The sequence below is a fragment of the Condylostylus longicornis genome, unplaced genomic scaffold (genome assembly GCF_029603195.1).
Source record: "Condylostylus longicornis isolate FDR11 unplaced genomic scaffold, ASM2960319v2 ptg000044l, whole genome shotgun sequence".
In the NCBI taxonomy this organism is placed as follows: Eukaryota; Metazoa; Arthropoda; class Insecta; order Diptera; family Dolichopodidae; genus Condylostylus; species Condylostylus longicornis.
In genome coordinates this window covers 13,034,561-13,178,739 of record NW_026578013.1, presented here as the reverse complement: position 1 = coordinate 13,178,739, position 144,179 = coordinate 13,034,561, and the positions used below count along the sequence as shown (strand labels likewise).

At 25.8% G+C, this 144,179-nt stretch overlaps 1 protein-coding gene across 2 annotated transcripts; it reads left to right on the top strand.

The window, feature by feature from the left end:
* Positions 1–38,325: 38,325 nt before the first annotated feature.
* On the top strand, positions 38,326–129,379 carry LOC129610219 (transcription factor mef2A-like). 2 transcript variants are annotated; one of them, XM_055522693.1, is made up of 8 exons: positions 39,231–39,672; positions 39,801–39,817; positions 66,240–68,948; positions 75,073–75,239; positions 121,607–121,669; positions 124,708–124,882; positions 125,901–126,045; positions 126,701–129,379. In XM_055522693.1, exons 3-8 carry the CDS (start codon positions 68,840–68,842, stop codon positions 127,902–127,904), a joined length of 1,863 nt encoding a protein of 620 aa, XP_055378668.1. In that variant the 5' UTR covers positions 39,231–39,672; positions 39,801–39,817; positions 66,240–68,839; the 3' UTR covers positions 127,905–129,379. The 2 variants fall into 2 exon arrangements, with proteins under 2 accessions (XP_055378670.1, XP_055378668.1); XM_055522695.1 differs by lacking the exons at positions 39,231–39,672; positions 39,801–39,817 and adding an exon at positions 38,326–38,503 and having other exon boundaries at positions 68,017–68,948.
* The last annotated feature ends 14,800 nt before the right edge of the window (positions 129,380–144,179 follow it).

Genomic DNA, 144,179 nt, shown 5'->3' with positions numbered 1-144,179 from the left:
AAAAACGAGAAAAAATAGAGTCCTAACAATATACTTACTTGCGCGAAATTTCAATAACACAGATTTTATGGTTTCTAAGATAAGTCAAATAAATTTGGAAGTTGTATGACAGGTACCCGAACTAGCATTCACTATAATAAATAATTTGTTACAATTTGGTGAACTAAGCTATATTAGTCTTTGAGTTATCGTTGGGGTGGACGGGCAGACAAAGTTAAATCGTCTCAGAATCGATACTTTATGAATGAGTGGGTTAAAATATGTTTTCAAACTATTTCTATTAAGAACTGCTATAAATAAAAAATATATATATATATACACATATAGATGCGCATATTGCAAATATTATTTATATGAAATCCAAAAAATATTGAAACCAATTCAAGAAATAAATTATTTCTTGTTGCTTATACAAATCTATTGCCCCAATTTTATGCTTAGCACTGAAATATTGCCATTGCCCATTATGTTGATGGTGCTGCATACCTATAATGAAATATATTCTATGGGGTAACTATTAAAATGGTACCCTCAAAGAATTTCAACTCAATAATTGCCAACAAACCAACTCAATAATTGCCGAATTTGTTATTTTACTAACATCCTTACTTCTATTGTAAAATTACTTAAATCTGAGTCATTGAAGAATCTTCCACTTTTCAAATAGTAAACATGCGAGAAAATTCTAATCACATAGTAGTTCTTCAATTTATTGAATTAATTTACAAAATTAAATGCTGACAATTAAATTAAATGGTACCGAACTGTTTACGGAATTTGCCCCCACATTAAACTATTCGCATTCCACTATTTTTATAAGATTTTTATGACAAATAAAGTTTTGGGATATTTTTGTACTTTTTTTACCTGTTTGGTATCACACGTGTATTTAATTATAACCTTAGGCGTATTTCTGACATATGAAATTTTGTAACAGAAGGGTTCCTTCCTGAACAAGTGCTGTTATTGAATTTTTTTTTCTTCTCTTTCCAATTTCCTATTCAAGCGATTTATATTTACTATATAATTATAATGTTGTATTATAACATTATCTTTGGAGGTCCTTTAAAAAATGAGAAAAAAAATATGTAATTTTTTATCTCAAAGGACGTTAATCAGAAGACTTTGTGTATATATCTGTGATGACTACAAACGAATGTAAAAAATATTAAATAAAACGTGCAAATAAATACTAAAAAAGCGAAAACTAAAAAAAAAGTATAAAACGAATGGAAACAAAAACAATTTCCCGGTCGATTAATCAGGTTTTATACATAAAAATGCCCTTAATTTTTCTTCATCCTTTATCTTACATCTTTGGACAGATTTTTTTTATATTAGTCCACTGACTAACTTTATAATAAAATTCAACATACAGCTTGAAAACGGAGGAGGAAATGTTAAACCTGGTTGATATGGACATTGAATACAACAAAAAAAAAGTTGGAGGTGGTCAACACATAACAGACCGCAATGTATACTTGACAATTCAAGTTTAGACAAAGTGTTACAGAAGATTATGAAAATGCGTTTTAAACACTCTTTAAAACTTTAAGCTAGTATCCTTAAGCTTTTAGTTAACATATCTATAAAAATATGAATTTGGCCCTAAGCAGAATTTCGTTTTGTGCCATTCGAATTCTCTGAAAATTTCGCAAATTAGTTTCGATAGCAAACAGAATTCAAATATTAAATTTCCGTCGATCAGTTCAGTAGATATGATAATAAATGTAAAGTCGGTCCCAAGTTCGGCTTTCAAGCACTAATCTTTCCAAAATATTGCCAAGTTCATTGTTTTAACACGCCGAATTTCAATATTAAATTTCAAGGAAATTAGCCCGCAAAGGGGACAAGTTCCGGAAGTCTAACATATCCCAAAAGTAGATCAATCCGTCGAATAGCTGAAATAAACTCACATATTTCATCAAAATCGGTTTAGCAGAACTTAATAAACACGCGTGCGTGTACAGACCGTTAGATCGACATACAAACAGAATGACATACTACTACAAACTGTTTATTTTCGCTTCTCTACTATGGAAAATATGCAAAATTTGTTGCCATCACATGACCTATCTTATTGTATTCAATGCGGTTGGTAAAAAGTAAAGTCCATGAAAAATATTTGACAATAGAAAAATGTAAAGCAAAGAGGAAGAAAACGTGTTAAGAAATTAAGGATTCTAAAACAAAAACAGGAGGAAATTATTTATGACGCAATTATAAAATGAACAAGAACTCATTTTTTTAACTTAATTTTTTTTTTTTGTTCTTCAAAAAAACATCAAATAATTGTGATGAATAACTTAATTTTAAAAGATTGTTAATATTAAAAGCCTAAAATTTCATTTCTACTTAAAATTAATTAAGGATTTTTTCTATTTGAATCAAGTAGTGTTAAATTTATTTTGAAATTCATCCAAATTCAAGTTGATTTTATTAATTTATAATTGCGAAATATATTTTAAAGGTTACAAATATTTCAAGTTTATAATTAAAAAAATAATATTCACCTGGGATTTTATAATTCATTCCTCAAAGGGACTCGTTCAATTTTGAATTAATATAAGACAAAACCCGATTAACCCTGTGCCGATATTTTCGTTATTAAATACAAAAAATCCGTATGGTTAAAAAACCTCGTAACTTCGGCTAAATACCTATTTACAGGATATAAACGATATTTGTAAGAAGAATCGGGTAAAATCTGAATTTATTTGTGCCATTTGAATATTTTAAAAAGATTTTCAATTAACACCATTTACACGACTATATTTTTTCTACAGAATCAATGATAATTGCAGTAAATCAGGAAATAGTTTCGTGTCAGTCATTCAGGTTATATGACAACATAAGAGATTGCTGTCATTTTTGTTTCAATACTTAACATGTAACGACTTATTTTTTGAAGCAATTCCAAAAATATTTGCCTACTAGTTTCACTCGTGCAGCCTCTTTTTTGTCTGTTTGTAAAACCAAGCGCAGGTATCACTTCTTGTATTATAAAAATTTCCAAGATCAGGTTGTGAAATAGACCTTGCAAATTAGCTACGAGTACTAATACTGGCTGTTAGCTAAATTTCGCAGCATTTTTTCTCTTCCATATAAAAACTAAAATTCGGCTTGAAGTAGAATATGATGACTATGATAATGAATAATATATTCAAAAATGATGTTTGTCCATTTAGATTTTTAGGGAGACTGAAATTTTGAAACCCTTTGCTTTTGTCTAAATAAATTTACTAGCAATAAAATTCAATTTTTATAATTATTGTGTACATTTTTTGAAATTTTAGTGTTCATTAAGATTTCCCCCTAACTTTATGCAAAATTATATAGGACAGAACTATTTCCATGTCCGATTGCTTTTCATATTTGAACTTAAAGCTCTTTATAATCAAGATTCAGATTCAAATTGTCAAAAAGGGCATTGTGCTAGTTTATAAACCAAGAGTTTGATTGAGAAGACTTTTAATGTATGATTTCTTATGTGTGCTTCTTATCAAGAAATAATGATATTTTAAAGTAAAAAATTTGTAACTGGAAACTTTTATCAAATTAAAACTTCATGTAGAGCTTAGCAGTAAATTTTTCTTTTATTATTTTGTGATAACTTTTGCAAAACCATCAGCTGGTCATAATTTTTCATGTAAAAGCAGTATAGGAATTTATTTAATTTGAAAAATCATTGCTAAACTTATTCTTAAGTTAATTTTAATATTAGTAGAAAATTTTAGAAAATAAAATTTGGCACAAAAATTTTTGTTACTTACTTATTTTTTTTTGTCAGAAAAAGAAAGAAAAACTTTAACAATCAATTTTAGCTTAACTTTTCATTTAGAATGGGAAAACTTTTTTATCTGATTTTTTTTTCATATACTTAGCTAAGGAAACCTATTCTCTCCTACTTGTTTCATAATATCAGAATTGTATGTATGTATTACACTTTATTATGTATATATTTTATTTGTCTATCTACAATTTTGCATGATGTTCAACATAATATTAAAATGATTTATTCGTATTTACTTAAAAAAAAAAAAACATAAAAAAACAAGGGAAAATGGAAATTTTCAACAAAACGTGCTAGGCTGTACATCGTACCCGTAGTATACCAAAATTGACTTTATGTTGGACAAAAAATTGATTTTCTTCTTTTATTATTTACTGAATTTAGATTAAATAATTTGAAAAGGATTCAAAATGAATAAAAAATTCAAATGAGAGTAAAAATAAGTGTTAAGTTTCTAATAAGGATTCATTAAAATTACATTTCGGAATTATTATACAGTTTTGCCATTGAATACGTGTAAGTAACAGTTTTGACCCCAGCTTGAGTGGTTTTCTGTTTAATAATTGAAAAATTTAAATATGATTTGACAATATGATGAAAGATGATTCAAAAATTTTTAAGAACGTTTTTAGCGATCTTGTGGCAATTTTTTTACACAATTAATGAACTCGGACATCCATAATTGTGTAAAAAAAGTGCTGAATTTATAAAAATTTCATACCTGCGGTCACTCTGATTCACACCAGAAACAATTAAAGAAAATTTGTAGTTACATTATTGGTTTCAGAATTTTACCATACAATTGCAATACATGAACTAAAATTAAAATTGTTCGAAAAAATCTAAATCTAAACTGTTTGAAAATTTCCAAAACAGTCCTTGAAAAATTCTCATTTATTAGCACATTTCACTAGTTATGCCATTGTAAAATACTTGTTGCAATAAGAAACAATCAGTTAGACTCAATTTTATAGAACAAAAACATAAAACTTTTATACAATAATTGAAAATAGTCTATTGTGGGAGAAAGAAAGAGATGAAGAATATTACAAAACTTTAAATATAAGATTTTTTATTTTCTTTTTATTTTAATTTATTTTTTCTTTTTCTTTTATTTATCATTTATTAAAATTTCCAACAAATAAAAGAAAGAAAATAATGATTGTTAGCTTTGTATTGAAAGATTATGGGATGCCCGAAAGAATTAATCAAATACATAATATGTGTATGAAAATTTAGAAACTTCCAAATTGTATGGATTTTAAAGTAATTCGAGTGTGAAGCATAGTTACAATATTAAGTTGTTGAAAAAACATTTGTTTTCAGTAGCATGAAGTCAGGAGGTGATTTTTCGGCAATTAAACTAGGAGTATTTCTAATAACTGAATATTTCAAAAATCAATGAAGCATCTAATAATAGGTGCTCCTTGAAACTCGGTTTTGGAAAAGTCAATATGACGAATTTTAAATAATCAACTTTTTATTCTAGCCTTCTTTCTAAACCTCAATAATGCACGGTAATATTATACTAAAATCTTTTGAATAAAATTAATTAAACACACAGAGTTACTCTATTAGATGCGTCACAATTGTGGTTGTCACATTTTTTTTTTCACGTTGTATTTTTTTGGTTTGTTACTAGATGCAAAATGTGATATGACAGAAGAAACGAAACTCGAAATTTTTTGATGTTAAAAAGTTAGAGACAGAAAGATGTCTTCGAACTTTTTCTGGAATGTCTTCGAACTTTTGTTGTCTTTGTCGACAACAAAATAACAATTTTCTAACTGACTAAATATGACAAAAAAATGTTACAATTTTCAAAAATGCGTTCAGAAGAACATTAAAAGTAATACTGAATAAAATAATTTTAAATATAAATATAAAATATGAATATAAGAATATTCAATATTCTGAATATAAAATTTTATCTACCAAACATTATAAACGAAACGAAACATTTGTATTAGAAAAATTTTTTATTTTATACAAAGAGTTTTCTACATGAAGTAATAAAAAAGAAAATATTTGCGGACTTCTTCTCTTTCAGTTTAGTAGAATGCCTTCTTTTCCTATTTCAAAGAATCGTATTGAATGGAGAAGTAGGAGCGACGACAGATGTTTGTCATTCAATGAATGAATGATTTCTATTATGATGAAGATGAAGAAAGGATCTTTTGAATGACAATGAAAGAAGATTCCTGCTATTATTATTTTATTTTTTTTTGTTTTTATGTTTTGATTCATTCTATTTTGTCCTTTTTTTTACAACTCATAAAAATTGAATGATAAAAAAATTGGAAATTGAAATTGCCTATAATGTTTTAAAATCCGGTCCCATTTTTGGTCAAATATACTTTTTTCCTAGATTACTTTATTAAAAAAAAAGAAAAAAAATTGTAGAAGAAGCAAAATTGAAAATAAAATAATGGAAAATATGAGGAAAATAAAAAAAATAGGAAACGAAATAAAATTGAGTTGGAAAATTTTATTCATTTTTAAGGAAAAAATCAATTTATAAATATTTGATTAATATTTAAAAAATTTATTTTTTTTCTCTTTTTGGTAAGTTTTCGTCTTCCCAATTTCAAAGTCACTTCTTGTATACAAAATGTGCATTATAGATTGAAAAATAAGCATTTAGAAGAAATGAAGACAATTTGACTGGGTGTTGAGGTTATAAAATTTTAGGAAAACTCTATTTATTTATTTTTGTTTTTATGTTTTTCGAAAATAACATAAAAACTTTTTTATAGCATTCTAAAATGAAAAAAAACAAAGAATCATTTATGTGACTTTTAAAATTAAATTGTATTGCATTATGACTTAAGGGTTTCCCAAATTGATTTTTGTATATTTCCTGTTGTCATTTTAATTTTTAATATTGCATTACAAATCTTTGGATTCCAAATTATATAATATAGAATTTGTGCAACAGGATTTAGGATCATGTACATTGAATATAAAAAATGACGGAAATTTTATTACAAGAATTTTTGTTTTTCCCTTCAAATTTATTTTAATTTGGTTAAAATGAGTCGTAATGTGTTTTTAAATAATTTGTAAATGTATACAAATATATATTGTAGTGTGTATGTATTTTCGGGATATTTCGAATAGATTTTCCAATTTTGGAATTTTAATATAAAATTTTAAGAAAACTTATTTTTCATTACTTTACTTTTTTAAGGAATTCATTTTAGAATTTAGAACTCGGTAATACTACCCTGTGAGTGATTGGTCAAATTTTGAAATTCAAAATTTTTGACAATTTAGATTTAATAAATAAAAACTTAATTAACACATAACCATTTGTTATGTGTTAGAGGTTAAGCTTTACAAGCAAGAAGTAACTTCGTGTATGATTCACAGTTTTATTAATAATTCAATATTGGCTCAAAGTTCAAAATGACTGAGTGGCGCCAATAACATTTTTAAATTTTGAATGTTTTGTTTTGATGAAAATGTAATTTTTTTATTCCATTTTCTATATATTTCTCTCAAACATTATCAAAGTCTCCCACACTTCTAAAGCATTGTTTTTGGCGCTTCCATAGTTGGCAGTTTTGGAAGACAATCTAAAGTAAAGACGCTATGTCCGAAAATTGTGGTGATTGCTTAGTAAAAAACGGGAAGTAAATGCCTCAAACTGGAAAGACAATACGAATAAAGGATTAAGAAACAGTGGAAAAAGTTATGTGATCTTTTGATCAAGTGATTTTATCTAAAAGTGCTCCTGAACAGTTTAATTGAAAAAAGCTTTATTTAGAATTTGTACCGTATTATTTTTAAAAATTTAGTTGCCGATTTGCAAATGTAAATTTAAGTGCCGCGAAGTTCCGAAAATTGAGATAAATTCTGTGTTTAATCACTTTTACGTTGTAAATTATAATTAACAAGCAATATATTTGGCGTCTTCAATTATTCTAAAAGAACCCCAGAGCCTAAAGCAGTTAGAAAGTACATCGAAGCGTCAGGTTTCTGTGAATCTTTTTTTTAAACCAAAATAATAAGAGAATTCGTGTCTGCCGCTACATGATATGCCTAACGTTTCAAATAAATAAGAAAGTTGTAATTACAATGTTTTATCTTTTGCATTTTTGCACTTTCATATTTTGTTCATAATTGAAAAGCGTATTCTATTAGATTATGACCTCCTATTTAAAATAGAAAAAACCCATCAGATTTCATTGTTTTTTAGTCTTATTAAATTGATTAATATTATTGAAAAATTAATACAGTGATAGAAATTATTTAAAAATCCGCAATGCTTACACTCTTTTCAGATTTCAAAGGTTCTTTACGGTCTTACGATTATTGCCATTGAGACACAATCGAAAAAAAAATATTGGAAATATATCGGTAAAATGTTTCGTCTTCAAAATAATAGGCACTGAATCCTGAATGCGCCTCAAATTTACGAGCGACTACTTTTAAACAAAAGAATTTAAAATAGTTTTTGTCGAAAAGAAATTTGTTGCTTATTTGGATAGCTTCTTTACTATCTTGAGCTTTCTTCAGAAACTTGATACAATTTTTATTTCACCATTTACAATAAAACTGTAATTTTATATTGAATCATTTATTAAACAACTAAAAATCTTAGAACAATTTAATATGTTGCTTGAAGGAAAATATTTTCTGAGCTTCTTCTGAATTTGCGTTTTCGGAAATTAATTTGTATAAATTTATTGCAAATTTATTGAAGTAGAACCAATTTAGATTTTAATTTTGTTTAAAATTTCATATAAAGCTGCTATATTGAATATCCTTGATCCTTTTGTGAATTTTTTATCCTCTTTTATTTTGAGAAAAATTTTTTTTTTTTTTTTTAAAAATTGACCTGAAGTATATGCAATGGCACTTAATATATGCGATGCGTATTAAATAAAAATATTCAAGTGTATCCTTCATATAAATTTAAATAAAACCTTGAAATAAATGAAGTTTTTATTCATGGACAAAAAAAAAAAAACCAAAAATAAATAAAATGAAAAACTCAAAAAAGGTATCCGAATTTTTAATGCTTTCTTTAGAGTGTGTGGAAAAAATTTTTGCTATAAATAGAATGCGGCTATACTTCATGTTTTTCGTCGCTCATGAAATCCAGGTATAGAGCCCTTTTGCGGAATTAGGAAAGGTAAGATCCGTAAGGTTCTAAGAAGTGAATTAGAGGAAAAAAGGCTGAAGCTGTGGAGCGCACGTCCGAGCTTCGGCAAGCGAAGATGCTTTTAGCAACTTACGGCCAGAAGCGCTATAAAGCAATCATAAGTATGCCGCAAAATTGTGTGAGAATTTTCACAAGTTTTCTGACGGGAGACTGCAGGTTTAGGAAACACCTAAGCAGGCTGGGCCTGGTGAGCATGCCGTTATGGAGTATTTTAAAACCAACCATAATTTCTGTCATTAAATATTTTTACCGCTTATTTATCTTTAAAAATACTTTTAATATTACAAGTATCCTAAAGTAAGCCTTACAAACTGTAAAATTCTCTCATTCTCTCTCTCTTAGAATAAAAGAAAGAAATGAGAAAAACAAAGTAAAAAATATTGGAATGTAAATCTTAAAGGTTCATTTTATTTTCCTTACAGGTTAGTATGAATCTTTTATCGCAAAACGTATTACAGTGGTAACAATAAACGAATAAGCAGAGAATAATTTAAAGTTACATAATGAGAGCATCAGGACGTTTTTGTCATATTTTTGTTACTTCTCATTTCATTCTTTCTTAAGACCAAATAATAAAGTTACAAAATAAAATAAAGGTTTCTGTTACTTTTTCGTTCTTTGTTTTTTTTTTATGGGCAAGTAGATATTCGAAGGTACACACCTTTTGGTGGGATGAAGAATAAAATAAAATGTTCAATCAAAACGAATTTTTTCTTTATTTTGTTTCCTTTCAGTTAAAGTGAAACCTAGTGTAAAGATAATGAAATACAAAGGGAAGAAGTTTTATTTTTTTTATTACGTACAATAAGATTCTTTTATTTTTTAATAAAGAATAATAAAAAATAAATGGCAGATATTTGAAATTACAACCAGTTTTTATAGCAACTTAACAAATTTAAAGCTGGGACTCTCATTTTTCTTTAAAAAAAAGGACGATTTTTAGATTTAAACGAAAAAGTTGCATAGAATTTTGCACGTATGTAAACATTATTGGAAATATTTGGGTTATTTTTACTTTGATCCTTACTACAGCCGTTCTGACTAGAAAAGAGCAATAATTATAGGAAGCTAATAATATAAATGAACAAAATTTGCTAATTTTCATTAGTTTCAATTAAAACTGTTGCTTAAGAACTTGACATTTTTACAGAATTTATTCTGTTTGAACAGATTTTATTCCAGTGTAATGAAAATTCTACGAAATCCTGCGAGTATATCACATTTATGCTGTCAAATAATTAAAGTTTATTAAATATTTATTAATTGAGAAGCGGCAAGTTATTAAAGAATTTGATATTATCTCTAATCGAGCGTACAAGAAAATTATACCAAAACTTACGAGTGGCTTTTCCTTGGCCTTAATTAAAAATAATATTAATCATAATTTTTAATCTATGCCGTAACCCCTTTTTGACTGACAGTACTTTAAAGTTCATTTCAGCACAATTATTATACAATAGAGTATACAAATTTAATTTTGTAAAATTTTGCTTTATTTATAAAAAATTTAACCATTTCATATTTACGCCAAGTCGCTACATGCGACCAAAATCGAAATCATAAAAAATTGGAAGTTTTATTACATTGTAGATTAACTTTAAATAACTAACAATATAATCTTTCTAGAATATGGATATGAAAAAAATAGAGATCTAGATCATATTGTAATATAATTTTTATTGAAATTGCATTTACGTTTTATGTAATAATCTAGTAAGTCAATTGATCAGTTCTTATGAAATTCAATATTCTGTCCTAACAATTTTGAAAGCTTCATAATAATATTTGTAAGACTTTTATATCCCTGACTGTGATTAACATAAGCAGGCATAAAGGTAGAAATTTTTTATTCCAATCGATAATCCATTTATTTTTTCTTCGTAGAGCAGGAAAGGATAAAAATTTTATTAATAAAACTTTGAAGTATATAGTACTTTGCAAAATTGACGTTTTTCCTTCCTTTTTTCTTTTCTTCCTTTCGAAGAACTACGAAACGAACTATTTTTCATCTTTGTGTACAAGTACTTGGGTTTTTTTTTCTCTTTTTCAGCTTTTAGAAAATTTCCTTTGTTTTTATCTCCTCATTTCAATTCTTCGTAGTTTTTTTTTCAATTCTAATCTTAAAAAAAAAACAAAAAATGATAGAATGCTAAATTCATTATACTTTGGGGCATCCGTGGAATAGTATGAAAATAAGAATCACCGCACTTTGCGCAAATTAGTGAAACTATGAAGCTTCAACAACCAATGAAATATTTATGAAGATCTACACAGAAAACCTTGTTCTGAGAAGAGAAAAATTTAGAAATAGTTATTGTAAACACAAACCAATTCATACAAGTTATTTGTGTCTACAAAAAAGCTCCTAAAATTTTTACGATAAATACCACCATTGCTTAACGTTTCGCATTCTTAAATAAGTCTCAACATTTAATAGCTCTAACTTTGATACTATTAAATATACAGAATTTAACTGACATTCTAATATTAATCAAAAAACAAAATTAAAGACCAAAACTAAAACTAATGCATCCGTTTGATTTAGATTACAAATATAAGTACTCAAACCTTTTCTTTATCAATAATAATAAATAAATTAAAGCGTTATTCTCTTACAATGTTATAAATAGAATGGTAACTTCTTGATCCCAACATATTTCTGTGTAGATGTGAAGAAACAAAAAAAATGCTCATTAAAATTAGAGTACACTTTAGTCAATCATCTGCAGATCTTTCAGGATTCTAAAGTTTTCATAATTACACTTGCTTACTTCTCGTTTCTGGGGTGAGAAGCTGTGAATGTAAATTGTGTGAGAATTGAGGTAGGAAAAAAATTATAATTTTTTCTTTTTACCTTTCATTTTTTTCCGTTATAAGTACATTATCAAAATTAATAAAAATCCAGGAAAGATTTTAGTATTTTTCATTGCAAAAAAATATCGGAAACAAAATAAAAAAAAATTCATTCGTTTATACTTTTTTTATGAGCTAATAGTTGTAAAAAACTGCGTGTATTTTAGTTTTTTATTATAAGTGTAAATCTTTTTAGTATAGCAGTTTTTATCTGGTTGGAGTCTTGCTCAAATATTTATTTTATTAGTAATGCAGTTGGTTTTTTAAAATATTTGCTATATTAATCTTCTGTAGCATTGCAATAAAAGTAGAATAAGATTTTAATCTTGTTGGTTTTAAATTTGTACCATTGGTTTGTCTTAATATTAAATTTTAAGTTCAAAATTTTAGAAGTGTCATATTTGTCGAAATATACGACTCCAAAACTATGAAGTCTTACATTTTTGCTATAAGTTTTGAGATACTTTGTTTAGATTTTAAAACGTTGACGCATGTTAAAACTCCCTGATCGTAGAAGCAACGAAATCGATTTTTGTGTTTTCGAATATAGTTAATTACTAAGAGTTACTCAAATTTTTTAAAACTCTCCTTTTTTTTTATGAATTCGATTTAGCAATAGTTGATCTTTAAATATAATCTCTTTTTAATAATGAGCAAATCATGTTTAAAGTAATTTTAAGTGAAATTCGAAAACTGATTTGAAATACTAGAGATTTTCTATTAAAGACCATGTCCAACCATTTGATAATTGATTTTGATTGTAACACAATGATGTAATATAAGAATTTTTTGAATTTGAAGGCAAAGGTCAGGAAAACATTAAAACACCACTCATTCTAAGCAATTATTGCTGAAAGTCATTAGTTCTCAACTTTTCACTCCAAATATAACAATTAGATTAGTGATATAATGAAAAAGACCGGCTCCAAAAATAAAAAATTGTAATTGAAACAAAAATTTTTTTAAGAAATTTGGAACTGGATTGAAGTTACAAATTAAATTGTGTTTGAAAATTTAAGGAACAAAAGTAATTGATTTGAATTGAAAATCCTGTCATAAAATATTACACATTGTTAGAATTTTGCAGTACGCATACACACATGATTGTGTAAACTGACTTTTATGTAGAAATTTTAACTTTTTTTTTAATGCACATAAAAGGGAAAAAATGAATTTTATTAAATAAAAATCTCAATTTCAAAGGATCTTCTGATTATTTTTTTTTCGTATTTATCCTTATACCTGAAAATATAAAGCACACATTATTTAACTTTTGAATGAGGAGTGAACGTTGTTTTTTGTTTCTTTTCTGGTTTGTAAAAAGAAAATCAACCTGTGGGGATGATGCCAGAAGGAATAATACATTATGACTCAGAAAGTAAGAGTGTTTGCAGGTCGTTTACAAAAATGTGAAATTATCGAAAAATAGTGTTTACAAATAATATACATTTGCTACGTTAAATCAGTTGGTACGAGATTAAACCTTTCTACGAACAGCAGATAATTTTAATTCCCTTAAAAGCCTTAATTCTTTTAGAAAAGTTTGTTTCCTATTGATAAACAATGAAAATATAAAACAATAATTAGCTTATAACAAAATTTTTAAATATTTCGATTATATATAAAAATTGCAGATATTTGGGGGCTCAGTTTGAATTAATGTAATCATTTAATATTTTTATAGGAAAACATTGAGTAAATATTATTTTTCCATGTGTTTTAAGAATTATAGATCTCGCTCTTTCTTAAAATGTGATTTAAGTATGTCAGTGAGTCTGTGACAAAAAAGACACGCCTTTTTTTTGTGAAATTAGCATGCTTAATTGGTTCAGAGGTGATAAGAAATTCAATTGAAGAATCGATAAATCTAACTTAAACATCCAACTTTATGAGATCTTAAAATTACCTATTTGAATATAATATACTGACTATTATATAATTACAAAAAAATTTAAAAGCAAACTAGTTTTAGAGTTTTAACGAGTAATATTGTTAAATATTTTAAAAATGTTCAAGGTCTTCGAAGGAATGTTGGTGTTCCGAATTTGTTTTATTTTTGCGCTGGATGTTATTTTTTGTGATTTATGTATTTTATTTTATATTTTTTATTTTTTTATACAATTTTCCTCTCTGTAATATTTTAAAATCAGTCAAAATTAAGCAAATATCATTGATTTTTCAATTGGAACTAATCATAGCGACAAAATTCACAAAAATAAAATTTTGCTTCTTCATTTTGTTACCACGTTAAGGTATTCCACAGTTAACTTAAAATTTATTTCACCTTACAAGGAGGTTTAATTTATATTTGTGGATATTAATGCATTCCAAATAATAATTTATAGTTTTTTAGTGTATAAGAAACTTAGAGGAAGTGGCTATAATATTAGTTTGTACAACAATCCCGGTATATAAATTAGGGAAAATATGACAACATAAATTAATGACAAGTTGTACCTGGTTCAATATCATCTGTCAACGGAGTACGTATGGAATAGAGTGCATATGAAATATATGGGTTAATAAATGAATACTTTTGTAACCGTTTTCATTTTTTAAAGCTACCTTATTTTAGACGCATATTTTGTTGCAGCAATGGAATTAATTGGTTGAGATTTCGATTGGTCCCTAATTCTCTAAGATCTATGAGTAAATAAGTATATAAAAAAACATTTTTCATGAAATTTGCAAATGTTTTTTAAAATTTTTTAAGAAAATTTACTAGAAAAAACAGTTGCGATGAATTGTATCCATAGGAACGAGTTAAAATAATAATCTTCTTTCCTATTAAGGAATTGAATGAGGCAAGTGGAATAAATTCAATGTTCTTAAAGTAAGTCACTCTGAGAGCCTTATTTGCCTCATGAAATATAGAAATTGTTTTTTTAAGTAGTTCATTCTGTTTCTTATATTTTTAGTCAGGCTAGAATAGGAATTCTCATATTCCCAATTAAGTTTCCAATGTATTTCCGATTTGTCAAGTGAAAATATTGAAATATCGACCACGCGTGTTATCGCTCATTCGGTAATTTTTTTGAGCGAATACTACTTGATTACTCATGTCCTCTTAAGTATTTTAGAGTAGAAAAGTAAAAAAGTAAGTTATAAAATGCCTTCACAAGTCATTTTGAGTTATAACAAGTGAGAAATGAGTTCAATCAAATTAAATTGAATTCTAGAAATTAAGATAACTAACCTACAGTTATCCTGAACAACTGCAAAATTTCATTATTATTTTTATATTTTTCGTATATTTAACCTCAAGCTAAAATCTTAATATTTTAAATAAAAGAAATGAATAAAAATCTTCATATATTATTTACATTGCATATATTATACATATACACACATACACATAATATGAATATCTATTTGTTTATGCATGTGGGTAAATAGAAATAAATTCGTATATACACCATACAGACATAATATAATTTTATTTATTTTGAATACGAAATAAGAATTATTTTAATATAATAGAGGGTTAAATATTATGGCAGTCTGTGTGTATAAGAATATAAGTATATAAGTAGTTTAAGTATATATACCAAAATATGTACCGCATTTCTATAGGTTATCAAAGCATCATGAGTATTGCAAAATTTAATATTGGTAACAATAAATCCATTCAATCCTCCCTTTCCTTTTCAAGTATTATTACGTAACGTTTGTATGTATGTATATAAGGAATTTTAAACGAAATCTTGCAAATTATGTTTACACGAGATTTCAAAATTTAATATGGAAAAATAATAAAATAAATAAAATTATCATGCAAATCTTTCTATAAAATATTTTCATTTATTTATAAATAGCTGCGTGTGTTTGTAATTTCTGTATGCTTTATAGTTTGTCTGTTTAATAGCATATACATATATGGAATAAGTAAAAAATACATTTACGGTAAATGATTTTTAAAAATTTTATAAAATTTTTCAAATTTAATTGTTATTCTTGGCTAAAATTTTTTATTTTTGATTTTTAAGAAATGTGTACTCTTAAAATAAAACTTACAAATACTTGTGTTGGGATGAATGTACATACCAAATACTCAAGAGTTAATAAGGCAGGCCGGGGTAGTATGATTGTTATTTTAAAGTTGCGTGCATTGGTAAACAAAAGTAGTTTTAGAATTCGAAATAAAAATTGCATTTGAACCAGGACAAGATTGAAACAGTTGTTTTGAAATTTTTCGTGCTATTTATAAAGAAACCAAGCGTTTAATATTTATATATGTTCCATAAAGTCTGCAAAGTCTCTGCTATTTCTTTTAAAATTCTGAATTTTACCTTAATGGTATGCTTAAAAAAATATTTTTTTTTCAAAATTTTTTAAGATTCCATTCCACTGCTACCACAACTCCATATCACAAATATTGCATGCTTTACTAGTACACATGATATTTCATATTGAAAAATAATTTTTATTAGAATTTGTTATAAATGAAAAGGAATCAATTTAGAGAATTTTGTTTCAATTTCTTATGGAATATTTTAATTTTTTCTATTTCAATAAATTAAAAATCTTTATTTTCGAAATTTAATTGGAATTTGTAGAATACCAAAAGTGATATATTCATTAAAATTTTTGGAATAATAAATTTTAATTATTATAGATATTTGTATGAATAGTTGTGTGTGTGTTATGTATGCGAAGTATAAAGCAATTTAAAGAAAAAATTAATTAATTTTTAAAATATTCATTTTAATTTTTAAAATTCAATGAAATTTTTTTCTATATTAACGAAATTATAAAAATATTATTTATTTTTTGGAGACACGTTTTTCTCATTAGCTGCTTTATCATTATTTTATAATCAGATGATAAAACGAATAAATGTTTTAGAAATCAAACAAACAAACATACAAACGACTGCAAAATAAATCATATTCCCTACAATAATATTAAAGTTACTACTAAGAATCAAAATTGCATTACTACTGAAGAGTGCCATTTTAGTAGAAGAAACGGCCATAATGTGTATGTAGAGGACCTCATTCAATATAAGATCATTCCAACTTAAATATTTTAAATTATTTTAGATTTTATTTAAATATACTTTTATTTATCAATTGTTAAATCAAGGCTTCTCTGTAATTTCTAATAAAATGACCTATTTTGGTTATCGCAATAGCGCTTATTGAGATCACCATCCATAACAAATCCCTATAGATAATAAGTTTCGGGGCAAGTCCGTTCATCTGTCCGATTGCACGATAACTCAAAAACGAATAATGCAATCGGGACCAAACTTTCACAAGCTGTTTCTTATATGCCAACGGCGACTGCTATTGTAATTGGACCAATTCGGGTGACGTGTTTAGGTAGCTGCCATACAAACTAATTTTAAATATTTGCAAAAATAATAAAGTTAGATTCATGAAACTTGGCAGTCGTATGTCCAATTATAGGTCAGATATATCCAAGCAATTTCTATAGGGTGGTTTGTCAGGTTCGAGTACTTGGTATTATTTTAAGCACAGATTTTAAACTCAGATTGCCAAGGTGCAGGGTACAATTCTATCGGTTTACACCGACTGAAACGTTTTTACTTGTTGTTTATTAAATTTTAATTGAGGTGCATGCTCCACCTTAATTGGATAAGTGATAATATCTTAATTATAGATAAGTGTAGCAATATCTTTACTCCAATTCTATACCACAATTTTTCAAATTCATTTCTATCTAAAAACAAAATATGTATGAAACAATAAGACACTTTCCTCAAGGAAGATATAAGAAAAAAAAGAGCATTAATAAAGAATAATAAAGAAAAACAATAAGAACTGAAAATTAAAATTTAAAATAAAAATTAAAAATAATTTATAAATAAGAATTAATTATTAAATATTTATTAATTAAATTTTCTCCTTTCTCCAATTCGCTTATACGTAATATTCCTTTATACCCAACGCTGAGTTTTCATTGTTACATAAAACGTATATATATATATATATATATATATATATATATATATATATATATATATATATATATATATATATATATATATATATATATATATGCTCTATTTCATAATACAATTAAATTATTGTAGCCCTTATCCTATTCAATTCCAATTTATATTTAAATCCTTTTTTACCACTTTATGCCGCCGCCCTTACCTCCGATTCATAAATCCTTTTAGAAGAAAGATATTGTTTTTTTTCTTTTACTTTTTTGTTTATGAGTTTCTTAACGAAAAATGATTGCCAGTAGCAAAACTGGCATCATTAAAAAGAAATCTAAAAAGTGTCCTTTATCATCATTTTTTGATCAAATTTAGTTTCCCTTAGAGAGTAATTAAGTAAAATTGAAAAATGATGTTGAAAAGGATATTTCCGCGTTATGATACCTACTAAAATAAAAAAAAAATAGCTTAAAAAAAATTATAATAATAAAAATTTACGAATAACGTTTTTGGTTTTTTTTTTCGAAAAAAATAAATGTATATATTACGCCTTGTTAAAGGATATAAAATTTATGAAGTGAAATGGAAAAATCCTTGATTTCGTAGAAATTCAAAAAAAAATTTTAATTTGATTTTTCGATTTAAATATCAGCATTACAGAAAATTTCTTAATTAATATTTTCTCTTGATTAAAAGTAATGCAAGGTAGTCCTGGAAACATCACCCTTTTTGTGGAATCTTACGTTTTGTCATTAAAATGCATAATGCTTATCGAAAATATTCCAAAATCCACGGTAACTATAATTAACTTTAAATTTTATTAGGCTTTTACAACATGCTACTAAGTTTAAGATTTAGTGGCTCATAAAAATTAAACCAAAGTCTTTTTGGTTTAAAATCGAAGACACTTTAACGTATGACCAAAATATTATTTGGACTGTTAAATAATTGACTTAAAACTTTAACAAAAGAAATTAAAAATCAAGCGGATGATGATGGAGAAGCAAAATACTGCTTCTCAATACAAATTTTTTTTTCAATTCACAAAATTATTGCAGAATTCAGCTTATAATTGGGAGTTTCGGGACTTTATCGAAAAACCATTTTACTGCATTATGGAGCAGAATGATTCTACATAAAATAATTATGAAAAAGAAAAATATTGGAAAATTAAATTGGAAATTAATCGCATCTAATAGAGACAATGACTAGTTGATATTTGTCGTGCAAATTATGAAAAAACAAAATAATTGTAATTTGAAGACAAGATTCAAATTTAAAGTTATGTTTAGTTTGATAATGTATAACGGAATTCTTAGAGCAACTTTGATTTCAAGCACTAATACGAGTATATAAGAAAGAACACAGCTTAGAAAGTTTAAAGTAAGCCAATGTAAGCTATTCAAAACGGCGCAGAAGTTGTCTTTGTGGTGTCCTATATTTTTAAGAATTCTTCCTGTATACTGTAAAACAAAATAATTTAATAGAATAAGTCATACTCTTAATTTTATTTTAAGAATATTATTTTAGGGAATTTAAAAATATTTTTGTACAAATGAATGAATTATGTTGAAACAATAGGCAGTCGAATTGGGATAATTTAAGATGACAGATATATACCCAGTTTTTAAACATACTTCACGTTTTGCTGTACATATTAAACAAAATATACGGAATTGAAATATAGAATATAAGTGTCCTACAAATCTCCAGAAGTGACAGTACTGTTAACGTTTGTGTAAAAATATAAGGTAATAGTAGCTGAACATTCCAAGAAATACTCTTCACCTATATAAGTACTACAATTATTATCCAAACTTGATATTTAAAACTGTATGAAGATAATGAATTCGTTAACAATATTGAAACTCATAAATTTGCATAGTACAAAATATTGTTACTTCGCTTGCTCCATCTATAGTACGTAATAAGCGTATATAACAAATAATGTATTTAAAAATAAAAAAAAAAATTGGTGAAAAATTAATTACAAAATTCTTCTATCATAAACGTAACCACAATTCCTAAAATAACTTATCAAAACTTAAATTAATTTCGGTTCGATAATCAAAAATGTGAAAACCACTAAGCCTTAATTACTTTCGCTTCGTTCACTGGTACTTTATTCTATAACGTAGGTAAATACATACATACATACATATAGTTGGTGTACAATAATGAATAAGATAGTGATAATTCTTCTTTTATACTGTTATGATTGTGATCTGTTATTTAATTAAAAGTTTTCCATTTTTTAAGAAAATATTAAAGGTGAAATATGAATAGGAAAGAAGAAAAACTTTTTCTTAAGCTTATTTTTCCATAGCATTAAGCACTGTCACTGTTATACAGCTATAGCAGTAGAGAAATTTCTTAAGAAAATATAGAAGAGGTCATTTAATTTCTATTGTTGGTTGGCTTTAAATTAATATAACAATGATTTTTTGAATAAAAAATTATTTAAATTTAAGATTACAAAGGAAAATTTTCTTTTTATTTTATATTCGATAATAATAAAAAGATAAAGGATAAATGGATCCTTGAGAAAAAAATTTTTGAAATTGTTTTCTTATAGAATTTTTTTTATTATTTTCGTGAATTGATTAAAGTGTGTACTTGAGGTAATTGTTTACCAGTTCTTTAAAAAATAATAAGGGCCCACTTGATGGGAAAATTGTTATTGCAATATGGAAAAAAAAAATTTGTCCAATTAAATTGTACTAAAATTGGAATTCAAGTCATAAAACTTTTGAATTTTCGTTTTAAATCTTATGTTTTTTGTGGGCTCTGTTTAAATTTTTGTGAAAAATTCAAATAATTTTATTAATGATTTTATTAATAAATTAAATGTGATATTTTCGGCTGAGTTTCTGCCTATTTCAGCCGGAAAATTTTGATTTTATCCTCTTCTTGAGTTTTAATGTTTTTTTGAGCATCCGAAATAGTCAATGAAATTTACAGAAATGGTATCCATTCATTTAAAATTTAGTTATTCGGTTTGGAAAACGTTTCGGGCATGTTTATTTTATTACTTTGATAAATGTAATAGAAGAGAATTTAGAAATGCGAAAATAAATTTTACGGGACATACGAAAGAAATTAACATTAATGACCTAATTATTATATGCTTCTTAATTATATTTTGATTTTAACTAATATGTGTATGAAAAGTAAGAGTGAAAATTAAACGAAAACCAACTTTGACTTAAATTTGAGAGCAATTTCGAAGTATGTAATTATAGTATAGGAACAGATTATTTACTTCAGAATAAATTGATTAAAATTTCACTATAGGTTCCAAATCAATTAAACTTAAAACACAGAAGTCGGCTTGCAAGCTTAACAAGAACGCTGGATAAGAACTTATTGAAACGTTAAGAATCATCTGAATTCTAAGGATTTACTTCATAAATTTTATTTTTTATAATTAATATATTTTTTGGGCTTCCTTAACAATTTTAAATCGGCTAATTTCTGTGTCAATAATATTAATTCAAGAATTTAAAAAACACCTTTGGTGGGCGGACTCTTAGGTGTTTTATAAAACACAAAATTAATTGAATACCAAAGTGTGAGAAAATTGAATAATTGGAATTAGTTTGTTTTGAAAACACTTTTATACTCTATGTAAAATTTGGATTACTAACCCACATTTATTCCAAGTGTCTTTTTGGTAAGGCCGCGGTCAGAAATTAATGTGGAACCTTACAATATGATAAATTAATTTTACCATTATTGATTTGTAAACGTTACGTATGCGATTTATATGTGAAAAATAAATACTGTACAGTGTTCATGAAAATTACAGTACAGTAGTGACGTCAATTATAGGATAACAAAATGCAAGATTTAATAAAAAGTAAAAATTTAAAATTCAGATCGATTAACCGGTGATCAATTTAACGGCTAATAGTTTACCAGTTGTTGAAAGCTCTGGTTTCAGGATCACTAAACATTTTTACTAATCGCACTGAATATAACAAGGGAGAGTTGAGATGCCACCAAATTTTTCAGAAATCTCCACAGTGGGAAGTATAAATAAACAATTTTTATAAAGAAGTTACATTGGTTATGTCACGTATTATTAGGATGTGTAAACTTTCGGGAAGCGGACCTTTTTACGAGTCGATTTTACATTTTTGAGCATTTTCAAGAACGTGCTAAGAAGATTTTCCTGAAATTTTATATATAAGATTCATTTGAGAGCACAAGAAACCACTTAACTTTTGAAAGAAATCTGGTGTCAGCAACTGGAAGTTTATTACGGTCAAAATTTATTTAATCTTCTTAATCAAAACCATATTTCATCCATGTCAACAAAATTTCAGGACTCACTGTATTACAAGCATTTTCTCATATGTAAATAAATTTGTACGCCAATTCCTTTCCTCCAATGTTCATAATTACATTTAGAGTAAGTGTGTATGTTGCAACTCTTTATTATTTATATGCCAATAGATTCATTGTCTATTAAAACAAGATTACAACAATATTATTGAAATATCCTTTTTATGAAAATTTATATGAACATTATAAAGATTTTTTGCTATGCTTTTAAAATATACAAAATAATTTCTATATTAGATTTTCCTAGTTAAAAACAGAAAATATTATAGAGTGAATGTTTTGGAACTTAAATAAGTAATTCTGGAATTTATAAATAAACAAGTTCTTATGAAACATACCACTATGTATGTATGTATGTTAATGACAATGTATTTAGAACCAAACATTTCTCCCCATTCTGGAGCAAAAGAGTTACGTAAGCTTATAGCTAGGATCTACTAATTTAGCTATAGTTTTCTTTTATTTATTTCTCATTTTATTAATTTTTGTATAATGCCGAAAATATCCTGCACATATTTTTTATACGTTTGCTTATCAAAATCTATAAATGTTTCAATATCAACAGCATTATGTCACATGTGTGTCGAACATGTAAAAACGAAAACGTGAAGATGTTGTGTTTGTTTTTCACTTGATTATTTTGTTGTTTTACCTTCTTTCGTTCATTGTCTATGGTTTGCTTTCTTCTCATTTTATTCAGTTTTCTTTTTTCATTGTTTAAGCTTGTTTTCTTTTCGTGAAAAAGGATAACAAAAATTGAGTTAGAATGTACAATAAATAAAATCTGTGCTAGTATATTGAAAATAAATTTCTAGAAAAAGTACTTTTAAAAATTATTTGAAGGCATAAAAACTTTTTATTAACATAAGTTTTTCACGTTACATTATTAGTGTTACGTGTAAAAAATGTAATGGAAGTGATGTACATATTATGAAGATTTAAAGCAGATTAGATTGAAGATAATGAAAAGATGACGTACTACCTAGAAAAATAAAAACATTTAGAAAAGCACGCGTTCTAATAAGACAAATTTTTATTGAAACGTTTCAATTGAATGAGAATTTTTCTTGAAAGTATTTTTGTTTTTCTAAACCTGTTTTCAATTTTAATTCTAATTATATCAATTCCAAGAGTTCTTTACGGACGAAGAACAATTACGGACCAAGGTGATAGAAATTTTCATAAGTGCAATACTGCAAAACAGTAACTACAAAATGTAATTCTGCAAAAGCATAATGCGATAGATATGCGACAAGTTCTTCATAATTTTATAAAATCAACACAGCTCATTATGATTACCTGCGCTACTCATAACAATTTCACTACATTGCTGATAATTTAGCAAGGTTTACAAACAAATTGTACTAACAAAATTTCTTTTAGAGCATAAATATATCGCAATTTTCACTAAACTTTTCCTATATAGCGCGTTTATGAAAAGATTTAATATCTTGGCCTTTTGGTTTTTATTGCATACTGTACGGGGGTGAAGGAACAGTCAAAACCAGTTTCCATGGGAGCAAAATTTTAATTTGCACATAATGTTCCATAAATATAACACTAAACAAAGAGTTTATTGTAGCCCATAAGTAAATTCAATTTGTGACGTTTATTATTCTGTATTTTCAATGCAATTAGCATGAAAAATGTGTAATTTAAAATTATATACGCTCGAACTTAATTCTTATCATAACGGAAAATTGTCAAAATTATAAAAAAGAGAACGAGAAATGAATTATCAAAAAATGTTAACTTTAAAAAATAAAAAGTTCACAATTAATCACAATAAATTGGAAAAATATTTCATTAAAATACTTTTTTGTGTCACTGTACCATATTAAGTGAATATTTTCTTTTAAGATTTTTATCAAAAATTCTTGTCAAGGACCAGGTGCATTCATATAATAGTGTATGAGCATACTCCTATGTACAATGTGTGAAAACATTGAAATTTCACAAAAAATTACGAAAAAGAATAAAAAATAGAAGATAAAAAGAAAATTGGTACGGAAAGGATTTGGATAAAACATGAATTTTCTCTCATATTTTCAACTCATGTTTAACTGATATTTACCGTTTACATGTCTTGTAATTTTAACCGTATTTACTTTAATCTTTTCCAAAAAATATATGTCGTGCATTTAAAGTTCTTCTAAGTAAAATATTTAATTTGCTAGTTTATATTATACTTGTGTATGCTATAGTAGAAACATAGATATTATGAACGTCAGAGTTATAATTTATTCGAAACACTGATTGCTGTTTTTAGTTAAAAAAAATATTAATTGAAATCTTTAAATTAAGTTTATGATAGAAAAACAAAAATAGAAAAGGAAATTTACTGCTTAAAAAAATAAAAATTTAAGAGAAAAAAGAATTATCACCAGTTCAGGTGAATTTCAAATCTAATGGATTGCAAAGAAATGATCTCATTTAGTGCGTTTATTCACACACTATTTATCATTGCCCGAGAAGATGATTTGAGCGTACTGTCGTGTATACAAATGAAAAAGGTAATTGTGCCCATAATCGTGGAAATTAATAATTGTACAGCAGAATTTGAATTGTCAATTATGAAAGCAACTGAAGTGTCAGAATCTATTTTAAAATATTTGAAACCGCATGAGTCCTTAAGATATTTCGTGCTTCAACTTAAATTTATTAATTAAGTAAATTTATTAGTAATTATTTTATCAAAAAGGCGTCCTCCAAAGTGGTTGCGTTGAATAATGGCTAATTTAAAAATAAAAACTATTGAAACTTCGTGGATTAACAATATTCGAAGACCTCATGCAAGCCTTAAAATCATGCATTTTCATACTGACATTACAAAATTGACGCGATCAATTCTACATCTACATAATTACATTTTCATTTCGCTTTTAGTATTATAAATTATTTCTTTGTCTTGTAGCATTTAGGTGTGTGATTTTTATTTAAAGTAGGTTCATATTTCTTATTTTATAAAAATTTTTTTATATAATCAAAATTCATCATTTTAAAATTCATCTACAATTTTATAAAATACTTTCAGCTAAAGCACTTCCCTTGCGAGTACGTCACATAAATATTTTAGTTGTTCCTTTCAATTTTCTTTTAAAGAGTAGCAAAGATCTTACAAATCTTATTATTATTAAAAAATTTCGCATTACATGTTTATACATACAGTCTATAATTATTATAAAATATAATTTTGTATATAAAGCATTATAATTGAAAAGGATATGTGAAAAAGTGCCTCCTTTATCTAGATTATTTGGGTCTTTTAGTAGTGATTATGCTTTTAAATTTATAATGCAATCAATGAAATAAAATTATTTTTAAGGCAATTTTAATACGAATAATTGCTGATTAATTTAAGAGTGATATACTTAAGTATATACTTCAAGAATATGCCAAATATGTACACATGTGTTTATGCACAAAATTTTTGAACATAAATAATTATTTTATATAAATGTAAAATTTATGTCACTTATTTTCACATTTATTTTCTAATACAACATAAGTGACAAACTATTTTGCAAGCAGAAATGCATTATGTGCAGCCTTAAACGACATTTTGACATTATAATTGAAATATTTGAGAATAAGAATGTTCGGAATGCTCTTTAATTAGAAATTAGAGAAATATTTTATGAAATATTTCAAAAACCTACACAAAATCAGAGCTTTCTTTTCCTTTTAAATATGTGATTAAATTAATTCAATTATACAAAATAATTAGGTTAATTTTATAAAATTATTTTAAGTACTTATTAAGGATTTTAAGGTATATGCGATTAAGTAGGTATATTAAGAAATGATTTAATTAATTCTGTAGCCTGAAGAAAACATTTGATTTAAGTTAAAAAATCATATGTGAGTTGTTGTTAATTGTATGACCCAATTAAGTTCAAAATTAAGATTTGATATTTATTCGAATTAAATGAATTGAACTAAATTAATTTTCGATAAACGTACAAGGTTGATTAAGCAAATTAAATTTTATTGCTTTTTATTATTTTTTAAAAAAAAGTCCAACTTTAATTTTTGTTCATAAGCCTAGAACCTATAAATAATATGTTAAACAAATTTTTACAGAATATTGACTAAACTTTACTGGAGTGCGGTATTCCAATTTGGATCTTTCGTTTGTTGCAGCAACAAAACAATTTTGTGAAAAACCCGCATAGTTGGGAGATATTTTATGATTGTTTTCCATTTACAGAAGTAAACTGTACATTACATTACACACAGAGAAAACAATTTCAATTATATGTGCTGTTCCAAAAATTAGAGTTCCAAAAATGATGAGTTAGAAATAAATTATTGGCTGAAAAATTTCGAGCTTTAATAAGTCAAATCGAAAATGAGGGAAGTTCACACACACCAATAAGTGTTTTGAAGTCTGATGTGTCCGACTTAAATTTTCAACATTCTTAAATTATTATTGAATATTCAATAATATAGTACAGTCTGTACAGAGATTTTTTTTCGAATTTTCTCTCATATATATTCGTATTAGCTTTTGATTTAGAATATTTTCATTTTCTGGTTTTAGGAAAAAATGTACTTGTAAAACTTTACTTAAAGAGCTACTAAAACACTAAAGCTAAAAAAAATTTGCTATGCAATTCAAAGTTAAGCAAAGAACGAAGATTTCCCTGTTAATAAAATTTCGTAAATACGCGTCTGCGCTTGAAGTTAATTCAGTAAAGTAAATCGAGCTGTTCAAGAAAAACTAATCGCTTAATAGGTTAATAGATTCAATTTCTTGAACCATTTAAGGATTTGAATTAAAATTTTTATTATGTTTATAAAATATAAGAAATAATTTTTAAAATATTTATGATTTTAATAAATTCAAATATGAGTAAGTCAATTAATTAAATCTACAGTAATTTTCTGTACATTCACAAAATTTTAAAATTAAAAAAAAGGTTACAATTTTCGAAAACTAATGAAAACACTTAATTACAATGTACATACAAAATTTTCTTGAACTTGCAGCTGACGCCCAACACCAATTTCTCATGTACAAATTATTATTTTATTCTCCGCTTAAATACAAAGGCTATTCAAATATTCTTCTATTATCGAGAATATTAAATAAAATATACGATATTTAATATTCCGAAAGGTTAATCAACTTTATAAAAATAGATGTAATTTTTTTCATGCAAAATTAAGTATTAATCATCCAAAGAAGACAAAATGTCTTCCAAAGAAGACGCAGTAGATGTGGGATGAACATTGTTTTTTCATCCTTGCTAAAATTCTCTTATATATAAAAAGTTAGAAAATAACTTAGAAAATTGTTTTTTATTTAACTAAATATTTCCACCTTTTAAAATATTTCTTTCACCACCTTCTCTTCCTTCTTTTCTTGCTTAATATTTAAATTAATGCATCGTTCATTCTCCTGTCTCATTTCACATTTTGTAAACATTCACACCAATACAAACATTTTGTTTTTTTTTTTAATGTTTTTCCTTTCAAGGTCCACATTATGTGTTATTAACAAAAAATATAATTTTTGTTTATTGGAATTCTTCTTTAAGTTCAGCCCAAAAGAAATTAATTTAAAATATTTTCCATACCTACATATACCTGAACAAAAAATAAATAAAAAAAAAACTTTATCTTCCTTACCTTCAGTTAAGAGTGTCTTCTCCTTAATTTTCCTGGAGTTTATTTAATTTTAAGTTATAAAAAGAAAACAAATAGAAGAAAAACACAAATATTTTAATAAAATGAAAGGCTTCTTATGGTCCTTTCGGTACTTATAAGGTAAAAAGCAAAAACTTTTCTATTACTCTATCTTTTTTATTTGCTTTTTGCTCATTTTTATTTACATTCCTCTTCTTAGCACCTTATTTCTATTACTTCTCTGAATTAGATTTAAGTATAATAAAGGGGAGCCTCTCCTTATCTAAAATTATCAAAATAGATTGACCCTTCTATTATACGTACAAATTAAACGATGGTTTCTCACCAATGTGTGGAACTTACCAAAATGAAACCCAATGTAGGTACAAAATTATTAGTAGCAGTAATGGTAAATTTGTCTATTTTTACTTTTATCTTATTGGGCGCTGCTTTATTAAGTTTAATTCTGGAATCTGTGGCTCCTAGTCAATAGTAAGCTAACGTCAATAACATGTCTAACATCAATAAAAGCTGAGAAAAAAATTTCAATTCTTTTTCAAGTCAATAAAAAGATAAATTCAAAAAAAAAATTGAAAATCATTTTCAAGTTTTTTTCACGTTTTTGGGAAATTTTATCCATATTCTTCTTAAAAATTTTTCAGGAGCTGCGAGATTTCCAGGCTCATTTTTGGAAAAGTGTCTTGAACAAAATCTGCAAGTATCTTGTATTCTGAACTAAAAGACATTGAAGAAATAATGATTAACCGAATTGCTATTTAAAATATATTTTCAAAACAGTTAAGCTTATCGTACAGTTTTCAATACAATATTTCACAATTAAACTTTAGTAGGGAGTAGAAATTTTTCCTCCGAAGAACTATTATGACTATTCTTTCTTTACCGAGAACGATAAATAATTCAGCAACGAATAGCCAAGAATCTTTTTATTTAATACATAATCAATTTACCATAAACAATGTCCAGCAATCGAAACAAATTCTGTGTATTCTGAATATTTTGCCGATGCAATATACAATATTTGAATGCAACACACTGATCTATCACACTCACAATTCATCACAGTATATTTAGTACGTTTTCAAAGCTATGAATGCTGAGTTACATCAAATACTCAAAGGAACGAATCTCTCACAGTTGGCAAATAGCTACAAAAAAGCTTCAGAATACAAGCATACGATATAAGTAATTAGATGTAATAAAAAACTTTGAAACTAAAACTAATTAAAACGCTCCTTCAGTATAAATAACCCATTCTTTTAGCAACCCGTTCCTCCAAGTTTTCTACAAGTTTTTTAAAGCATAACAAAAAAAAACGTAAAAACTTTTGTAACAAAAATTAAAATAAAATAAAAATATGAAAAATTTATCATTAAAATCAAAAGAATTAAGGAAAATAAACCGTTTTAGAGAATTTTCAATGAAAAAAGGAAATCAATTTCCATTTTTCCCATACATAAAAATATTTTAAAAATAGAAAATGTTCAAATTTACGATAAGACTATAAAACTTATAATAAAATGACTGTAACTGAACAATAAAACATGAACTCATCTGCTGAGCAGTTTTCACAAAATTTTCGATTTTTTTTTGTTCTTCATTTTTTAAATAATTTTCATCAGTACATGAAATTTACGATGGAAAATGAAAAGAAGGAGAATAATATTAGAAAATAAATCTGTGGTAAGTAAAAATGGGGGAATAATGTGAAAATTCAAAAGAAAAACGAAAAAAAGGAAAAAATTCTATTTACGAAACCACTTGAAAGTTAATTAATTTTCTTCACATTGTTAGATTTTCATTCCATCAAACTCGAGCTTTTTATTCAACTTTTCCTTTTATTTTTTTATTATCTTTTCAATTCAGTTTTCTTTCTTGGTTGGTGGTAAGTTTTTTTGTTTTTTTTTACAAATTCAAAAACATATCATCTCATATACTTGTATAAACATATGAAAATTTTACTCATCTCTTTTTCTCAAATCCATCAGTTTATGATTTTGGTAAGTCTTACGCCAGAAGTATGCGACTAATGGCACGCGTAGTTTTTTAGAAAAGCGCAAAAGAATTCTTTGGTACAAGTGTAACAGGACTGAATTTTATCAAATTTTTAAGAGTGATTCAGCAATGAGTAGTTTATCATAAATTTGCTGAGCATATAAAAAAGACTTAAAATAAACATGTAGAAATATACGCTAAATGTTAACGGTCTCACGTACTATAAAATGTATAAAAATTAGGATCCAAAAATAATTTATACATTAGAGCTAAGCAGCTTTTTGCGTCCGTGCAGTACTGCTTTGAAACTATACGAAGACGATCAACAAATCACTTTACGCATTAAGTATAAAAAAAGAGGCTAAATTGAAATGTATAACTTAAAGATTTCGATAATACCGCTTGCAAAAAACTTTTACATTTAACAACAATTAATTAAATCATAAATGCTCTGCTATAGTACACCTGTGCTAAGGATTTCTTTAAGTAAGTAAAAGTTGTTTTTTTCATTACATGTTTACATCCCCGCCAGTTATGCAAAATTTTTTATTCGGAATTTGTTTAGAACTATCTAATAGAGAATAACATGAAATTTTCGCTTAAAAAAACATACTGTTTTAGAAAATTTGTTTGAAGTTGGTTTATCTTTACCAAAGTGTTGACACATGTGTTAAGCAATCACTTATTAAGTTTTGCTAAGGAAAATTTTGATAGGAACATTTTTACCTTTTCTACAGTCTAATTCTAGTACCTAGTACGATTGGTAATTACATTGATTAGTTGATTTTAAAATTCTTTAATATTTCTACTTTTTAATTCAACCCGCAATCTTCTCATGATTACCTATACCTGTTTTGTACGATTCTTTGTATGTGCTTTATATTTCATTGGAGAAAGATGAACCTAAAAAAAGTCAAATTATACAAGTTATAAAAATGAGCAGCAGCAGTAGAAACATTATCAACAAAACATTAATAAGAGAATAGAACACAATATACACCAATGGCTAATGATTATAAAAAACTGCTAGTTTTTTCGTTAAGCTGGCTGATAAATGAATGAATGAATGAATGACTGATTGAATTAATGAATTGAGAATTTTCAAGTGATATGTGGGTGATGGGTAAATATAGGAAGGTGAAGCACACATACATAACCAACATAAAACATAACCATAGTTTTTCATTGCAGGATACAGTTGTAATTATTCAGATATTATACAGATAGAAGTAAATATGTGTGCTCCTACACAAAAAGTTATAACTTTTTTGAATATCTGTATTTGAATTGGAAATTATAAGAACATCACGTTTAAATTACTAAATTAAAAGAATGGTAACCAATGCTGAATGGAATGCGTTTGAATGTGCTGTTAATGAGCATAATGTATGTTAATGAGCGCCTCTTCACCTTGGATTTGTTACAAGTTCGAATATTCGAATCAATTATAATTCTAATTGGATAATTTAATGTTTTTATTAGTTATTTGACACAGTAACTTTTCTTTTCGACTGCTTGATAGTCATTGGGAAGCATAAAGGCTAAGTCATATAGTACTTTGATAACAATGTTGATTAACTTTCAAATTTTCAAGAACATTTAGAAGTTATCAACGCGTATTAAGGACTTTTGAAGACATTAATAAAAATATGACATAAAAAATTAAGAACATTTAAGTAGTTTTTAAAATTATTGACTGATTTTAATTACTAATGAACACTCATTTTACAATTAATTGAAATTACGTTACAAAAGGGAATAGAATTCTCAAATACAATCTTGAACGTGGTTAATACGGGCGCTTCAAAAAACATAATGTATGTATGTGGTTGAAATTTTTTCTATTAAATCTGTAATGAATAAGACAAAAAAAACATTTATTTTTTTAATATATGAAATTAGCACATTAATAGCCTTGAAATTAACGATTAAAAGAAATAAAATTAAATTAAGAAAATGGAAATTCATTCAAGAGTAACATAGAATATTATTAGAGTTAAACAAGGATTCTAATGCATCAACCATTTTTACTTCTACTTTTTCAGCTTTTTAAGAAATTACCTTATATAATATCAGTACCATCAACTATGTTTTGACTCTTGGCGCAATTTCCCAAATTTTTGATTTCTTAACTAGAAATTCACAACTATTACGAATAGCGAAATGAGTTAAAAGATTCCGTATTCTTAATCAAGCAAAAGATAAAAAAGCTTTTGAGAACAAGAAAAAAAATTTTCCATATAAGATACCTGGGTTCCTTTGCCTCAAACACTTCTTATTTTTATCAAAAACTTATCAAAAAATTCTGAATTTTTCTAATAAATCGAGTGCATGGTGAAATAAACGAATGAAGACCATTAATTGCATTAAAGCTTGAAAAATCTTCTTTTTGTTCCAGAACGTCATTTTTTCAATGTTTAAACTTCAACTTTAACCCCTGGAAGACATTTTATTCCCGATATTCTGGCACTTTATGCGGTATATAAAAATGTAGGTTAAAATACGAGGTACTACTTCCTGACTTCCTATAAAAAACAAACGATTTTTTAATATTGATTTTGGACTTAAATGTCTTCGAAACTAAAAAAGTTGAAACAACTGATGCACAGTAAGTTGGCTTTACCTGTTATGTTTCTTTAATAGGGAACTGAGTTATCAATATTAACGTAAAAATTATATAGTTTTCAGAAATTCCTACTTTAAGGCCTCACATCTGGTAGATACATGAATTCGGGCAACTTCATCAGAAGTTGGAGATAAAAGATGGGTATATTACTATAATGTAGAGAAATTCTATAAAGGTATAGAATATGCCTGTATAATGCAGATATATGAATTGATATTTTTTAATTGCTAAACATCTCTAGCACCTAAGTTAAAATGTCAATTTAATGTCCTTTACTGTACTATTAAAGGTTTATAAGATCTTAAGAAAAAATTTCTATAAATACTTTATAAATGAATGATTCACAATTATTTTATTACTTTTTTCATACAGTTTTTTGGGGTGAAGAAATTCTTTTATTTTATTTCGCAAATTGCTAATCTATATCTACAAAAATTTCTCTCTATACGTCTGTAACCTGTACACTCTCCTGGAGTATTTAATTCGACAGTGAAACCTCATAATCAAAGTTAAAGTAACTAAAACTAACAAAAAAAAAAGGAAAAGGAAATAAACAAAAGCGCTAGCATAAAAAAAAAGAAAACTTTTAGAAAAAAAAGGAAAGGAAAAAAGAAATGAAGGGCATAGTGCTATCATTTAGGGTGGTGATAATTTTCGTTAGCTGTTGTATTAGAGAATGATGAAGTGTATATGTTTATTAAATTGGAAATGGTAAGAAATTGAATCCTTTCAACAATAAAATATCAGGGTAATTTCATTTGGCTCTAATATGTTCATCAAAAATAGAAAAAATATTTTCGTTTGTGTTTTTATTTTAGTTTCTGTCCATTGTAAAAGTAAAAGGAAGAGAAAAAAGTTTAAATTACAAGTTTGTATGTCTGCTGCATTTACGTACATACAAAAAGATATAAAAAAATTTTTCTTCTCTATATTATAACGTATACTATGTTCTTCTATTTAGAACATTAAATTGACTGATATAGGAAAGAATAAGAATTGGAAGGGCTACATAATGATAAAAACAAAAACAAATAAAAAAAAACCTAAATTATTTTCAAAGCGTTGACATTTAATCGTCATGGGATTTTAATCTTATGGATGGTCTTATGATAGTAAAAATGTGCATTTAATATTAAATTTTTTTCTATACTTTGTCTTTCCGTATATTGCTTAGAAGTTCTGCTATACATACATATATGCAGATACTTATAGAATTAAGAGGACATTGTATTAGGAATTTAAGGATTAAGAAAATAAATATTTAATCTCTCACGTTAATAAAAAACAATGGGGTGAAATTGAAATTGCAAATATTATAAATATATATATATATATATATATATATAAATATATATATATATATAAAGATTTTAGGAATAAAAAGGTAGTACTCTATATAATCTAAACGTTTATAAATGTATTATTTTTGAGAATGAAAATCCTTAAGAGTCATTGATTACGTTTTGTTCTTAAGCAGATGTGCATTGTACACATAAAAATTATACACTATAATAGATTAAGATTAAATATGAATGGGGGAAATTTTAGATTTCCCTATATTGAGAATAATATGAAGTATTTAGTTACTAAAACCTTTATTAGGTTTGAAAACAGTTATGAATATTGCAAGTAGAGATATAATGAACAGTATAGTAATAACATTTAATATTACAATATTTAATTGAGTTTTTATGTGCATTTCAGTTGTGTAAAACTTAATTTATAAAAAATGTTATTGAAAACAAGAATTTAGTATAAATGTTTTGAAATAAAAATTAATGTTTTTTGCAGTTTATTAATACAAGTTTCAGTAAATTCTTACAGGCTACTATAAGGAAAATATTATATAGGATCTGTAAAAAAATTTGAAAAACAAATGATCCAATATGAAGCCATCCATATAAAGAAACACGCACGCTTCAAAGGCCGGGAAATGCAATAATCGCATAAGCTTGAGATTTATAAGGAGATTTTAATACCATAAAGAAGGGGTTAAATAGAGGAGACCATTAATGAGAGGGTTCGAAAGCAAAGTTTGACAAGAAGACGATTTTGTTTTGATGTAAAAACAAAATGAATTCCAAATAAATTTCAAGAAAGAAGGAAAAATAATATTATTTAATAATTTTCGGCATTATTAAAGACAAAATGATTGAGATAATTAAAGGTTATATGCGGAAATATTTTTTGGTATTCGAAGAAATTTCTTGGAAATTAAGTAAAAATTTTAAAATTCGATTAATAATTTAATTTACTTGTGCATCTGCAGAGTGCAATCATATTTTATTTGCAGAACCACCAAGGAAGTTAAAAGACATTCTATTGTGAAAAATATTTAAACATATTTAGATGTTTTCGTTGACGTGGTTAACATTGCAATAGATATTATAAATGAGACGTTAGCACCTGCACAAATAATTTTTCTCATCAAATTTAAAAAAAAAAAATTAGCTGAGCACTAATGTAGTAGGACATGAAATATTTTTTTTTTTATCATTGTTTAAAAATTCCCGTCACTTAACAGCTAGTTGTAATGAAAAATCGTTTTGAATCACTTAAAGTATAAATTTTCTGTTAGGTTTTATATTTGGATGCTTTTAAGCATCAGAACTAAAAGAGTTAATGTTTTGTAATAATCATAAGTAAAATTTGATTTTCCGAAAGAAAAACAAAGATTTAGATTACCTTGTATATAATCCTGATAAATAACAATTTAATTCCAATTATTCCATGTCAAATTTCATGTTATACAGAATATATTTAGGTACAATGGAATTGATGATAAACTATTAAAAATTCGCATATATAAAACTAGTTTTCCCCTATTTTGTTTTGGTATTAAATCCCTTTACAATAGTTTTAATTAATGATATCAGCTTATCAATAAAATAAACAGAATCTGAAATGAGGAAAGAAAATGACATATCATCTCTTTTTTTTCTCTTCTTCAAAATAAAAATCAAATTTCATTTTTAATGTTTGTTTTTTTTTTTGTGTCTGATTTGGTATTATCCGATTTTGATCATCATATACGAGTACATATATATGCATAATATGAATAAAATTATAGTACATTTTACATAGGTATTCGAATATAAATAAAAATATTTTCCATCCCACACAACATAGGAAAAAAAAATCCTTTCTTTATGAAGTCCTTCAACTTTTTTGTACAGCAGCAGCATTCATATTACAAAAACCGCAAAATAACAAAACAAAAATAAAATAAAAACAAAAAATATTCAACCAAAATACCAATAAGTAAAAGAAACAAAGAAACTAAAAATATACAAAAACGCTAAACCATAAGACCTATTGAGAAAATAAAAATAAAAAAAAAATGAAGAAAAACAAGAAAAACTAAAAACAAATAAAATTGGAAAAGAATTAGAAATGAAAAAGTTCGTATATATCTCCGTTTATATATGTGTATATGCATGTTTGTATGATGTATATATGTATATGAGTTTATATTTGTGTAACGAATGTGCATATAAACAAGCCCCTATATAGATTTATCCATAACAAGGATAATACATTTTAAACGCCTAAAAAGCTTTATCGTTCATCATACATCTATCTATTTATAAGTGAGTGTATAGGTTTATATTTGTGATATAAACGATAGATACGAAATATAAAAAAAAAAAAAAAAACAAAAAATAGAAATAACAAAAACTAAAAGTATTGAAAAGAAAAATGGTCCATGTGTGAAAATTTAATGAATTATTCAGAAGTTTTTAATACCCGCAAAAAAGGCTCATCAACTATGCATACACAAGAGTGAATTTTGAAATTTTCATTTCCATTTACCTTCTTCAAATCGGAATAAACCTTATAAATTTTATATATGTACCTACATATATATAATAAAAATAATAATAATAATGAAAATATATAGAAACACTATTTTTCGACACATCGTCACTGTATATGTATATATAAATGTGACGTCTATAATATATTCAAAAGTATTAGCATTTCTATCTTGTTTGTACGTATATTTCGTATATAATGTAATGTTACCTATCTATATGTGTTTAATAACTGTTCACCATGTATATAAAACACGATTGAATTCTTTGTTACTATTTAAATACATTTTATATTCATCAACATGAAGATAAACAAAATAAGATAACCATAAAATAAGATAACAGGAGAAGTGAAAGAAAACAAAAAAAAAACGAAAGAAAAAAAGGATAATAGTTTCATATACAACTAACTTTAAATTTTCTATTTACATTCAAATATATTGTGTTATTATCTGTTATATTTTTGTATATCGGTTATATATTTGTGTTATACGTTTAATTATATTGAAAATATTCAATGTCTACATATAATACCACACAATATAATATTCAAAAATTTAATTTAGGGTCACTTTTGAATAAATTTTCTGTTGAAAAATCTACTTGAAAAAGGAATCGCAATGCAAATTTTTGAGAATGGAAAATTTCGCCAAAAAAACAAAAGCGGAACAAAAAATTAAAACAATTAAAAGATAAAGTGTATTATAAGTGAAATGTGAATTATAAATAAAAATAATATTTTTTTCACAAAAACAATAAAACTCAAATCGCATTTGCTTATTATCCTTTTGTAGTGCAGACTTATAACAGTGTCTATTAATTATTCCGAATTATTTATGATATAAGTGATATGCTTTATTGTGCTATTTTCTAGCCTGAATTCTCAACATAACATGGATTTATTTTTAATTTCTATCTCCAAGAATGAAAGGAAATTTTGAAATGCAATTTTATTGATTAACAATAATAAACTAATGAACCGCATTTCTAATTTAATACTCTAATTTAATACTATTAAAGTTATAAGTTATACTGAAATCGGAAAAAAAGACATTATTGCCATTAAGAGCAATAACAAAAAAATTTAATAAAACATTTAAAGAATAAACAAGATTTGATTTATCAAAATAATAAATTCAAATTTTAAAAATTTCCCTTAACACCTTTATTTGTAAAAAAAAATAAAAACAAAAAAATTATTTATAATTATTTCCTACAATCTCAATTCTCAATTTTCATAATATTATTTAAAATCTCCAGTTTTCAACTCAATTTGTCAACAATATTATTTCAAAAAGGGAAATTTTAAATATGATTATTTTATAGTATTTAAATTTTCAAAATATTGTTGATTATTGTTGACGCATGCCCAATGCAAGAAAACATTTCGAATTCCGATAGCAAATAGCCGGAAATTTGAATTTGAGATGGTAAAATGTAATGGGTAATTTTTTTTTTTCGAAATTATTTTCGAAAATTAAGATTTTGTATAAAAGGGTTGTGGATGAAAATGTTACAATTTTTTTTTGTTTTTTTTTGTATATTTAAAATAAAACTGGGAAATTTTCTTTTACTCTATCAGGTGTTTAAAAAATTAATTAAATAAAAAAAAAGAAAATAAAATTTCCTTTATCAAAATTGAAGGTAACAACAACGAAAATTCATGATATATGTATGAATGTACGTATGTACAATTGGAAAAGTTGTTGATATAATAGATTTACCTGCAAAAAATAGTACGATATTGAATATAAATAAGTATATAATTAAAATAAATCTAATATTATAGATAAAAAATTATGTACCGTATACAATCATGCATCATACATGCATGTATAAAGATATATTATTATAATTAATATACGTATATGAAATTTGAGTATTCATTATTCTCTATTAATTTCTATTTTTATATTCTATATTAATTATAATATAAGAAAATGTAAGGGAAATATAACACCATATCTAGTTTTAAGGGAAATTTTCTATTACTTTTTATACCACTCTACAACTTTATTTTTTTTTCCTTTGTTTGGGTAATTTACTCTCTTTCTTATTTTTAAAAAAAAATAAAATAAAACGGCTTACCGTTTTAATGTATAATTTTTCATACATATAAAAAAATAAATTGTTAAAATTTCCTATCAGTATGAATTATAATTCCGTTCTAAAAAGAAGGACTTTATAGCGAATTGTTTTACAAAAAAAAATTTATTAAATAAGAAACGATATAAAATCAAGGTAACACTTGTTATTAAATATCAAAACGATGTTTGTTCGGGACGCGAAAACATTTAATTTAAAATTTAATTTTAATTCTAAAAATTAAAAAAAAAAATAATAAGTATGAAATATAATAATAACAAATAAATAAAATTGAGATGTAATGAGAAAAAATTTTTTTTTTTAAAATTATATTGCACATTTCTTGGAGTACTAAAAATATTTACTTTGAAAAATTTTTAAAAAATTTTAATTAATATATGGAAAGTTCTAGCTACAGAAACTCTAAATTAAAACTTTTTAGATTTTAATTAATTCCCGCTTTTGTTTGTTTCCAAAAAAAATATAAATTTGGTATATAATGTAAAAGTGCTATATTTCATATAAAAATTAAATTAATTAATTTATGGAATAAAATTTTAATTAAATAAAGTTTTTGTATAGAGAGAGAGAGAGAGAGGAAAATTGAGGAAAAAAATATGTAATAGAAAACCAGTGTAGTAGAAAACAGAAAGGGTCAATTATGCTTTTTTTGTCCAAAAATTACAAAAGTTCATATTTTGCTCTACTTTGTAGGTTTTATGAAATTTGAAATATAGTAGAAATATTCATACAAAAATTTTCTTCTTTTGCTTCCAAAAATGTAATTTAAAAAATTCAAAAAAAAAATGAAAAATTTTTTACAAAAGTAAAAAGAAATTTTTCATTTCCAGAATCTTTTGTTACTCTCTTCCATGTTTTTTTGTTTTTCTTTATTATTTTCATTTTTTTCGATGTTCCTTTAATTATTTATTCAGAAACTTTTATTTTTGTTTACAAAAACAAGAAAAAATCAACAACAGCAACAAAACACACAGAAAAAATTTTTAAATAAAATTAAAATTTTTCCTTCTTATTTTCTTTTATTTTAAACTTTGAATATAAAGCTTTGAATAAGTAGATTTAAAAGAAAATTGAATTTTCTATCTTTAAAAAAAAAATAAGAAAAACAGGAAAAAAAGGAAGACAAAACAACAAAAAAGAAAAAGTATTACTGAGAGAAAATTCAGAAAAAAAATTTAATATAGAAAAAAATCTCCATTTATTTATTCATTCCTTATAATCACATTTTTCCTTATTAAAGTGATTTTGTAGTTGAAAAAAAAAAAATAAAAAAAAACAACCGAACAAAATGAATTTTTGTTTTTGTAATTTTATGGCAAAATTTATTTTATATCCTTATCGGGTTTGAATAAAGATAAGCCGAAAAGAAGAAGAAGAAAAAGAAAAAAAGAGAAAAGGATAATTATGGTTAAGAATAAATTTTTATGAAATATATTTGAATTTTAAATGAAAGCTTATTTAAAGTCATAAATTATCCTTTTTGTTTTTTTTTTGGATTTCTTTAACTCTTCATTTAATTTCTGTCGCTGTTCCAGAAGGAAAATGGAAAAATGTAAGTAAAATTTTGTAAATTTTTAAAATAATTATTTAAAAAGAAAATATTATGAATGTATGATTTCGACATCAATTTCGAACATAATCAAAAAAATTTCACAATAGATGTGGGAATTGAGAGTTGGTTATAAGTTTGTATTAGATTTTTGAGGAATTTAAGTATGTATAATAAGAAAATAGCCTTTAATGTTATGTAACACCAATTTTGCTCTATTTAGATATTGTGATTTAATTATTTGCATAGCTTATATTAAAAAATTTATCGAAAGAATTTTTCAATAAGAAAATTCAAATTCAATAAGAAAATTATTGAAATCGATATGGGAAAGTTTGTAAGTTATAGTGAAGAATATTGGCAAAATGTAGGAACATCATGTAGGAATTTTTTGTAATCAATTGAAATGATAAGCTTTTATGGAAATTAAAGGTGATTTGCTTAAATTTTATACTGTCACTACGTTTCATACGATGATGGGTAGTGGCTTATCCTTTTTCCTGTACGGCGGCTTCCAATATAGGTATATTGTGTGTAAATGAGCAGAGATGGTTTGGTATTTCTAAGATGCGAATCTGGTATTATTTAATTAGTAGATTATATATTGTGGTGAGTTTTATGCTATACAATAATTTTGTGAAAAAATTTTTTGAGCCTTTTCACCTTTATAGTACTCTTGAAGTAAATAAATTATGCATTAGGCTAATGCATGTGATAAAACTCATCTGATAAACTAGATAAAAAGGCTTAAAGTCCAGTTGCCTACTTTTATGTTCGTCTATTATGTACATCAGACAGAGAATCGAATTCCAATTCAAGTCAAACTAGTTAAACATCTGTTGCTGAACAATTTATTTGAGAACACAGAAATCTAGAAACTTGAAATTTGGCACAGATATAAGTATAATTTTTTGTACGGTTGCGGTAAGGGCTTTAAAAAAATTTACCAAATGTTAGTTGAAAAGGTTCCTACAATTTTTGTTCGGTAGTAATTTTTTAAAACATTGGTCGTCCAAGCTTTTAGGCCCTGAGAAAATTTTAAAGTTTTTGCTTTAAATAATTCACTTTTACAATTATCTTTTTATTACAACTTTGAGACGAATATAAAATTGTGTTTTTGAAAATTGAGAATTGCAAAATAAAACACAAATCTACCACAAATTTTTTTGCCGTTAATTCAATCAATATTTTATTTTCTGAGATTAATTAAAAGGTTAGATTGCATAAATAGCGTATTTTACCCTTATTCACACTTACATACCTTGGTCTTGTTTATTGAACCACAAATTCACTGAAATGTTAATATTCAACGTAATTCCGCATTAAAACTTATGTTGTAGTGGGTGTTTACTTAGAATTTTCGTGGTGGGATAATTAACGTACATAAATGTAATATAATTTAAATGTTCTAATTCCTCCAAAATCTTCAATTCGATTTAATTTGGAAAATCATATCCTTTCATTACCATAATTACCATTAAAATATTTCTTAATAATTCAAACGTTCATCAATATATTTGAATTTGTTGTTGCGAATCAATAAAATATTATCACTTATGCAAGTATATTTTGCGGTGTTTAAAATTATTTAAATAATATATTTTATTTAATCACATTTTGGTTGATTAATTTTGTAAATATATGGGGATCATAATTATATAAATCTATAGTTTAAATATTAAGAAATTTTGTGAAAAATAAATTTATAATAAGGTATTTCATTGATAAGAAACATTAACATTAACATTAAAACATTAAGACTTTACACAAATAATAAAAGTATATTTGGGTCAAACCAATGGCTTGCAATGTATACTTTTGTAAACAGCATACTTTTCCTTTCAACAAGTTAAAATACTGCTTTTGAAAATAATCTAGCTTATTAAAATTACTTTCATTCATATTCGAATATAATTTAAAGATCGCATTCATTTAGGATGAAAAATGTATGCAATTTTTGAACTAAAACGAAAAATAGTTGAAAGAGGGGTAACGTAACATAAAGCGCTCGAATTTAAGGGTTAATTGTATGAGTTAAAAAAATTGATTATATTTTTTAACGAAATTGCGTTCACCGTTAGCATTTTGCGTTTATAGAAATTTAGAAAAGCTTACAGACGTACGGCCATACAGAGTGAAACTAATAAACACTATTTTTCAAAATTTTTTTTAAAAAAGTTAATCTGAATTAATCATAATTACAATATTCTGACTAAAAGGACTCTAATTTAAAAACTCTAATTTTTCACTTTATAATAGAGTATCATAATTAAATCTCAGACAATCTCAGTATAGTATCATAGTAGTCTCAGACAGCAATGAGAGTATTGTATTCTTCAATTTGTATTTTACCTTACTTTTTTTTCTTGTGAAAAGAAATTTCCCATTCTCTTTCATTTCTTATGAAGGAGTGTACTCAATTATTAAAACCCTCCAGCACTAATTTTATTTGAAAAGTTGATATTTTGACATAGCTATATACAAATTCTCATCATAAAGTTATTTTGTTTAAAAATATGTGTTCAAATTCAAATACCTTGAAATTATTTCTAAATCTATATGGAAATTTTCAAAAGGATTTTATAAATTCATCCCTCTCTGGATTAATACCTTAGTTCTAGTACTAGCCTAGCACAATTATTACTTATTGAATGTTATTGATTCATATATAGGCTGGAAACGTAAATTCCTTAAAATTTTTCATCTAATTTAATTACAAAATTCAATAAATTTTTAATTACAAAAAAAAAAAAACTTTTGATAAAAAATATTCTAAGAAAAATTTGATTGCCTGTGAATTGAATATAAAGTGACCCAAGAATCCGTGACCTCTGTGAAATTTATTTTATATTTGTATAAAATATTTACAATAAAGTTTCAAATAGAATTTTTGCAAATCAATTTCATGTATCCAGATTATTGCGGCTAAATTCAAATTTTAAATGGTATTGGAGAATTGAACCAAATAAGAAAATCCCAACTAATATTGTTCGTAATTAATGTTGAAAAATTTAACATTTTCCAGTGATTGGAATTCTAAATTGTTTGCTTAAAATTTAAAGAAATGGCAAATTTTAAACTAAAAATTCACAATGAATTGTTCATTAAAGTTTTTATTAGGAAAATTTTGTACAATTTGCAAAATTTAGGATATACAAATTATGAAAGCAAAGCTATTTTCAAAGTATTTATTAATTTTTTATTAAAGATAAGGATAAAAGAAGGAAAACTCTTCGTATTTATTTATAGAATAACAAATAAAAAAGAAAGGGGGAAAAGCTGAAAGAAATTTCAGAAATTTTCTCAATGAACCGTACTGTTCTCCTACCTTTTCTTAATTTCTAATTCATTTTTTTTATTATTTATTAATTAAAATTTATTATTAACATCAAAATTTCGTCCTTGGAATTTTATAAAAATTTAAATTTCAATTTTCCAGTTTTTCGGTTAATATATTGTAATTTTCACTGTTAAAGAAAAATTTTCCATATTTTATTTATATTTTTGGGTACATACTTTTAATAAATAATTTTCGTGTTAAAACAAACTTTAAATCACACCTCAGTTATTTTTGGTATACGACGAAAACACTATACTGGCAAGTTTTACAATTCATTTAATATTTCAATAATACTTGGCATTCATAATCATAAATATTACAAACATCCACATGCATATGTATAATGTATGTATGTAAGCGATGTGTTAAGTGATGTTATATAGAAATATGTTTAGATGTATGTATATCTTTACTCTTTTCAAGGTTGTGTAATTTGGGGGAAAAAAATTTTTCAATTTATTTTTCAAGGATTTTCTTTGATTTTTATGAAGAATTTATACGTGCACATACATATGGTATATGTATATGCGTGTATCTTGTGGTATATCATTCACTATACACATTAGAACAAGTTGTATCGTATGAAATGACCAAAAATAAATTGAAACTAATTATAAAATTTACATTGAATTATCATGATTATGTTGACATTACTGATATTCTGGTTGCATAGGGATAAAGACAATTTCTGAAAAGAGGTTGTCTTGAAGATTAAAGAGTATATAAAATTCAGAATGAATTTATGAAAAATGTTTTCCTTATTTCACAGTTTTGGCCCCTTATTATTGATTATTGTGGTTAGTTTTCTTTTCAGAGTCATTATCATGAATGAGTCTTTAAGTGTATTTTCTTGAGTAGCTCCACTTAGTAGCCATAATAAATTTTTGTAGCTTAGAGCGGTGGAAATTCACTGTAATAAATAAAGATATTCGCACCTTAATTTAATTTTTTATAAAGCATCTGCTATAGCATTTAATAAACGTAGTTGACTTGGTGAAAATTTTAAAATTTAGCGGACTAGGATTAGAATTTATAGTAAAATCCATAGAAAGTTACTACTCACATGAAAATTTAATAATCTTGAATTTAAAATTATTCAAATCAGGCAGTAAAATGTATTACGCGGAATAAGTTCTTAATTCTATTCCGACCAATATTCATAAATATTTTACCAATATTTTAAAATATATTTGATAAGAAAATTTCTTGAAGAAGCTTTAAAATCAAGTGTATTTCGACTGGTATACCCTTATTTTGTTTCATTTTCCGGTAGGAAAAAAATTGCATGTTTATAGCAATATTTGGTCAGTACAACTTGTCCATTATTCAGAAAAAACGGAAACCAAAATCTAAATATAAAAGTTTTGTGCATGAATGTAGGTTAGGTACGTTATGTGTGTGTGTCGATATTCTTTGCATTTTGGGAAAAAACAAAACGAAAATAGAAACATTCTTTTAAATTTTTTAAAGATTTGAATTTGGTGTGCTTTTATGTGGTTTCAAAAGAAATTAATTTTCTGTTTTTCTTTTTATTTTTTTGTTTTTTTTCAAGAAAACAAAGAAAAAAGAAAGTTTTTTTTTCCGTTTTTCATTTCTCAAAAACGATTTTGGAAATGAAAACTAAAATTAGAAATTTTTTTTTGTCTTTGTAAAACAAATTTTCATTAAAACACTTAGAACGATGCTTTTTTGGTTTCTTATTTTAGTTTTGCATATTATCCACATAGAACTTGGTTTTTTGTCTTGTATACACACACAAATGATGGAAAAATAAAGAGAAAGAGGCGAAATGAATAATTTTCGAAATGTTGACAATGACTCCTATAAGAAAGATACAAGAAAATTGTTGACGATATGCTTAAGAGTGCTGAAGAGCGGGTGGGCTGAAGGTGGGCGTTTGTGGTAATCGTGAAATGCGAAGTACTTTGTTTTGTTTTTAAATTTAGTAAACATTCTACGAAATATGCGAACAAAGTGTTGTTCCAACTAAATAGTTTTTATGAAAATCAAAAATGAAATGAAAATGTTCAAATAATGAACTAAAATGGAAAACTTTACAAAAAATAAGGATGTTTGTGTTTTAATATTAATCAGAAAAGAAAAAGTAATAGAAAGTGAAGAATTTGATGTTGATTAAAGATTAAAACTTTTTAATGATTAGAAAATGAATGCAAACCATAACAATTTTAAGCAACTTTTATTTTGAATTTGCAAACTCTCATCTTGCAGACATTATAAATTGTACTATCTATAAGAGTATGTACATATGTGTATGGTCTAGAAAACAAATGTACAATGTCAATAAATGTGAGTGTGTTCTAAACTAGATGGTTTCAAAGTACTTCTTATAGTATAAAGCCGATACTAAGAGTGAAAGTTTTCGTCAAATATTCAAGATTTTTGTAGACAACAATATTTTAAGTATATAAATATATACATACGCATGTACGCATACAAAATCATTTGGTGCTGTGACACTTTTACTCTTCCTACAAAAATAAATTTGTTTTTTAGAAAAGTTTGGTAAATAATTAAAAAAAAAATAATAGTTTTAAAATAATTTTGGTATAATGGCGCAAAAGTACTTGATATTTGCTTAGCTGAGCAAATTAGTTTACTTAAAGCCAACTAGTACAATTTTATTAATGAAAAACCTCGACTATAATTAAGAAAACCCCATATAACGGTTTCTATAACAATTTAATGTTAAAACTTAAAAGCATGGCTTTTCAGGTGAGTAAATAAAACTTTTCGTATGTTGTAATCTCGTAAAAGTGAACGACAAGAAAATATTTTCAATAATTTTCTTAAAAGATTGTATTAGAAACTGAACTATGAATGATATATTTAAATGATTGTGGGATACAACAGTGAAGTAAGTACTGCTCTTGAGGAATTTATACATTCATTCATTATTTTCAGGCCATCGTATTGCAGAAAAAAACTATATGCTTGGTAATACTTAATAGTACTCCGTGCTTGTTGCTGTACTGTACATTAATGTTAATCTGCTGGGTATCACAATGAATACAAAATGAATTGCATTTCAATCCGCAGACTATATCTTCTGTTGAAAATAATATCTTGGGATTGAGAATAGGGAAAATACGGGAATATAATAATAAGGAATATAAGAAAAATTCTATCTATTGTAATAATCTTTAAAATAAATAGAAATTTGTAAATCAGTTTTGCAATGTTAAACTTTTGTATAAATTATTTCATAAAATATTAGTGTAACGAAAAATAAGATGTGAAAAATGCTATTTGCAGTAAAAATATAATATTTCTAAAGCACACAATCATGAGCACAAATCTGAGTACGTATGTAAATTCGACAGGCAATTTCAATCGAAAGTTCACCTGAAAAAACGTAAAATTTATAAGTAATTTATATGATTAAAATGCTTCTGTTTTGCAAATTTTTTTAATATTTCAATTAACAAATTGAAATGAAAGTCTTTATTTGAAAAAATATAAAAATATGAAATAGGTACAATAAAAGATAAAAAAATAACATTTGTAATCAGTCAAATGACGTGTTCATAAAAAAGAAACAGGACTGAGTTTTAAAAAATTCATTCATTAGTAAGGAAATGAATTTGTAAAATCCTTGAAACTCTTTATATAATAAAAAAACTTTGAAATCGCAGACTTTTTACACAGTCATTTTAGGTTTTGAAGGGAATCCATCGGGATGTAAAACATAAGCATGTATGAATCTTCTCCCTCTTCATAATTTTTAAAAGGAATGAACTCAAAAATGAGAAGAAAAAATGAAAATCATATCAGGATAATTTCACTTTCATCTAAATAAAATCTTCTTATATAAATCGCATTATTTTTCTTTACAAGGGGTAAAAAATTTTTTTTTTTCTTTAGTCTTTTCTGTATAAACGCATATCGAATCTAACATGTAAGATGTTAACGTAAAAATTGAAGGGAACTAACAAAAAAAATTATTGCTTTATTATTTTTTTGGAAAGTTTAATTTTTTTTTTGAATTCAATCATATTTGTAAAATATCATTTCTGTTTTTTTGTTAGTTAAAATCACTTGAATGGTTTTTGAAAATTAAATTAGAAATAAAATTATCTTTATACCGCATCTCGGTTCAAAAGAATCATCAACTTTATTTGAAAAGATCAAAATTTTTGAATAAAAGATGAAAAAAAAAACACATGGATTTACTATTTTAATGAAATTGGGGGACTGAATGAATTAGTAGAGTATTTGAATTCAAGGCCTCCTATTGGATATAGCAGGAAAGAAAGAAATAGGGAGCAAAACGATCTTATATAGAGAGCACTCTAAAACACTTTAATACGTTAATCGCTACTATAATATCAGAAAAATTCTCGCATGGGCCATGGTAGCTTTATTAGATTATTAGATTAACACTATTCTTTAAGTTATACATATTATATGACTGACATGGCCCTGTACTAACACTTTCTTCTCGACAAGCCGTGTCAGTCTTATATATCTGACGCATCCAAACAAGATACAACAAGTATAATGCTAATATATCTGTGATTGATGTGGCCTTCTACTAAATCGCGTGCGTCAGACATACATATTAAAACTTTAAATTTTTTCTGTGGATGCTCCTGTAGAATCTAATTTTTTTACCTTAAAAAATTCAGTTACACCATTTTAAAAAAGTAATTAAAATTTCAATGTGTGCGGAATTCTTACGTACTTAATCCAATAACATATTTTAACCGTTTATGTAATGTCGTAGTACATTAATTGACGCTGCAACTGGTATTTAAAGTGAAATGTTCGGAAATCTTTTGGCTGTCATTCTTCGAGTTGTCATTCCAAAAAATTACCAAATTCCGAAATTTTCGACGCGGTTACATTAACTAAACTATGTGTTATAGTTAGTTATTAATTAAAAATTATGTGGGAAATTCAAGCTGCTATTAAAATCAAAAATTTTTAAAGTTGAATTAGAAAATTTTTATAGCAATGGAATTATATACACCTACAGGTGTAGTAAATTATTTTAAACAACAAAAGATAGTAGAACAACTAGGAGTAGGAGTAGAAGTATTTTCGTAAACCACTTTTGGTTACATAAATTTAAAGCGTTGGACATTAAATAAAATTTTCTTAACTATAAATTCGTGAATGCTATTCAGAATTTCATCCTTTAGATTTAGAGATAAAGAACCACTTTGAATATTTTAAAATCTACAAAATTTTATATTAGTTCTAGCATTACTAAAATTGACAATGAAATTTGATTTAAAAATGGTATATCTAGTTAATTGATCACACAAGCATCACATAAGGAATTACAAATTTCTTCAAAATTCGAAAGTATTGTACTTTCGTCACTGTACTGCGAAATCCGAGTTCTATTCTTCCCAAATTTTCCTTTAATTTAACTTTAAATAGAAATAATTTTGTTTAAAAATAAAAATAGAAAAAATTTTTTGTTATTTTCATTTGCTTACTCGCACTATAAAGTTGCCTCTAAAATTTTCTAATATTTGCTTATAAAATAGATTTGTTACCTTTTTCTCTTGCTCTTCTACAACTAATAGAACACTCCCTTTGTAACAAAATTTTTTTTTGTTTGTTTTCAAAGTACACTTTGATTTTGCTTTGCCTTTGTTTTATTTAAACAAAGCACCAAAAAACAGAAGAAAACAAAAAAATAAAAAAAATTATTAAAAAAGACATTTTTTCCTTTCTTTGTTTTTTAGTCTTTTTGAAACAAAAAAGAAAATTATGTTGATATACCTAGAATTGAAATCTATCAGAGATGGGGATCAAGGACATCACTATATGGGAAATGGAAAATGATCCCTTAAAATATTATATTCTTTTTTTTTTAAATAAGTTTTCATTTCTTGTATTTTTTTGCTTATGTTTTTTTAACTAAGAAGTTTGTTGAACGCTTCGTTAACCACAGGAAATGTTCTTTATAAATATAATGGTTTTACAAACAAAACATGTCCTTTAAAATTTTTGTTATTTTTTTGTTTATTTGCTTTTGTTTTTGTCAAATTATATGTATATATATATATAAATTTAAGGTCTTAACAAAAAAAACTTAGGAAATGCTACTAACTATTTGAAAAGTAATAAAAAAAGGAAGTAATAAAGTTCCTTTTTCCCTATACCTACTTTAGTATATTTTTGATTTTTACGAGTATTTAATATAAAATTTCTACTTATATACATATTTAAATTGCTGTATACATATATAAGTATGGAAAATATAAGAATTATTTTAAAATGAAATTTGGTTGAGAATGGGAACGAACACAAGGGAAGAAAAGTAAACTTAAAATTTAATAATTCTGATGAAGATTGATTTTACATTTTCATCCATATGGGTATCAGAAAATTTTATGGTATAGTTTGTATTGCTATACTTAAGTAGAATTAGGTTTTTAAATTATTTATGAAAACCAAAAGTAAAAAAAAAAAAAACTTACAAATTCTTTGAAAGTATTTTTTAAAACCCTATTAATGTTTCAAGGAGACAAATTTTATTTAAAATGATTATTGCTGATAAAGATTTTAAATTTTAATTTCTTATATTTTGGATTCTTAATTAAATTTTTTATTCTTAAAGAAAATTGTTAAACATTGTAAGAATTAAGGTTTTGTTAATAAAATTATTTTCGTAAACTAAATTATGAATGATTTCGGCTGAAACGTTGACACTTTTGGAAAATGCTATAATATATACGAGTAAATTATTACGAGTATATGATTGATTATAAACTAACGATCTTATCCACCAGCTACCTTATTACTCTTAGAACATACATAATATTTGTGATACCACAATTTAATTTTGATCCAACTTATAAAATTTTGCCAGCGCTTATAGTCATAAACACTATATAAAAATATTCAGTTGAGGTTTTAACCAGTTGGAATTACAAATTGAGGATTGTATTTGCACTAAATGAATTCGGATCACAACCAATATTATTTGTGTAGTAATATATTTGCGAGTTAAAAATGGTTCCCTTTTTTTTTGTACAAGAACGATATCCTGTTTAGCAACTTATTAAAATTGTTTCTCAATAATATTATACGATATTTTAAATAATAATTGCATACTTTTAGAATTAGAAGGAAAAAATGAGAAGCTGTTACAAATTTATTGAATTATGCTAATTAGTTCATTCAATTATATTATTTATGGAAATTTGAGAAAGCTTATAATTTCAAGGAAATTATTTTCCCTAAATTGAATTTTGGTTAATTTTACAAGGTGATAACTCCGGAAAGAAAAGCTAAAGAAAGTTTTTCTAATATCGAAAAGTTGAATATTGTGTTGAATATTTATGAAATATTTATTTAGCATCCAGAATCTTTGCAATGATGCAGCAAAAGAAAATTTTAACTTTAGAAATAAAGTTGGGTCAAACCAGTGCTTTGTAAAGTAGCAATTTTAGCGTCAACAAGTGAAAATACTTTTTTAACAACAATCTACTACATTATTAAAATTACTTTTATTCGTATATCAAAATATTTCAAAGATTGCATATATTTAGGAGAAAGATTGCATAGGCGTTAACGTAATTCTCGAATTTAAGGGTTAATTGCGTGAGTTAAGAAAAATAATTATATTGATGGCATTGCATTTACCGTTAGCATTGTGATGGTACTGTTTATTAAAATTAGGAAAAGCGTGCAATTTCGGAAACATAAGGCCGCAAAAATTCAAATTTTACAAATTTCTAGAACCAATAACCTGTGACGGGGTGGACGTAGAAAAAAATTTTCTTCTAACGAAATAAAATATTTATTAAAATCTAAAACCTGCTATAATTTTTTACAGTCTGGAAGCAAAACGATTTCTAATTTTGAAAAAAAATTTTAGCAGACATTTTGTTTTTCTAAGATTAACTAAGGTATGCCAAGATGAAAAAACTAGTCACTATAGTTTTTTGGCGTTTGTAGAATTTAAAAAATGTTTGTGGTGTCGTTACATCAAATAGTCAAGAAGTGGAATTTTTAGGAATTTGAGGCGCTATAAACTTTTAGAGTGGGGAGATAAGTAAAAATTTTCTTCTACGGAGATAAGTTTTTGCTAAAGATGTATAAAATTTCAGCTTTCTGTCTTCAAGTGTGTAAGAGTATCGTAAAAGAATCTACGGAAGGACGGACGCACAGACAGAAGGAAACTAAAAAGCACTTTTTTTAAAAATGTTTTTGGAAAAGTGCTAAAAATTAACAACCTTCATAATTTTTACCTATGTTTTTGTTATCAGTGGTCAATTTTTAATTGTGATCGTGCCATTTTTTTAAAAGTTGTTTGATTTTGTAAAAATGGTAAAAGTTTTATTTTTATGAATCGTCTTTTTATTAACTTTTGCGTTTATTTTTTGGGTTTACGTTTTTTTAAGAACTATTGAACCGTACAGAATACGTTATTTTATGAGGAACATTAAAAAAAAATTGAGTACTTATTGTTAAACGCGCAGAAACCTATGTTCAATCTTCTGTCGGAAAAGCGATTATAAAAATGACGTCAACTTAGTTATTCAGATTAAAATATGAATCACCTGCTCAGATTAAAAATCAAAAGAGTTTTTCGAAAAATTTTTGTCGTTCAATCACCTATTTTTGATTCACTTCAGTTTACAACTAACAATAAGTAAAATTTTTAGAATTTTATCGAAAACTAATATCAGATAAGAGTGTTTGTTACATGAACTTCAAAGTGGACATTTAAGAACTTATAAAAATATATTTGTACTCTTTTCAACCTCTTATATGCTATTAGCTTTTGCTTTGATTTCAATTTCACAAAAAACGTGGGTTTTTAAAATTGTTTTTATAAAAATTAAAACTTCTTACATAGAATCGCACACACATGCATTGGTGTATTCGCGGCTCTTTACATAAAAAAACGTATAAAGAAGAAACTTCTGATTTTCTATGATCTCTTTTAAATTTTTTATTTTTTAATAAAAGCCTCCAATTTTTCATTTATAATATTTCAAAAATAAGAATATAAATATGTATATATATGTACACATGTACATGCATGTTATGTAGGTTTCATTTTACCTTCTATATTTTTGATCCCTATCGATATCATGTGCTTCAAAATTTTGATCGAATATAGAACCTGAACTCTGTATATATTTCATATGAGCTCAATTCTCTATACAAACGCATAATATAACTATGTGTACATATTTCATTATTCATGGATGTATACACACATAAACAGGTAAATTTATTTTATATTTTATTTTCAAATATAAAAGTATATTTATCTAAGAAAATGGTAACATAAAATAAATGTATAAAAATAAGAAAAACCGCCTCAAAAGAAAATATTTTAGACATTTAATATTATAAAAATATAAGAAGAACAAGAAAAATCTTTTTGATTTAACCTTGAGAACAGATTTTCTAAAATGAAAGGTGGATACTTAGATATTTTATAATATTTCGATGAATATGGATATCTTCAGTTTTTTTTCTTCTTTACATATACTTAAGTATTTATATTATTGGCATCAAACCCTAGTTGAAAAAAGAAAAATTATATTATTAGTGCAACTGATCTGGTTAACTTTGGGATATCGAGAATTCGCGAATTCTACCATCTTAATCTCAATAGACAGCTTATTACATAATTTAAACTTATTGTCAATATCAAAGTGATTTATCATGAGTTATAATTTTTGTGTTATTGCCAGAACTGTTGGAGACATCTACTAGACGCGTTGCGGCTGCTTTAATTACCTAATTAAAAAATATTTCTTTTGATAAAAGTATGTTAAATACAAATTTTTAATATTAGTTTTAGTGAATGGAATTGCAGCTAAACTTGTCAAATGATGTAGAGTTTAAGAATTATCAAATGATGTAGAGTTTAAAAAAATATTTAATTATTATTATTAAATCTATGTACTTCCCTCTTACAAAATTGTTTAACAGGCTTTAATCGGTACCTTGTGACAAATTTTTGGTGAATGTAAGAGGTATTTCATCAATGTTATAATTCGCAACAAAACATACGAATAAAACATATTGCCGCCGACTGGATGAGTTGTACAATGTACGGCCAAATAAAATGTGAAATATTCATAAATTCCGCGCACATTAATCTAATTTGTATTCGACAATTAAATTTTCTGTAGTATTACAAATTGAAATTCAAAATTATTACATTCTATAGACTACAATTCAATTTAGTTTAAAAAAATAATGGTAGATAAATATTATGTATAATACAGGTATCTACCAGCTTTATACAAATATATTTTGAATAGACCCGATCATCGACTAGTATTTAAGGATATTTATTTTTTTTCCTCATTTTCTATCTTTATCTTTTTTCTTCTATGAAATGTGTATACAATATACAAGGAAAAAAAAAACAATATCTCGTATCATGTACAAATAAAAATTTCATTTTAAATCTTCAAGGATAATAGTGTAGTATAGAAAGAGTAAAGGATCGATTATAATAATATACTTAACGAAGAGAAAATATAGCTCTCATATCATAATCTAAAATATATTATACAAGAATATACACGTACAACGATATAACATGCATAGTACGTATATATGTAGGTATATGCCATATTATATTTATATGTTTATGTTAAGATTATCTAGGATCCAATTAAAATTATGAAAAGTGATTTTTTAATGTGATTTCTTTTAAATGGGCACTCATGCTTGCTTTATAATATACATACTTATATATAACAAGAATATGATTTTCATCGTAGTTATATGGATGAAAGGATAATAAAATTATAAATCATATTTAAATTAAATTATTAAACTTTAATGCGAAAATAAATATGTTTATTATGATGAGAAAATTTTAAGAGTAAAAATAATAATAATAATAATGTTCATTTAAGTTAACAACTTAATATGAGCACATTATAAATTTTCTAATAATTTTCTATATAATTTTTTTTTATATGAATTTGAAAGTTAATTGAAAGATTAAGAGTTTTGTGTCAATTAAAATAATTGTAAGTTTTACGACAGAATACAAATTCCTTTTCTTCATTGCTAAAAGATATTCTATTAGTTAAGTATAGCACAATTGACCTTCATACTACGGTTCTACATTGTTATGCAAAAAAATGCTAAATTTTTAGCAATTTTTTAACAATCTCTTACACAAAAGGAAACGCCTAAGTTAAGGCAGATTTAACATTATGGAAGTCATCAATAGTTTCGTAAAAAAATACAATAAACATAGGGTTGATTTTCGTAAAGAATAAACATAGGGTTGATGCCTTAATATCATCTGAAAAAATATGAGCTTTATTTCATCTATACTTATTGCACATATCAAGTACTCCCTCAAGTTTGTTTACCTGCGAATAGTTTGAATATAATTAGGACAATTATAAATGTTGCGTTGGGTGTACCACAAGGTACTATCTTGGGTGTGATTCTATTTTTAATTTATGTGATATTGAAAAATCAGTTGAATTTTCAAAATTTGTCATGTTTGTGTCTCGGAATGTTTAGGTGAAATAAATGTAGACTTCAGTAGTTTCAATAATAATGGTTTAAAATTAATAATAATGCTTGGTGTGCAACAGCGAATATAGAATTAATGCTAAATTCATAATTAATAAAAATAGAAATAACAAGGAAATTAAATACCTTGGTGTAATTTTGGATAACAAGCTAAGCTTTTAGGGCCACAATAGTTATATTTATAAGAAAGTTATAAAAAACTTGTATTTCTTCTCAAAAATTCGGCCAAAAATTTCAATTTCATGTTCAATCAAGATATTGTATAACACAATAATCACGTCGCATTTTGTTTACTGTTAGTTAATTTTGCTTTTGCTTAATCGTGATTGATGTAAGAAAGGCTAAAAAACCTACAAAATAGACCTATATAAATATGAGCAGATATAAGTCGTTGAGCTTTATGTTGGATTGTCTGTAATGATTGTCAGTACATCTCCGCATAATAGTTAATGTTCTTGTAATGGCCTTTAAATTGAAGAATAACTATGTATCCTAGTTACTTGTGAAATAGAATGGTGTATTCCGGAGATAGTCATCACTGCAGTTTGAGAAATATACTTAATTTTACACAAAATTTTTTTACAAATAAAAAATCAAAGAGCATGTGCTTGTACAAAGGTTTAAGATTGTATAATAGTATTCCTAATTATTTAAAGATTGAAAATTATGGAGTACGTAAAATTAAAATTTAAAAATTTGAAATATGTATTTTAAATTATAATTGAAAATTTTTGTTTTTTAGTATACATATACAAATTGTATTTTTAGCACTTTTCCAAACATTTTTTAAAAATAAGTGCTTATTAGTTTTCCTCTGTCCGTCCGTCCGTCCGTCCGTCCGTGGACACTTTTTTTGTTTACAAAACTTCTACACCCTTGAAGATAGAAAGCTGAAATTTAATACGTACATAGATCTTTACTAGAAATTTTTACCAATTTCCCCCCTCTAGAAGTTATACCCCCCAAAAACCCTAAAAATGGCCTTTCTTAACTATTTGTAGTTAGAAAGTAGTTAAACTTTAGAAAAACAAAATGGCCGTTCAAATTTACTGCCATCTAAAGTCCTTTTTTTCCAAATTTTTGATGTCGTTTTTCTTCTAGACTCCAGCCTGTAGAAGCTTGAAATTTTAGGGGCTTTTAGACAGTAACAAATAGTTCATTTCGTTAGAAGAAATTTTTTTTCCATCTCCACCCCCTCTCAAGTTATCGCCTCTTGAAATTCGTAAAATTTGAATTTTTGACACCTTATATTTCCGAAACCGCAAGCTTTTTCAAATTTCTATAAACGCAAAAAGCTAACGATAAATTTCATGACATTAGAAAATATAATTATTTTTCTTAACTCACACAATTAACCCTTTAAAATCGAGCATTATGTTAACCCCACTTTATATTATTTTTGCTTTATTTCAAAGACTGCAGAAATCATTCATCCTAAATATATGCAATCGTAGAAATGCTCTTGTATATGAATGAAAACAATTTTAATAGTGTGATAGGCATACATAGACTGTATTTAAAAGCAGAATTTTCACTTGTTGAAGGGAAAAGTGATACAGTACAAACCATTGGTTTGACCCAACTTTATTTATATGTAGTTTATCTATTAAATAAAGAAATTGAACTAAAATAAAAGACTGCGATTTCTTGGTACTTTTGCTTTAGTACAACTGGAAGTATTGAATTTTCTGTTCTCAAATTGTATTACAAGTAATATTCGATTATTATTGACTAAAAAATTTTCAGAAAATTTTAAGGCATCAATTAAAATTTTTAAAATACTTTTAAACTTTATCCCATATGATTTATTTAAAGATGCAAGATGATTTTAAGAGAAATTTAATTTTATATTTGTAATAGAATAGAATACAAATTTATTTATAGTAAATGCTCTATTTATAGTTCTATTTCCCATAAATATAGAATTTCTACTTAAAAATTTGTTCATCTGAAGCCAAGCAATTTCATACTTTTTACACAATATTATTGTCAACAATAAACATGCTATGGCAACAAGTTATATTACAAGCTTTAGATTCCTTAAATAGTAACTAAGTATACATATTTACAAGTATATACATAAGCACAATATTTACTACTTTTATTTATTTTTATTTTCATTTATTATATAGAAGTTTCGAATTAGATAATCGTATACAAGGTAATCATAAAATCAATATTTTACTCATAAAACAATTCCTATTTTTGTAAGAGTACACAAATCCATACACATACAATAATACATACACGTGCCTACTTATGTAATATTAGAAATGATTATTATCATCCTGATTCATTAAATTTTTATTATTAACAAAAAAGAATTTACAAAAAAGATCAATTGAATGAAATATTAGAAAATTTAGGAAATTATTGAACGCTTTAAAGATAATGATTATGTCGATTATTACAATTACTTGTGCCAGTGCTGTAAAAGTATTTTCTTCAAGACAAAAATGAGACAACGGGGCGGAAAAGTATCTCAGATTATAAAAATATTAAGAGAGTATGAAAAGAAAATATTTCTTTGACCTCTTGTTTTGATTGTTAGCATCGAAAAACTTAGCAAAACTTATTTACATACATGTGACCATTATTGTTACATTGAAATTGTTATTACAATGAGTTTGTCATTATATTTTTCTATTTTTAAATATACTCACATACATACATTGTATTTTACATAAAGAAAAATATTTTTTGATTAAAAATAAATATTCGTAAGAAAAATGCGCCAGTTTTTCTAAAACTTTCTTGATCTATTTTCATTTTCATACCATGTACAACTATGTATGTATGTCTATAAAGGAGGATGAAAACGAACAAAAAATTGGAGAGACGAAAATAAATAACGACAATCCCATATTTTTCTTATAAACATTTTCTATTTTCATATTTCTGTTTGACTTAAACAAAAGCAAAAAGATATAGAACTTCGCCAATGGTGTGTATGTAATGAATATACATATACACATACTTAGCATTTAAGGATATTATATACCTATATAATATGTATATATATTATATACATTTAATAATGAAAAGTTTGCAGTTTCTTTTACTTACTATTTGTACAAGATTAATATAGGAAAAAAAAGAGGAGCGACACATAAATAAGTTTGCTTTAGTATAGTACGTCTTATTTTTAGTATAATAGACTTTAATGTGTACAGACAGGCAGTAAATTGTGTCTTAAGATATAATATAACAAACGATGGATGATGGTTTTTAATGTAATATATACCAAATATATAGACCTTAGCACATTATGTACATATAGGCATTCTATATTATACACACAATTTTATGTATTTTATTTCCAAAATTATAAAATTTTGAATTGTTGTAGCACAAAATTCTATGTTTTATATTTTGTTGTGGTATAAGCATTACCAACTCTAAAAAATTAGAACATTGTTGTCGTTTTCATCGTATTTTACGAAAACAAGTTACCAAATTTTTAAGAATTACCGAGATTAGTTGAACTATTTATATAATTAGCCACAATTTCTCGGTGTCCTTAAACTTGACTTAATACAAATTTATTAGAATTGGAATAGAGTCCAATGTGACTTTACTGAATTAAGATGGAATGGTTGATCTTAATCCTTATAATGAATGCTTTGCAGTAAATATAAAATCGAATCGAAAAAATTTTCATATGAAATATTTCCAAGGCGCGAGCATATATTTCGCCTTGCCAAAAATTTATCAGATTTCATGTATAGCGCTCTGCTTGTAACACTACTGGTCCTAAGTCCTACACATCTTAATCAAGATATGTGACTTGGTTAGCTCGCTAACGTCGACATGGGCGTAAGGTATACAATATACTGATTTGTCATTACTTTTCTGTTATACAAAACTTTGGTTAAGACTTACAATAATTGTTGAGATTTCCAATAAATAAAGTTGGGTCAAACCAATGGTTTGTATTGTAGCACTTTTCCCTTCAACAAGTGAAAATACTGCTTTTAAAAACAATCTATGCATATCCACCACACTATTAAAATTATTTTCATTCATGAACGAAACTATTTCTACGATTTAATTTTACCCCTCTTTATATTAATTTCGTAGAAATGGGTTAACATAATGTTCGATTTTAAGGGTTAATTGTGTGAGTTAAGAAAAATAACTACAGTTTCTAATGTCACGGAACTTACCGTTACCGTTTTGCGTATATAGAAATTTGAAAAAGCTTGCGGTTTCGAAAATATCAGGTGTCAAAAATTCAAATTGTACAAATTTCAAGAGGCGATAACTTGAGAGGGGATGGAGATGGAAAAAAATTTTCTTCCAACTCAATGAAGCATTTATTAGTGTCTAAAATTTCAGGCTTCTACAGGGTGGACTTTAGATAACAGTAAATTTGAACGGCCATTTTGTTTTTCCAAAGTTTAACTATAGTATACCGCGCTAGGGGAAGCAAGCCACTGCCTTTCTGCGTTTGCAAAATTTCAAAAATGCTTATTCACTGCACTAAACAGTTGAAAAATGGCATTTTTGGGATTTTGAGTAGGTATAACTTTTAGAGGGGAGGAGATAGGTAAAAATTTTGTTCTACGAAAGTAAGTTTCTAGTAAAGATCTATCTACGTATTAAATTTCGTGTTTCTGTCTCCAATGGTGTAGAAGTTTTGTAAACAGACATACGGACAGACGTACGGATTTTTTTTCAAAAAATTTTTGGAAAAGTGCTAAAAAACAACTTGGATTTCTATAGGCAAAATGTAAAGTAAACTTAAAACTTAAAAGAGTTCGAGAAATTTTTAATTCCAACTTTTAGTTCGATAATTTCCACAAGATTAATATTTTATTTACCAAGTTTTTCTAAAAGAAATAAGCAATGTCAAATTTCTCCAATACTTTCTAATATTAGCGCAAAAGTTTTTCATTTTTGTGCTAGACATAATTTGAATAAATTAATCAATTTACATTCATGATTCTTTGCGTGTAGTTTCTAAGCAAAAGTTGTTGGAGCTGTAGTGAACTTTTTAACAATCTTAATAAATAACTTGTAATGTTAGGAAATAGTTAACATAGAAATTTTATAGCTTCTACGAAAAACTTTCATATTTTATCTTAAATAAAATCGCTACAAAAGCTGCAAAATTCACCAAATCTTTTTATTTGCTTATTGTATAACATTATACGTGCTAAGGATAACTATATCTATTAATTTTTCAATTAGTAACCTTATACTTGAATAGTAATGTGTAGGTCAAAATTAAATAGTATTAAACATTGGTAACACTTTCTATATTGTTTGTACTTCAACATGTATAAGTAAAAACAGGAAAAAGAATGAAAATATCCAAATGAATAACAGAGCGGACTTGAAAACACATAAAAAATCTAAAATAGAAGACATAGAAGAAAAGAAGAAAAATTTGAACGTTTCCTATTTCTTTGCACTTTTCTTAATGTCTTTTTTACTCCTCAATAGGCCAAAAATAATGTTTAAGTATAAAGCTCGTTTAATATTCTAAGAAGTTTTCAGACATAACAAAAATATCACCGAGCACACACATGTGTACAAACATACCTAACTAACTAGCTAAAGTTATAGGCGTAATTAAAGAGCCCCGTTATTATTTAGTCTCAATTTTACTTTTCATACAGGGCTAAAACAAAAAGAAAAGAATTTGTAATAAAGAAAAATGTAATGGAAAAAATGAAAATGGAAAGAAAAGCAAATAAAAAAGTGACAGGGAAATTATGATGGAAAATTTATTATAACATTCACACATATAATTTTAATGTACGTACTTTGTATGTAAGAATGAGCCGCATTTTCTTTTTCATATTGTACAACGTATGAAATAATTTGTGGTTTCAACGACTAACAAAATTTTGATTTTGAAATTTGGAACTACATTAAGAAATATAAAATTTTTGGACTAATGTGGAATAATATAGATTCTTTCGACGTACTCAATTTGACAATAATTTTACTAAAAAATATAAAATATTATAGTACATTGCTTCTAAGCTTCAAAGCGAATTAAACCTTAAAATACAAAAACCATTTGCAAGCTAATTTCTATCTAGTTAATGATGAATAAATGCTTTCAATTACTTTGTCGAATAATTCGAACGTGTGACTTTAAAGATTTTTATTTTTCAGAGAAAGTTTTTAGAAGTTTAATATTTTGTTTGTTCAATAAAGCCTCGCATAAAAAGTGAACTTTTACGATTTTTTGAAAAGTTATAAGGCAGTGGGTAGTTTAATTTTAGCTTATCTAATATTTCTGCTTCATAAGTTGCAGTTTCCTTGAAAAAGAGTAGAGTATGAAAATAAAGTTAAATGAAAAAACTTTATCAAAAGTTAATGTGGCCTTAAACTTTAAAAACCTTGAAACTGTATAGATATAAATTAACAAAGTGTAATATAAAAATTGTTAAGGATATTATGTTGAAAAAATTGACTAAAAAGAATATTACGAAATTTTTTACATGTGGGTCTTTACAAAAATCGCTACAAAATAATAACATTTCAAATACACTTGGGAAGTAAAAATTATAATTTACGAGTGGGAGTTGATATTATGATTGTAAACTTCACATATACGTACAAAAAATGTATGTGTACATGTTTTTATTATTTGTAAGTAATTTGATTGTATTTATGTTTATTGAGCGTGTGCAATATATTAATTTTATGAATCATATATGCCTATTGCCATTAGAGGAACACTATTTTTCCTCAGTAAAAGAAATTATGCGAAATTTAAAAATGTCGTGATTATACCCGTACGAACGTATGTTCGAAGGGTATACTAAATTTGCCTTACCGTTTGTAACGCTAAGAAATAACGGTCTTAGATATAGACTCAAGTGTATGTTTTTGATCAGCGTCAAATTCTGAGTTGATTTAGCTTTGTCTGTCCGTCCGTCCGTCCGTCCGTCCGTCCGAACGATAACTCAAAAACTAATTGAGCTAAGTTCACCAAATTTTCACAAATGATTTATTGTAGTAAGTGCCAGAACCCTATTTAAATTGGACATGATCGGAGTACCGGTTCGGGTAGCTGCCATACAACTTCAAAATTTATTTGGCTATATCTCAGAAACTATAAAAGTTGTGGTATTGAAATTTCACATAAACGAATATATTAGTAGGGCCAATGTGTCTCATAAAACTCGTTGAAATTACTTGGCTCCTTCTGGTACCTGCCCTACAACTTCAAAAGTTATTTGGCTATATCTCAGAAACTAAATAAGCTATGGTACTGAAATTTCACAGAAACGAATATATTAGTAGGACCAATGTGTCACACAAAAGTCGTTGAAATTACTTGGCTCCTTCTGGTACCTGCCATACAACTTCAAAAGTTGTTTGGCTATATTTCAGAAACTAAATAAGCTATGGTATTGAAATTTCACACAAACAAATATACTAGTAGGGCCAATGTGGTAAATAAAAGTCGTTAAAATTTCTTGGCTCCTTCTGGTAGCTGCCATACAACTTCAAAATTTATTTGGCAATATCTCAGAAACTATAAAAGTTATGGTACTGAAATTTCACACAAACGAATATATTAGTAGGGCCAATGTGTATGATAAAAGTTGTTGAAATTACTTCGCTCCTTCTGGTACCTGTCATACAACTTCAAAAGTTATTTGGCTATATCTCAGAAACTATAAAAGCTATGGTATTGAAATTTCACACAAGCGAATATATTAGTAGGGCCAATGTGTTTGATAAAATTCCATACAAATTAAATAGTAGTTTGGCACACACAGTATTTTGAAAAACTCACAGTACTGAAATTTTGCATAAATTAATATGGTAATACGGCAACTTAAAGTCATAGTCTGTCCGATAGTTAGTTATGGCATCTTTATTCGCACATAGGATAACAAATTCGTACGGGTATCACAGAGTTGACAAGGTCAACTCTATTTTTTTTCTCGTTTTTATATTTGAATTTAAAAATTTTATTTCTAAATAGTTTTATATTTTTTGAGATTAACATAATTTGTCTACTTGAATAATAGAATATATATGTATGTGGTAGTTAGAACTGATGGGTTTCAAGAAAAAAATTATTTTACTTAATATGATATAAAATGAACCTCTTGGCTCATATTATGTACGTAAATAATCTTATAATAAAAATTCGTACTCAATTGATTCCAATGTTCAATACAAAAAATAAAAAATATTTTTCAAAGTCTAAACACAAGAAAAGAAAACAAAAAGTTTATAACGACAAATTAATTGTTTCAATTTAAAAGAAACTATTGGTGCTCTATAAACAACGTCAACACTGCGCAACAGATTCGGCAAATTTCAAAATCCATACAGAATGAAAATATTTTTCATTCTGTAAATATTGTACCGATGCTGTCGTTTCTCGAATATCGAATGTGCTGTAGTTGTGATGAAACCATATTTAGGAAAAATGCAATAGATTTAGGAAAATTTATTGACTTTTTTTAAAATTACAGGTTTAAATAACTACTGATGAAAATAAGGAAGCGGTATTGACGTATACAAGTTTCTTTTTTATTTAAATTCCTAAAATATTGGTTAGACACCTTTAAATTTAAATTTTCCCCGAAAAACTGATTCATATTGTTGCCTTCGAATTTAAGAAAATCTTTAAATAATAATTTTAATTCTTTTACTATATACTCACACACATAGTATACATATGTATATACCTAGAAACATCCAACATAAGAGAGTACAACAAAAGCCTTTTGTTTACAAAGTAACGAATACCAACATATTAAACGTCTTTTCATATTTATTCTTAAATTATTGATAGAGTCTATCCATTAAAAATAATTTAAAAAATTTTGAAAATAATTTTTCCGACAACAACTTAGGTAAGCTTTGTACGTACCTTAATGGCTTAATTAAATTTTTTTATTCTTCTTTTTTCTTTTTGTTTTTTTTTAGTATTTTACCTTCTTAAGCTTTTTGGTATCTTAGAAAGGGAAACAAAAAAAGGAATGTATTCTATTCGGTTTATGTTGTGAAAATCTTAAGATGTATTAGTGAAATTCATTAAAAGTAAAATTATTGCTGATTTTTTGCTGTCAAGACTTGCTTGGCTTTTAAATTTTCATAGCAAAAGCACCTTTTATTAATTACGGAAAAATTGTGTGCATGCATAAAGTCTATGACAACTTTTCTAGCAAATTGGTATAGCTGTTTTCTTATAAATGCAGCATGATTTGCAATAAAATGACCAAAACTTTATTGCAATGTACTTGCATCGATGAATACACTTTAATATTCTGTTTTTGGGATCTAATTAAGCAAAGCTACGTTCTAATTGAATTTTCATTTTATTTTGCAACATTTTCATAATTACATTACAGACAAACATGGAAAATTATGATGTCATCTAAGAAATTTTCTCAAATATGGGAGTCATGACAAAAATTTAATACCCTTTTGAATTTTCTTTTTTCATTCTTATTATTTGTTTTTTTTTTAATTTCTTTTCAAGCCCTTTTAATTTGGATTTTAATGAAGTTTTATGGGATCAGAATTAGAACTAATACCCAGAAATGATTAAAAAGTATAATAACCTTCAAATTTTGCTCTGAAATTTTATCTTAATGAATCTTACGATATTGTCCGAGACAAGAAAATTAAATGAAATTTGGGAAAGTTTTCTCTTTTTTTTGCCATGTTTTCGGATCTTTTTTGTTTTTTGATATAATATTAGTAAGCATAGAAATCAATATAGAATTTCATAGATTGTAAAAAATTTACTTTAAAAATCATTCATTGTAATGAAAAGAAATTAAAATTTAAGACCATTATAATTAAAAGGCAAAGGTCGATCTTTTAAAATTTTTTTGTAATTTATATCTTGTTTCGTAAATTTTAATTTTAAGTTGTCGTAATCAATAAAAATCTTTTTTACTAAATTAATATTAAATTTATTTTAGAAATTAGGAAAACAAAAAAAGATATCGGAGAAAAATTTTTGAGCCATGAATTTTTTACTGTTGTATTAAATTTTTTTAAAGGTCAATTAGAAAGAATGAACGCTAAAATTTTATTTTTTGTGTTAGAAATCTTAAATAATCTTCTATTTTAAATTCATAGGTTATTTTTGAATACAAAACTTCTTAACTATATTGAAAACACGAAAGCTAGCCGGAATACCATAAGAAAAAAATGTGAGAAAATTCTCAATTCCTACAACTCTATGCTCCTGTATTTTAAAAATTCACAACAATATTGTGATTACGGAACCTCTTTTGAAATTTTTTTGGTATACTTGGTATACTTTATATCAAAAGATGTTGCAAATAAAATTTTGAATAATTTACACTTTCTCAGAATTAGAATATAATTCATAGTGTTTGTAGGGTATTCCTTTAATAACAGATAGATGTAAAATGTTTTAAACAATGTGTTGTTTAAAATATTTCTAAGACATTACCTTGGCCGCAATAACCGTTTACAAATTGAAAAAAAAGAATAATCAAAGTCTTTTTATGACAGGATAGAAAAAATTATTTGTTTATGCAAATACCATTCAAAACTGTTATGGGATCGTTTGTAAGAGGAAAAAATTCATAAAATATTTTTTTTTGATATTTTGTATTTTCTTTAAAACAAATTTGAAGGACAAATTCATTTGATTATCCTTTAAAAGATTTTGTATTTGCTTCTTTCCATTACGTTTATGTAGTACATGTGAATGTGCACAACGTATTGAAATTCATAAGAAGAAAATACGCACAAAATATATTTTTGTAACATTTCAGATTCATAAGTTTTTTCCTTTTGTGACATACAGTAGATAATCAACAATTTCGACTTATAGAGAAAAATATGGGTTTTTATCTTCTCACTGGGTACAGAACGGAACCTGTAGTTAGAGAACATTTTTTGGAATCTGTAATAATATTTGAAAGATTCACAATTTGAAAACTTATGTGTTCGTTTTCCGAATATAGGAATAATCAGAAGCCAATATGAAACTAGTACAATATTAGCGTGTTAATGAAAAATTGCTATAGAAAAATTTCAAAAATAAACTCAATACAATATATTATGCGAAAATGATCCAAAAACTTTCTATGACACTTTCACGGTAGTAAAAATTGAACGGGTTCGGTAGCTGAAGTTAAACAATTCGTTTGTTTTGTCAAACTATCATTAAAATAAACACCATCGCAAAATAATTTAAATCGTACCGCATTCAAAAATAATTTTTTTTCAATTCAGAATGGGTTTTTGGAATTCATTAGAGTCTCAAACACATAAATTTTAATTGTTTCCTTTCTTCTACGTCCTAGTTTTAATTAGTATGATCGTAATTTGGCAAAATTATCATTTTAATTAAAATATTGAAATTACAAAAAATATTCTTCATTATTTATTTAATATAGGCAAGGTTATATTAGTCCGCGTTCTACTATACATTCATGATATTTTTACTTTTACATAAACATACATACATATATCTATTTGTACAACATCTATTTGTATTAATTTTATATATATATATTATACATACTTATATTTTTATATATCCTAAAGTTATGATTTTTAAAGGGTGAACTTTTCTTCTTTTTCATTTTGTTTTTACAGACATAAAACTCAACAAAGAAAAGAAAAATAAAGGAGAAAATAGCAACAAATACAAAGAAGCAGAAAAAGTCCTTCGAGTAACAGTGATAACGCAAAACAACAACAAAAACAAAGATAACAAGTCAAGAAATTGAAAATTTTCCCTCTAGAGGAATTTGCTTTGTTGTCATGTTGTTACTTGGAAAAAAAAGTCAAAAAAAAAGAAAAAACAAAAAAATAAAAAAATAACATAAAGTGAAAGAGATAGGAAGAAAAAAATATTCTTTTTCCCGTTACTTCAGTTTTTCATCACTTTTTCGTTTTCCTTTTTATAAAATTGTTGTTGTTTTTGTTCAAGATTTCCTAAATTTTGTGTTTTAATTTTTTTTTCTTGTTTTTATTTCACATATCAAAAGTGTGACTTTTATTGAAAATTGAATAACTGTAATAATAATATTTTCCTTTAAGAAGAGAGTAATTGATAATAAAAATAAGTAAATATAGAATACTATAGATGGCGATATCTACTTACATACATAATATCAAAGTTGCCGTCGGTTTTGACCACATTAAAAATGAAATTTTTCACATTCAACGTTTTTTTTTGAGCAAGAGTGTAATGTTCTATGATCTCATAATTTTATTTAATTTTACTGTTAGTGTAGGTGCTAATGCAAACTAAATTTTTTCCAATATTTCTACCTCATTTCGGGCAATTTTCTTCTCCATATATTTGTTTCTAGTGTTACAATTAAAACTCAATCCTTCATTTTGCAGAATTCTGTTGTTTTCTCAAATCTAAAGCTGGTGCAAAAAATTTGAAATTTAAAATCAAAATATTGGATATTAAATCATAATTTTGAAAATGATCAGAAATGATGTTGCCGTACTTTTAACAATAAAAATTTTTCTGTATAGTACAATTGAATGTAATTTACTCGTCTTGCAAGGTAACATATCAATTGTAATAAATGAGTGTTAATAAGACGTTTATTTTGAATGAGATTTAAAATTTCATAAATTTTTTAAAATTTTGTTGAGAAAATTGGAATTAAATGGTCGTGTCTTAATTTTTTAACATTTTCAATCAAAAAAAAACATTATTGCTATCCTTTGAACTGACTAGTATGTAGAAAATCGCACAGTTTTTCTTGTAAAATATTAAAACACAATTATTTTAACAGTTATTGTTCCATTGAACTGTTCAAAACAACTTTAGCAAAACAATAATGCATAAAAATTTGTTCTACATTAGAATATTAAGGTGATCCTCTCGAAATATATCGACGGCAACTCTAATTTCTTTGATAGATATATAAACAAGATGATTTTATGATAATATGTAATTCGGGATTTTTCTTTTTATACATTTGTATTTTATCAGGAATAATGATAAACGTTTTTGATAAAATGCTATTAAAATAAAACAAAAACAGAGAAAAATATACAAAAGTGAAAGAAAAATCACTCACTTAAGACGATCCGATCCTTTATTATTTTAGCAAAAAAAAAGAAGGCTTTTATATTATATTACAGACATAATATACTCACACAAAATACACATATTTTTTTCTCTTTCTCTTATAAAGTTAAAATATTACAATGTTAACATATTATTATGTTAAATAGTAATAATAATAATAACAATAATAAATCGAAAAAAAGAGAGAAAAATTTAATGTGCATACGAATGAATACCTACAATATCGTATGTTATTCTACATCTTAAATGTGTATAAAATTTTTTGTTTGCTTGATTGTGTATATTTTACATATGTGTTATTATAAATTCATATAGTATACATTTTGTATAATAAGTGCGGTTAAAAATGTATGTAATGATACGCAAGAAAAGTTGAATATTTATAATGGTTATTAAATTTACAGATATTATACATAATAATAATGTTCAAAGATAAATGCTTACATGCAAATATATGAAGAAAATATCTAGAAATATAAATATGCATAATATAGTGAAAGGATAATTTAAATGAATGTTGTTACATTATTATATTGATAAACCTTAATATGTATTTCTAAGGAACAAGTAGCGCGCCAGGAGCTATACTTAAACAAAATGTGTAGAAGGGAAGCTATATGCTGACTTTTTACTAAATTATAAAAACATTTAACTAAAGTGATATGTTTGCAATAAAAAATTATTTCTTAATAACAATAAAGAGATTATAATTTCGAATACAGATTGCGCTACTTGTTATACGTATAGATATAATAAGAAAACATAACAGGAAGAAAATTTTGACAAAGAAATAATGACAGGAGGAAACTATATTGTTAAATAAATGTAAAAATTAAATTAATTGTTAGTAAATTGAGAATACTCTCAAACTACACAGAACAATACTGAAATATAGCAAATTTGAAAAATTGAATCAAGGATTCGAAAAAGAAAAACTAAAATAATAAAATTATCTATCACTTATCATATAGGTTTATGTTGAAAATTGTGAAAATATTATGTAGATAGAAACAAAAAAATTAAAAAAAATTATAAAATTATTTTATTAATTAAGTATAACAATTAAACATAAATGTATGTGTGTGTGTAATAATAATTGGTATATAATATTAAATAGGATTATTATTAAAAATTTCATATGAAAAATATGAGAATAAATCCATTTATGGAAATTCCACCAGCTTATAGGATGACATCAATAGTACAATCACCATCTACAGCTGATTTATTCATGTCATCATTAACTGGTAAGTTAAAATTAACAAAAACGAGAATATAAGAAAAAATACTTCACGAATTTTTTTCATTTTCATCTTGATTTCAATTTTCTTCTGCAATTTTTTTTCCTTTATTTTTTTTTTGCATTAGAAAGCTCTTTAAAAATAATTAGAAAATGTAGAAAGATAAGTATGTAATTTTTTCATAGTTGTGTTAAAGTACCCAGCAACCCTGATGTATAACTGAATTTGAACGTATACAATGCATGACAAGTTATTGAAGTTTTAAATTTATTTCACTATCGTAATAAGAATTTCGATTTTTGTTGGTTATTTTATTCAAGAAATAATATTCATTTATTAGTCTATTTTGTATTGTTCTTAAAATATTTCATTCATATATAATAATGAACCACATACTAATCGTTGATTTATAAGCAGAAATGGAAAATTCGGATATGCTTCTAAATTTATTAATAATATGTCAGAGGTATACAACATAATGAACTTATGAGATTGAAAGTGCATTAAAGTGCACCTTATAACTATAGGAAAGAAATGGTTTCAATGTTGCCTCTAAAATAAACTCATTGGATGTAAAGATAAAATCATAGTTATAAGTAAAATATTTTTTATACCCTGCACTTCGTGAAGGGTATATTAACTTTGGTATGGAGTTTGTAACTACTTGAAGGAGTCATCTGCGGTATGGACATATATATATATTCTTGCTCAGCGTAAAATTCTGCGTCGATTTAGACATGTCCGTCTGTCCGTCCGTCCGTCCGTCCGTCCGTCCGATCGCACGATAACTCAAAAACGAATAATGCAATCGACACCAAACTTTCACAAGTTTTTTCTTTTGTGCCAAGGACGAGCCCTATTGTTATTGGACTAATTCAGACAACGGGTTCGGGAAGCTGCCATACAACTCAAAGTGTTTATTTTAAATATTTCAAAAACTAATAAAGCTATAAATATGAAATTTTGTATACATGTGTCTAATTATATACTACACATGCTTTAAAAATTATAATGGGATAGCTGCACTGGTTTGGGGTGGTTGCCATACAACTCCAAAAGCAAATTTTTTATATTCGGCAAAATAATAAAGTCAGATTCATGAAACTTGGCAGTCATGTGTCCAATTATAGGTCAGATATATTTTTGAAGTTTTAGTGGAATTACTTGACAGGTTCGGGTACCTGCCATACAACTCCAGAAGCTAATTTTAAATATTTGGAAGAATAATCAAGTCAGATTCATGAAACTTGGCAGTTGTATGTCCAATTATAGATCAGATATATTTGCGAAGTTTTAGTGGAATTGCTTGACAGGTTCGGGTAGCTGCCATACAACTCAAAGAGTTTATTTTAAATATTTCAAAAGTTAATAAAAGTACAAATATAAAATTTTGTATACATGTGTCCATTTATATTTTACATATGCTCTAAAAATTTTAATGGGATAGCTGCACCGGTTCGGGTGGCTGTCATACAACTCCAAAAGCAAATTTTTTATATTCGGCAAAATAATTAAGTCAGATTCATGAAACTTGGCAGTTGTGTGTCCAGGTATAGGTCAGACATATCCTTGAAGTTTCTATGGAATGGTTTCACAGGTTATAGAATGGTTTCACAGTTTTGAGTAATTGCTATACAACAACGAAAGGTGCAGGGTATAATTCAATCGGTTTAGACCGACTGAAACGTTTTTACTTGTTTCTTTTTTAATATCGAATATTAGGAATATTTGAAAATTACTTGTATAATATTTTTATTAGTATTGTATATTGAGTTATAATAATATTGAATATAATTTTTATAGTGACCTGACCGGGGTTTGAACCCGAGACACTTCGGTTAAAGGACCGGTGCCATAACCACTGCACCAATGGTCAGATTAAGTAAAATATTAATAAACCCGAATTGTTTGTTTATTAATTGTTTGTTGAATTGTTTTAATTGTTTCAAAATTTCAAAATAAAGATTTGAGATATAAGTGAGCGCATAACTATAAACTTAAAAATTTTGATGTAGTTACAGAATATACGAGAAAACACATTCTGTTTGGAACTTAAACACATTCTGTTTGGAGCTTTAATTAATTACTGTGAATTTGTTTTCCGATTTGATATAACCGAGCTGAACACAATATGGAAACAATAAAGAGAGCTTGTTCGTTGAGTATGAACTGTCGAGTTGAACGCCGGCTTTAGAATGCCATATAAAATTGTTTATCTTCAATGTGAATGAAGTACAAAGTATAGGAATGATTTTATTATTCCGTCCGCATTTTCTGAAATTTTTAAAAAATCATCTAGAACAAAAGCAGTTAGCAAACCACGTGCGCAAAAAAAAATTTATAATTTTATAGTGATTGCAGTGTTCTGATAAAGTTTGACTTTTTTTTCTACATAATACGGAATATAAAATATTTTTATGACCTTCAAAAAATTTGAAATACCAAAAACTTTGTTCCTTTGTCTTTTCTCTTAAATAAAAAAGTTCAACAAAATACGGAACGTAATGTTCAAAAACTTTCAGCTTTTAAAAGAGATTAAAACTATTTTTATGATTGGATAATTTATTATTAAAACTGTGCTGGCTCCTCTATAGCTTTTATTCATATTCCTGTTAAAATAATCTCGTACAGAAGAAGAGAAAGGATTCAAGATTTAAAGGGACTTGAATTTTTAAGATCCTCTTTTGTAGTTTTTTTTTCTCTCTTTCATTTCCAGAACTTACATAAATTTCTATAGTACAAAGTCTGTGTTTACATAAGAAATTTTTTCGTAAAAAAAAAATTTCTTTGTTAATAAATAAAAAATTTACTAGCTATTGTTGGAAAAGAAAATTTTTATTGCTATTGCATTAAAAGTGTTTGCTTTCCTTAAGACTAAAATAATTTTACGTTGTAAAAAATTTATTAATTTTTAAAAGTGGTTTGCTAACTAATAATTTTCAATAATACTTAAACGAAATTATAAAAAGATTAAAAGAAAAGAAAAACTTTTGCTTTCTTAGAATAATCCATGGCTGGTTAACTGAAAATTTCTAGGATGGAAAAAAAGTAATTGTTATAAGTTTTTTATGATTTATTTGGTGGGCCGATTATCGTAGAAAGTGACTAAAAAAAATATTCAAGCTAATTCATATTTCCGGCTGTGATACCTGCTTGTGCATAATTTGTCGTGCTGTTGCGAATCAAGAATTCAGTTGGTTAGGTTTGACTTTAAGAATTGTACTTCAAAAGATATTTAATAATCTAAAACAGCTGTTTAATCTACTTCCAAATTATTAGAACTATATTATTTCAAAACAGATATTGTTTGACTAATTAGGGCCGGAAATGGCAAATTATACGTGTACCGCAAAATATAAAGAATCCAATGTTATTTATTTACATTAATTGCAAATTAATGATATTAACTGTTATTAAATGACATTAACTGCAAAAGTACGAGTTAAGAAAAATTATTTACAAATGTACATGTATGACAGTTAAAAAGTAATTTTCAAAAATGGTTGTATGAAAAAAAAATTAAATCTTATGAATCTTCAGCTATAAATGTGTAATCTCTCTTAAGGGTTTAATAAATGAATAAAATATTACGTTAAAACTGTGAGTAAATCAAACATTCATCATTTAAGCATTATGAAAATTTTTCTTTCCAGTTGTTTTATTGTTACTTTTAATCATTTAAAATATCCTACAAACGTGCATTTTGTTTATAATGCTGAAAAATACAATTCTGTACTTGACAATATTATTACCAGCAACCTCATATTAGGGGCTTAGAGGCCTAACACTTACTCCAAAAATTTTTCCTCTTTCGTTTTCGTTAGTGCCAAATTTAATTTTATCGACAAAAGATTAATATTTTTCCTGTATTCCGTTATCATTTTTTGGCTTAAATCGAAAATTTAATTCTTTCCAGTGCAAAGGTGGCCTAAACGACATATTGGGAAAAAAATTTTGGGAGGGAGGGTTAGACCACTTTGCTTTTAACTCCTCATGTAATAGCTGAGTTGATTTCCAATTTCAAATGGAGGAATGATATTTAAAGCAATATTTGAAATATAGAAAAATATAAGAAAAACCAGTAGAAATGTGAGCATTTTAGATATTTTCGGAAAATTAAAAATTATTGATAATAAGTGGGGCTAAAAATCTATAAACATTTATACATTTGCGATTAAATAAAATTTTAGCTGTCTTTTTAAAAAGGTAAAATTTTCGTAATTAAATCCTCAGAAACCTCTAACGGTAACTATTAAATCAAAATTGATCCAGAAATTTTCAGGAACCCAAATATTTTCTCAAAATAAAGAACAATATTAATTTTTCCGTTCCTACAACTAAAATTTGTTATTTTTATTTAAAGCTATCATCCTATAGCGTTTGGTAATTTAACACTTGATATTTATTTTAGTTTTGGAATTAATTTTAATCTAATTATTTATTAAAAACATTTTACATAAAGTTAAGGATCTCATAAAATAAAACTATTTTCCATCATTCACAAAATAAAATTACAGTAAACCTTTTTACTTTTTTTTCTCCTTTTTTTTTGAATCTACATATCTAATATCCTTTCTCACTTTAATACTTTTTATATATTTTTTTTAATATAGGTAAGATATCTGTTAAACTTTAGAATTTAATTTCAACAACTTAACATTCTATAAAAAAAAATGAAATTCTTATTCAATGTATAATTTTTTACTTAAAACGTTACGATTACAACCAGGAGTGAAAAATCTCAAAAGGATTTTTTTATTACATTTATCTCTTCTGCTTGCTATGATGTGCTTAAAATAAATCAAGTAAGAGAGTAAGTTCGGTTTTAACGATATTCACATACGCAGTAAAATTTTGTTACAGATCTTGAGTTATTCTTAAATAATTGAATCTTAAACTTCTTTCATTTTGTGCTGCTTACTGAAACAAATTTCTCCTTTCCTTCTGTTGCATATATTTAGGAGGAATATTTAAAGAAAAACTAAGGAAAGAAATATTCCAACGTTTTGTTTTTATACGATGAAACGCATGGTTTGTACTTTACGATTGATTTTTTAAGTCTTATGCTTCGCAAATAAGGTTTAGACAAAGGTTAACTTAAGTTATTTTAAGATTTTAAAAGGAAAAAGATTAATTATTGGCTTATTTACCTTTTCAACTCATTTCCAAAATTTTTTGGAAAATATTCTCAAAACTATTAGTGAATTATAAAATTGTAGCATAGGCATTAATAGTTGAATTCTAACTGGATAGAGTAAGCCATCTGTAAATGTCAAATGGCTAATAAAATTCAACAAATGGTGTTGGTTTCTTGTCTTGCTAATTATCAAGACAAAGTTTCCAAATTATGCTGTGCTATTTCCTACTTATTGCGATTACTTTTGAATTTCCAAATCATCTGTGAAGTAGAAGAATTCAAAAACTCTTTGATTTTTATAATAAGTTTAGGTCAAGGAGCCAAGTACCAAATCAATCTTTGGTGTTTTCTCTTACAATATGAGGAAATCATCTCTACCATAACACTGGAATATTGTTAAAATTACAAAATTACATGAAAAAAAAACATTTTCCAAAAATTTTAATGATACTCTAAAATTTATATAGAGTAAGATGAAAGTGGAATGAGGAAGAAAAATTTATAAATTTTCTTTGAAATTACAGAAAAAATAAAAAAGGATTAAAGGTTGAAACACTATTTCAGCACCTTTAGCATACAAATTGAATTTTTAAATTGCTGAAATATTTTTTTTTATACTATAATTTTTTTAAAGTCAGTTTTTTTTTTCATATTATTTTGCTGCTTGTTGGCTACTTGTTTTTACTTTTTAAAGGTACTCACCTAACGTTATCTTAAAAATTTAATTCTTTCACTTTTAGTAATACAATTTTGTTTTTTTGTACAGCATCTGTTACCTTACATATTTTAAAATTTATGTAGCTATGTATTTATTTTGTACATTTGTATATATACATTCATACATACAAATTTGTTTATTCATATTATAAATTTCATTGAATTTGCAATTTTTATATTTTGACTCTTTTGCTTTTTATACATACATACAAACATTTTGTATATTACATTATGTAGATAAATATATTTACTTATTTTTATTTCTTCTTCTAATAGCAGCACCACGGTCTGGAAGCCAAAAGAAATACTTAGTTTGCTGTTTGATATGCGGAAGTTTCTCATGTCTTTTAGGGGCAATGTTTCTAGGAATATATTTTCTTATACGATCGTATACATTCAATGGTTATTTTGAAACTGTGCCAACATATGTACCTGCCGCACTGGTAAGTTTCATTATTATTTATAAAAAAAAAAACATACAAAAGAAAATAGGAATTTTTTCCATCTTTTGGAATTTTTATTTTCTTTATTTACACTTCCCCGTATATTGTATGTATGTATATTTTGGAAGCATCTGAGCGATACAATAAAATGAAAATCTGATATGGTCTTTATAATAATGGAAAGTGTAAAGAAAAAAAAATTAAACTTGGGTTTGAATATTGGCGGGAATGAGTGCATTTAAATGGTATAAAAAAAATTATTTCGTTGGTATTTTTTGTTTCGTGTTAATTTTATTTTTCTATTTAAGGCCACTTCATAGTAGTGGTTATATTGTTTCCTTGATTATTTTCTGGCAAAATTTAATTTAATCACAAAGCAAAACACAATTATATAAAAAAGAAAGGAAACAAAACAAACAAAATACAATTAAATTCTCATTCAAAGATAGTTTTAACCACTTTAAATTAAATCACGCCAATTATTTTTAAAATTTAAATAAAATGAAATTTATGAAATTTTCTACAAAAACAAACGAACATTAGTAATGAAACCTTGTGTTTTTATTGTTGTATTTTCAATAGGAAATTTTTGTTTTACTTGTTTAACATTTTCTAGCCGAATTTTTTCAACAATTTTGTGTTATACAGCATTTTTAATTACATTTTTTAATTATAGGATAATAATAAAAGGAAATGTTTAGATAACATAAATTGAATTTTAAATTTAAATAATTTTGCAATGGTGGTTTTTTAAAATGAAAAGTTATGCAAGGTGAAATAAAAATAAAATGGTTCGATTTCGGTAAGGCAACAATTTATATTATTAATATTTCTGGTGGCTACAGAAATATAAATTACGATTGCAGAGCTCTCACAGCTGAATTACATAAATCGCGATAGATCCAACTTTAAGATACAAAGACAATAATTTCGATATCCTTGCCATTCGTTCAATAATATTCTCTGTAACATGTAACGTTTATAATGTAATGTAATCTTTGTTACTACAACTTTTGTTAATACATTTTACTACATCAAACCTCCAAAACTTTGAAAGGGTACAGTCTGGTTAATTTTTGGATAATAATGTGTAGAATCGTCTCATACTGTTAAAATTTTGTTTAAAAATTAAAATTTGTAGCACAATCTTCATCGCCTAATAATATGCAAGTAAATTTTTAATTATTTTCCTTTAAAATTTCTTGTGAATTGCTATGCGAATTCTTTTTCAGTCCTCTTTCCTGCACGAACAATTTTTTTTGTGCTTTACACCAGCCCTGCATCACCCCGTGTATTCTTAAAATAGAACACGTAAAACTATTTGGCATATTTAGAATTCATAAACTTCAAATAGTTAAGGTTTAAAAAAACTGAAGGTGTAATAAAAGAATTTCAACTTTCAATTTTCATTTTTAAATTAGATAGAGTTAAACAACTTTTTCTGGGTCACAAAATGGTTTCACAGATGTCTCAGAATTGTATAATATATTTCATTCTTATACAATCCGTGTGTGTGTGTAATAATAAAGATTTACAAAATTTATGCTACGACATTTAAATTAAATTAATCGGGAGTAGCTTTATTTGTATGGTCGCTGAATGATTCTGCGTAATATAAATACGGTGTTTTGTAATATTTTAACTCTGAAATGTAGAATGAATGTACAAGGTAAGGAATGCCATTTGTTCAAACATATAGACATGCATACATGTATATAAATTAATTTGGACTTTATAAAAATTTATTGTTCAATTTAACATTCAACATAAAAATAATAAAAGAGTGTAAGCTTAAACCGGATGTTTGTCTTAATTAAGAACAGAAATTTACTGTATAAAATTTATTTATATTTATTTATGTAATAAATTTGTACCTACTAGAATAAAATATGTATATCGTAAAAATAAAATTAAATTCTGAAAATATTTAAAAATATTGAAAAATTTATAGAAAAAGTAATGTTCTGAAATATCACTAGAGTATTATGGTACTTATGATCCATTTATCACATAAAGTATATTACGTACGTGTCATGTGTAATGACTGAAAAGTAATGGTCGGAAAATATCAGCCCATTTATGACTCATTTTAATATCTTGGATTAAAACTTCAGTCACTTAATTCGGTCATTTAATCCAGTCAAATTTAATTTATTTTTTGTGTCGCATTCAAAAATTTTGTAATGCTCGACATATTCCTGAAAATTCAAGAATTTTTGAGATTTAAACTATTAATTTACATAGAATGCAGCTGGGCTCTGTTGCATCAAGATCCTATTTACATTTTTAATTATTTTATCAAAAAATTTGCAAAGTGTCTGTAGTGCGAAAAGCTAAAATGCTGAAATAAAATATACTAACAAAAAGAGTACTATTGCAAAAAGCTAAAAGGTAAAACCAAAAGTAAAAGCGGTTGTTGCTAAATCATCCAGATTTTATAATATTAATGACACAATTGAATAAATTGTTATACACCTACACACATTGTACTTTTTACAATAAAATGCATGAAACTCTGTCAACATTATCTATATACAAAATTTTTATTAATCATGGTGTATAACAATGATGTAAAACAATACACTTATAAATTTGACACCCTGTATATGACACCACCGAAAATACAAAATAATTTAAAATTGGGTGAAAAAGGTAACGTTTATTTTACTTATATAAAATGAAGATTTATTATGATAAAAATAAAAGTTAAATTTATGTACACATACGTCTGGGTATTCAGATTTATTCCAATTTATTCTCCACATACTTTATGCGATGTAGTGTAAATCATTTACCAAAAATGCATTAAACTTCCGAATGAAATTGTTCAGTAAAAAATTAAATCAGCGAAATAAAATTCCAAAAAGGATCTTGTTAACTTGAAAAAAAGATTTAAAATTAAATCAAATAATAATTATAAAAGTGTATATCACATTGTATATATAGTAATAAAGTGAAGGCGATATAGTAATTCGGAAAATCACTGAAAGGGTAAAATAATATTTAAAAAACAATTATGAATGTAAATTATTTCGATTTTGCAAATGAATAACGATAAATACCACAGCATATATGTGTGTGTGTGTAAGTTTCCTTACAATTTCTCTGAATAATGCCCTGGAGTTTCTCTCAAAATAGAAAAAACATGGAAAAAAATTAAATTAATCAATGCCACTTTCATGGCTATACTTTAATTATGTATTTTACTGCATACTTTTAGGTTACAATTTTATATCTGTTATTACAATACAACATAATTTTGAATTGAATGTAAAATATTGTGATGACCAAGCAATGTTCAAAAATTTGTTGGTATAACGAGAATTACATTTATTTCTCATCCTCTTCTACTTTCCAACTTGCTTACCTTATATGTCTACCCTGTATCATGTTTTCAAATTCTTTCGCAAGTAAGTGACTTGAAGATTGTATAATAATAACAGTAATACAGAAATGATGGTAATTTATATAGAAAGGAAAGAATTTTTATTATTTTTCAGTGAAAGAGTCAAAAACGGATTTGCATTTTCAATAAATGTACGTTTTCCAAGAAGAACTTGATTTTTAAAAGAAAATTTTTATATTTTTTTTTTGATTGTTATATTTGGAAAAAAAAATCTTATAAATTTCAACAGCTTGGTTATTTTACCTTTTTTTTGTTTACTAGAAATTTTTAGAAATCGATGAACAAAATATTGTACATTATCATTGAACTTGACAGTCGTTGAAAGAGTTTGAGAAAAGCAGAAATAAAACATTAAAGTAACATTGGTCATTTATGCAGTTACAATAAACGAATTGTAAAACTTCTTGAACCTTACCATTCGAATAATCTGGTTTCAATTAAAAACATACCGATAATTGAGTCGAACATTTACGTATATGCTTAAGTCTAAAAATAGACCAAAATTTTGTATGTAATGAAATTTGGTTTCTTACAAATCTTGTCATATTATTTTGTAGTGTTTTGAATTCAATTAATTTTTCTCTTTTTAATCTTTTAAATGAATAGAATTTTTAGTTATTCAACAACAAGATTCAGCTTAAAATTCTGCTTCTTTCAAAAATAGTTTCGGAAATAATTCTCTTAAAAATTGATATGTTGTAATTCCGAGATGTATTGCAAATTTCATAATGCAAACAATATAGAAATTTTTGTTGATAAAAAACGATTTTTCATTGGAAATTAGTAAAAATTTTTGTGAAAGGAAAACAAGAGCTTGTCGCCATAATATCATTAACTGTTATAATTTATATTTTCACAACCGTATCCTTCAAATGCCTATTTTTAATTACATATATTCAAGATCGTATGGAGTAAAAGAAGTGAATGGTTTTAAAAATATCAGGATCTCTAAAGATTAAAAGATGAATGCGACAATAATGATGATACAAAACTTTCTCATAGATCCTTAAATGCCCCTATGCAATCAAAATAAAGGTTATTATTTCATAAGTTTTTAGTTTTCCCTGTAAGAACCTCTCTGTTTGTAAAACCATTAGAAAAATACAGACTAATATTTGCTTTATGAATATTTTTCTTTGAATAATAAAAAAACCCTTAATCCAACGATAGCTCTAAATTAATCCGAAATGCCATGGTTACATAGCTTTATCGGGTGTTTGTTAAACATTCCCTAAATATAACATTTTCATTTTAAAAAATTTTCATCACAAATTCTCTTATTTCATATTAAATTTGCAATTAGATTGCTAAACAACATAATAAAATAAAATTTTAATAACAAAATCATTTAATTTTCTTTTAAAACAATTACCATTACTTTATAAGGTTTTGATTTAACGCTATAGATATAGAGAATTAGCGAAATTTTCTCTTATTATCTACTCTATAGAACTTAGAAAATGTAAATTTTATTTTTTATTACTTTAAATTGAATAATTTAAGGAAAAATAAGGATTTTTCTTTTTACAAAAAAATTATATTTTCTAAATTTGTTTAAATGAAAAGAAAAAGTACTTTAACAGTTAAAAATTAAAGAAAAATTCAATGGAAATTTCAATTTTTTTTTTCTATTTCAAATCCTAGCATATAAAATTTTTGTACTTAGATCGCGTTTAAATCAAAATAAAAACCAAGAAAAAAATTTCAACGGAATCTGAGATAATTTGGTATAAAAAAAATTCACAAACTCAATTTGAAGTTAAAACGATTGTCATTTCTTTGTAATTTTTTAATAAACCAAAAATACTTGGAAATTGCGCGAAATGTGTAAATGAAAATATTCTAACTCAAGTGGAGAAAATTTAAAGGGAAAGAAGTTTGTTGTAATGATAATTATGGAAATAATGGAAATTGAATTTAATTTAAGAATGAACAAAGAAATTTTAAGAATTTTCAAGCGATGGTAAAAGATTTGATAAGTTGAGTATTAAGATTTTAGCGGTCTTAGCTAATAATTCCGAGTTAATTTTCAATATGTTGGTATTGCAATGACTTACTGACTTAGTACAGAAAATTTATTTTTATTCTAATAATGTAAAACTTTTTTTATTACTTAATTCCTACATTGGTATTATGAAAACATGTAGAAGTTTTGTTTTTTTGAATTATTATTTTTCTTCCGTTTAAAAACAATATGGAAAATCAATTATGACAAGTAAAATAAAAATTATTGAACCAATTTACATGTTTTTAGATTTGTAAACTAAGTAATTTCAATTAGAATATCATTAGATGGAAAATTGCCAAAATAATTTGAAGCATTCTGAAAAATTATTAAATAATATTAATGAGCCCGAAAACGTTAATTATGAGAAAGTAAAGCTGTAAAGGTTATTCACCTGTTACAGCAACCATTCCGAAATTAAATTGTCGAAAATAATCTTTTTTGCTATGAGAATAGTAAACACCTGAATATTTTTCTTCAACCGATTGCCATATTAAAAGAATTCTTCGAATTGAAATGCTAGAAATTTCTATAAACGAATTGATCAAAATAACAAGACAATACTAAAAAAATAGTCTAGAATCTTAACGAGGAAAATTGGTTCAATTCTTCTTTATACCCGATATACTAAATTTACCTTGTTTCCATTATTTCTATACCGTTTGTAATACTAAGTAATAATGGTCTGAGATTTTGCAAAAACAAATATGGTAATATGGCCATTATTTTTGATAAAAGCTATTAAGATTGTTTATGATATCTTATTATAGCTGCCGTGAAACTTCTAAAGTTATTTGGCTAGATCTCAGAAATTATAAAATTTAACAGTATTGAAATTCCGCACAAGCAAATATTTTATTAAGGCTCTTATATTTGATAAAACTGCGGTTGATATTTTTTGACTTGTGATGGTAGCTTCCATTCTACTTCGAAAGGAATTTAGTTGTGTATTATAGAAAATATTGAAATTTTAGTCCTGAAATTTTGCATAAACGACTAAAACATCAGGATAATTTATGGAACATTCTGGCCATTAATACAAACCCTTCAAAATCATTTATTCGTACTGGGATCACAAGAGTTTCAAAGAGTTGCCAATTCAACTTATTCTCGTTTTTAATTAATTGTATAAATAAATTAATTGATTTTTTGTATTAAACAAATTTTTTTTAAAAGAGTTATTTTTTATTACTTCGGTTTATAAGACGAGAAAATATATGACACTGTCATTTTTTTCTTTTATACTGGAAAAAGTCGCGCTAAACCAACATAGTAATAAATTAATGCCATGTTTTAATTAAAGGTAATTCGATGAAGTCGAACATGGTATAGATAGAAAACATATTTTTTTATTTTAAAATGAAATATGTATGCATAAATAATACAGAAACGATAGATAAAATTTATGTTCAAATTATTTAGATTCGATATAAAAAATAAACTAAGTTTTTTAATCCCAAATGGTTTCATTAACTTGTAAAGCATTTAAACTTATTACTTTTTTAAAAATAATTTTATCATAAGTACCATTGGTATTTTATTTATCCGTTTTATTTTCTAATAAAATATAATCTGAAAATGTTTTCAATTTACTATGACTTCTTCAATCCAATTCTTAAGCGGATTTCTGATTTTCTTTCTTCTGTCTGTGTGTATGGAAAATATTTCTTCGTTAATAAATTAATTAATAATACGACCCTTGAAATTGTAAATTTATGTAACTTTTTTACTTTCGAAAGAAGAAACAGAAAAAAACAAAAAAAAAATAAAATTATATTTTCATAGCAATCTCCAAATGTTATAAGAGGGGTCCTTATACTGTTGAGAGTAAGACAACAAGAGATAATAATAATTCATGCTCATCTTTTCATTTTTATTTTTGCTTTTTGTTTTGTGAAATGAAAAACTTATTTTTCTATTTGCTCTTCCATTTCGAGTTCTTTTTAAATTTTCAAATACTTCTGGACTACTTATTTCCCTGCTATTCTTCAACCCTATGAATTAAATTTGATGAGATAAAGAGGAAAATCTTATTTTTCAAATGGTAATTTGAACAAAACTTTCATTGCTTCATTACTCGTTTTTATGTATTTTTTGTTATTGTACCATTATTATATTTTTTTTGTTATTGTTGTACTTATGTTTGTATTTTAAATTCATTGTACTTTTAATCGCCATTTTGTTTTTTTTGTTAAGAATCTGACTTGTTTATTTATTTTCTTTATCTATTAATTTTTCTTTTTTGACTAATTTTTAAGCGTCACTGTATTGTTTTTATTATTCTGAATAGTTTTATGAACAGGGACCGAAGCTTAATGTAAAATTTGATCAGTTGAGTGCCCATGAAAAGCAAGTTCAGAATATTGTAAACAGTTTTGTATATACATAGCTTTTTCAAATTTTCGCCCCCAAATCGTGTAGGAAATGAATATTAGACTCGGCCTGAGAAAAATTTGCGTTTAATGTAAAACCACTAAACTTTTTTCAGTTCAAACCGTTTAGCTTGACATTTATCATGGGTATGTATTTTACATAATATTTACCTTCAAATTTACATAATATTTATCTTCAATTCGTCAGAACTTAACATCTTATTACCTGCTTGACTAAAAGTCTGGTTTTGATGTGCCGCATATCAAATATACATGGACAAAGTTTTGTAGTTTTCAAGATTGACCAATAAACTTTAAACATTATGGGGAATATGGTGTGACAAAAATTCAAAATGGTATGAGAATCTTTTAAAAAAACAAACGGTTTAGGTTCAAATTTTTTTTCGAGAAAGAAAAAAGAAATAAAAAGAAAAGAAAATAGGGAAAAATAAAAATTGGTCAAGATTAAGTAGAAAACATCTGTTTTAAAGATGAAGAAAAATTTTGAAATTAAACTTTTCGGAAGATTCGGAAGGAAGATGTAAAAAGCTGAAAAAGTTTAATAAATCAGATAAACGTGCTTGTGGATATTAAAGGGATAAAGAATCGTGTATAAATATAAAAGGTCTGGTATATAATATTGAGTACAAGTGTGTATGTCATGACTACATCTTACAATATTAACAGAAAAAATGTTCTTGGCTGTTTGTATAGTGTTATTAATTATACTTCATATAAATTATGCTCATTAAATTTCATTGATAGATTCAATAGGAAATCTCAAAAAAGCAAATGTTTTCTTGAAGAAAGTTTAGGCAGAATCATGCTTCAGAATCTGTATAAGAGGAATTCTAAAGCACTAAGAAATTTATTCCTCTATGGTAAACTCTTCTTATGTTGAGTTTTACAACAATGTTTGATGATGTGCAAAACAGTGTTTGATGAAATTTCATTGACGTGTAGCTTTCTTCATTGTAATTTTCTGTGTACTCTACATATCTTATATTATTTATCGTTTAACTTTGGGTTCATATACTTGAACTTGAAAACATTTATGTAAACCAAATATAATGCAAGTTATTTTGAGGTAGAAAAACAAATTTCATTTAATTGTACATGAGTATAATTGGTGTAAAATATCGTATCGTAATCGTAATTATGTGCTCTTATAGCTAAAGAAGACTTCATTGCATGTATGCTTTTTAAACATAAATCTGTTTTGATGCTTTATATTATTTACAGGGGAATGAAGCCTTCATTAAAATAAAATAAATAAATGCGATTCAGTATAATAAACAAATAGCAAGCGGATTTCGGTATTCAGGACAACAGCTCAAAATCACACTAATTTAAAACCGCCAACTGAAACAATATAAAAGTAATAAGAAATTGACACAAATTGTCACTCAAAAAATTGTTATCGAAGTTAATCCCAGTTGTTATCGAAGAATAAATGAAAAATAATGCTATTAAGGAAGAAATTTTTATAGAAATTACGAAAAATTTTTTAAATTAATTATGCAGTCAATAATTTTATGAATAACAGAAAATAAAAGCATTTTCTAAAAATAAGAATTTTCGATTTATTAACACCCGCACACATAAATTAATTTACAATTCAAAACCTTGATGCATTACTTTGCAAAATACATAATTGTATAAGAATTTTGATCATGGATTTAAGAAGGAGTCGTCCTCAATTTAAAAATAATTTTATCAGGGTTAGACGTAGGTAGATGCAATATGTCTTCCTCTCATTATGACAATGACATATTATTTTTATCTATTATAAAAACTCACACATTATTGTCAAAATAAAAATAAAAAATGTCACTCTTATAACTTGGCAAAAAATATTGTGAAAATGCACGAATCAAAGTAGATTTCTTGAATTTAACAAAAATAATTCAAGGTTGTTTGTTGTTTTTACAAAATAAATCCTTTTGAAAAAGTTTTTTTTTTAAATAAAATCAAAAAAAAAAGAAAAAAACTTTTTGTTTTCAATTTTCCATAAATTTTGTTTGAAAAAGTATAAAAATTAAATGTGCATTGTAACAATAATGCAGCAACCTTTTAAAATAAAGTTAAGCTTTTCCATAAGTTCTCACTCATTGTTTTGTAATTATGCCGCTGCAATGAAATAGAATTGTTAATTCTTTTTTTTCCTGTTTTTATTTTACATTTTTAAATTTCAAGAAGGATAGAGCGAAAAATTTTCATTTACTCATTTATTTTATTGTGTTTCAACAAAAATATTTTTTAAATTAAAAGCCGGGCTATTATTTCATGTAATATAAAAAAAAGACATAAACGGGAGCTGGGTCATAGTTGATCGAGAACACAGTGAAATAAATTGCATGTAATTTTTATTAAGTATAGCGAACTACATAAAAGTAACATGTTTTGCTCAGATTTGGGGTAGGACTGCTTCAGCATAATGTCAGGATAGGAGAATTCATTAATTTTAAAAATTATTCTGCAAACAAACAGTTTCGAATTATTATAAGCTCTCAGTTCCAGTTAATTTTTCCAGTTATTACAAGCAAAGATATTTAACAAAAAATTTATGGAAAATTGGACTGCTGATATCGAATTCATAATTTTATCTTGATGCAGTTTATTTTCAGGACACAAGCCCTCTACAGTCCCCTTTTTAGAAATTTTGCCGAAAATACAAACGAAGGGCAAAAATATGTGGATTTGAAAAGTAAAGCTCGGAATTAGTGAAACTGTTGATGTCCTGTTTTTTTTTGGACTAGTTCTACTTTTGAAGTTCAAGGAAAATCTTTATTTTTAAATTAAAACTATTAGATTTCCTTGATAATTCAATTCGAATAAGTTAAAGCAATTCTTCAATTACAACCTAGTTCTCAATATTTTAACATTCTAAAAAACCATTCTATAAACCAAAATGATTGTAATATTAAAGAAAATTTAAAAAATTTTAAATATAAAATGACTTTCTTCAACATATTTTTAGCCGACCTCGTTCATAAAATTTTTTTTTTTTTTTAATTTTTTTCTTGTTTTATTCTATGCATTGTCCTTTGACGTTTTTTTTTTTTCTTTCATTTAAACCCAATATTATTTTCCACTGTACTGTAAAAATGGTCTTGAACTGAATTGTATTTTCTGCTTAAAGCTTTTTTTTTTATAATACAACTTGTTAAAAATAATTTTCAGTATACACAAAGAAAATCCCCAAAGTAAATAAAATCGACATGAATGTCACCTGTGAACTCAAATATATTTTTGTATCTCATTTTAACTTATATAGAAAGCATTTATAATGTAATTCTTTTACATACACTTATAGAAATTTTAATACAATTGTATATAAATGTTGGTATGTATAATATGTTTACCTTTATATAATATTATGTTCATACATTATAATGTAAGTGTTTATTTATTTTAAGTAGGTATACTTGCTCTTGTAAACGTGTATGTTTGTAAATTGCAAATTGTTTTACTTTAAATTTACACGCGGCTCCGTCTTTACAATTTACATCAACCTCCGCTGTTTTACAGAGGGTTTCATTAAAAGAATATACTTGTATTACATATGTGTACAATGTATCTATTGTATGATGAAAACTTCAGCGATCTAATTAGAATGATGAATTTTTTATATTAAAATGAGTTTCCTTTGCACCTTACATTGTATGGATTATGGCATCCCTGGGGAACTATGAAAATAGAAAAAAAAATGTAAAATAGGGAGATACAAAAATACATTAGGGCATACAAGATATCTATATTGCGGTGAGGTTTTTTAAATATTTACAATTTATTATATGTTATTACTTTTTGAAATCTAAAGCATGCTGATTCAATTCCCGATAACAAAATAACACCATTTTGAAAGCAAAAATTTTATGAAATCCTTCAGCTTTCAGTTCATACATTGTTTTTAACTTTATTTAGTTTGACATTATTGATACTAAATAGTTGACTGTAATACTAAATTGAGCTCTTCGAATACTTAGCAAATTTTGTTATTAAAGACGTTCAATACTAAGGCTATGGATAGTGATGTATAAGTGAATCATTTCTAAATAATTCACTTATACATCACTATCTACCTATTCATTTCATTTATTTTTACCATGACTTTATTAACGAAATCGCAAATAAACTACACCTTTTCATAAAATTTTTCAATTCTCGTAAAATAAGGGGATAATAAACAAGGTCAAAGGCAGAGTAATTTATAAACATAATATTATATAATATGTATTTGTTTGCTACCTGATATTTAAATGTTATATACATTTAAAGACATACAAAATTACAAATATATATGAAATAAAATATATTTTCACACAATCTTAATTTTATTTATACCAACTCGTTAGAAAACAGGATCACGCTTCTTTATAATATAATCTTCCCCCTTGTGATGTGCAAATTCAAGAATAGATCTGTCTAAGTTATTTTTAAAATTACAGTAGAAAAATATTAAAAAGAAAAAAAATATTATCCCTTGATTTTATTTTTTATGTAACTGTCTTTATAGTGGAAAGAGTATTTAAACCAAAGTGCTAACGAAGGGGAGAATATTTTTTTTAAACCACCCTCCCTAGATTTGGATTATGTCAATAAACAATCACTGTTTGTCTAAAAAACAAAACAGTAAGACAAAGAAAGCAAGAAACAAACTGTGTAACTGTATAAATTGCGCTCTTTGAATAATTTATAAAAAAAAAATTCCAGATTCTGTTTAGATAAGGTTAACTAAAAAGAAGAGAAAAAAAAACAAAACAAGTGTGCAAAATTATATTAGATGTAGGGTATATGCGAAAATACAAATTATTCTCAATTTCTAAAGTCAATACGTGGAAAAAATGTTGAAAAGTTAAAAATAAAATAAAGAAAACATTCTGGTATAATGATTGCTATAGAGTCTTATACACTTACTATCATTTGAAAACACAACATTACCAAAAGGATTTACCCTTGTTTAATATTAAAACAGTGTTGAAAGGTGCATTAAGAAAATTAAATTTTAAAATAGAATCTCACTCTTATAATAATTGAGATTTGAGTGAAACTTGTAAACAATGGGGATATTTAATAGGAAATTTATGAAATTCATAAATTGCTTTTGTTTTTTTTTTTTTTTGGTAATTTAATCATAATTGTTTTCTCCCTTTACGATAAAGGTATAGCGCAAGTATAGTAGGACTATATCAATTACATTATCATGAATTTCTTTCTTACTCCCTTACAGGTTTATGTAATTAGAAATAAAATTAGATAATATTCCTACAGTCCAGAAATCTTGGAGATGGCTTAGGCAGTTTTAAAAAGAATAAATTTGAAACTTAAACAAAAAAAGATTTACGAAAAACAAAATTTTCCCGAAATGAGCAATTTCGGCATTTAAAATTTCAATCTTTTTCATGAACTTGTTAGAAAATTTAGCTTTTGCTGAAAATTCAAATAAGGTCAAGCAATTTCTTGCCATATTTATGAAAGAAGAAGAAGAATCAGAAGAAAAAATACTTTTCTTTTGTTGTTAAATAAAATATGCCTATAAATATGTAATGGAACTATGATCAAAATTTTGTATGAAATCTAACAGAAAATTCAACAGGTCATGTGAACTGCACTTGCCATAAATTCAATATTGTTTTCCCATATGTTCCATATAGTCAATTCTTAAATCTAATGCTGCGTTTTATTTCTTGAGTACTTATTATATGCAATTAGGAAATTGGAAAAAAAAATACGATTATATTTCTCTAGGGCTTATCTACAAAAATTAATTTAAGATAAAAAATTGATCTAGAAAGTTCGTATTATTTGAATTTTAAGGAAAAATTGTTTTTGCTTTTCCTCATTCCTATGTGATTATAAAGCGAAATTTGCATTTTCTGGCAAAGTATGAAGTGATAAAGAATAAAAACAATTTAATAACTCAGATTTGCAGCGACTTTTTTACTTGTTTTCATATAATTACTCGAACATTTAAGTACTTTCTATTTATATTATAATTCCTATGTACCAAAAATCCAAGTTCAAAGCCAATATTTTAAAATTTCATGTACTCTCATGTTCTCAATTACTTAGGTTCCTTAAATCAAGACATAAATTCATTTTCAATGAATTTTGTAAATATACCAAATTTTTTAGCAAAATAATGATTTAAGCTTTAAGAATCACAACAAAAAATTTTCTCAATACCTTTGAGTACCAGATCTACAGAAGTGTAAGAAGAAAATAAGGAAAAACCATATGTATGCAAAAAAAAAAATTATTTTCTAGTACTTTTCATAAAAACCATTTAAAAACCGCATTTATCATATCTTTTCCACCCAACAAAAATATTTTAAGTGAAATTTAAAATTTCATTCAATAAATTAAAATATCAGTACAGGAGTAGGTATGTATGTATGTATATACATACAAATAAAATTACATAATGTATCTATATTTGTAATTTGTTGGAAATTTTTGCTTTATAAGTAAAATATAAAATATTTTATAGTTATTTTAATATTATAACTGACATTTTTAATGTTACAAAATGTTTATACAATTGTAACAAATTCATTTCTCATTATTTTAAATTAAAAGTGCTTTACAAAAAAAATTTTCATTTAAAAATTATTATCAGATCTAGATACCATTTCTATATGTTATATATTTTGCATATATATTATTTTACAGAAATATGTAGAGGAGTACAATACAAGTGTAATATTTTTATATGTGCCTACATTGTGCAAGTTAATTTAACATATATTTCATTATATTTGTGTTCATTTAAATATTGGAATCCCAACAATTTATGTAATTGTATAAATATTTTTGGTATAAATATTTTAGGTATACACACTAGGTAAGGCACTTACAAATTACGACTTCCTTGGCAAAACTACTTTAACAATATTGCATTAAATTTACAGTGGTGCAATATTTTTGCAAACTTTCAAGTTGTAAGAGTAACACACTCCTACATTGTTAAATATTATTTATATACATCTATTGCTCTAAAAGCATATTATATAAGCATGTGTAGAATTATAAATAATAATTAAATTTTACATCATAGTATATGATGTTTATAGTATTACAAAAGTTACATAACTTCATAATATTCTATACTTTAAAGAACAAAATCACTCTACATTTTACAAAGAATACACACTTTATAGGGCAAAGTTTTAAAGCCCTTTTGTCAATTAGAGGTACTGTCACTGTTCCGTAGCAAAAGTAATGTAATTTTGGTTGCAATAAGTATTTTTAATCCTTCTCAAATTTCCATACTTTAATTAATAATTGGATTATATAGTACTTTTGCACATTTATTAATGAAAAATGATAAAAAAACTTTAATTTCACAAAAAATTGTGTAATTTTAACACTACCATAGAGGTAATTCAGTTGAGCTTTATCACAAGGGCAAAATTACACATTTCTTTTTTAGAGTGAAAGTTTGCATAATAAGGTTCTTATAGCTATTATTGGCGTTGTGTTTTTGCAATTTGAAATCTATATTAATAATTTTTAAATTTTAAATTTATTTTTGTTAGTATAGCAATTTTGGTTTGATTTCCTAACACCAATATTATAATGCTATCATTAATATAGAAAAATTCTATAATTTGTAAATTCATTGCTATAAAAATATATACATATATTCAATTTCTATAAGAAAAAATCCCAAATTAAGTGATTCTAATAGATAAAGTAGTTGTTACGGTAGTAATAAGAATTCTTTAAGGAAATCGTTCAAAACTTTTATTCAACTCAATTGGATATTATAGCTCTTTTATCTATTACACTATTAATTTTAACTTTCTTCATATCGTTTCTTTTTAAAATTTACAAGATTTCTTTTTTTTACAAATTTATACATTTATGTGTTTCAAGTATTCTGATATTGTCCTTTTTGAACACGAAATACTTTAAGAGTATTTGTTATTCAAGTAGACATTTTAAAATACTATATAGATGGAATGTATTTTTGGTATTCTCTTTTTGTGCATTTTACTCTGTTTCTCAGTATAATCTAAAGAGGATACAACTTGAACACGAACACAAGAAATTTTTGATTCTTCGCTTACTTGTATGCCTGTCTACCTTTTTCTATTGTACCCGAAATTGTAGTGCGTATATGAAGGATAAAATATAGGCTTTGCACGATCGTAGGTAGTGGTTTACATTTAAAATTCATTGAGAAGCGGCAGCCTTCTCTCTAAATTTTGTATTTGACGAAATTTTACATTGCTTATAATTAAAGCACGGAAATACTACTTTTTCCAACACTAAACTATAAAATGTAAACGGAGAAGTCTACTAAACTTATTGTAAATAAATTTTTCAAATTTTCCAAATTTTCTGCAAAATTATATGCATATTCCATATTTTCTATAAAAAACAAACAAATTTTATGATAACGCTAGGGAGCTTTCATTGAGAATTGAGAATTAATTGCATTCACTTCTACAAACGTTCGTTAGAATTCCTTTATTAAACAAAGTTTAAGTTTTAATAATTTTGTAATTGAAATTCTAATACAAAGTGAAATAATCTTCCAATAGTCCTGTAACGACAATATTAGTTTTTACAAATAAGTTAGTCTTTCTGCAGTGGTACAACTTTTTGTTCTGTTAACAAATTATTCTATTTCACATTGAAAAAAGAAATTTTATTTGTGTATGAAAAGTTGTTTCTTTTCTTCAATTTCGTTAAAGGATTTTTTGAAAAAAAAAAAAAATAAAAATGCAATAATAACACATATTGCTTCTATATTCTTTTATTTTATGCACTTATTTGTATGTGTAAGTATAGTCTTACATAACATTGTCTGGGAAAATTTATTATTTAAAAAAATCTTTTATATTGGCACAATTTATCACGAAAAAGAAGAAAATTTTAATACAAGTAGGAGAACAAAATTTGTAATTTAAAGTTTTTTTTTCCCTGTAAAATTGAAATTTATTTGCGAACACTAAAAAGTAATCTAACTAACTGGGGAATCATCTACAACAACAAACGACAAGAAACATCAACAAAACTTTTAGTTGAAATTGTAAAAATTTTGTGTATCGCTACCAAAAATAGAGAATTTTATCCATTTCTAGAGAAAATATTTGGTAAAGAATTTCCCGAAAAATTGGGATGTCTTATTAAACAGACTGCGTCTTGAATCGTTCATCTAATGAAAAGAATTTTAGAATTACCAAATTATATTTACAGAGTTGCCTTAAGTAGACACGGAAAACGTAAGAAACTTAAGAAAATTAATATTCGAGTGTTCTGGTCAGTGGATTAAGTTATTTCTTTAATTTGAAAATCTTTGTAATTTTCATTAATATTTCTTAATAAAAAAACTCAATTAACATTTTTTCTATTTAACTTTAACTGCTTTAGAATTAATTTTTGAATTGATACCAGTACTTCAGGAATAAAGATTTGAAATCGTAGATTTTGAACGTTGCTATTTTGTTAGTGAAAAATCTAAATTTGTATTGTGCTTTAATATTTTTACTAAAATAATATAAAACAAAAATTTAGAACTAAAAAAACATGTAAATTACGAAAATAATTTTTACTCACTCCCTTACATATGCAAGCTTATCGTATTCTAAAAATCATTAAAGGAAATATAACTTTTTCTCTAATTTCATTTAAATTGCATTTGTGCGGAAATATGGAAGCAAAAATAACCCATCAAAACAAAATCTGATGTGACAGCACATAACCGACCGCATTGTTAAAGTGTAAAAATATTAAAATTTGATTCTTTGTAGAGGTTCATTTTTCATTAATCAGTTTCAATTTTAATTTCTTCAAGAAACTTCATTAACTAGTTCCTAACATATGATATAAAAATATAAAATTTGCTCTTAATGTAAGTTCTGTTTTCTAGCCCTGAAATTCGCAAATAAAATTTACTGATTCATTGTCTTAGTAACCCGACCTTAATTATGAAATTTCATGTAAATTAATTGATTATTTCATTCTACATGAGCATAAATGTAAATTTGGCCTGAAGTAAAAGTTTACTTGCTGAAACCCGACTTCCTCAAATAGTTAGGTTGCTGTATTGTCAAGCGAAGCTTAAATTTCGGGAAGATCTGCTGATTGTTTCCTTAAAACTAATCTGAAACGAAAATCGGGTCGTAGAAAAAGTCCAACTCCAGGAACCTGATATGTCCCAAAAGTTGATCGAAGTAAGCTAAGATATAAATTTTAATAAAAATTGGCTTAGTTGGACTTGAAGTATCGACCTGTACAGACTAGCTTATTGATAGATAGATCGACAGATATCTCCCTAAAAATAGTTTATTCACGCTAGGTATGTGAAATTTGTTATCATCACATAATCTCCCTTATTGTGTACAATGCGGTCGGTAAAAAATTTCGGTTTAATTCTTAAATTGGAAGCATACGCACACACTTAAAGTGTATATAAAACATATGTAGTATAACGTATATGTATACAATAGGAATATATGGGTGCTTTAAATATATAAAACTTTAAGACGAAGGGAAGAAATTAAAAAAGAAGTTTTTAAGAACATTAAAACTTCCTTTTCAACCGCAAAAAATCTATATAGAGAACACATTTTTATATCTGCATCTACGATTATAAACCTTAACACTTAATTCATTTTATATATTGGTAATTTTATATTATGGAGTAATAGTTTCCTTTTGTAATCATACACACGTTCAAGAGTTATTTATACGTCTTTAAAAGTGTTAAGGAAGTAAAAAAAATTGTTTTTTTTTGCAGTTTAATTTTTATTTCTTATTTTCCTTTGATGAAAATTCAAAGTTATAATTAAACGTCTTGTTTTCACTGGCATATCCTTATTGATTTTGAAGTAGAAAATTAGGGTCACCGAATTATACCTAATTTGAAAATTTTTATTTAAAATTTGCCAATACCATTTCACAACACTAAAAATTGAAAAATTTCAATTAAAATGAAAATATTTATTGGCAAAACACAAGCATAACCAAAATAATAGCGACATTAATCCTATTGGAATATTGACATACCCATTAGAAAAACGGAGAATTCTGATTTGAAACTGAATATAAACTGAGACGGAAAACGAGATACACGATTAGGCTGCAAATGTGCAAATACGTACGATGTTTGTGTAATGCTTTGTAATAAAAGACAATGACGAGATCAGAATGGTGCAACTTTTGGAAGCTTTTTTGAAATTTTTTAAATTTATAGTTTTTAACGATGTAATATATTCTAACTTCTATTCGAAACTTCTATCCTAATTTCAAGGAAATAGCAATCATTTATTAGAAACGAAAACTAATAAGTTCTAATAACATAAACTCAGTATGTAGGAAAATCCCAAAAGAAAACATCACGTAAATTAAACATCTAATACATAATGGAAAATTTCATACATTGCTTATGTTATAACTAATATTTAAAGAACAATTTCAGAGAAAAAATTAATCTACATAGATAAAATCAGTAGGCAACCCGTTAATAGAAAAAAAAGTTATTTCAAAGTTTGTTTTTAAAGTCGAAATTTAATTTTCCAATAGTTCTATACTTTGAATTTTTGTGTTTAATTAAAAACTGAAACATTTTATTTTTAAGTGTATCACGTATCTATAGATTATATAAACTATATATGGAGTAAGTTTCAGGCAATTATTTACTTTGAAACAAGTGCATTTCTATCAACTAATTTTAGATCTTCTGCCTAAATAAATAAAAAGCGGCAGCCAAAAGAAGCAATGCTTTAAAACGATAACACATGATAACAATAACAATTTCTAAAATTCAAGGTGTGGTGAAAATATTATTTGCTATTATTTTGGTATAAAATTTAAAAAAATTGCATACTTATGGGGAGCGCAATTTTCATTTTAAGGAATATTTCTTTTAATGTTTCATAGAGAATAAAATGGAATTAAACGGCAGGAACAATTGAGTTTTTTTTACTTATTTCTTTTAATATTCCAAAATTAGATTGTTCTATTCTACACCATAAATGTAACTTCATTTTGTACCATCATGATTCGCTAATTGTCATAATAATTTCCTAAATTAATATTTAATTTACATAAAAATTTTATAAACATTTTTTTTCTGTGAAAAAAATTTTTAACTTTCGAAACTTTTAGTTAAAGTAAAAGAATTACAAAAAATCTGATGTGGTCAGCACATAACCGACCGCATTGTGCATTGTCTAGTTAAATGAAAGTGTTACAGAATATTATAAAAATGTCTGTTAAATACTTCTTTCCAATTTTTAGGACATTAGTAAGCTTATAGTTAACATACTTAGAAAAATATAAATTTGGCTCTTAGTAGAGTTTCGCTTTGTGCTACCCGAATTCCCTGAAATGCTCGCCAGTTAGTTTCGGTAACAACCAGAACTCAAATATCAAATTTCAAGAAATTCCATCAATTTGTTCTGTGGATATGGTGAAAAATGTAAAATCGGCCCGCAAATCAGTTCTCGAGCCCTGATCTTTCCAAAAAAGTTATACGTTCATTGATTTAATATGAGGAATTCATATATTAAATTTCAATGAAATCGGTTGATTATTTCTCTTTATATACACAAAAATGTATATTTGGCCCGTAGTAAACGCCCAGTTGCTGATGTCTGATTTCTTCCAAAAGTTAGGAATTTTTGCGTATGATCGAGCAAAGCTTATATATGAAATTTCAAGTAAATCGGTTGAATACTTTCTTCAAAATGGTGAAAAATGTAAAATCGGCCCGCAAATCAGTTCTCGAGCCCTGATCTTTCCAAAAAAGTTATATGTTCATTGCTTTAATATGAGGAATTCATATATTAAATTTCAATGAAATCGGTTGATTATTTCTCTTTATATACACAAAAATGTATATTTGGCCCGTAGTAAACGTCTAGTTGTCGATGCCTGATTTCTTCCAAAACATACGAATTTTTGCGGACGGTCGAGCTGAGCTTATATATAAAATTTCAAGTAAATCGGTTGAATATTTTCTTCAAAATGTTCAAAAATGTAAAACAGGCCCGCTAAAAAGTGCAGTTCCCGAGGCCTGATATATACCAAAAGTTGATCGATCCGTGCCATGGTGGAAACAAACTTACATATAAAATTTCATCAAAATCGGTTCAGCCGAACATGAGATACACGCATGCACACACAGACCGACAGACCGACAGACGGACAGACCGACAGACCGACAGGTTGCTAAAAATAGTTTATTTACACTTCCCTACTATGGAGAAGTACGTTCCCACCGAAAACTCGATATGCAAAATTTGTTGCCATCACATAACCTACCTATTGTTTACACAATACGGTCGGTAAAAATGTATGCATACAAGGATGTGAAAGTTAATAATACAAGGAAACCATTTCATAATTGTCGTAATGAAAAATTTATTCTTTCATTATAAAACATTAAACGGCTTAACGTTATTTTTTTAGTATTTAATATACTTACGGCACAAATAATATTATTACAATGCGTTCAGAGAATGGATGCATGTGTATAATAAATTGTAATATAAATGCAATATTCCCATTAAATAATCAGAACGAAATTAAGAGAAAAATGTATGTGCGTGATTATTATTAAAATACATATATAATTTTGCCTAGGTATACATTTGGCTTCATGATAATTCAAAGCCTACGAAACTTTGCTAAATAATGAATTAAAATGAGAATTTTTTAGATTTTACAGACCCTTCTCTAAAACAAATTTAATTTTATAAGATACAAATATTTGTTTTTGAAAAATATTTTGATAAATCAGTCAGATATTTGAATAACAATTTCCCACCTAATGTAAAAATTTAAATTATCGAAAAAATTCTGCTCTGGCAGCATGATAGTTAATAAAGGATAATAATTACGTTTCAAACATATAATGTCGAACAGGCTTAGAACATAAAAAAAATTTCCAATAATTTGTGATTTTAAGCGAGTTGTGATGTTTGTTTTCTATTTTGTTGCTTAGATTAAGTGTAATAATCGATTACGATTCAGACGATTTTACTAAATATTTTAAAATTTATTAATATTCAAATGGAATTCCATTTAAAAATTCAATGGGAATATGTTACGGAAAATTAAGGTAAATTAAGTTATAATCAAACAAGTAATTTAGATATTCAAAGTTTGTAACACATGTTAGTACAATGTCTCTGTATTGTAGCATAAAATTTCATGCTGCAATACAAAATCTATTGCCATAGGTTAATAAACCTTAATTTTTTAATTTCATTTACAAATTATATATCAAGGTGCATTGCACTATAAAATATGAGAAAAGAAAAGGTTCTTTGTATGAAGCGAAATAAAATTCTTATTTACTTCTTGTAGAAATAACAAACTTTTTTTTTATCGAGATAATCAATAAAAAGATTAGGAATGTTTTAAGCAATCACGTATCTGTAAATAAACTTTATTTTATAAGAATTAGTTAATGGCTTGAAACCTGAAGGATTAATTCACCTCTCCATAATGTATTAGAGGCGAAATAAATTTTGTTAACTTGTTTATAATTAAGCATATGTATGTACTTATAATACATGTATATCTAAAATGTTATATTAAATTTATCATAATAATCATAATCACAATAATCGTCTCAAATTAAATTAAAAACGAAGGTGGATCAAAATAAATTTTGGATATTTATAAAATGATGTAGCGAAATGTGGATTACATATTTTAAAAGATTATCCTGAGGAACATACGGAAGCGCTTTTAAGTCAAAGATCACGAAAGTGACGTGTAGATCAAAATAGCACTCAGGCGACAATAAAATTAAAAATATTATTTGCAATTTTTGCATTCATGTATAACGAACACATTATTATAAGATAAAGTAACCGTAATATCTCCAATTAAAATTGGAATAAAAAATGTAAAAATTTAACAATCTTTATTTGTATTTCAGTTTTTTATTGTAAGAGGCTGTGTCGTAGAATTCTGCGATTGTTGTGAATTCTTAATTTTAAAATTTGTGGAATTTTCGTTAATTAATATTTTGGAGTCTCTATTATTGTTCTTTCGATTTTAATCAATTTTAACTGAGTTTTCTTCGATTGTGCTTTTATACCGATGCCAAGATTTTTACGTAACCTTTAAATCAATTCTACAAGCTTTATGCTTATTTAATATTTTAACATACATATGATTCTTAATATGCTATGCAATGTTTAATTTATACCCTCAATTTAATTTTAAATTTACAATTTTTGTCACAATTTAATCTTGTAAAAGGGAATTTTAAAGTAACCCCCTCATCTCAATTATTTTTTACATGATAAATAAATATTCCCTTCTAAAGTATTTCTCATTTACAATTGTATTTATAATATAAAATATACATTAACTGTATATTACGTACATAATGTATTTATTTAGTAAGTAAAATGTTTTTTAACAATGAATAACAGTTATTTAAATGAAAATAGCGCAAAAATAAGTTTTTATAATACTATACAATTTCTAGCATAGTCGAACTCATTTCATTTTTTCTTATTCTTCCATTTTCTTATTATAATTTGCAAAAGTGTATTCCTATTTATAACAGTAGTTTGCGCCATATATGCAAACATATGAGTATAAACCTATACGTATTTATATTATACGTTCATATTTAATTTTACTATATTGTTTTATATGACGCTGTACAAAAATAAGGATATACAATATACATAAGTCGTAATTCTTTACCATAAGGCTTAAAAGCCTTTTAGGCATAACTAATTCTTTTGTATATTAAAAGCAATGGAATTAAATTTTATAAAAGTACAAAAGTATATCTTTTAACTGTACATACAAACGTACAAATACATACTATGAAAATAATTTATAACATTATAATATGCCCATTTTGTATAAATGTATACATACAATGATTTTTAAGTATTTATTTTTATATATGTACAAACATACTATTTATTTTATCATGAATGCTATTTATATATTAAAAATCTTTTCTTATGCTCGATACATTAAAAGCTATTAGATAAAATTATATTGTAGTATGTAATGAGTAGGTATATGTATATATGTAGTTTTAAATACAATGCATACACATATCATAGTTAATATTTTTCTAGTATACTTCTGCTCGTATATGACACTCATGTAACACAAATAATGTGTTATGATAACAGTATAATGTCCTCCACTTACTCAATATAACATGTATGCAGATATGTGTTCATGTATAGAAATTATATACTAAATTATGTACGTATTATATAATATTATCTATATACATTAACATAATATTTAATTTAAAGTTGATTTTGATGAAAAGTGTTTAAAAATATTTTAATATTCTTGAAATTTTTGTCTGTATTTTTATTCAATTGATCGTTATTTGGTATAATCGATTTGGTTCCAAATTCAGGCAAATCAAAGCGAAATTTCAAAACGAATTTGATTTACAAAGCGGCTCTCTAATTTGATTATAATTTAATACTAAATTTTTGTATTTGATTGTAAATTTTATTCAAAAGAACAGTTTAGCAAAAATTTAATTAAAAAGAAAATGTTTTTGAAAACTGCTCCAAAATTTTTAAGAAATAAAATATAACATTGTAGAATGGTTCCAATTTTAAAATAATTCCTCAAAACTATGTGTTCATTACAAAGGATTTTAATTTTGTTATTTCTTAGCCTCCTGGCCTCTATAGAAAACCCATTTCAACAAAATATGATGTGTAGTCCGTTAAAAAAATTGTGGAACGTAAAATTCTAAAACCAACATGCTTATATTGTTATCTTTCTCCTCATGATTTCATTAATGGAGTGTAATATGTGAACTGTTTCAAATTATTAAATTTGGAATATTAGGGTAGCATATTTTACTTTTCCTTACAGTTCCTTTAGTACTGCTTGTACTTATAAATTTCATAATAAATGGTCTTTCTTCGAGTTAAGCAACAATGCATTAAAAATTCATAAATATGCATTGAATGTAAAAGTAGTCGTAACAATATGAAAACTGCTTAAATACCGAAGTTGAGTTCTAGTTTCAACATTTTAATTAAATATAATTTTTAGTCCTATCCTATATATTTTCACAAGCCAGACGAAACAAATAAATTTTTCATTGAATTTGGCTTTTAACCTCTACTCTCTGTAGCTAACTTTAAATCATTTGAGACATCTGCGATTGTTTGGATAATGTGCTGTTCATTCACCTCAACTTCAATACACCCGACCTTATCATAATGATATATTAATATCATTTTATCCTTAAAGTATTTAAAAACAAATTCTTCAGAATAAATAGAGTTTACGTTATCTATATATTTTGTGTATGTCATATTAATATATCTAGTAAAATTTAAGTATAGAGTTGCCATAATTGTTATATGTAAAAGAAGCCTTATATTTAAACAGTGAAACCTTATACAGATTTTTAAAGAAATTATTTCTCATTATAATAATAAGGGCATATGTACGTACCTACATATAAAAAATATTGTCAATATTTTTAAGTTTTCAAGGATCTACGTTAATGACACATGATTTTTGTAGTAAATGAAAATTTCTAAATTAAGAATTTTTAAAGAGAATAATAAAATAATTTTCATAATAATCATTTACTTAATTTATTTTGACTTTAAATAGTCTGAAATTTAAAATGAAGTAGTGTATTGTGTTTGTGATTTTGTCTATCTATTATATGATACTTATTTTGAGAAGACATGGAATTTAGTTTTAAAGACAAATATTTATTATCGCGTGCAATATTAGAAATTCCGTTTGAAACCCTATCAAAATCGAATAAATTCAAACACAGTCCTTGAATCTGGAATATTAATTTATTTATAAAAGATTATAGTAACAGTTTCTGTTTTTAATTATTAAAAAACTCAAACTCAATTTATCTCATCTTTATTCAAAATATACATTGTTTTTATTATAAATTTTAAGTAAAAGACAGCGAATTGAATAAGTTTAAATTTAATTTTATATAGGCGACATAATGAATTTGATTTAATTACATTAAGAATCCTCATAAATATTTTAAATACATGGATTTGAGGCGTCAGAATAAGTGAGTAATTTTACAGCTTTATACACATTTATCTTATAAATCTTTTACAACATATATTGACTATTTTGTTTTTATAAATATTTATTTTGTAAGTTTATTTTATTATATGCGTATATATTCTGTAAAATTATTTACATCAGATCCAAATATAATATAAAATTTAATAGCATTTCGAAAAGAATTCATGGAAATTCATGAAAAGCAATGAGTATATACAAGGACATGAATAATGAACTTTGATTGCAATGAACCTATCATTTTCATTTCTATAAATTTTGAGTTTTATGTTTTTTAAATAAACTCATAAAATTTCTCATAAAATTTTATACTCTTACTTTATGTGTTTATAATATTATGTACATAGCCTCATCTCTTCAAAAATTATATCTAATGAATGAATATAATCAATAAAATACTCTTGAGTTTTAAATAATGTCACTAGAATACACAAAGCGCATTTAAATTTATTATAAAAGTGAACATAATGAGAGATTTACATTATTACCAATCGCATAACATTAAATTAATAATGGAGGTATTGTAATAATCTCACCAGATTCCATAATTTCGAATTTTCCGTAAGTGTCAAATGTATGTATGCTCTCACAGCTCAATTTTAGCTACTTAAATAGATCGCTAGTACTGGCAGGCATGACGGTTTTAATTATTTTTAAGAAATTTTTATTAGATTTTAAGAAAACTTCATTTTTATTATATATGTATAACCTCATAATATTGTGAAGAATAAGCAAATGGAGCTTTTCCAAGAGTCATCAATTAGCATTTTGAACCATACCAATTTTGAGCCAATTAACATTTTGAAACATACCAATTTTAGAAAATTGGATCCCAGATCAAACCTTAACTATGTATGTATAAAATTTACATATATGGAGTTATGAAGATAACATAGAGGTCTCTTAAAGTATAAAATACGCAAATTTGGATAATTCTGTAAATTTTGTTCAAAAGATACACAATAATTATGTCGGCTATATGCTGGCCAGATAATTTTTTTTTCAATTCTCTTATATTACACAATACACCTTCTCTAAACGGGTAGATATACAGAATAATTTTCCTTTAATATAAATTTAAAATTAACGTTATAGGTTAAGTTCTTATTGGAATAAAAATTTTTATTAAAAGGATGTCACCAAATTTATTGCCTACATCGTATATGCGGTCATCTGGTGAACTTTAAATAATGATATTCATTCAAATAAAAATTTTCAAAAAAAAAACAATAACAAGAAAATGATAAATAAATAAAATGACAGACACAGACGTAATAATAAAATTTGTGGGGACAAAGAAAATTTATTTTTTTTTTTCCTTGGAAACCAAGGACCTTCTGAGAATTCTACATACTTGTAAAATTATATAAACAACATACACATAAAAAATGACTCTTTATAACAAAAATAATAATAAAGGAGGCAAAAGAAATTTAGAGTAGGCGATAATAATTATCCTTGAATGGTTTATACTTCGTATCATTTGGTCCTTTTCATCATTATTGCATCTTTTGAATAAAATAATTTTTTTTTTTAACAGTATTTGTTAAATAAAAATTACAATATTTATGTATGGATGAATGTGTGCAATAAATCTATGTACAGTTAAAAGCAATCAAATATAACGGAAATAATTACAAAATTTTCCTTCCTTTTAAATAGAAACAAAAAAAAAAGAAAAAGGAAAATTTTTTTTTTCGCCTTTTGTTAAAGAAAGCCATTTTATTTATGAAATGAATTCCATTCAAATTTATTTTTTTTTCATTATATATGTAGGTATGTGCGTGTATATTATGCAAGCGTGTAGGTTTGAATATTCAAAAAATTTAAATTTATTATTACAATATGTAAATTTGTGTTATACATATAACTACTTTATAATGAAATTTAGTATATTGTGAAAAAAAAATAAGATTCCAAAATGAAATTTCGATTTGAGAGAGTCAGTTCAATCGACTATAGGAACGTGAAAGTATATAAAATATAGTTTGTCGTAATAAGGTCGTAAATTTTTATATGCTTATTTAAACTACAATATTATAAAGAGTTTAAAGATGCGGGAAGCATTCACTTTGTCCAAATTCATTGTGGTTTATTCATATTCTTTCTCGCATTTATTGAAATTGGACTTTTTCATAAATTTAGAAAGAATAATAGTTGGAATCTAATTTATTTGCAAAGAATAGGTCGTCCTTCTTAAAAGAAACTGGAATTTCATTGACTGAAAACTTTAACATCACCATCTGCTACAATAAATTGAATTAGAACTTCTCTTGCACTAGTTTTCCTATAAAATTTTATAAAATGGGATGAACTAACCCATGAGGAAATAAAATTCATTATCGTTTTAATTATATTCTCGGTATATAATAATTTTGCTGTAATATTATTTTCTTATTATGTAATATGAATGTAAATCCTTATAGAGAATATTAAAATTAAAATGCTACATCAATAACTATTTGATTTTGGACTGAATCACTTATTTAAAAGAATCTAATTTAAGTTCTGGAGAATGTGTTTTTAGAAATATCGTAGCTTACATCGTAATTATTAAAATCAGTGGAAATTTGAATTTAATTCAATCTTAGTACAAAACTTCCAGTATTCTTTTTTTTTTTAAATAAGGAAATGTTAATAATAATATCGACAACTTCAAACCAAGCGTTTTTAATTATATAAAATTTTATTAAGCATTTCAATAAAAATTATGAATAATTTTCAAATTTTCAAATTCACCTTTATTTTAATTATTATTTACATAAATTTTTAAAAACATTATTTTGTACTTTGAGATCCACAAACCCGCATGCTTGTGCTTAATTTGAGAAAACAAATACCAACTAAAAATCACCTGTTCTACTTAATCATGAAGCTCACCTTTCAAATCCCTTATTTTAAATTATTACTTGTAAACTATTTAAATTTTTAAATGTTTCTTTAAAGAAAGAACATTTCCAATAAAATTCATTCCGCTTATAAGGAGTGCATATACGAACATCCAATGTACACATATACGAATAAATGTTTGCATACATGTGTACACTTTTATAAATTTGTTTTAGTATTTTGGTCGGGGTCAATTGGAATACCAATTTTAATAGCTTCATTTTATAAAGACATAAATTTTCTGAAAGGGAAAATTTTCTTTTTCCTTTTTTGGCCATTCAGTTTTCTTTTCTTTCTCTTTTTTGTTTTTTTTTTATTTTTTTTACCGCGCAACGTATTATTAGAGAACAGTTCAATTGGAAAGTAATTTTTTATATTAAAAAGTTTTCGGTTTTGTTCTTTTTATTTTTTTTCTTGTTTTTTTCTTTTCTCGGCTACCCTCTTTCATTTTTTGATTTATTTAATGTAAATTTTATGATTAAAAAAAATAAGAAAGAAAAAAAAACAATAAAATTTTCTTTGCAAAGGAAAATTTATGTATTGGAAATTTTCAAATCAATGAAATACGAATTACTATGAGAACTGGAACAGGAATGAGGGAGAATGAACGTGTAAGAAAATTAGAGAGAAAGAAAAGTTGATGAGGGTAATAATTCTGTTGAAAAGTGAAGTTTTATTATTGCAAATTTTTTTTCCTAGCTTTGAAAAGAATTAAAACTTTGAAAATGAAAATCAAAGTCTAGAAAAAAAAGTTCTATTGTACACACGGTAATAAACCAGGAAAAAAAAAATTAAATTTAGAATTTTGAAAAAAGAATGGCCTTTTTCAAAACAGAGAAGGAAAATTAAGCATATAAAATTATTTTACCGGTGTTAAAATGACTTTTTTTTCTTAATTTAAAAAAAAATTTGAATTTAAGACATTTATTATTAGACAATTTATTTTATTCAATAAAGCACCATTAAATATATTGGCACAAAAATTTCTTTAGAACCAAAATGTTTTCAGTTCAATATTTGGCAGGTTTTAAATTTCAACTCTATTGAAATTTTTTCTGTTTAATTCGAAGACTTTAATAATAAGAGATGAAAATAATTTTAACTCACAATTCATAAAATAAATTATTATTTTTAGTTGACTAGAAAATTATTTGCAATAGCTTCTAGCCCCTTATGTTCTAGTAAAAACAATTTTAATTTTTATTCGTAATTTTCGGAAAATCAGTTGTATTTGACTTCCTGATAATTGTGATATTTTACTAGAAATTTGGATATTCCGCTTATGCGTAGATTGTAATAATAATTAAGTATTACACTTTTTACAAAAAAATTCCGTTTATTTCACCATGAAATACAATATTTTAATCAGTCACAAAGCATTCTGCTCAACGTTGTAAATTAAACTTAAGTGGTTGTCTTTTTAAAGGATTCCGGAACTGAAAACTCAATCAATCAAATGAGTGAAACAAATTTCTAAACTATAGACGTTTAAAACCTCTTATCTGTAATTTAAGCCCCAAATTCTGCCGTCATTTTTATAATTGGTTTTCCCAAAATTTCAAAAATTCTAAATAGAATTTAACTAAAATTTTCTCTTTATTTATCAAGTTATATCTGCTTTTCAGTTTGATCCAAACTGCAATTGGAAACAGCTATACTTTCAGTTTTAATTTATAAAAATGCCTTTGAACTTCAATATAATTACAATTGAATTAATTATAAATGAAACTGTCGAGTTCAGATTAAGACTTGCCCACTGAGTGACGAAAAATTAATATTTTCAAACTTAAAGGTACTGTTGTATCTGAAATTTTCTAAAAATCACAAAAAAAATTTTGTATTTTCATATAAGATCGACAGTATTGCCAGAAATCGGTATTCTCAAGCGTAATTTAGTTTAACAGTGAATGGTATTCTAAAATCTTGTATTCATTTGCAATATAATTTTTTATGCATTTCAAAGAATTTTGGCTGAGTCTAAAATACTATGTTAAGACAATCTTTTCACTTTAAGTAATTTTTGAAAAATTTAATAATAATTATTTACAATTGATTTCTTATAACTAGAATTATAACAAGTTCTGTTGTAGCATGTAGTATTACAGTTTACTTGGTGTAAAAGTACATTTGCACTAAATTCCTTTTATGTTATCGCGGTATAATTTATTGTTTTTCAATATCAAATTTAATTTTTTATTATTTTTGGTTCAGTACTGTTTAAACCCTATTTCGTTCAAACTTTAGCAATTATCGACTCAATAACAACTTTTTCCTTATTGAATTTTTTAGTTTTTTTCAAAACGTGTCATTTGTTTGCCAATATACGCTTATACATATACAATCTTTATTAAATTTTTTTATTAAACATTTAATAAAATTTTAAAAATATTTTGTCCCCATACCATTATTAAAATAGTTAATATCATTTTCATCTAATTTCTTAACAAAATTCTAAAATAAAAATCTGCTTTTTTTTCTTTTCATTTAAAAAAAAAAAACTCAGTCATTAAATTCCCTCACACTATTATTCTTATAAAATTAACAATAGAAGAAAAAATCACCGGTTAAGTTTCCAACTTACCCCATCATTTTATTATTATCTTAAAAAGGGATTTCGTCAATTGAATTTCTCAATCATTTACCAACTTTAAAGAACGTTTAAAGAAATTAAGGAATAGAAATCCTTAAAAACGTGACTTTTATATAAGTTTTAAATTTAGCTATATACAAAATAATAGTATAACAATATACTTTTGCTAATAAATTAAATATAGATGAGTATATGTGCTGTATAATATACGATATTCGATTAAATATTTACCGGTCTTCTAACTTCTTCCCTTTCTTAAACAAAAGAAAACAACCTTATATTTTCTAATATAACCAATTTAGTTACCCTAAATTTTCTAAATGTTATACGGAATTAGAAGTGAGAAGGGAAAGTGAATTGAATTTTTTCCTTTTTTGAAAAAAAATGAATGAAATAACAACAAAAAAAAAACAAAGAAAACAAGGAAAATTTTTGCCCTTAAGAAGAAGGGAATTAAATGCCACAAAAATGATAACAAAAAAAAAACCCAAGAGAATTTTTTAAAGTATTTAAAATCATGAGAGACATACGAAATGAAAATCAGAAACAACAGGAAAATAATAAAAAGGAAAAGTAACCATCTATTCTAACCTTTGAATTCAATTCTATGGCTGCAATGAGCTCTGAAAATGAAAAAAAAGTTTTTTTTCATTGTTAAATTTTATTCCTTTCATTTTTCTGATTTTTAACCCAATTAGTTTGCACAGAAAGTAGAAATGAATGAAAAATTGTTTTGTCCCACTTACCTTCCATTCATTTCAGGACCAAAATTTAATTCATATCCTAGGTATATTAACTTTGTTATAATGTTAAGCCAAGCTACATGCTTAATCTAACCATTCAAGTGCAAAACGTTTACGTGAAAACCATTTACGTGAATTTCTTATCTTAAAAAAAAGAGTTAAAAAAATCAAATTGGGCATTGTCCCAGAATATCGTTCACCTGACCATTTCATGTCAATTATGACAATGCAAATTTTGAAGCTGTGTTAAATGCGTTAACTAAAATGCGAAAGTCACATACGATTAAGGTCTTATTTTCATTGCTCAAGTCACTTTTAACATTAATTTTTTTTATCAGGTTTTTTAATCTGAATTTGGGGCTATAAAATATGTCTATCACTTAGTTAAAAAAATTCAGATTAACACTGTAATTATTTTCTTGATTAAGTTAAAAAAATTTGTTCCAAAAATAGCTTCCAATTGGTCAAATTTTCGATCGCAGTATGTTTATTTAAATAATAATTTGATCAAAGCTTACGAGAGGCATACCTCTCCCTTTGATTGAGCAAAACATTGTAATTATTCGAGTTAAATTACTAGATGGTAAATCAGGGAATTGTAAAATAATAATGCAACAATTTTTTGCAAAGTAGATCTAGACAATTTTGCTCATTGCCACAAATATGTTGTCATTATACTTAAAAACAAATTGTTTTTGAATAATAAAAAATGAAGTAGGAAGTATTGGACAAATATTACATAGTTTAATAATAAAATTTCTACTAACTCCAAATTTTACAATTTATTTCTTTGAAACGAGCAGCTCCTTCAGTTAGTATTTATCACTCCATACCGTGTCAACGGCTAATTTTGGATTGGAATCAAAAGCTGGTGAAATTGATGGTCTATTAACCATTTCAAACGCATTTATAATTTTCCTTACGCTAGCGAATAATTTCCACCAAAAATCTTTGGTTTTTGTACCATTTACTTTTGTGAAATAAAAAAAGTTATTTTAAGAGGATACTAATAGCTCTATAGGACTTAGAATTTTGGTAAATATACGCAAGAACACCACATAGGTGGACCATATAGAACTGCTTCCCTGTGTGATATTCTTGAAAAAATCGTAAGTATTATACATGAAAAATATTTCTATTTTTATTTTCATTGTTTGCATTCTAAAAGTAATAATAATTTTTATGTCCTTGTATCCTTTTGTTTCTAGGTTTTTTTCTATTATTCAATTTTTTTCCCATATATTACAAAACATATTACAATTCAAGTTGTTTTAAGGACCTTTGCTTTTCTATTCAAAAATAAAATTCAGTCAAAGAACAAAATAACTGTTATAATTTTTTTTGTTTTTTTTTAAATTGTAAATGAAAAATTAAAAAAAAATATTTAAATAAAAATGTTATTGCAAAATGTCGTCCCCACTTGTTTAAAAAAAAAGTCGTTTGATGAAAAAAACTGAAGAATTATGAATGAAGCTGCAACTAAAACGGACATTGTATTTCATCTTTTTCCATACTTTTTTGTTGAATTAAATCAAAATGCGATCATGGAACTGAGAAGATTTTAATTATCTCATTCACTTTACCTAAAAAACAACGCATTTTGTTGAAAATCTGAAATGAAGAAAATTAAAATATGGTATGATAGGTTTAGTTGACATCAACAATCATGAGAACTACAAAGGGCCACAAGTATTTTTAAGCCATAGATGATAGTTTTGTTTTAAGAATACGATTTCAACAGTTCAGTAGAATACGATTTCAAATTATTTGTTCACTAGATAATTACTTTGAATGCTTTTATTAACAAATTGCCGTTATAGCCATTGGCCTAAACGGAATTACGGCAGTTTAATGATATTGCTTAATCAATTTGAAATAGCAAATTAAGATTTTATGAATCTATAGTTAAAATTTATTGTATGAAAACAACACTCATGTAGAGCAATTTTGAAAACCTATCTATTATAATTGACTTTAGCTGCCATACAAAAACAGAAAGAAGCTACAAAGTATTGAATGTGAATACGAAAACCAAATAAGTTTCACTTTTCGGAGAATGCTAGTAAAAAATTTGAGAGGGTGCAAAACGAATTAGACTCGTTTTGTATCTCTCTTTTACCCATATACCTTTTATCTAGATTCATCTGTATTTAAATATTCTATCCTACTTAATTGTTTAACGAACTGATTTCTGTGTACAATACCTTTAAATTCATATGGTTAAAAATACCATGACAAGTTAAATTCCAATTAAATAAATTTGAATTTCAAAAGATTTGTTCAAGTGCTCTTGATACTATTTGAATTCTTGTTTTGTTTCTAAATTAATAGAAACTTCAACATCAAAGTTTGGATTGAAAATTTAAAATTTGCCTTACGTTTCATAAAAAGCGTAACAGGAAAACTTTTTTCTTTGTAAACAAATCCTGTAACTAGCAAAAGAAGAAAGGCAAAAAACAAGACCTTCAAATCGACTGAACTCGAATTATGCAGTAAACTCTTACTTTATATGTTTTGTTGAGAATACTTTGTTCCTGGGTACTAATATTTAATTCTGCGGAAGTTTGCCAAAACTCGATGTCCACAGAAATAAAATTTTTGATTCACTAATGAGAAGTCAAAATTTTAAAACAAAGAAACACACAAAAAATTCCATTAGTTTACCAGTCTTTTTAGTTTTTACAACAATTAGTTCACAAAATCTTATCAATCCTGTAGTGCTTGAAGTTTTTTACGTTATTTGATTTGCCTTATGAGTCAATGTGTGCTTTTTTTCAGTTTTGTGATTTTGTCACATGTCAATTTCATTTTAAAAAAGTTTAATGTCAAATGCATTAGACAACAGGAAATTTGTTTTAAAAATTAAAACATCAAAATGAAGTTGACTGTCAATATTAAAAATTTTATCACGTAAAACGTTTGAGTAACTGCAAGTGCGTTAAAGACGAAAAATCTGATTATCTAACACAATTACGCGTAATAATTAAAAATTTTTTTACTTTTTGTATAATGTGATGAAAAAAATACAAGAAGTGTAATGAGAACCGTTAATATTTCCGTTTTAATTTTTCGCAAACTTCTTATAATAGAACACACCCTCACCTTGTCCTTAGCTTCATTAAGAAAAGAAAAAACATTGAGAGAATTGTTTTTTTTTTTTCTTTTTTTTTTAATTTTATTATTTTCTGTAACTTTGTCTTTCAACAAATCTAAAAGGTAAATGAAGACACAAGAAGCACGCGTTTTTTTATTCAAGTTTTTCTAACATTTTTTTTATATTCTTGGAGCGTTGCTTCATTTTTTGTGATTATGTAACTTTGTAACTGTATCTACGTATATAATGAACATTTTTATTATTATGATTATTTCAAGGATACGAATCTATAATAAGTATCAAGAACATTAACAAAAACACAAAAAAAAAATGTACCATTGTGAGGCACAAAAAAAAAAGGATGAATTTTTCCTTTCTTCTTAGTTTTCGTATTTCGACATGGTTATAAGCAAAAGTGGGTTCATTAAAGTTGTCAGGTGCAGATGGTTAACATAATAAAATTGTTTTTGCCTTTATTCATTGCTTTTGTTATTTTTTTCTTCTTGCTTTTTATTTTATTGAAGTTATTTTTTTCTTTTCTGTCCTCAATTTTTTTTTTTGTTCGTGTAATGTACGATACTTTAGAGATATTTTGTACATTTGCTGATACATTTATATGCTTATTCTAATTATGGTATAATTTCATAGGATTAATTTGGGGTGACCGGATCCTACTAATATTATTTTAATATTTTTTCAACTACCGTCATTTCACAAATTTCAAAGTTATTTAGAGTAATGTCATAACATAAGAGTTATGACATTAGCTTCAGGAAATTTTAAATTTTTAGGTAAATAAATTAGTGCATTAGTCCTGCTTGTCACATTGATAAAAGCAGCTTAAAACATAATTTTATGTAAAATTTTTAAAGTAGTACAACGAGATTTAGCTGATGCTAACTAACTACAATGATGATTTTCCATAAAAGAAATTTAAGCTAAAAAAGAGCATTGTTAAATGTATTCAAATGTGAGAACTGTTCTTTTTATGCAATACATACGTTACTGGATGGAATAATACGGACAATGAATTGAAAGTTTTAAATTTTAAAAAAAGTAATTGAATTAAATTAAATAAGATGTTTTAAAACTAATTGAAAAAAATAAGGCGTTCATTCATAAATTGAATTTCAAAAGATCGTTACATATCCAGAAACATCTAGTAGTGAATAACATACTAGTCATTTTAGAGACCAACTTTAAATATTTTGTTACAATTTTAATTAGCCTTGAAAGTTTCAGCAGTTTTAACAATATAGGGGTCTCCTTTTCGCGTAGAAGTATGCACTAAATTGTGTAGTATTTGAACGGCATAAAAACTATCACTTCTTTTCGTCAGAAAGCATAAACCAATTAGTTGGGACAAATGAATTTGCTATAATTGTACACATTCTCCGTAGATACATTTAAATGTCTCATATACGTTACCTATACTCGTAATTTAAGAATAAGAAAATTTCAATTAATCATTCTGTTACAGTCGAAATAAATAAGGAACTATCCAGACGAAGTATTTTTTAGAAATTTGAACATAGGGTAAAACTAAATTTAAAGTTTTTTGTTAAATTTATAGTTAGTTGTTTTAATCTATTAGTGGGAATTCAGCAAAATCACACTATCTATATTATATTAAGTCTATTAGAACTTGCTACGTATGCACTATGGTTCCTCAAACCTTACTATTCTTTCATAATATTTAACGTCTTAGCTGAAGGGAATTCTAATTTTAAAATTATTATTTGGTAAGCCTCTTAATTAAGCTGACATATTGATGTTATAAACATTTACATACATCTACATATACATATACGTACGTATATAAACATTTAGATTTTGTTTTCTTCTAAAAGTTAGTAGGTACTTAACTATACTCCTTGACTTGTAAATGTTTAAAGTGTGTAATACTTAAGAGAGTTAAAAAGTTTTGCTGCAAACATTTTCTTTATTTTTTTTTACTGTTATGTTTCTTATTTCAATTTTTTTTTTGAATATTTTAATTTTTTCGTTTACTTTATTTTTTTTCACCCAACAATTATAAAGACATAGAATTATGTGGAAAAAGAAAAACATTTATGGTGTGGTGAGTTAAGTTCAGTTTTTTTTTCCTCATCTTATACAACTCTACTGAGTGTTGTTATTATATAATGTACAAAAAAAAAAAACGAAAATAAGAAAACTGGTTTATTTATTTACGTAACTACATGCAGATATGTACGTAGGTACGCGTGCTTAACTACCATATACAACAAATAACAAAAAATCTGATGTGGTCAGCACATAACCGACCGCAATGTGTATTGTCTAGTTAAGTGAAAGTGTTGCAGAATATTATAAAAATGTCTGTTAAATACTTCTTTCCAATTTTTAGGACATTAGTAAGCTTATAGTTAGCATACCTAGAAAAATGTAAATTTGGCTCTTAGTAGAGTTTCGCTTTGTGCTACCCGAATTCCCTGAAATGCTCGCCAGTTAGTTTCGGTAACAACCAGAACACAAATATCAAATTTCAAGAAACTCCATCAATTCGTTCCGTAGATATGGTGAAAAATGTAAAATCGGCCCGCAGATCAGTTTTCGAGCCCTGATCTTTCCAAAAAATTTACATGTTCATTGTTTTAATACAAGGAATTCAAATATTAAATGTCAATGAAATCGGTTGATTATTTCTCTTTATATACACAAAAGTTTATGTTTGGCCCGTAGTAAACGTCTAGTTGCCGATGCCTGATCTTTCCAAAAAATTTACATGTTCATTGTTTTAATACGAGGAGCTCAAATATTAAATTTCAATGAAATCGGTTGATTATTTCTCTTTATATACACAAAAATGTATATTTGGCCCGTAGTAAACGTCCAGTTGCCGATACCTGATTTGTTCCAAAAGCTAGGAATTTTCACGGACGGTCAAATAAAGCTCATATATGAAATTTCAAGTAAATCGGTTGAATATTTTCTTCAAAATGGTGAAAAATGTAAAATCGGCCCGCAAATCTTTTTTCGAGCCCTGATCTTTCCAAAAAATTTATATGTTCATAGTTTTCATACGAGGAATTTCTGTATTAAATTTCAATGAAATCGGTTGATTATTTCTCTTTATATACACAAAAATGTATATTTGGCCCGTAGTAAACGTCCAGTTGCTGACGCCTGATTTCTTCCAAAAGTTAGGAAGTTTCATCGTCGGTAGAGCAAAACTTATATATGAAATTTCAAGTAAATCGGTTGAATATGTTCTTCAATATGCTCAAAAATGCAAAACAGGCCCGCTAAAAAGTGCAGTTCCCGAGGCCTGATATATACCAAAAGTTGATCGATCCGTGCCATGGTGGAAATAAACTTACATATAAAATTTCATCAAAATCGGTTCAGCCGAACTTGAGATACACGCGTGCACACACAGACCGACAGACGGACAGACCGACAGACCGACAGACCGACAGACCGACAGACCGACAGACCGACAGACCGACAGACCGACAGGTTGCTAAAAATAGTTTATTTACACTTCCCTACTATGGAGAAGTACGTTTCCACCGAAAACTCGATATGCAAAATTTGTTGCCATCACATAACCTACCTATTGTTTACACAATACGGTCGGTAAAAATAGATAGAAAGAAAAAATATCCTTTCTTTAAATCCTTTATGAAAATATAAAATGTAAAAAAAAATTGTAAAATATAAAAATAAAAAAAAATGAATAAAGGTAAGAAAATTTTGCAGCAAAAAAAAAAATTACAATTTTGTACATTGAAAGAATATTGTTGTGGAGAATTGCTTGCAACGCTGGGTAAATTTGTTAAATTGTACTAAATCTTTAGTGGTATTTAAAAAATAAGAAAAAAAAACGGTAAAATGAAATCACAAGGCATTCACGATAATAAGATATAAAACGCGCGTCTAATGCGCTTTCACTTACGTGTAATATAAAAAAATTATTTTCACATGAACATCTTTTATACGTGTACAAGAGGAATAAAAATTTTTATGTACTTCAAAACTACATAATAATATATTGTAAATATATTTTATGCATAGGTACACATACATATTCATTACATACTTACATTCCCATTTAGGGAAAAATAGCTTATATAATGTTGGAATCATTAAAATTTTAATATTTGAATGTAATAAACCGCAAGTAAAACGTTAGAGTACATAACTTTTCAGATATACGTAAGTATATAATTATACAAGTACTACTGATACTGCGATACAAGTATACTGTTAAAATGCACTATAGTAAATATAAAAAATGCACCAATATTTTTATTTAAAAGTAAATTTCATATTTCAACTTATAACTGAACTTGTAACCATACACTTTATATTCACATTGAAGAAAGTATAACAACTTAAAATAATTAAATTTACCATGCAGATAAGGTAAATTTATGTATACATGTGCATATTCGTATGATCTAATTTCTAGGACGCATAAAGTTGAATTTGAAAATTATGAGTTTATTAAAATTCAGTGTTTTTTCAAATAATGTGCTATTTTTTCTCAGAAATCTAAACAAACTAACAACATACCGCAGTTCCCATAAATATTTTTGGTTCTCATTCAAAAGTGTAAAATTCAGCAAAATTTGTTGTTTGAAAAACGTTTAATGTTATTGATTGAAATTATTGTGACATTTTTTTTAAAAAAGGAGACTTTGGTTTTCAATTTTTTAAATATTGTGTTAGAAGAAATCGGAAATTTCTTTAATATTATGTCAAATCGGGGCAGTCATATAGATAACCAATATTTCTTTCCCAATGCTTATTTTACTGCTGAAGTCCTGATTTTTTTGCAAAAACTGTTTAAGTCCTATTTTGTGCTCAATTTTTCCTTTTTAAAATTATAAAATGTGCTTTGAATAAGCTCTTACAATAGAAAAAGTAAAAACGAAAAAGTATTCTGTAGTATGAACGAGACAAATATTATTCTGTGATCCGTGCTAGATTTAGAACAATGTGCTAGATTTGAAAACAATGTATTTTAAGAAAAAGGGTTTAAAACCCCAAAATTATGTTTCCTAAAGCTTAAATTAGAGTTTTATTATTTTTTCTTATTAACTATTAATCTATTTATTATTGTTAATTAGCTATTTATTTTGTAGCGACACAAAGAAAAAAAAATTAAGCCGGTGAAACACCCTGTATGTAATTATGTACTACTTGTATTTGTATTATGGTTTGAATGCATGTACGTATGTGTGTTCGTCACCTAACACCCACATTTTAATTTGATATGAAATGCAGTTTTTCGAGAATTGATTCTTAAATGTACCTGTATTGTGTAACATAAAATTCTTCTTGTATTTTCCAAGATAATTTCAGCATTCATTAGTTTTTGAATAGGCAAGGTATAACAGGGTTTTTAATTTAAAAGAATAAAATCATATAAATGTAATAAATTATAATTGTTATAATAACTAGGAAGGAAGTAAAACAAAAAAATCAAATAAATTGTTTCAATGAAATAAAATAAAAATTATAGATGCCAACAACGACCACAATTTTCTTCAAATTCAAAAAAATGTATAGAACGTAGGTTACGAAATTAGTTATTTGATGCTTTACGGTACCTTCATAATAGATTTTCTATTTATAAACTTGTTAGCAATTCGTAATGCCTTGGAAATTATCTCTTAAAGTCGCCGAATCGGCATTTGCATTAAAATTAATAAAGAATATGCATATGTAGATTACAGTATAAAGCAACGTGTAGAACAATTTACCAGCAATTTCTTCATACCTGTATAGCTCAATTGGTACAGCGTCCGGCTAGAAAGCAGTTTGTCACTGGTTCGAGTCCAATTCGAGGAGAAAAATTTTTGAATAAAGTTTATTGACCTAACTCGTTCCTTTGATTACGTCATCAATCGGTTTTGCAGTTGTATGAAGAAAATATTTTCATTATAAGGAACTACACGTTGTATTACTTAATTATTAATGCCTGCATATGCATTACAAAAGGTGTATTCAATAGCAATTAGGAAAATACATTAGATTGTATTTATTCATAATGGTTTAGACGGCAAACCCTAATATTTATTATAATTTAAAATAGGCAAATGATAAAATATAATTTCGCTTAAAAGAGAATGAATAAAATATTATTCAATTTTCCTGTAAATAAATTTTTTTTTTGTGTAAATTTCGATTACACAATACAATTTCCGAAGAAAATGTAATATTGTTGTCTAGTCAACTTGAATTATTCATAATCGAATGAGAAAGTATAAGAAATTTGAAATTCACATTTTCTATTCTCGTGAATTTTTATTAAAGAAGAGAAAAATAAAAGTCAAAAGAAAGTTATTTAATAACAAAATTTGAATAAATTTACGTAAGGATTTTGCAAAACGAAAAAAAAAATAATATTTTAGTAAACATTTTTGATTTAGATTTTTTGTTTTTCCATTTACAAACGAAATACTTATAACATGAATCCATTTATTAATCGTACAGAGTCATACCTTTTTTTCTCTAGGATAATAGTGAAATTCAAAAGATTTCTTATTAGAAATGAATATAATTTATGATATTCAATCAAAAACGTTTTAAAAGTAGTTTTGTAACAAAAATTTTTTTTGTGTTGTACAACATTATACACAATAAATATTAATAAAAATATTATAATACAAAATGTTTATTTACAAACGTTATAATGGCATGCAATACAACTACATCCATAAATTCCTGTCACATTATCATAATAATTCCTTCTAAATTTATATTCAAGTAATAAATCATAAAAATAGTGTATTTATTATGCGATGATGAAATGAGCATCCTTATATAAAGAAGCACAAAATATAGTTGAAGTTGAAGATTATTCAAAAATTATTAAAAGTCATTGTTATTTTGATGAAAAGTTCATTAATCAGAAAACGTTATAATGTCACTGCGTGCGTATGTATGTTGATTTAAAAATTGCTTCCTAAGGATATTGTTTTTTCTAGCTATCTATTTTGCAAGTCACTTTTTATCAGAAAACTAAGTTATTTTTAGAAAAAGAGATTTAGAAAGAGATTTTTTTGATTTAAACTCATTTAAAGATTTTGATTTTAGAGTAAACTAGAAGTCATTACATTATATAGTATGACTATTAAGCCAATTCAAATTGCATGCCGCTACTATTCTGACCACCTCATCCACAATTTCCAGAACATAATCGAATATTGAATCAATATCTCCCGAATTCATCTTTTAAAATTTATTGAAAATTCTAATATTAATTGTATGAAATTTTCGTGATCTGATACAAACAAAATATACTATTGCTTTTTTGTACTATTGCTTATATTGCGGATATAGTTTCTTTCTCTTAAAATAGAATATGAAAAGTCTTATTCATTTGCTTCAATATTTGAATTTTTTTTATGTCATTTCACTAAAAGCTAGTCATGACGATAGAATTTAATATTTTTAAAAAAAGTTTCATTTCGGCACGGCATTTCAATGGATTGTTCTCAGACAAAAATGCAGTTGCAGCTTTTTACATTTTCTTGTGTTAATAAGATTTACAGTTTCTCGTGATGTACCCAATTTTGTTACAATGAAAATTATCACTACAACTATTGAAAATTGTTCAAAATAGAAAGAATTACTAGCGCGGGTCTTTGCTGTTAGAAACCTATTGTTGAATATTAATCCATTATGAGCTAATTTATATTGATTTTTTTAAAACATTCATGCTCACGTATTTTTTTCAAAACCTTTTCACCTTTTTTTTAAATATTTGAAAATTAACCTTGGTTATAGCAGTTTAAACTAGTTATTATAAAAAAGCAATCATAAAAAAAGCGATTTTTTATATTATTATATTTATTAAATTTTTTGTTAAAAGTAACATTGAATTTAATATTCTGCTCATATACTTATTATTATTCTATATTACTCTTTTGTTATTACTCTATTTATTCTATATCACTTTGGCCCAGCTATTTCAAAGGATGGTTTTACTATTCGTTAGTGCCAACACTTCCTTTCTTAGTACAGTCTTTGATATTTTATCAAGTAAGAATTTCAAGTATTAGGGAAAATATCTTTAAATTGAAACGATAAACTTAGGTCAGCCAGTTATATTGTAAAAATTTTAATCTCTTTAAATTATGAAATAGGAAAAATCTTCGAGTCAAAATACAATATCAATGAATTTAATTAGTAATTTTTATTTATTTCAATAAATTTCATATTTTTCAAAACATCTTCACCAGAGCTATGTCACCGAAAAACATATTATTTTCAAACTATAAACTTGGTTTTCACTATTTTTTTTTCATAAATCGAGGGTAAGAAAGCAAAGAGTATAATAACCTTTAATTTTTAGCCGAAATTTTAAGCTCTCGCGGACCATCTAATAAAGTTTAGCATGGCAAGAAAATAGTATTTGTAGCAATAACTTTTCAAAATTATTTAATAACGTAGCACGATGATCAAAATCTTAATACCAAGTTTAAATTTGTTAAATTTCTTTATCTGAATTTAATTGACTTTATTTTAATTTTACCAGACTTAATTTACTTTGACTATGAAATAAAATTGACAATAATTTTTTTGAAAAACATTTATTCAACTTTTAATTTTTAAATTTTTCCATTTTGTTTTAATTCTTGCCGCCTAAAAAAATTGTTTTCCTTGCAATTTTACATTCATCTTAATAAAATTCACAACATTATATTGGAAGTTATTTTTGATTTTTGTTTTTTAATAAAACGTGATAGTTAAGACATCAGTTACTTGATAGACGTCAAAGAATTCAACACGAATATTATGAAGAGAAGAAAAAATTCCACTTTAAAGCTTTGTACTGCTGATAGAGAACATTATTTACTCTCATTGCTGTTTAAGTTTACTCTTTTACAGCTGCTAAGTGTATTAACGCAAATAGAGCAGTTACTTCGCTTGTTTTCTGTTTTTTTTTTGGAAACCATTTAACTTTTCATATTTCATTATTTTGCACTTTGATGAAGTTAAGGGAAAAAAAAAAATTTATTTTTTATTCTATTTTTCTTTTTAATTCCAATTTTGCCGTTGTTTGTTGATTTTTTCTCATTCTGTTTTTCTACTTTTTTTTGTTTTTTAAGAAAATTTTTTTAAGAAAAATTTCACTTTTTATCGTGTATTTGTGATTTTTCGTTCGCTTCCAGAAAGAAATTAATATTTATGCATATTCCAGTCTAAAGAGGATCAAAGTGTATGTGTATATGTCTTGGATGCTGTTAGCATAAGATGAAAATTGAAGTGAAACAAGGGGGTATAAAAAAGCAAACCATTGCTTTTTCTTCTTCTATTTTACATTTTAATAACAAAAACATGAAATAAATATTAAAAGTCAAGTTGACATCATACGCCTTCATAATAAATCATCATCTTATTATTTGACAGGAAACATTAAAATAGAAAGCAATAATCTGATATTAAAAAAAAAAACTGAAACTCAAAGAGAAAGAGAAATTTCATAAAAGGATGCTGAAAGATATGACGTCGAACGACAACGTGTGTGTATGCGTGCATGTGTACTTTGCTACTGGTTCGCTGTTGTTTTACAATTTTTTTTTTTGCTTTGTTGTTCTATTTTATTATTGTTGTTGTCATTATTCTTTTATAAAATAACCATCCTCTATTTTCTTATAATTTTTCATTTTTATTATTTGTCCCTTATTTTAACTCAAGGATAGCATTATGTGTTTATATTAAATATCATTATAAATATGGTGACGGAATTTAAGGATATTTTGACAACCTTTCTATTTCTATTGGAAATTTACAATATTTTTTTTTGTTTTGGTGTTGTTTTTGGAGTTTTGTGATTTTATTGTTAAATTTTATTGTTAAATTATTGGTATATGACGTATGTATGTATGTAATAAAGTAGATTGGATACTGACTCTTAAGTTTTGTAAGGATCAATAGGAATGTTAAAAAATAAGCAAATATCAAAGCATGAAAACATTTTTTTATTTTTATATTGGCTATTTGGAATATACACGATGTTGAAAGTTTTTAATCATTTAGCTTATTGTTGTTATTCATCCTTACCATATGTCACTTAATAAATTTCTATTGAAAATATGAAATAAATTTTTTTTTCCCTCTTTACTACTTTACCACCCCATACAGAATTTTTTATTATAATAAGAGAGTGGAAAACATTCCTACACTATAATAATAATGACATTTAAAAAAATTGAGAGAAAAAAAAAACAAATTTGAAAGAGATTTGGTCCAATGTATTGAAAGGAGGGGGAGTAAAAAGTATAGAAAAAAAATGTTGGGAAGGATTAAAACAATTGACAAGTCATTGCAATCTATGATAAAACGATAATGGGAAAATGTAGGAAAATAGGACAAAAATGATTTATGATTTTTTATAAAACACCATGATAGGTAGCTAGCTATATATTCGTATACGTATAATAAAATTTGTATATGTATATTAATCTTTGAAAAATTATTAAAATGTCAGAAAATTTTTATTGTTGTAGTGAAATTTTATTCAACTTCTTTCGAAATATTGACATTTTATTTTTTATTATAATGCTAAAATTAATTATCTTTATTTTTTTAAAAGGGTTAAATGGAACAATAATAACAATAGCCTTAAAGCACTATTTTGTGAAGCTCCAACTTTTCATATATTTTACATAATAACCGCTTATAAAATGGAACGAGACCGCATTTTATTTTAAACTGTTATACAGCCCAAAATTCTGGCTTCAAAATTAATGAGATGAAATAAAAATTCTTAGTTTTGCAAAGTTGCCTTTAGTTTAAAACAATTTTTAAAATAAAAGTTTTGTAAAAATTTCGATATTCTTTAAGAGAATCCCGTTAAAATATTTTAGCAGCTTATATTCAGTAGAACAAAAATTTACTTGGCCGCGTCATTGTTCGAGTAAGAACAGACTCAAATGCATCTGATTATGAATGCATTTCTTATGCTTCCATATATTTGTCAAGACTTGTTAAAAAAAAAATGAATTAAACACAATTGTTAATTTGACATTTGGTACTAATCCAATTTTTATGATGGAATGTAAATATTATGTGAAAGTTGGTCAGTCACAATCAACTTTTTTTGCTGACAAATATACATACATACAGATAATATTATATATAGATTAATTTTAGTTAAGAGACAAAATTTTTAAAAAATTCAATATCTTTAAATATGGCAAAATTTAATTATTTTTTTCTTGTTTTTTTTTATTTTAGCTGATGGTAACTGGTTTATTTATAGTAAGTTTCGCAAGAAGAAAATTTCGTTACAGTTGCTTGGTAAGTAAACAATAATTTTATTAAAAATTAGAAAGAATATAGTTTTAAATGTTTTTTTTTGGTTTATTATTGGTAGAATTACAAAATATATTCATTTGAAATGCGTGAATTCCAACAAAATTCCATCATTCTGCGGTTATACTTCACATAAGAATTATATGGAAGAGCGTTGGCCTACCCATAATGTTATTTTCGAAAGAAATGCATAATATTTAGCCTATATTGAAGAAAAATTATTGATTCTGCAAATTTAACGTGATTCGTGAGGTTTCAGTTTAATATTCCCAATAACCATGGCTTTTTTAACTGATATATCTACGACTCATCCACTGATTTGATAATTGATTCAGAATAATCTTCATACCAATATTTTTAATATATTAATATTTTCTTCCTGTTTCACATTCCTGATAATCCTACGGCCTAACTTGTGATCGTACATAGAACATATTAAAGATGTTTTTTTCTAAAACCCGTTATCGGAACTTCTTGAAACGAGTTCTCATTTTTTTTTTGTGACGGAATGATCGGTTTATCGATCGATAGATAGAGGAATGGTTATAGATTACTTGCATTTCATTTCATAAAGAAAGTGATTTTTTCGAAATTTCAATTAAACAATTGTTTTATAACTCACAAAGCTTTAAAAAATTCAAAATTGCACTAAAATTACAATAAAGGTCGTGCTTAGTATGGTAATTTTACAGAAAAATAATAAATTTTAACAGGGCGATTTGAAAATTTAAAAGACATCAATTTTAACTTGATTTCGGAATTTCCAATTTTTTTATTAATATTATTTGTATTATACATGCTTATACACATACAGTCACATTTCTTACAGTTCCATTGTTCTGTACACTTCTATTAAGAATGCTTGAAAGTATTTCACAATAAAATAAATGTTCAAGTTTTGCTTTTTTCCGGAAAGAATAAGTTGAATTTTTTCCAAAAAAATTTTGTGTCACAATAAAAGTCTCTTCTGCATGAATGCGCATATTTGAGATATTTGGAAAAATCTAAAAATAGACTTGTCTTTTTTTTCTTTTGGTTCTTCTTACACAAAATATGATAAAATATAGTGATGTCGACAGCACATAAATACATACAAGGTTTAGTTAAAAGTTACAAGGCCAAAACTATATTTTATACTTTGTAAATACAAGTAAAGGAAAGAAAATTTTTGGTTTAGGACTCGGTTCAGCATTTTCCTTTTTTTCTTTTTTTTTTCTTTTCCTTTGTCATTAAGTTTCCATTTTTTTTGTAAACTTGTATCTGTATTGTATCTTGCTTTTATTTATGTGACTATATTATAATATGTGAATAAATGTCGAAAAAATTATCAAGTAAGTGAAGTAAAAATTTCCAAATAAAAAGACCTATGTAAAAATAACAGAAAATTTTATGTATAAATAAGAGAGCATATATTTTGTATACGCAAAAATGTGTGTACGCAATCCTGTATTACTCATACATATGCAATCTTTAACTTAAATGTTTTCTTATAATTAGCAATAATTGAATTTGAAGGGCTAAATGAAAGCTGGCAAGAATTTCTAAACCACTAAAAATTGAAATTTATATAAAGAAGTAAGAAAAAGACCTGAATTGTGTACAAAAGACAAAAATGTGTACAACCTCAATAGACCACTATAATATATATGGAGAATTTACACATGAAATATGCAATATTTTGATGTGTAAATAACGGGATATTTAAAAATATTTGGTAAAGTGCAACCATATTTGAATTTAACAAAAAAATCTTAAATATTTCCATGTAATGAATAAAATTTATAATTGCATACTTTTAGAAGATCTTACACAGTCTAATATGAATATAGCATAAAAAAAAGTTTTTTTTTCTGTTTAAATGTTTAAATGATTTTTTAAACAGTTCGAACATAGATTTACTGTAGCTAAAGATTGTTTATTATGTTCAGTTGATGGTACATTAGTTCAGAAAACTGTTATTTCCCAATATAAGTATTAGCTTTTTTACAAGCCAATTATTTGTGCAGGCCAATAAACTTATGTACTGATATGACGTATAATCGTAATTTGTCATAAACCTCAATTTGATTACCTATTTTGTGATTTGTGAGTTTTTGAAAACTTATTTTAAAATATTAAAACATCTGCATATAACACTATACAATGTACTTAAACTGCAGTCGTAGCAGGGTCTGCATTCTGAATATTTAAAGAAAATAGAGAAAAACTATATCTCTAGACGAGTTCAGTTATATTAAATAATAATTTAAGACTAAAAGCCGATTTATAGAACTAAAATCTACCTTGCAGCGCATTTTACTCAAAACAGGAATTTTGGAAATTGCTCTAGTATACAGATGGCAGTTGACAATATCTTAGTGTGCGTCTAATATTTCTTAGAAAGTAATTAATCTTTCAAGTATTTAATTATGTTAAGAGTAGAAAAATTCAAAAATTTTCCAAAAATTCATTTACAGTTGAAATGATTAAATGTGTCCGAATATGAAAATACCCAGAAGCGCTACCAAAAACTCAACTCCTTCTAAATTTAAAATTTAGAATCATTGAATCACAAAAAAAATTCTTTCTTTTCTTCTATCTAAAATTTTATAATTCTTTTGTTAAAAGTTATTCAACCAAAGATGTTCTCAAGCAATACAAAAAAATTACTCTATTCTTTTTTGCTTCTGTTATTCTTACGAAAAAGAAAAAAACCTCAGAATTTCGACATCAGCTGGACAAAAATGTAGCAAAAAGGGGTCTATAAATTTTACTTAAGTCAGCACATTCAGCACACATTTAAAATTAATTTTTGTTTCCATTTCATCTAACACAATGAATCCTTCCAATGCGCATACAGAATAAAGTTTTATCGGTTTTTTTTTAATTTTATATCCTTTCAAGTATATTTTACAAATACTCTTGAAAGAATTCCTTAATTTTTGATGATTCTTCCATATTATATTTTATCATTTTAACAAGGTCAAATGTTACGATTTCTTGTTCACAAATCTAAAAAAAAAACTCTTCTTATTTCGTTTTAGATCTATTTTTCTGGTGTTACGAGTGCAACATCTGCTTTAATTTGTGCCGCAGTAACTGTCACCACAAAAGTTTTACATATGAGCAGATTACAAGATTTGAATTTGAATTGTGAATATAAAATAACAACAAGAATTTGTACATGTTATTCAGATTTCGAAGATGGACCAGATGAAGGTAAATTTAAATTATTTTTTTATTAGTAGAAGTAAAAAAATGTTTAGTTTTTAAAGTAAAAAAATTAAATTATTGGAATTAAAAAGAAACAAAATTGGGTGAAACTAAAGGTTTTTAATGTAGAACTTTTTCCTTCAAAAAATGAAAATAGCGCTTTTAAAACCAATCTTGCTACGTACTCCATTACGAAAATTACTTTCACTCATATAAAAATTGCATACCTTTAGATGAGAATTGTATCAATTCTTTAAAATAAAATGAAAAAAAATTGAAGCTGTTAGTTGCGTGAGTTTAAAAAGTAATTACATTTTTTAATGGCAATAACTACTGATAGCATCCTGTATTTATAAAAATTTGAAAAAACTTCTAGCTCCGAAAATATAAAGTGGAAAAAATTCAAATTTTAGAAATTTGAGAATATAAAGTGCAAAATTGGAGTGGACATAGAAAGAATTTTTTTTCTAAGGAAAAGAACTATTTATTTACTAATGAGTACTTACAGTCACTACTTTTCTGCGTTCGCATAATTGCGTACACATAAAAAATGTTTGTGGTTTTGCACAATTATTACTTAAAAAATGGCATTTTTAAAACTTTGATCGCAGAAGAAAAATTCTATCTCCCACACTCTAAAATAATAACCATAATTTTAACCACAGATAAGTAAAAATTTTCTCTATGGGAGTTGGAAAAGTGCAAAAAATTAAACAAAAAAGATTAGCCTTATAAGTTAGTTTTCAATCAATGGTTTGTGTGGGGGAATTTTTTTTCTTTCTTAGAAAATAAGAAAAAATATTTATGAATGGTTTCGAACAAATATGTACTAGCAATTGAATAGTGCGAACAAGTTCAGAAATGTGTTACTACTCTCAACGCTCATTATTTAAATCAGTAGTGAAAGAAACCATGATTATGTGTTTTTGTGTTTTGACCTTTGGAATTTCTCTTAAAACTGAAAATCTACGTAATTTTCTGCCTTTTAAATTAATTTCTTTTTAAAATTTTTTTATTATTACAGCAAGAAAACTTTTATTTAATGCTGCCACAGATTGTCGTGTGGCGCAAGGTGATCTCTATTCATGTTTACAAGCAATATTTGGCCTATCTATTGCAGGAGTTTTAGTTGCTGTTTTTAGTTGTATGCTCTCATATTTACTGTACAGGTAAGCTAATGTATAGTTTAATCTAACTTATAGTTTTTCGAAAATATAGAATAAATATTTCCTAAACTAACCTCGTAGAAATTTTAATGCTCATATAAAGAACTGCTCAGACTAGTTTGCATATTTTTCGCAATACTTTTTGGAATTGTGATAAAAAATTAAATTGTTTATCAAATACAAGTTTGTTTAGTGTGTTTGGTTTATGGTAGATGTAAAACGGATTTCCTCAAAAATTAGTTTTCTTTAAATTGTTGAATTACCTTAAAAGCATTTAGCTCCAATTACTGTGTAGACTCATTTACAAAATGCAACAAATTAATAACACTTTATCACTGCAATACTCAGGATTGCGTATAATGAGGAAAAATTCGCAAAATTTTCAGGATTTAAATAAATTTTTTCCTAAACGTTTCTAGTTATATAACCTTTGTATATTATTTTGCTTGATCTTAATTACGTAATAAACATTTTCAAGCTATGAATGTGATTATATTTTTTCAACATATTAACAGATATAAATTTGCAACAATGTATTTTTTTTATAAAACCCTTGCATGTTTACTGTTATTTTATAACATAATTTTTATTCAGAAATGTACTAATGGCTTTTTTTGTGTGTATTTCTTCTCTTTTTCATCTTGTTTAATGCATTCAGTCACGAACGCAAGAAAATGTATTGGGAACAATTGGATATGCGATGTCGTTTATTGCATGCAAGTCATTTTACTGGTGGTATTGGTCAACCACCATTACCATTGCCAGCATCTATAATTACAAATGATTCGCATGGGAATACAACACCTTGCATTGGATGCTGTGAACAATGTCACGCAACAACACAACAAGCTGCAAATTCTAATAGCATTTCTGGTTATCCTTATGCTCCTTTAGAATTTCCATGGAATGATTATACAAATTGTGCTAGCAGTAAATTTTTGACAATCGCTGGAAATAATAATCTTCATAATCATAATTTTCATAATCATCATCATCATCATAATCATCATAATTTTCATCATCATTTTGGAAATTTTTTTAATTCAAATTTTTGTACACCAAATCAAATAATGACAACGGCCAGATTGAATGAAACAATCGAAAATAATTCTGAAAATGTAATAACAACAGAAACATCTGCTATATCTTCTTTATGTTCTAACAATATTAATAATAATAATAATAATATAATTAATAATACGATAACAGGATCTGATGAATGTGGAACTAATAATAATAACAATAATATTAGCAATAACAGGAATAGTGATTGTAATATAGTCGCAAATTTATCAACAACAGAACAGTCATCATCTATATCAAATGGTATTATTAATGATAATAATCATAATAATGGCAGTAGAGGATGGAGATGGCCAAGAATGCCATGGCAAAGAAATTTTGATTTTAATTTATTTCAACAAGCACTTCTATCTCGACCAGGAAGCTTTAATCCAGGATTAGATTTTAATAATTGGCCAGGATTTTTACATAACTCAAATCCAACATCAACTATACAATATCCATCAACAAATTATATTAATGGTTATCCAATAGGTATATGGGGACCACCACCACCACCATATAGTGATCCAAATAGTCCGAATTGGAGAATTGGTAACAGTTGCAATAATGAAACAAATGATGATAGTAATGATAATCAATGTAATGACACAAATACTTTAAGAACAAATTCTGATAATGGTAATTTATATTCTAGTCAATTGAATTATATTGACTTACGACCACCGGAATATAGTGCTGAACCATTATCAATAGTATCACCATCGACGAATTATAGTGAGAGCAATAGTAATTGTAATAACGAAATAGAAAGTGAAATATCACAAGGTACAAAATAATATTTTGTATCTTCACAATTTTAGTTATATTTTCAAATTTGTATATGTGTAATAATATAAACCTTTAAAATACATACACATATAAATGTATAAAGTTAAGAAATAAAAAAAAAAGAAAAATCATATTTTATAGAAGAGGATTAAGTATTTATTATTTGAAAAAAAAAAAAATAATAATAATAAAAAAAAAATCAGAATTGTGATCTTAGGTTATAGATGACTAATTTAAGAATACCAGGTAGTGGAAAATATCATTTCCAGGTGGTTTAAAATATTCTTTTAATTTTTTTTTTTTGGGTCTTCTTGTTTCTTATATTTTGTACATTATCGATAATACAAATATGAAAAGTCGGTGCACATATTATCATTCTATAGAATAGAGATACAAGTTAATCATTTCTATATAATTGTATATCTTTCTGTAAGTATGTGAGATGCAAAGTATACGGAAGGAATACTTTCAACTTTTCACGATGCGTGAGTCATTAAGAAATTAGCATAATGGCCTTGTAAAAATTATAAACACTTATTCAGAATTCCATATTATTTTCCTGTTCGGTTGTTACCGAAACATTCATTTCAAGACGGAATTGGCTTAATCATTAATATAACGTTTTCCCAATACAAACATTTATTCTGCTTATGCAACACACCTCAAAATTTTTAATCTCAACAATAATCATGTATGGTACCTCAGGTTCTAAACTGGATAATTTTTAAATCTTATACTTGAGAGAATAACTTATTCTACTACCTTAGAACAGAGAAAGTTAGTTCTGGAATCGTAATAAGAATCATCCAAAATTGGAGTACTTGAAGTACCTCTACAATAATATCAACTTAGCACAAAATAAGATTGACCTGTGAATAATGGGATTTGTCCGTGAATAATGCTTAAAGATATAGTTCCAGACCATTTTTTTATTTTGCGAATAATAAAATGAATAAAAATTGCTTTATTTTGGAATAGTTAACAACTTTTAATCATTTTAACTTTTGGGCGGGCAACTCATATTTTGTATATCAGGTGTACATTTTATATCTTGTATAAATGTCTTATAGACCTAATAGGTAAAGAAATGTAAGACTTGAACTGAACATTTCAAATATAAATATGAAAATTAGATAAACATTGTAAAAATAAAAAAAATAAAAAAATCAGAAAAAAATTGTATAAACAAAGAAATGCAAAAATAATAAAAAGTTATAAAAAAAAATAAAAGTAAATGTAATGTGAAACCCGAAAATTTTAATTTTTATAAAAAAGAAAAATGAAAATTCTTAGATTATTTAAGTAAATATGTATAAAGTATATATATAAATTCATAAGTATATATATATAATTATAGAGGGGAACAAAAGATTGATGGGGTTATCTCTGTACACGTTTAGGAGTCTATAAAATTAATTCAAAATCAATTTAGTTGTGTAAGATCCTAGGAAATAAAGTATTTTTACTTGAAAAAATAAAAAGTTTTCAGCTTGTTTTATTTTAAAAGGCACATTTTGAAAGACGATTTCGAACCCAAACCTAACAAATTTAATTGTTGAAAGTGTAGAATCAGAAATTATATTTTAAGTTCACATTGGATTCTGATTGAAAGCTAACAAATTCGTTGACAAGACGTTAGCTGTGAAAAATCAATGCAATAATTATGTATTTAGGGTTAGTAAGAAGCCATTTTGGGTTCGTATGCCACTGAAATTCATTTCTCTTTTGAGCTTATTATTACAATCATTAAGTTGATTACATAATTAAGAAGTAATAAAGTTGAGTCAAACCAATGGTTTGTATTGTAGCACTTTTCCCTTCAAGAAGTGAAAATTCTGCTTTTAAATACAGTCTATGTATAGCTATCACACTATTAAAATTATTTTCATTCATATACAGAACTATTTCTAGGATTGCATATATTTAGGATGACGCATATATGCAGTCTTTGAAATAAAGCAAAAATTAATATAAAAAGGGGTTAACATAATGCTCGATTTTAAGGGTTAGTTGTGTGAGTTAAGAAAAATAGTTATATTTTTTAATTTCATGGAATTTACCGTTAGCTTTTTGCGTTTATAAAAATTTGGAAAAGCTTGCGGTTTCGGAAATATAAGGTGTCAAAAATTCAAATTTTACGAATTTCAAGAGGTGATAACTTGAGAGGGGGTGGAGATGGAAAAAAATTTTCTTCTAACAAAATAAACTATTTATTAATATCTAAAAGATCCTAAAATTTCAAGCTTCTACAGTCTGGGGTCTAGAAGAAAAACGACATCAAAAATTTGGAAAAAAAGGACTTTAAATAACGGTAAATTTTAACGGCCATTTTGTTTTTCTTAAGTTGAGCTATAATATACCGCGCAAGGGGAAGCAAGCCACTGCCTTTCTGCGTTTGCAAAATTTCAAAAATGCTTATGGTTTCATTGCAACATATATTTAAAAAAGGCCATTTTTAGGGTTTTGGGGGGGTATAACTTCTAGAGGGGGGGAGATAGGTAAAAATTTTGTTCTACAGAAATAAGTTTCTAGTGAAGATCTATGTACGTATTAAATTTCAGCTTTCTATCTTCAAAGGTGTAGAAGTTTTGTAAACAGACACACGGACGGACGGACGGACGGACGGACGGACAGAGTGAAACTAATAAGCACTTTTTTCAAAAAATTTTTTGGAAAAGTGCTAAAAACTAATAAATATGTTGATAAAACGCGAATGCAAGGTTTCAAGGGAAAAATGTAATTGAAGTTGACCTATAATGTAAATGAAAAGCAGACAAAAATATAGGAGCACATCATTCGATCTTTTAATTTATAATAAAAGTTAGTGAATACCAAATAATTGAGCAAACTTTAAGAGAGAAAAATTACGGCCGTTTTGCATGGTGCAGTTATCACATAAAATTTTTTTAATCCCAATTTAATTGAAGCAATTTTCGAATAACTTATTTTTCAAAAATTAAGTTACTCTTACTGTGGAAATTATTACAGACTTTAAGCCCTTTATTATGACCGGCGAAGCGAATGAAATTTTTGACGGACATAAAGTTTTGGTATTACTAGTTATGAGAAGCGAATTCGCCTCAATTTTAGGCGAATGAGCTGTCAAATCTGTCGGATGAAAATTCTGTGAATGCTCGGTGAATGAAACCAAAAATCAAAATAATGTATGAGTGTTTTTTGTTATTGGATATTTTGGCATTTATGATGATATAATGGAAAAATCTAAACTATCTGTAAAGTAAGTTCATAAAATTTTACAAATTATTGTAAAAAATATTATAGCTATAAAAATTTAAATTTCCTAAAATCTGGGTTGTTTAAACATATTTACGTACCGAGTACTGAATGATTGTTTGAAGATATTCCTCCTTCATAAGAAACTAAGTATGCTAGTTGTAATTACAATATTCACTTATACTAATTATTGAAAACGGCAACGTGGGGAACGTCATAGATAATGTCAATGTAAGTTGAAACAGCGTGCGCCTGGAAAACGGGAAGTCACTGATTGAGGTCCATTTGGAAACTTGGAGGCAGAAATTTTAAAATAGCTGATTCGCGTAATGAATTAAATATTAGAAATTTTTCAAAAGAAATCATTACAAAATTTATAACCCTAGAATTTTCAGTATCAACTCCTCATATCCAAATATTTATTTTTTATATTTTTTACATTATCAAAATAAAATATGAATTTTATTGTAGAGAATGTCCGGTTGATACTATTATTACTTATCGTAGGAAACTTTGTGTCAAAAATTATTACGCGAAAAATATTTTTCTTGGAATTGTTTTGACTTCTTTGAATGATTTGTAAACAACTTTTGAAAGTGTTTAGTTTCGGAAGGGGAAAAAGTTTCAATAAAAAGAAAAAGTTACTTGAAAAATATTTTGCAATCACATTTCTCATCTTCATACTTCTTTTCACCTATACAATGTTTTAATAGGTTTAGAAGTTATTTAGGAAATTGAATCTATATAAAGTTTAGGAAACTTTATAATTTTTTTTTCGTTTTTCTGGAATTTTGGTATATTGAATAACAATAGAAATTTTCAAAATCTCTTTCACTTATTTTCAAAAAGTTTTTAAATGTTTTCAACAATTTCTTTTGTGGACCAAAAAAAAAAAAACAGCTCCAACTTTTAATAAACATGTTTTTTTGAAATTCAAGTTAATTTTATTTGTGAACACAATTGCAGTTATAGCTGAATCCTTAAACTTCAAGAGGAATTTGAAATTTAATACTTTGCTTTTGAAGTTTCCTTTTATTTTTCCACGTATATGAGAGATCATAAGACATTATACAATATTATAGGTTGATTCAATTTACTAAGAAATATAATTTTTTATAATTCTTGTGGAAAAGTTTCACATTATCAATTAATGTTCTGGAATCTTATAAATTTCTTTAAGTTATTACTTTTTGAAACAAAGAATTAACATTCAGTTGAAGTCCTTTCTTACAACTAGAAGGTGTGTTTCACATTATAGGTATGGCAGACCGAAATAATATTCGAAATTACCTTATTCTCTATATTTAATAATTGTTTCTTTGCGAATAATTTCAATATTCTCGAGAAAAAACAAACATTCGCGGTTTGGAAAGTTATTCAGGGGAACAAGAATAATGAAAGAGCTAAAAATAAGCTTGTAATTAAAATTTAAAGTGAAATGGCAGTCAAGTCATTGCAATTTTTATTGGGTATTATACAGAACTATTGGGCCTTCCTTATTAAGTTATAGTTTAAAATGTAAGTAAAATTTATATAATATAAAGCTTAAATTTGAAACGTAGCATTTTTATGTTCTGGGAAGAAATTGGTAGGTTTTTTTTTAATTAAAAGAAAAATTGTTTGCGAGGAAAGAAGCAATAAATTTAAAATATCGTTATAAATTTAGCACGTAACCGACTGCAATGTATTATCTAGATTAGTAAAAGTATTCCAGAAGATTGTGAAAATGCGTTTTAAACACTTCTTTACAATTTTAAGGACACTAATAAGCTTTTAGTTAACATACCCAGAAAAATGTAAATTTGGCTCTTAGTAGAGTCTCATTTTGTACCCACCGAATTATACGAAAAGTTCGTTACACGTTAGTAACTTCTGGTAATAACCAGAACTCAAATATCAAATTTCAAGAATTTCCATCTATTGTAGATATGATAACAAATGTAAAATCGGCTCCTAGATCAGTTTCCAAGCCGTAACCTTTTCAAAAAATTAATTATACAGATTAATTGTTTTATTAGCACCTCGAATTTAAATATTAAATTTCTATGAAATCGGTTGATCATTTTTCATTATATACGCGAAAGTGTATATTTTTGTATAGTAAAGTTCCGCAGGAAATTCTATATGCAAAATTTGAAAAAAATTGAAAAAGGAATATTTAACATTCATGAAGTTAATCAGTTACAAGTAAAGGATACATTTTTTCTACCTTTTCAACTCCAATTTAAATTCAAGCACTTTAATTTTTTTTATAAAAACTCTTGAGTATTGTTTTCTAGTAATTGTACTACGAAAAAAAAATAATTTGCCGATTTTAGTGACAATTTTTTCTAATCTCTTTATCCTAAAATAATATCAACCACCGAAAGTCAAATATCCCCATTTCTGTCAATGTAAGCCAAAAACTAGTTGATCGTAACAGAAATCATTCTATCGAATGCGACTCATAAACGATTTTAACATTGTTAACTCGTGCCTTTGTCTTGCAACATGATTCAGTTGTAGATATGCCACACATTTATAAATTCCACTATCTCCTTCAACCATATTACGGCTATACTAAATTTTTTTTTGTCTGTAAACTTCAACCTTGAAAATTTAAGTGATTCCCCAAAATATTGAAATAAATTTGCATAAAAGTAGTTTGAAAAAAAAAAATTGTCACTTTAATTGATGGTCATACGTATCAAATGATAAATTATAAAAATTTAAGCACACACGTACTCACACAATACAAAACAGAAAAAAAAATTAAAATTCAAAAAACGTGAAACTCAATTTGAATCTTTTTTTATTTCCTTATTTTTAGAAAAAATTAAAAAAAAAAAATTTTTAATCATTACTGTTACGTACCAGTCAAGATTTTCGGGGTAATATTTTTAAAATTGAGTAACTCGAGAAATAAAATGTCCTGTACGTTTTTGTTTTATTTTTTTTTCTTTTCTTTCCCAAAATACCGAAATAATGAAAGTAAAAAGGCAAAAATAATTTATTCTACTCATATGTGAGCTTTCACAAATAAGATATATGAGATTATAGAACGCAGTACCTACAATAGAGCGCTAGCTATTCAACTTTTAAATACTTATATGTAGTCAAATATTTTACAAGTAAAGGAACGAACAATACCTCTGGCGTTAAACAGCTTATCATAGAGAAAAGATTTCTGTGTTTTTTTCGCTCTCTCCATTACGAATAACGTTTAAAGAATTTCTTGTGTCATTTTTTTCTTGTTTTCAGGACGTTTTGCGTTCATGCATGAAAATATAATTTTTACTTTTCATTCCTTTACTCTTCCTTTTTTTAATTCTTTGTACATTTTTATGTTTTTGTATGTATAAAACGATTCTAAAAATGCTAATCAGATCGTCCTTTTTAAAATTTAAACGTTTTTTCTAGCATAAAAGAAAATAATGATAAAATTTTTTTTATTTTTTTTTTTGAGAGAGGAGAGGGCAAAAAAAGGATAGTAAAATCACAATTGTTTAACTGTGTGTACCTTTTCCACAAATTTTCCAATCTTCGTTTTCCTTTTCTGTTTTTCTTTTTTATTTTATTATTATTCTGTTCTCTTTTTTTTAGTGTAGGAAATTTAAACCTTTTAATAATATTATTTAGAAAAGAGGAAAACAACTGGCATACAAACATTTTTACTATTAGTATCATGAAACTCAGTTCACGTTTAGAAGCTTAGAAAATTCACATTAAGAATTTAAAAAATGCATAATAAACAGCATCGGTTTTGAATAGCTTTAGTGATCACTTCTTGCGGCTACCAGGGCTTCAAACCACTTTTAATTTAAAATTTTAAACGAAGCATTTTTATTGGTTTAGTTAGTTAGTCTCTCGGTGAAACAGAAACTTTGATTAATGAATTTAATTCATTAATCAAATTTTTTGATTAATGAATTAAAAGACAGCAGGAATAGGCAGGACTCGATGTCAAAGTATTATAAAGATTTTAGAAGCTCTGCAAAAGCACATATTCAATAAAGTCCAGTTATATTTGTGATCTGATCAAAAAGTTTTATCTTCCTTGGAATTTGGCCATAAGCGGTATTTACCTTTAATCTTTCAAAAATTTTGTTTTCAATTTTTTCAACAATAACTTCAGCCGCTGGTTGAAGCTTTTTCACTTTGAAAATGTGGGTCGTTTAGGCTTTCACAATCATAGAATAGTTCTTCTAATCTTTAAAGATTTCTAGTTTAGGTTTAAAGTTTTTATTTTTAATGATATGAAAAAAAAAGTTTTACTTTATACAAATTGAGCCCAAGATTAGTAAAAGAATATTTACTAGATTTGATGCAATAGAAATAAATAAACAATTTAAATAAATTTTAACAGCTATGGAATTCAACTTTGAAGTACACACATATTCATTGTTACCACAGGTAAACAATATTTTCTTTGGAATGTAATTCGATTTTTGTGACTTTTTTTTTTAAGTTAAATGTCGACTGCAAGCTATGAAGAATTCTGCCTTTAATCTATCCAAGGAAAAAATAAAGTTTCAAAATGTAGTAACTTAGTGTAAATCAGTATAATTAGTAGCTTAGTGTTTTTATAAATAATGTGGATGCTTAAAGAGACATCAAATAATGAATAAAGTAAAAAACCAAAGCCAGAAACTTTCTTGTAAAATTTTATGGAAGATCTAAAAGGATTTTTGCTGAATTATCTGAATTTCGGCCTGAATAAAAAAAAAACCATGAATATCTTATAGTTGTCCAGAAACATTACTGTTACTTTCTTACTCTTACTTATAATAACTGTGTATCTTCTTTTTCAGTAATTTATACATTTTTTTGTTATATTATTTTTTTTTGTTTTTATATTAATAGTACCGAAAAATTCCGCTATTTTTTTTCACCAAATATGTATTTGTTTTTTTTTTTCGTTTCATTTCATTACAATTTTTTTGTTATATTTGTTTTTCTCTTTCTCCCCTTTTTCTTTTAATATCGAATGCTATTTTTTAACTGAGATGCCTTCAAGCTTCTTGTTTCTTTTTTTTTTCATGATCTTATGAAAATTTTGAACTACGAGTTATGGTCCTTACCCTTTTTTTTCGTGTTATATTTTTCTTTTTTTTTTGGGAGAATATTTATATACGTTTTAATTTTTTCTCCCGTTTTTTATTTATTTTTTTTTTGTAGTTGTGTGTATTTATTTAGTATGTTACGTTGTATTATTACACAATAATTTAGAGGGAAACAGAAGAAAGATCCGAGAAAAAAGCATTTTTTAAAGTTTTAAATGGCTCCCCTAAGCATAGTAAAATATTAAATATTAGAAAAATTCAACTTTGTTTCATGAAAATTTTACGATTATTAACATATTTTGTTAATTTTATTTAGCTTTGAGGGTTCTATTCTATTTGAGTTTTTATATATATGTTTGCCGCTTTGGAGAAGTAGCATCATAGATCGGTGGCGAAAAAAAAAGAAATATGCAAATTTACAATGAAACTCAGTTAATTCTGAGCTATTGAGCATTTTAGGATTTAACGTGTAATTAATAATTTTTTTTTGAATCGAACATCGTTATCCTCAGATTTTGATTAAATGCATTCGGTTAAGATATTAATAAAATTAGTTTAAATCAGATATACGATTTTTACTCTGAATTTTTGCTTTTCCATTCTGCTAACTTTTAAGGCTGAAGTCAAGCTTCAATCTAACTAATTTTTGAAAAATTTAAGTGTACTATCCGAAAGTTCCCTCCTGTACCATAAATCTAACAAGAAACAACAAATTCGTTCACAGAAAGCCGAAAACTAACGTAACTAAATTATTCTTGTAATCCAATTGTTAAAAGTTATTGTTCCCAGTAGCTTCTGTACCAAATTAGCCTTTTACAAATTTGACTAAACTATACTTATTGGATACTTAATTTATTTAATTTGACAGAATTAATATTTGATCAAAAAATACCCATAACAAGTAGAGCGAAAAAAAAATTCATTTTCTTTTTTTCATGATTTTACTGTAAATTATGATTTTTCTATATGAATAAGTAAATTTATGAGAGGACATTGTTTAGGTTCTTCATAAAATATTCCTTACTTATTACGTTTATTTTTATTTTTTTTATGCTTTGTGCAATTTAGATTTTTTCATATAAGATATGCACACAGGACCTTACAAATTAAAAAGTTAAAAATTAGGGTTTGAAATAGAAAGTAACAAATAATTTGTTTTTCATTATTAGAACCTTTCATATTCTTTCATTATTTTTGGATCCAATTTAAGATAATTTGACTAAAAAAAGATTTTTATCTTATATTGCAGACCAAGAAAAAAAATCTCATAGAAATTATAATTTTATTAGTACTTAATGGTGAAATTATTGGAAGGTCTTCAACATAATTTTGATGTGTATCGATAAAGACACAATCTCATAAAAAACATTTTGATTTTTTAAAGTTATAAAAATGACGTTATTTTTTAAGGTTATAAAAATGACGTTATTTAAATAAAATGAGTCTGGTAATATTGATTGCCAATATTAAAATAGAATTTGAATTTTAAGTATGCATAACATTTTATATCAGGTACCTACCCATCTCCTGGTACAACTGTAAGAAAATAATATGAAATGTCTTTAATTTTTTACAACAAATTTGTGTAAATTTCTTTATACTAATAGGGTAGGTTATAGGAATATCAGGCTTGATTTCAGACAATTATTTAAAATAATTTCGAACAATATTGCGGTTTTTCACATATTTGTGCAAATGTAATTGATAATAACAGAAAAAATTGAGGTTCTTACACAAAGTACAAAATTTTGTGAGAGCTGCGCCTCTCGAATTAAATTGATCTTATAGATCAGAGCATTAAAGAGCATTATCAAGTTAATGGAGAATCTTGTAATATAAAAATTATTCTCCTTTAAATTCCTTTCATTTCTTTGCATTTCAAAAGTAATCTAAATCAAATTGCAGGAGAAACTAAAATTATGACTTAAGTTAATTTTTGAAAACTTAACCAATAATTCATAAGTTTTATATTGTGGTATAATAAATATCATTGAATTATGTGTTTCATATTATTTATTTTAAAAATCTGACCCCATGAATTTCATTAAATATTTTTCTTCTCCGTAATTTTAATAAATTTACGGAGATTATAAGGTAAAATAACCCCCAAGTCATGTTGAAAAATATTCAAAAATTCTTTGAAAAAGATCATAATTTTGAGAAAAATTGTTATACTCTTAATATAAAAGCAATCTATTTAGATGACGATTAAAACTTAAAATGAATTAAGGTAATTTTCATGGAAAGGATCTTTTTTCTGTTGTAAAGACAATAAAAAAAAATTATAATTTCAATATAATAGAAAATCTTCTATAAGAAATATAATTATAACAGTAATTATTTACGCAAATTTAAGTTGTCCTCTATAATTTAATTTTTTTCTTTTAATTCTTACCCTAGTTAGTTTAAATATGTTCCTTTTTTTTGCAGCTTTGTAAATTTTATCCTCGAAAAATAAATGAATTTTTAATGTTTATTTTTTATTTCATATTATACATAATATCTTTTTAAAATAAGAACAAATCTGTTTCAATATTTTATAAAAGTAGAAACCAAAGGCGATTATTATGAATTAAAAACGTCGTTCTTGGCAATGTGGTTGTGATCTTGCAGTTCTTTGCAAAGTTTCGCAGCCCCGGTGAACCTACTTATAAAAATAACATTTTACATATTAAATCAAATCCCTTAAACATTAATCGAGTGAACACGAAGAGCGCGAGTGACAAGAAGTGACGTACAGAAAGCAAATATCTTGTTTGTTGAAATAAAAGATTCCAAAGTAACATTGAATAAAAATAATCCTATAAAAATTAAGAACATCTTCTAATTTTTAATAAAATAATATAACCAATTCAATTTTTATGAATTTGAAACACAAATTTGTAAATAATTTTAATTGAATTTGCTGTTCTAATTGAATTTGTTATATAACACTTCAAATTTCTAATTAAAATTAAAGATTTTCAAAAATTCAATTTTCTGAATCAAAAAGTTCATCTTGAACAAAAAAAAAAGAAATGTTCAAGAATATTGCAAAATTACCATTTTTATAATTTTCTTTTTACTTAGAAATAAAGGAAGCAAGGATAAAATTCAATATCAAAAATTTCAATTCTTAATTGAATTTTCATAAAATAAAACTTTATTTTTATCATCCTTGTTGTATTCAAATTTAATTATTATTCGTTTCGATAAAATTTTCAATAAATATTGATAAAGTAAAATAATATTTGAATTTCAATTCTAAATTCATGCTTTAGCGCTTTTTTTCACGAATTACAAAAAAAAAAAATTAATTTGTCTATTCATAAATTTTTGGAAAATTTTCTGTTCTGTTAATCAATTTTTTTTTTATAATTTTAAATAAACTTTGCATGTATCTATATGAAAATTGTTCTATAAAACCATGAAGCAAAATATTGAAGTGACTTTGGTTTCAGAAACTTTTTGCAACAGATAAAGTGTAAAATTGCCGTACATGTAAAGAAATCTCTCCAAAATCCAATTGAAAACTTTACAATTTCGAGACCTTTTTTTCGGAAATTCGAGTGAACCGTAGCAGCAGGCCTTTGTCGAGCTCAATTTCTAAAATTTTTCATTCTGATAACAATTAGAACCTTAAATAATCACTTGTACACAAAATATTTAGGAAATTGATTTGAATATTATAAATGTACATACAAATAGTTTTATATTTGTCAGGAACTTTCAAGGTTCAACTACTGTGAAACTTGTTTGATATCGATGATATTGAAGAATTCAAATTATAACAAAATATACCCCAGTATCAAGTTTAGTAGGCATAAAAATCGCTCGTTTAGAGATATCGGGTAAAATGTGGCACGCTAATGTTTTCGGTATGTAATGTATACGTTCATGATAGTTGAATATTCATTACTCCAGATGAACGGTTTGCTTTAAATCAGCATCTCCATTCCACATAGATAATCTTTCCAATAAATCTGGTTTATTTTTAAATTCAAAACGTTCTTAACAAATTTTTCAAACTTGCAACATTTAAATTTTTCTATACTGATCAATATTTCCCATTCAAACAGGTTGTAAAATTTTATTTACTTGGATTTTATATAAAAATCATTACAAATTTATAAATAGATATAAGAAATTTCTTCTTCCCAGCTGTTTTTATTGAATAAAATTGAATAAGACAATACAAAAAATGCCTAAAGCGTTGTTTTATTTCTGTCTGAACAAAACGATAATTTATTCAAATGTAATCACCATTACCATTAAATCTTGTGTATTCTCCAAACTGTACCTTGTAAACAAAAGAAAATTAAAAAGATATAGTATGATGTATATGCAGTATAATTTTCAATATGAAATTTTTAGGACAGACTGAATAAAATTGATGAAATTTATGGAATCACAAGTACCCAGCATATATAAAATTTGTACAAAGGAATTGTATAACCTATTTTTCTAAATAAACTAGGGTAAACTGGCAAAATAATGTAGATACTTTTATTCCAATTTTCCATTATATAGTGTGTTTGATAGTGTTTTGTGGCAGCAGATGTTTCTTTGGTTTTATGAATCATTTTGAAAATATAACATTATCGATTCGGTTTAATAATTTGAAGAAAGCTTGTAAATTCATCGAGAAAATTAGTTAATGTAAATAAATACGTACACATGTGCATGCAAAGCAGAAATATTTTTGTTTTATATTTTCTATACTCGCTATTTTAAAGTAGAAGAGACGGGGGCAATATAACTTGTGTTTCTACTAAATTTTGTTTATTTTCAATATGAAAAGGTTCTCGTAATAGTGAAATTTTTTCTTCTGATCCCGTTATTCATACTTATTTCTATCGTCATTCATATAATATCGTCATTCATATTTCCGACTCAAATGAACATTTTTATATTGTGATACAAAAAGTTGGTCACTATTTTCATTTGCTAATGCAAAATTGTACATAGTGGCATAACAATATAATGAACTTTTCTTTGGATAGTTTTTGTTTATATTCAATAAGGAAATTTCTGTTTATTGAACTTTTTCCTCTTTTCGTAAAAAATATAAAAAAAAGATATTTTTGCTTTCCGTACGCACCAATAATTTGAATTCCCATACTAAGTAATTGGAAAATTTAAACACGGGTGACAAAAAATCAAAACTTAATACTTATATAACAACTCTGGTTAATATTGGAAATTATGAATTAAACTTAGTTAAAATCTTCTTCCACAAGTATGACGATTAGCTGATATTTCAACCAAATTTTTAACTTACGGTCGGCAATTTTGTAATATTCAAAACTGATATTACTAATTAATAACAGTCCGTGTACAACGATGAATGTAGATATATTTAATAAATTTTTCCTCAGGGTCTAAATTTAAGTCCGTTTGAGTCCAATCACATTGTACTACCGGAATATCTGAGACAATGCCAGTTTTAAAATACATTTATTCCTCATTTTCTTGTTTCTTACTGAATGAAAATTTGACTGGTTATTGAAACTTTCCGCTTACATCAATAGGAATAATTTTATAAAGGAATTTATAAGCGAATAACAGATAACTCTCTTCATATAATATATATCATATTTAGTGCAACTATACTAAAATAAAATATTGTATAAATGCGCTTGTGAGACACACATATGGTGTTACGCACCAAATGACTTGATTTAAATCTTTGTCCCAGTGACATGGGGGTTATGAATATAACAATAATTAATGTTAGCAATAAAATAATTTAATTGAGGTAAACCGAGAGTATAATTAATTCAATTTAAAGAAAAGAAAGATAAATATTTTTCAGTAGACCGATTGTGATCTGTTCAGTAATCAGAAGAGAAAAAGCAGCATGTGACATTAATTTAGCACCATTATTGTTTTGCTTTTTTTATTAACTGGCTTTTGTCTTTTAAAACAAATACCTTGGCATTAATTAATTTTGTTGTTTATAAATTCATTTCACTATAATAGAAATTTTTAAGTTAAATGTCAGTTAATTTACACTTAACTGAACTATAACTGCTGTACGTTGCGTGTAAAATTTTTCATTTTCTTTCTCACTATCTATTAACAATGATTGAATCAAAATGAAAGTCATTTATTTTACTATCATATGCCAGTTAAATTAGTTTCCTTTCTTCCTGTATACAATTCGAAAAATAAAACCAAAAAAAAAATTTAAACAAAGGAAGAGAACGGTTAAAGAAAAGGACAAACAATGACAGTTGTTCATTGTTCTTTTATGAAAGTGTGAGGCCATTTGTGGTGTGATAATTTTTAACGTTTTGACCTTTTCTTTTTTATTCTGTTTTAATCTACGTAAAGCATCTAAAATTCTATTTTATCATAAAATTGTTGCTTTTTACCTGTCTGTTTACCCATTTAAGTTTTTACATATTAAAAACGTTTTTCTTCTTTTCACCTTCATTATTAAAAAACTATGATGAAGACAAAAAAAAATTTAAGTTACGTTTGTAACAAGAAACATCATTGTTGATTGATAGAAGTTTAATGTCAAGGTGATAGCTTGGCTTCGTTCAACATATGAGTAAATCTTCACTTTATTCAAATCGGATTGGGTTTTCGAAGAAAGCTTGAACCAAATTAAACCTTAGAGATGTGACGGTACATGAAGTTGAAGAAGGGGAAATTGAATTTTTTCCGAGAAAGTAACGAGTGGTTTGTGTGTTTCTTTGTTAAAATTATTTCTGTGTTGAAGCTGTCAATGAATAACCGTATCTCAAGAGGAGCAGTGTTACCTGTTTAATGTGATAATAATTTGTTTTTTATTTTGACTTCAATTGTTTTATTTTTTCAGAATATTTTAATTCCGGTGTCTTTTTTTCAGTTCAGTTTTTATAATTTTAGATAACCAGTAGGTGATAATGAACCAATATAAGCGAATGATTAATGGCTTTGGCTTTTTAATCAAGTAAAATTACGAAAAATATCTACGACTGCAGCTTGAATGAATTTAAATAAAATGAAAACATTTACTCGATGAAATTTAATTGTGACAATTCAAGATAATTAAAGAAGATTAATTGTCAAAATTCAATTCAAATGGAACTATTCCAATTTCTACTTTCCTTGAGTATAAAATTGATTTTTTAGTATATTTCATAAGTAACTAAAACAGTTTCAAAAATTCGGTATAATATATAAAAAAGGTAACATTAAAACCTTTATTGTTCTTTACATTTGACATTACAGATATTATGATACACTTTGTATGTTATCACTGTATCAAATGCAATTTTGTTGTACAAAGCGTATAATAGTGCATTTTCTTCAATACACTTTCACTCCATTTCGAATAAAAATTTTTTTACCAATATTTTCGTCATTAATGTGCAACTTATATTAATTATCGTCAATTGGGAGACAGCAATATTGTGGCGAAATTTCCTTTTTGAATGCATCACCGTTCAGAAAAAGTGTTTGCCACGACTAAGTAAGTAAACATGTGAAAATGTTTCAGCAGATCTAAACTGACTGAATTTTACCCTACACCCTGATAATCTGAGTAAAAAGACTTGTTTTTAAAATATTTAGAATTAGATTTTATGGTTGTATGGCAGTTACTTAAGCCTGCCAAATCATTTCACAAAAATTACGGACATATTTGATCTACAATTGGATCTACGTCAAATCTCACAAATGTATTTTTATTTTTTTTGCAATTGTAGTGCAGTCATTCCATTTAAATTTTTAGTATCATGTGAAATGTAATTGGACATACGTATACAAAATTTCGTATTTATGTATACCTTACTTGTTGAAATATTTATCAATATTAAATAAAATCTTTGAGTTGTATGACAGCTATCCCATTCCGTTGGCAAAAATGATTAAATAGTAATAGAGTCCATCCTTGGCAAGAAAGAAGCAACTTTCGAGAGTTTAGTCATATTTGCTTTATTCATTTTCGAGTTATTGTGCGACCGGATGGGTGGACAGACTGGTATGTTTAAAATAACGCAGAATTTTACGATGAGCAAGAATATATATACATCA

Coding starts and splice junctions, on each gene's coding strand:
- LOC129610219 (XM_055522695.1), top strand. CDS start 68,840: ATGAAAAATATGAGAATAAATCCATTTATGGAAATTCCACCAGCTTAT. Junction 75,240..121,606: donor CATATGTACCTGCCGCACTG/GTAAGTTTCATT, acceptor TTTTTATTTTAG/CTGATGGTAACTGGTTTATT. Junction 126,046..126,700: donor CTCTCATATTTACTGTACAG/GTAAGCTAATGT, acceptor TAATGCATTCAG/TCACGAACGCAAGAAAATGT.